The sequence below is a fragment of the Oculina patagonica genome, chromosome 7 (assembly GCF_052425735.1).
Source record: "Oculina patagonica isolate OP01 chromosome 7, crgOcupat, whole genome shotgun sequence".
Classification (NCBI taxonomy): Eukaryota; Metazoa; Cnidaria; class Anthozoa; order Scleractinia; family Oculinidae; genus Oculina; species Oculina patagonica.
Window position 1 is genome coordinate 5,745,623 of NC_135764.1, and position 109,076 is coordinate 5,854,698.

The following is a 109,076-nucleotide window of genomic DNA, read 5'->3' on the forward strand; positions in this document are numbered from 1 at the left end:
GCGTGTGGGTTGTCGCTGTTTAAACTCGAGTCTTATTCACGAGAAAAATATAAAGAGAAGTTAATTTCAATTTTCGTTTTGTCAATTACCGAAAACAATTCGAATTTAGACAGCTTTCTTGGTTGAATATACATTCGACAGACGTATCTTTTTGTTTTAGCTTTTGTTCATAATTGAGTTTGGTTAGTTTACGATTTCAAATAAGCCGACTCTATTCAATCTTGTTTTTAGTTTAAAATGCTTCTAATTAAATTTTATTTAGCTGTACTTTAGTCTACAAACTCGCCAGCTGAACTTATTCACTTTGCCTTTGTGTTGTAAGCTGTCTTTATTCAGCCTTCTTTCAATTGTACTTTGTATGATGCAATAAGGTTTAGCATTAGCATATATAGAACGCTGTTATCATTGTAAAGTCGATTTACATCTCGTGGAGTTTCAAAGAAGACAGATTTACGCCGAGACGAAGAATAAACCTGTGAAGTCCAAGTTCTTGTGTCCTGATTCCAGTGTAGCAGATCCCTCGGTACTTTGGAACCCGTGACAGGTTCCTCTCTCGCAGCAAGCGTGAGCTATCCCCAGTTCAGTCCGTTCAGTCCAATTAGCCGACAGTTTCAGCCGAAGAAAGGCCTCTCATCGCCCGTTCCCCGTTAAAGAGTTTTGAGCAACAAATCCCGTGTCACAGACGCAAAACCCGTTGTCACAATACACTATAATAGTGTCATTTTTTTTAACCAAAAGGGTTCAGTAATTCATCCATATACAAATGCTACCAACTACCTCTCCCTGGGTCAAAAAGTGTCTCCCTCTAGAAAAATGTCGAATGAGCCCTCAGCTGAAATCGATCAGCTTATCGAGTGCTATCACTGTGCGAAATCTGGTACTTCATACTAAAAGGATGCAGTAAATTTTGCCATAAAGCTCCAATGCTACCCCCACCCCCTGGGTCCAAAAGGTGCCCCCTCTCAGAATTCTGGATGGAACTATATCTGAAATAGATCAGCCTATCAAATTCTATCACTGTGCCAAATTTGGTGCTTTTTACTCAAAGGATGCAGTAAATTTGCCATAAAGCCCAAATGCTACCCCCCCCCACCCCCCTGGGTCCAAAAGGTACCCCCATGTCAGAATTCTGGATGGAACTATATCTGAAATAGATCGGCTTATCAAATTCTATCACTGTGCCAAATTTGGTGCTTCTTACTCAAAGGATGTAGTAAATTTGCCATAAAGCCCAAATGTTGCCCACCCCACCCCTGGGTCCAAAAGATGTCCCCCCTGACAGAATTGTGGATGGACTATATCTGAAATCGATCAGCTTATCAAATTCTATCACTGTGCCAAATTTGGTGCTTCTTACTCAAAGGATGCAGTAAATTTGCCATAAAGCCCAAATGCTACCCCCCACCCCCTGGGTCCAAAAGGTACCCCCTTGTCAGAATTCTGGATGGAACTATATCTGAAATAGATCAGCCTATCAAATTCTATCACTGTGCCAAATTTGGTGCTTTTTACTCAAAGGATGCAGTAAATTTGCCATAAAGCCCAAATGCTACCCCCCCACCCCCCTGGGTCCAAAAGGTACCCCCATGTCAGAATTCTGGATGGAACTATATCTGAAATAGATCAGCTTATCAAATTCTATCACTGTGCCAAATTTGGTGCTTCTTACTCAAAGGATGTAGTAAATTTGCCATAAAGCCCAAATGTTGCCCACCCCACCCCTGGGTCCAAAAGATGTCCCCCCTGACAGAATTGTGGATGGGCCTTTATCTGAAATTGATCAGCTCCTCAAATACTATCACTGTGCCAAATTTGGTGCTTCTTACCCAAAGGATACAGTACATTTTGCCATAAAGCTCAAATGCCACCCACCCCCCACCCCCTGGGCCCAAAAGATTTTCCCCCTGACAGAATTGCGGATGGGCCTATATCTGAAATTGATCAGCTCGTCGAATACTATCACTGTGCCAAATTTGGTGCTTTTTAAAACAAAAATCGCACAATCATTTCACCATATTGCCGGCTATTAGCCTGTGTTGCAGACGAACAAAACCACGGGGTTTTGTTCGTCTGCAACACAGGCTAATTTAAAGTGAGATTGTGGAACATCATTAACGCTTATTTGGAAAAAAATATATCAATGACCCATTCACGCAAGAAAACATTCAAAGACAAATTAAGTGAGATTGTCACATTACTGATAGCAGCTATGAACTAAATGTAGTTACGCTTAAATCATTATAAAAATTATTAAGTTCGCCATGTGTTGTGTTTTAGTTTTAAACACCACATCCACAGCACGTTTTTGTTTAATTTCGCGTCACGTCACCTCGTGACACGTCATCCGTTTTTCTTCTTTTTGATTCGAGGAGAAACACGAAGTGCTCGGGCGTATTTTTCTGTCAAAGTTTATCCGCTTCTCAAAAATAACGCTATCCGTGCTGAAAAGAAAAGAAAAGGAAACATTTTCACAAAACAACTTCACCAATTGTTTAAAAGTATCAAACGTAAATATTTTGGTAGTGAAAACTGAATAGCGCTAGGACGCCTGAGAGCACGAGCCAAAAATGCGAAGGTCGACACTTCATTCATCGAATTACCATGAAGTTACTCGAAGAACAATCGGAGAATCTTCGGAAATCTCCGTTCGAGAATTAAACTGCTCAGAAAACAAAAAGTTGCTGGAATGAAAAAAAAAAATGCTATGAAAACCTGCTGAGTGTTTCTGGGACAGTCTTAGTCCCGTTACGTTCCAAAACGCTCCGCCGCCTCTTCTCTTAACGGACACCTCTATACTGTCTATAAGACGGACACCTCCATAAGTTGGACACCTGGTAATGGTGCCTGCCGTTTTTCAGTCATTTTACTGTAACCAAACTCCCTATAAGACGGACACCTCTCTAAGACGGACAACGGACACTTTGAAATCATTATCGGACACTTGAGAAGTGCTTTTTATCATGTTTTAAAATATAAGTGAAAATACTTCCAAACTTCGTATTGACCTAAAGCAAAGTTAGTCAACGACCTAAGGATACATGTATACCAAGCTTACTAACCGAAAACATTACTTTTCTGCTTACGTGTATGGGCACTAAAGAGGTCGTTTTCTTTTCTACTTACAGTTTTACAGTTTGCGTAGAAGTTCTCAATTTTTGCTTTAACAAGCAAATACGGTCCTTATATTATTTTAGTCTTGTTGCAGTTAGCAAAGGTTTGTTGCATTGTGCAAAGGTTTAGCTTTATTATCTCAGAATTACCGGTATCGTGTTACTTCGACTCCCCGGGCTTCGACTCTCTACAGAGCGGACACCTCTCTAAGACGGACAGTTGCGACCGGTCCCGAAGGTGTCTGTCTTAGAGAGAGTTGACTGTATACTTATAGTCTTTTCGAAGAGATTGTTGTACACTTAAGAAGTTACTGAAGGGCCTTAGCTTTCGGGGAATAGAAGGCCCACAGGGAGCGATGGGAATGGGTAGAGGAAAGGCAGGAAAGATAAAGGGCCCTTTCCCAATGACCCCAATCTCCCCACGCATTATTAAAAGCGCGTAGAAGCCTATGCGAAGGCGAGAGCAGTTGTACTAGATGAGATATTTTCCTACCCTACCCATACCACATTTCAAACTTGACCCAATAACCTGACCCTACACAGGAACTGCTTGGGTTACAACTCTGGAAAAAAGGCTTTATTAAAGTTACCAATATAAAAAACCTTTTTGTTATATATGGACAGATGAATGATAACGATTAATAATTATTTTATTTATTTATTTATTTATTTGTTCATTCATTCATTCCTCCATTCATTTCATTCAGACCAAAATGGCTCAAACCCTATACCGCTTTGGCACCTATTCTTCATGTACTACTTAGTCATAAACAGACCCCAGAGGTGGGGGGTGTTCAAAAAACGTTTTGAGCAAAAAGGCCCCACCCGAGGTCTTACTCCTTACCCTTTGCCCCATTTTCACAGAAAAGGTACCCCCTTTCATTTTTATGTTACCGCAAGGTGCATTTCAAAATATTTTTAATAAAGGCACTTTAAATGACAGATTTCCCACCCTTCCATATACCTAAACTTGTCAAATCCCTGTCCTTTTATATACCATAAGCCTGAAAAACCCAACCCCTCTCCGGCAGAGCCTCCCTGTAGAACAACCTATTATAGGGAGTTCCCCCAGGTAACAAACAGCCACCATAAAATTAGAAATGCAAAGCCTCGAATGGAAAATGTCCAAATCTCCCAGGAATTCTAACCCACAGGCACTCACAGGGAACACACAGCCTCCGTTCAGAAATTGTGGACTATGATTTGAGATAGTCGTTTTGGTACAAAACTTTGGAAAAATACTAAAAATACAATTCAGACAGTTTTAGGTACAACTTGAACTTTATTTCCATTGGAATCAACAACAACACCAAAAAATAATTAACTTTATTTAAATCAATAATTTTTACAATGTTGTCCATCTTCTGCAAGTAGCGTAGCTATTCGAGGCGAGAGGTGAAATAGAGAATAAAAAAGTTTTACATAAATATAACATTAAATAAAGAAACGAAAAAATGACCTCTCCATGGAGGGTAGCAAAGGGTTTATGTGTGACAAATGAAAAGCGCAAAAACTAGACTGAGACACGTGAAAATAGGGCACAAATTTTACTCGGAGGTGAAAATAGTTAGAAAAGAAGACTGGTGACATGAGAATTTGGTTAACATTTGTGCGTAAAACAGGATAACAATGCCCCTTTGCTACCCTCTCCATGATATTTCATGTTATAATTTCTAAGTTTCCTGAATAAAGGATCCTATAATTTATTGGCTACGGAAATATCCCAGTAAAAATTTGATTTGTAAGTACCTCAATCAGGAATGACCATACTTACATTTAATTTCAACACACATTAACAAGAAATATGCAACTACAAAGCTAGTTTTGCCTGTGACCTCTTCAGTTGGTTGCCATGTAAGAGTTGAATCTGGGACGACTTCACGTAACCACATATGAAAAATGTACCTAGATATCAAGTTCCAAACTGTTTTATTTATTTTTTATTCTAATTTTATTTTGAAATTATTTTATAGTTAATTAAGTTATTATTTCTAACAACTAAAAGATTTTTAATAAATACAGTAAGAATAAGACGAGCAATTGTACTACATAAGGTTTTGATGAACAGTTAACCCTGTACATTTAAATTTGTAACATTTTCAAATGTAAATGTGCATGTATGGCTTGCTGTCATCGAAACGTTATGTAATTTTCTTGCTCGTCTTTCTCTTAAAGTATTTAGTTATCAATGTTTCTATTGGTTATTTTTTAACATAGTTGTGGTTGTTTGGAAGCTGGTAACAAGGCTTAGTTTTCATGCATGGTAATGTGAAGTCATCCCAGATTCAAATCTATTATGGCAACCAACTGAAGAGGTCATAGGCAAAACTGGTTTCATAGTCACACATATTATGTAAATGTGTATTGAAAGTAAATGCAATTTAGATCTTTCCAAATTGAGATGCTGCTTACTTTCTTTTTACATCAATTCTCCTTACTAATTCCTATATACTTCTATTAATGTTCGTTCTGAGAATTTGGTTGTTTATCAAGACAGTGTCCCCTAGCTGATGATTGTCTTTGTTCCCACCACTTGACTGATGGACAATGGATTAACAATGTGAGGAGAAACCAGTTGTTGGTCACTTGATCTTCTCAGTAGAAACAGGAATCTTGGCTGAACTGCAGACATAGCACATTCAACTGACTACATGCATGTTCTTTCAGTCATTTATCTTTACTGCTTTGTCTTCAATGTTTAACAGTTGGGTTGCTTAGACTGGGATTCTGTGAAATAGATCTTAAAGAGCCTGCAAAGGAAGATGCAAAGAATAACTAAGATTTGCAAGCAATTCAGATATTTGCTAGATGAACCTTCATTGTGTAAATGAACTGACTTACAGAGGAGTGCAACTTTTTGATAACTATTAACTCTGTCTTTGATTAAGTCTTGTCATTATTTACCTGAATCAGTCATCTGGTTTTTCTTGTGAGGAAACCTAAGTTTACAAGCCCGTGGTTTTTTATTAGGTTCCCTTGCCATTTTGTTTTCTATCTTTAATAATCTTATATTATATTGTAGTTTTGCATATTCATTATTATCTTGTGTATATTGATTTGTATTATATATTTTTTTCATAATTCTATTTTTTGTTTGTGTGGCAAAAATAAAAACAAATAAAAAATAAAAAAAATAAAACTAGGAAAACATTAATTGAGAACAAAAGCTGGCCACCTTTTCTGTTTATGAACCAGTATACAAACAATAGTTCTCCAAAAATTTTGATCCAGGCAAATTCCTTGGAATTTAAGCACGGTTCCCCCATTAGAAATGCTGTCATTTTTCGCTAGACTTATACTTTCAATCCAAACTTTTGGCTTATCAACAGTGTTGGTCTGGCCATCACAATATGAGCTTTCAAGCTGAATTATGATCATTTTCATTTTCTTCCAAGGATGGAAGTTTATATAGAGGACTCAATGGTAATTTAATTAATGCTCTTGCTTGTGTGAAGAAAGGGAGGCGCAGTGGCCTAATGGTTAGCGTGCCAGACTCCGGAGCGAGCATTCCGGGTTCGAGGCCTGGCCCGGGTTACTGTGTTGTGTTCTTGGGCAAGACACTTAACTCTCACAGTGCCTCTCTCCACCCAGGTGTATAAATGGGTACTGGCAAAATAATGCTGGGGGGGGGGGTACCCTGCAATGGACTAGCATCCCATCCAGGGGGGAGTAGAAATACTCCTAGCTGCTTAATGCTAAAGAAATCTGGATAAGCTCCGGCAGTATGCGGCACTTTGGCTCGAAGCTGCCCTTCATTGTGCAAAGAAAGGTTCCTTACTTTAAGTTCTTATCTTCATATTTCACTCAATTTGCTGGCCATTTTATTGTATCTTAAAACTTGGCTAAAATCTGTGACCCATGCATTTCCTTTAACGAAATCATACAGATTGTAATACATACCATGTTTCTTAGGTCCTTCATCTTCACACCACAGAATCAACTCTGCTATTTAGCAAGAAACCCATTGACACAACAGCAAGTCATTTGATCCTTGTCTGTGTATACTGGAACCCAACTAAAAAAAAGGTTTTTTTAAATTAATAACCAGCAAAAATAAGGCATTAGTAAAAAAAAATGAAAACCCTGCCAATATAGCAAGCTCCGCTAAATTATCTCAACATATTCATACCACTTGTAATAAATTGCAAAGTCAAAAACATCCAAAGGTAATTACCAGTACTAACTTTACTATAATTTTATTTTCTTGACTCACCCAGAAGAACACTGCTGTTTCATTCCACAGCCATCTTTCATGGAATACTTCAGACCCATGTACGTCAACGTCCAGTATTCCAACCTGGAAGATCAAAGAAAACACAATGAAGACTGACTATTTAATATTAAATGGCTCCAGGGTTGTCAAAATGATTTGAAGTAGCAGGAGATATTTTGATAGTAGTCGACACCGGGGGAGGCCCCCCTTCATGCGGGAGGTCTGGGACCAGACAGGCCCCCAGCAAGGTGCAGGGACAGCGCCCCTGTTGGGGGTCCAGGATACAAAGCCCTCAGGAGCAAAATGAATTTGAGGTTTTTACACTAGTTACATGTAGGTGAAATTGCCTCTCCTCAAAGCAATTCTATTAATTTTAAGTCCCACTTTCTCCAATATCATACTCAGAACTGACCTACTAGCATTCGGAGTAGCCGGCGCGGTATTCAGAATAGCCGGTGAAATGCGCCGGTTGCCGGTTTATTTTGACAACCCTGTGGATCCACATTGTTTTGCTGTAACATTGGGTAGATTAACCATTTATGGATGCTCCACTGTGTTGTTTTACTGTAATGCTCAGCGCATTCTTGAAGATACAATTTTGTGCAGGGTATATGTGCAGAAAAATGTTCTTTGGGTAGATTAACCATTTATGGATGCTCCACTGTGTTGTTTTACTGTAATGCTCAGCGCATTCTTGAACATACAATTTTGTGCAGGGTATATGTGCAGAAAAATGTTCTTTGGCTTTTTAACATAATACAGTCATGTACTTTATAACAAGCACTTAGGAGGGGCAGGTAGCAGGCGATAGACTCCCTAGATCATCACAGGACCAGATCTTCAGAAAGGAAACAGGCCCGTAGGGTTGGGGGGGGGGGGGGGTTCGAACAAGCCCACTAAAATTTTTGAAGTCGGCATTTTTGGGGGTTAAAAAGATAAAAAAATTTACACAAAACAATCAAAAGACTGTGACCGGTCGATTACACGGACGACTACCTTCCTTGCCAGGATTAACAGAGGAAGCCACAACATTTACATTTTGGCACTATAATGAGAAGTTCTAATCTTTTGGATTGTTTAATTGATGTTCGTCTAGCTTTTCATCCTTGTAGTGGTGCCCACGGCAATCAGAACTAGCGTTAGTTGGCTGGGTAAGCAAGCATGCGCATTTGTTGTTTTGTGGATTTCTGGACAAAGTTCTTAGTCTAAGACAATGTGTAAGCATTGCAAAGTAATTCTAACCAAAATTTCTGAAAGTTATAGAATCACCCCCAGGAACAAACAGATATTCTGTACTTGCTAAGACATAGAACATGTCCAGTAGTTGTTTCTTAAATACATAATTGTATAACATGTCAGATAATTCATCATTCTTTAAATTTCTTGTCCACTCATCCACCCTGCATGTAATTTTAATATTTGATTTGAAAGCTGTCAAAATGTACACACTCATATTTTCTAAACATTTCGAAATTTTTTAGAATGAAAATTACTTTCTGAAGAGCTAATATTGAAGGAAAATACATGCCACCTCAGAATTGATGTCAAAATGCAGGAAATGGCAGCTTGAGAGAACCTAAATTTGGAAATTTCCTTTTTTGGGCACGCCCCCAGGCCCCCCTAGAGGCTTGCGCCTTCGCCACTCGTCTTAGCGCCTCCGGCACTAAAAAAATATCTCCCAAAAAATAAAAGAACCCCCCCTCAACAGAATCCACCCTGTGGGCCTGGGAAACCCTCGGATGTGACCAGCTACTCCAATGCTGTAAAAAAATTCTGCTAACAAGCTCCCAGGTTCTTCTCCTTGAAAACAAGTCCCATGGATTTAAAAAAGTAACACAGATGTGAATTAATACCATTTTTCTTAGGTCATCTATCTTCACACCACAGCATCATCTCAGCTATTTAGCAAGGAAGCATTGACACGACAGCAAGTCATTTGATGCTTGTATGTGCAGACTGGAACCCAACTGAGGAAAAAAAAGTAAAATGATTCTAATTGACTTTCTTGACTATCGTGGATATCGGATCAAACATACTAAAATTCTCAAATGCCAACAAGAATGTTTCCTGCCTATATTGTTGCTCTGGCAGCAACTATAATTTTATTTTGTTATGACTCACCCAGAAAAGTACTGCTGTAATACGTCTTTTCCCTCCACATTCATCATTCTTGAAATACTTGGCCCACCTAAGTCAACATCTAGTATCCCAACCTGGAATATCACAGAAAACATAAAGCATATCCAAGTTGTTTTGCTGCTGACATGTTCTTGAAGACACTGCCTCAATTTTACAACTTTTACTTAAAGCAAGTAGCCCTATTTTCACGTTGCTTTAAAGACAAAAAAAGAAGTTGGGGAAGAGCAGACACAATGCAAGACTTCCCTTGATCCCTTGATCCAACATGAGTCCAAAGACTATGTCATGCAACTTCGTACAAAATAACACAGGCCTTTAGCCTTCAGGCAAAGAGCCAGAACACAAGTACTGCATGCCTTCAAAGCCCAAATTGCTGGGTACGTTTTACCAACCGGATTTGAGATTTTCCCGAAGAGAAAACTTAGATTGTGTTAAAAAAAATCACACGAAAGGATGACTAATTTAACATGGGGTAATTTTCAAGTAAAGCGGGCTCAAAGGTTAACAAACTGTTCAAGTAAATGTTCAAAAAGCATGAACACACCATCCGCCGATCCGCCATCTTGAATATGGAAGTAAAACTGCTGGTCATCTACCATTTGTACTGTCGTCTCAAGAGACTACTCCGGCCCCAGGCCTTTCTCTTCTTTTGAGGTTGCAAACTGTGAACGCAGACAAAATCACACATTTACTGACTTTACTTGGCATTCATTATCCACCGAAGCCCTTTGTAGCCATATAATAATAATAACAATGATCTTTCAACAGGAGGCTCCACTCACTAGTGTGGTTTTCGGGGAGGTCCTGGGATAAAAAATAATGGCATAAAAAAATGAATTAAAAATCGAAATTATTACAAAGTTAATAATAAAGCATACCTTGCACAAATATATCCAGAAATAGCGCTACAGCTGGATATTGAAAGTCATCCAAGTGATCCATTCAAAAACCTGAAAAAAATAAAAAGAACAAAAATGCAAACTGATCCGCACAGCAAGGAGAAGAGATCGATCAGGACAGATTTTTAAGATCATTTTGTCTTAATCTCTTCACCTTATACTGTGCAGTGATCAACAGCTTTCAACAACAAAGTAAGGATAAGGTTGGGATGATAAATTGTAATTTTCAATATTTTCAGGCTAGGCCTGACTTCTTCAGGGATGAACTGTTCTTCTTCAGGGATGAACTGTTTAGTTCATTCCCTGAAGAAGTCACAGCACAGCCTGAAAATAGCTGTGCACAGCCGCCCCTTTCTCTTAAAAAAAAAAAATCCGCCATTTTTTGCTAAATAATTCTTTCTTATCGGAGGGGCGAATAGATTCGCGGTTCGACAGATTGCAAATTTTTTTGCGATACATTGAGCGGATTCGTAGTCTCCTTTGCATCGGTTATTTGCGATGTCAACCCAAATAACGAAGGAAGCTAGCGGATTCGCGGATAGCTGAGAATTTTGGACTGGATTCCGGACTCTCTATGCCAAGCTCTATGGAAGCTCTGATTTAAATAGTAAACAAAGTTCGGATCACCTTGGTCGGTCTTCGCCGGTATCCCGCGTCGGTATGTTGGCGAAATAGTCGCAAAAAATAACATAAACTATACCACACAAAGTTTTCAAGTAATGCGAATTTGAATTTGAACGAAAATAGTGGCGGATTTACGGATTTGGCTAAAAATAGCACGGATCAGCGAGTTTGTGTACGCCTCAGCGAGTTTGTGTTCGCCTGCCTTGGAGGCAGCGTGGCCGAGTGGTTGGAGCGCCGGACTTGAAATCTGGAGGTCCCGGGTTCAAGTCCCGTTCTGACCACTATCTGGATTTGTTCTCGGTCGTCCCGAGTTCAAATCCTCGGTCATGCTTGTTAATAGCCAACTGGTCTGCCTCCTGCCAGTTGGGATTTTTAACCATGTTATGTTTATTTAATATATTATATTTGTTCAGTATTTGTTTCATATACACGTCCCCACAAGCTTCTAGCTTTAAACACAAACCGTGTATAAATAAAGTTGTTTTACCTTTACCTTTTACCTTTACACCCACCTCCTGAACTGATACAGGACTGCAAAAAATTCAACACTCCTTATTGGTGTGTACTGTGGTTTTTGCCTAAAACAATAGGTCCGCAGTGAAAACAGCTAGGTGTGCGCTTATATAAGTACATTTAAGCCCACAATAGTCGGACTTGCGAAAATTGTGGAAAATGTCCGAAGCTTCAAGAAGTTGTAATGACGATTTCTGAAAGTTGTCGAAGCAAAACAGGAATATATCTTGAGTCATGAGTTTGTAGCCGCGTTGCAGACGAAAAAAACCTAGGGTTTAGTTCGTCTGCAACGCAGGCTATGAGTTCGTGGCGTGGTGCGCAATCGGCTATACTGCCAACTCTTTAATTTTTGAGAACAAATGAGTGAGATTTTTGAGTACGGAATTCCAAAGATGTTTCTGTCGGTAAGCGATGTGGAGATGATGACGAAGATGTCCAAAGCTTTCCGAATTCAGAGTACCCGAAATGCCGAAGATGTTTTCGAAGTTTTTCGAATACAGCTCGTAGCTCAGTTGGTTAGAGCGCCCACCGGTTTTGGAGGCGGTGGCGGGGTTTTTTCCCCCCGGAAAAAAAATTCTGGGACGTTTGGTATACGATGTACGGACGCTGCCGATGATGTTCGAAGCTTTTCGAATTCAGAGTATCGGAAATGCCGAAGATGTTTCCGAAGTTTTTCGAATATATTCTGAGACGTTCGGTATATGTACGAGCGCTGCCGAAGATGTCGGAAGTTTTTCGAATTCGGATTACTGGAAATTCCGAAGATGTTTCCGAAATTTTTCGAATATATTCTGAGACGTTCAGTATACGATGTACAGACGCTGCCGAAGATGTGCGAAGTTTTTCGAATTCAGATTACTGGGAATTCCGAAGATGTTTTCGAGTTTTTCGAATATATCCTGAGACGTTCGGTATACGATGTACGAGCGCTGCCGAATATGTCCGAAGCTTTCCGAAGATTGCTTTGGCAACGATGAGTAAAACAAAAGCGGATAAATGTGTGGCCATTCCCAAAATGCGTCTGGACTCGGTTTGGATCGAGGATTCGATCATTTATAAATTTTTTTCTCGTTATTAAATCGAATAAACAAACATGCTGCTCGGAGCTAATGGTTCGGATTTGTGAAATAAGCATTGGAAGTTGGCTTGTGCAAGTGTGATAGACGTTTTTAATCAGCAAATGTGAGACTATGTGAACGATTTCTTCAGAAAAGTAAGATTTATATTTATCATAGCAAGTGAGCTAAGCCGAAATGGACCGTATCCTTGAAAGTAAAAATCCTATTTATCTACCTAAATAAATGTATTATTTGTACACCATGAATTTCTTCCTTTTCAACGTCATGGTGGTTTATTTAGTTATTACAGTTCATGGCAAACAGCAACAACAACAGCGGCTGCAAACTATATAATGAATAACAATACAACTATAAAACTGAAAAAACGAAAATATAAAATAAAGGATACCAGCTTCCTGAACCATGTCTGAAAAAAGAAAAACAAGAAAAGAAACAAAGAAGAAAACAAAAAGAAAGAAGAAAGCAAAAGCAACAACAACAGCGGCAGCAAACTCTATAATAAATAACAATACAACAATAAAACTATAAAAACGAAATTATGAAATAAAGGATACCAACTTCCTGAACCAGATCTGAAAAAAGAAAAACAAGAAAAGAAACAAAGAAGAAAACAAAAGCATGTTCGAGCACGCAGTTTTAATACCGATTTGACACACTAAGTTGGAAGGCGAGAATCGTAACCACTATACCACATAGACCTACATTATCATACATAGTGATACATGTCCTTTCAGAGTGTTACATGAGCATTATTAATACGCTAGTTACATAGCCATACATTGTGATAAATAGCCCTACATAACGTTACAGAGTGATACATGACCATACATAGACCTAAAGAATGATACATGACCTTACAAAGTCTTACGTGAACATTATTAATACGCTAGTTACATAGCCATACATTGTAATAAATAGCCCTACATAACCTTACAGAGTAATACATGACCATACATAGACCTACAGAGTGATACATGACCTTACAGAGTCTTACATGAGCATTATTAATACCCTAGTTACATAGCCATACATTGTTATAAATAGCCCTACATACCGTAATGATTCGATTTAGCGCCCTCCTTTCAATAAGCGCCCCCTTCCGAATAAACGCCCTCTTCGAATGTGTTTTTGTAAATAAGCGCCCCTATTCCAATAAGCGCCCCCATTCTAATTAGCGCCCCCGTTCTTATAAGCACCCCTATTCTAAAAAGTGCCCCATGTGATAACTGCCCATACTGAATCATTGACGTCAACTAAATGAACTCCTGGCCGTTCGCCTTACAGTTCAGTATATATTTACTGCTAAAATGAACAATTATTTTAAAAGTAACTGAACTTTAAACAATTTCTAACTGTTACAGTTTCTTTTAGATCATTTGTTGTTTCCAAGAAATTAAATAAGCGCCCTGTCCCGAATAAGCGCCCTGTCTCGAATAAGCGCCCTCCCTCGAGGTGTCAAAAGTAAATAAGCGCCCCGGGCGCTAAATCGAATCATTACGGTAACCTTACAGAGTAATACATGAACATTATTAATTAATACGCTAGTTACATAGCCATACATTGTCATAAATACCTTATATAAACCTTATTGATACATGACCATTATTTAGATACAGTTCTAGATTTTTATTTAACCCTCATACTTTACCATAAATAACACTCTGGCGGGCAGCCACGGTCTTCCTTTTGTCTAATGTGATTTAAAGCTAACAAGTTAGTAGACTTAACAATTATTCCACAAGCGCACATATTGGATATGAGATGGCCGGCTATGATCATCTCGTATCCAACAAGTGTGATTGGAATAATTGTTTTATTAAACCGTAGATACTAATTAATATGAATAAAGCAATCAAATCCATTGTGGCTTTTTATCTCATATGGTAGAGCAGTGGGTTAGAATCCCACATCAGCCACAATTTTTTTTCAGTGGTCAGGATCTACATTGTAATTTAGTTTAGAATGATCTTCAGGCACATCAATGAGTGAATCAACTGGGAATCACTCACTCGCTGTTCCCATCATGGCTCTGTAGCTCAGATGGTAGAGCAGTGAACATGTAACCCGATAGTTGTGGGTTTGAATCCCAACCTTGCTCTCGCACACTAGAAAGACAACCCGTTCTCGAAAGAACAAATTGTAAACAAATTGATCAGCTCTCTGCATCTACATATGTTATTCAGTCATCTCTAGTATTTTATATTCTAATGTTGATACTTCAGGCAAACTGACATAAATGACAGTTCATTCTCTGACCAAATGGACACAGGCACACGCTCAGGTTCTTGCACTTGCACTGGCATGGAAGCATCACACAATGGCAGTCATTCTGGCACCGGCTCTGTGCCATGGGGTCAGACGGAAGAAACAAAATGCCGCAATTTCTTTTTGGAGAGGAAGCCACATCAGCCGTAGCTGGTTTTCATGCGGGTCCTCTGTCCAGATCGAATTGAAATTTGAAAATGTTGTCTTTTTATCTGCAGAGACGAAAAACGGGATGTAACTGAAAAACCCTCGGAGCAAGGCGAGAGCCAATAGCAAACTCAGCCACATTTCTTAGCCATTTATATTCATACTTTACCTGATATGGGGGCAGCCACAGTCTTTTTCCTGTCTAAAGTGATTCATAACTAACAAGTTAGTAGACTTAACAATTATTCCACAAACGCGCAAACTGTTGAATATGAGATGACCGGCTATGGTCGTTTCATAGCCAACAAATTACAACAAGCGTGAGTGGAATAATTGTTTTATTTATTATAAACAATTATTTTATAGCTATGCAATTCCTCTTTTTCGTATTGTATTGTTGAGTTTAGAATTCATCCACAGGCCTATTAATGAGTAAAACAACTTGGAATCACTCACGCGCTGTTCCCATCATGGCTTCGAAGCTCAGATGGTAGAGCAGTAGACCTGAGCCCCTATTTTGTTATAGTGCTTTGGATTTACAGTGTATTTTAGTTAGAATAATCGATAATCCTCAGGCACATAAATGAGTAAATCAACTAGGATTCACTCACGCGCTGTTCCCATCATGGCTCTGTAGCTCAGATGATAGAGAAGTGAACCTGTAACCCGAATGATGTGGTTTTAAATCCCACCTAAGCCCCTGTTTTGTTTTATTTGGAAGAATTTCTATTGTATCTTAGTTAAGAATAATCCTCAGGCACATAAATGAATGAATCAACTGAGATTCACTCATGCGCTGTTCCCATCATAGCTCGGTGGCTCAGATGGTAGAGCAGTGGACCTGTAACAAGGAGGTTATGAGTTTGAATCCCACTGAAGCCCCTGTTTTGTTTTAGTGGTCAGAATTTTTAGTGTATCAATAGTTCAGAATAGTCCTTAGGCACATAACTGAGTGGATCAACTGGGAACCACTCACGCGCTGTTCCCATCATGGCTCAGAAGCTCAGATGGTAGAGCAGTGGACCTGTAACCCGAAGGTTGTGGGTTTGAATCCCACCCGTTCCTTAACACTAGGAAATACAACCCGCTCTCGTAAACCCTAGATCATTTTTTTTAACATTTTGTTGCAGAAGATGTAATCCCCGCTTGAATACAGGCAGTCCTCTGGGGGTTAGAGCCGGTCGAATCCTGCGGGAAGTACTACCTGCTGGTAGGAGACCCACCCTACTCAACATTCAGAACTCATGGGCAGTCCTGATTTGACTCGTATGGTACTCGTGATACCTACGAGCAATATATGAAAAATAGGTTAACCAATGGGTACCAGACAGATACATAATACCGAGTCCGTGCCGACTGTACCGTTCCTCGGGAGCGTGCAAGTAGACAAGCACCAAGTGGAACGCGCGAAACCCTCCACCCAGCTTGGGATCACGTAAATTTCGGGAATGATCTAGGAGTTTACGGGAAACGAGTTGTTACCTGAGTAACAGAAAATACATCCAGTATCCCGACCTGGAAGAACAAAGAAAACACAATTAGCATTGAAGAGAGCGGCTCGCTATCAGATTTTAAGACTTGTATAAAGACATACCTTTTTAACAAATTTTATAATTAGACTTTTGGTTAGTCAGTTAGTAAATTATATAGTTTAGCTATCTCCGATAGTTAGTGACTTAGTTAAATAGTTAAGTTAATCAGTTAATGAGTTAGTTTTCGTTTAAAGGTTTTAATGATTCTTAGTTTTATTTTCATCTTTACAGCTTAGCTATTTTATTTGTTAGTAATTTTTTATCACTGATCGATGTTAATTGTTTATGTAAATTTTATTTTTTAATAACATTCTACTGTAAAGCGCCATGAGCCATGGATATGGCGCTATATAAATCCATTATTATTATTATTATTATTATTATTATTATTATTATTATTATTATTATTATTATTATTATTATTATTATTATTATTATTATTACGTACTATTATTATTATTATTATTATTATTATTTATCAATGGATCCAATTTGTTTTGATGTAATAACATATTTTTAAGGACATTTAACGTCAATTTACAACTTTTACTGAAAGCAAATCCATGGCTTTTTGGTGATTATATGAAAGAAGAGTTCTAAATCATTAATTTACCTCCAATAGGGCGGGCATTTTGCAGTGATTTCCTTTCCTGTCTTATCCGTGACCACGCTTGAACTTGGTGACTGTATCCAAAGACCTTCTGAAAAAAAAAAATGTCTACTGTCCACCAAAAATTGCTGGCTACCAATAGAGTGGTAAAGTGCTGACGTCACGGTTCCATGGTAACCAATTTCTTGGTTCTAAACAAACCTTCCTCGGTTCGATTACAGTGTAAGATGGCGTTACTTTCGATAGCTTCCCTTGTTTCTTTTTTCGCGGGAGAGCAGAAATCTATAGATAGAGGTGAAAACCATTGCAGATCCAGTCATGTAGAGAGCTTTGCGTAACTTCCTGGTGTTTTGAAAGGAGAAGTTCATGCAAGCATGAAGAAAACAATCTACAAGGTCACGGTATGTCAAGCCGAACTACGACGCCATATTTTTATAAGTTTGAGTTGACCATATTCTTTGCATTTGTTCGTTCAAGTATCTTAATGATGCAGTTTTCTGATCACGTTGATACTAAATTCCCATGCAACACAGTCATTGCAATCCTTACGTTCTTTTAGGTATTTTTAGACGAAGAATTGAAGATCCGCTCGACCGAGTGCGAATGCCCTCGGGGCGAATACAAGTGCAGTCACGCAGCAGCGTTGTTTATCTACGGAATACACAATCCTAGTCGAACAGACGTCTAGTGTAGCTGGAGGAAAAGAAAAACTGTACAGAGGACCGAGGCTGTAAACGAAATGTTTCCTCCTCCGAAGAAATACGCTGCCTTATCACGAAATCCAATTGCGGAAGATCGAGCTTCTTTATACAAAGAGCTTTGTGACTATGGGAAGTTTACCGGATTGTGTTGGTTAATGAGTCCGGAGAAACCTCCTGTTACCTTACCAGTAAGAACAGTAGAAGACATAATTTTATCTGAACAATTTGTTTTACAACTTGGTGACGATCAGCTAACTTATTTTATGAACAAATTTCTACCTAAAGAAAGATAAAGATGGAAATATTGTCCTCAAAAAAGACCATGCCTACTGGCATCAAGCACAGGGAGAGATGTATTTCTCTAAGAGAGATCTGTGTTACTTTGTAGTATGGACCACTAAAGATACTGTAGTAATTAAGATTACTAAAGACAATTCATGGGGAGAGAATCTAAACATTTTAAAACGATTTTTTTTTTGCTCATATTTTTCCCAAGATAATTGAGGGTGAGCTGTAATGATTTTAATTTGTCTGGATAAGATCATCAAAATTATCCGGTGGATCTTAAATTATTAGAAGTTTGATTGAATTACCTGTTCAAGTTTTCTCCGTATGTTCCATTTCAATTTGTAAAATAAAAAATATTTTCTACAATAATTTATTTATTTTAATGTCTTAGTTATAGATATTCTTCATAGCTTATATGTTCAAAATTTCTAAAGAACGACAGAGATACAAGTAATGGCATAATAAGTAAATAATCTGTAAGAGTTAAAGACTGAGGCTTTTGCTCTGAGGTTTAAAATGACATTTATTATTCTCCATATACAACTTAAAATCAAAGTTTTCATACATGCTAAAATAATATCAAAGGCCTTAAGGAAGAGATACTCCCACACTAGAAAAATGAGGTAAGACTCCCTGGAAACAAAAAAAGAACAAAACAAATCTTTCCTTACTTGTTAGTAAACATGCACATATGTGGCAGTTTTAATTGTATCTCCACTGAGAGAGAAAAGTTGTATAAATATTTATGTGACACTAAATTCCCAGATAATTTTTTTCAACAAATAGTAAATCACTCATTTCATTCAATGAAACCATGGCAATTCCCCCCACAACTTAATAAAATTTAAACAGGCCCCATACACTGACAGGTAGATATCTATTCGAATTCTGTACCCTCACAACCCTCTTTTATTAGTGGAAATTGTAAGTTCACCAATGAAGTAATAACCTGAAACAGTTTGTCTGCATGACTCCTTAGCCAGGATGGAATAAAAGTAAGAATTTTAAAGTCTTTGATCCTGGCATTTGCTCTTTCTACATGGATTCTGCATTTGGCAATAGACTTGGTAGCTTTTACTTCACTTGAGGTAAATTTCCCATTATTCAGGAATGGTGGAATGTTCACTGCTACACCATCTGGTACAATATCTTGAATAAGAAAACCCTTGTCTGCTATAACTAAATCCCCAGTTACAAACTGCTTTAAAATTCCAGAATGTTCTACAATGAATTTGTCTGACACTGACCCTGGGAACAATTTACTTACATAAGTAATCACTCCATTAGGAGCTACACCCACTATGGCCTTAAAAGAATTCATGCCCCTGTATGTGGAATAGGTGGCATTCTGAAGGCTCATGAACCCTGGTGTGGCAATTTCAACATCTGTGCAATCAATGATAACCCTACAGTTACCAAATAAAGAAAATGAAGACGGAGCACAAGACTTATTCTTGTCCCTGGAAGGCATACTGCTCATTAAATCCTCAAAAAACAAACTGTGCAAAACATGAACAAAAGTCAAAACAATGTTTGTTACAGTTGTAACACAACAGCCAAATAATTGTGCCAAGTGAAGGTTGGTATAGTTTTGTCTTAATTTCATAAGTGTGATAAATACCTGATCTTCCAACTTTATAGAATCGACTCTCCACCCATAATAATAGTTAATATTGTCTTTAAATTTAGAAATGTAATTGACAACAATTTGGAAGACGTCCTTAGTTGGGAGTCCAGTTTCCATTCTTAAGACTTCACAATCCATGGCGGCAACAGAATATCTTGTTCTTTGGTAGACTTGTTGCTCCTTAAGTTCTCTTAGTTCCTTCTTTAAACAGTCTAATTCGGCTTCTAGAATTGTCTGGCTGGCAGAAGCAACTTTTTCTTCGTCAGTTCTCGAGTCCGTTGACTCTTCAAGTTGGAGTTCTGATTCTGTGTTACTAGTACTCGTCACTGTGCGCTTTCTTTTCTTTCTTGGAGAAGTCGGTGTAAATATTTTGTTTACGTTCCAGGCAAACAATTCTGGTCCACGATTTTTGTCTCCATCACGGAAATGACAGCTACATACTCTTGAGTAGGAATTGGGATCGCGATCACCTCTCCTGAAAGGCAAGTTCGGTGATTAATGGAATGCTATTCGGTAACAATCACACGCGTAATTCCTGTTGATGCATCTAATTTAAACAAAATCGCCTACAAGATGCCGTGTTAAACGTACCTGATGCGGTCCTTCCAGCGTTTATATTGTTTCTCATCCTTGGGAAAACGAAAAAACTGACAGGTATGGCTTTCCGACTGATGATTGCAGTCGGGGACAAAACACTGCACCATAGTTGATGATGTCGGGCGACGAACGTCACCGAAAAACAACGTTTAAATACAATCCAGTTCTTCGTCAAGTTGTCAAATCAAAGAAGTTAACGTTTTCAAATTATAGACGAATGTTTTGAGCTAAATAGTAGCACTGAGCGCGACTAAGACCACAGCAAATGTGCTTCGATGCGGTTCGAGCTCTCTTTGTTATGGTTCGTTCTTACATTGTTTAGAACCACAGAATTTGTTACCATGGAACCGTGACGTCACACTTTACCACTCTATAAGGAATGGTGTATGAAAGACTCGATTTTTTGAAAATGCCACGCCACATGCAGCCTTTAAAGTTCTGAAGTAAAGACAATTGGCATTTAAATTAGTGAATCGCAAATGAAAACGATCTTAAAGGGACTATGTCACGGGGATTTCGCAAATTTTTGGTCTAAACTGTTCTGAAATTAGTGGTAGCAACTTAACCCTAAATAAACTTTTTCTTCTTTGAACATCTAAAGGAATATATAACCTTAATTTGTGGATAGAAATCAAGCTGCAGCTACAAATATCGATATTTCGAAGACACACGTGTTCCCAATTAGAAGTGGGGCCATGGGTGTTTCCCCTCGGCTCTTTTTAATAGACACGTTAATAAATTTTTGATTGATTGATTGATTGATTGTTTGATTGATTGATTGATTGATTGATTGGTTGATTGATTGATTGATTGATTGATTGATTGATTGATTGATTGATTGATTGATATAGGCCTTCATGCCGTCACTTGTCACAATTATTCTTTCATAATAAGTAGAATACTAAATATTAATACAAGGCAAAGTGCGCGACTAACCCATCTATGTACCAGGATACGCAAAGTATGTAGTCTTCCATCAAAATAAAGTGTTTTTTTTTTCAAATACCAATTACATTATTGCCGTTTGAGTATTGATCTCTGACTTAAAAAAGATTGGTTTTTGGTACCCCTTTGTATTACTGAGTGAATTAGTTAGCTAAATTTTTACTTTTTCCACTTTTTAGAATTTCTTAGTTTGTATTTAATTCGACGACTCCACCAGCCATGCTATGCTGCAAACTGTTATCGTGGTTAAATAAAGGTATTCATTCATTACTGTAGAGTTTTTTTTTAGCACTACCGAGTTATAGTTTATACGTAAAAATGTTTAGAAATAGCTCTGTTCTAAAGTTTCAAAATAAAATTTAATCTATTTGGTGATTATATGAGAGAAGAGTTCTAAGTCATTGATTTACCTCCATATAAAGGTAGGCATTTCCCATTCATTTCCTTTCCTGTCTTGTCTGTGGCCACACTTGAACTTGGTGACTGTATCCAAAGACCTTCTGTAAAAAAAATAAGAAAAATGTCTATTGTCCACCAAAAATTGTCGGCTACCAATAAGGAATGGTGCAGTTCAGTAGCTGAAATGCTGACGACTCTTCGAACCACACGAGTAAATGACGCCCTAAAAGTAGAAAGAGCGGGTTTTTGTATGCGCTTAGAATTCTACAAAGAGAACATTTTGAAATACAATTGACTATAAAAATGAGCGAAATACTAGAATGATAACGGTTGCAGTTTCGAGTTTAAATACAAAGGAACTAGGTGACAGTAATTCGCGGTCATTCTGAGCGTTCAAAGTGTCAGAAAAAATCCTATTTTGAAGTCTCAAACAAAATATAATCTATCTTGTGAATATATAAGACAAGACTTAAATTCAGCTCTTAAGTTACCTCTATGAGGCGGGCATTCAATTTTTCATTGCCTTTCCTGTCTTGTCTGTGGCCACACACTTGAACTTGGTGATTGTATCCAAAGATCTTCTGAAGAAATAACATAAATGTATTATATATTGTTCTTTGAATTTTGTCGGCTTCCACTTAGGAATAATGCAGTTCAGTAGCCGAAATGCTGACGATTCTGAAAACTACACGAGTAAATGACGCCCTGGGCTAAAAGGATAGAAAGATCGCCGGGTTTTTGCTGGCGCTTTGAATTACTTGTAGAGCCCTAGTTACCATTCTTAGATTAGTTTTACCGAGTTTTTGTTTAGACACGTAAAAATTTTCAGAAGTAGCTATATAGTCTTGTTCTATAGCCTCAAATAAGATTTAAGTTACCTCTTTAAGGCGGGCATTCAGTTTTTCATTGCCTTTCTTGTCTTGTCTGTAGCCACTGACCTACTTGAACTCGGTGGCTTTATCCAAAGAGTCCCCAAAAGATCTTCTAAGAAAAAAAGAAAAATGTATATTATACACCAGAGTTTGACGGCCACCACTTAGGGATGCTGCCGTCCAGTAGCTAAAATGCTGACGATTCTGAGAACCACACGAGTAAATGTCGCCCTAACGGGTAGAAAGATCGGGTTTTTGCTTGGCAATAGAATTAAAATAGGATAATATTTTGAAATGCAATTGACTATGAAAATAGACAAAATCAGCGAAATCAAACTACGACGTTTATATGCCATTTTGATCCATTTTTCTATAGCCTCAAATAAGATTTAAGTTACCTCTGTTAGGCGTGACTTCAGTTTTTCATTGCGCCCGGCTTTCTTGTCTTGCTGCATACTTGAACTTGGTGAGAATTCAAAGAGTCCCTAAAAGATCTTCTAAAAATAATAAAAGAAGCTTAAGAAATGTATATTATCCACCGAAGTTTAACGACTACCACTTAGGTATGGCGCATTTGATCAGTAGCTAAAAAGCTGAGAATTCTGAAACCCACATGCATAAACTATGCCCTAAAGGGTGGAATTTCAAAAGATAGGGTATTTGCTTATGCTTAGCCGGAGAACATTTTAAAATATAATAGACTATGAAAATGTGCGAAATAAAACTACAACGTTTCGAAGTCATCTAGCTTCATCCTGAATCAATACAAATCACGAAGAAAGATAACGGTTGCAGTTTCGAGTTTAAATACAAAGGAACTAGGTGACAGTAATTCGCGGTCATTAGCGTTCAAAGTGTCAGTAAAAATCCTATTTTGAAGTCTCAAATAAAATAATCTATCTGTTGATTCTATAAGAGAAGACAGTTCTAAATTCAGTTCTTAATCTACCTCTATAAGGCGGGCATTCAGTTTTTCATCGCCTTTCCTGTCTTGTCTGTGGCCACATACTTGGTCTACTTGAACTTGGTGACTGTTTCCAAAGATCTTCTGAAAAAAATAAAAGAAATCTATGTTGTCCTTCGAAGTTTTACGGCTACCAGTTAGGAATATATAGTGCAGTTCAGTAGCTAAAATGCTGACGGTTTTGAGAACCACATGTGCAGATTACGCCGTTAAAGGAACGTTCTCTCACCTGCCAAGCAAAGTTTCAGTTTCATGCCAAAGTGGACAACTTTTGCTAAATGTCAGCAAAACTCGCTGTATCCCTTAAAAGCGGATTTGTTTACCTGAGGTTGGCGGAAGATCGGTACTGAATGTAACGCGAAGTAGATCTAACTTCTTCCACAAGTTTCAGTTGGAGCAAACTAAAAGTCGGTTGCGAAATTTGAAATCGCAAGTGTGCTAAGGTGCGCATGGATAAATAATAATTACAATCCTGAACGTGCAAATTTCTCACGTGCAGCAAGACGTTACTGCAAAATGCGCGCATTGGCGCATGATTCGACGTAACAAGTAAAGTGTTATTTCAGGTACACTTCACGGAGTAAATATTTTCATTTCCCGGGCATGTACTCGTAAAGGCGTAGCCATGTTTCATCTCTCTATTGTCTTGAATTGTCTCTCACTGCAATAAGAATGCAGAGGCATGCCGGCCTAAATGAAGCTAGTTTCGCTATTTTTTTTTTCATCTGAGGGTGTAAACTTTTGGGGAATAAAGTCTTTTTTATAAAATCCAAAGACTAATCTTTTTTTTTTTAAAAAAACTTAATTTTGAAAAACTTAGGCTGTAAAAAGGGAAGGAAAATAGATTATAGAATAAGACCCCCGAAAAAATTATATTCCTGTGGGTATCTTTCTCATAAAGAAATGTTTTTTAAAACTAACAAATTAAGTATAAAAAATAAATGGACTTAGCGGTTAACAGTATGAGCCAAATCTTTCCAATATCAGCAGTACGTATAAAAATGTTCTGCGCGCGCGATAACTCATGTTCGCCTCCATGGTAGGAAAGATCGGCAATAGGAAATTTCTTACACGGTTTCTGTTAGGGAACGTCGGGCCAAGTTTCGTGGGAAACCGTCAAAATACGCTTCTTAGGTTCCGCAAAGCTTACTGGCCATTACCAAGTCTACGAAGCCGATAGAAATAGAGATGACTCCTGCTGGGTCCGCTCGCCCTCTCTGGGCCGGAAAACATTTCGCGAGAACTCGTCGCGCGCGAGATGGCAAAAAAAGTCTCCCATGCAGATAAAAACAGAGCCATCAAGAAGAAGCAAAAGTGGGAACAGAGCTCTCCGAAAACACGTTTCTCGGGCAGGTTATTTAAGGAACCTTGTAACCCTAAGGAAAAAGTTAGGAACGGAAGGAAAATTGCTGAAGGACCTAATTAGTGAGATTAGATAGACCATTGGACAGATTATACTTAAACTGAACAGACTTCAGTTTTCCCTTTTTGATTGCTTTTTTACGGGGTAATCCTCGATAAGACACGCGGAACTTCGTTTAGCCAAGTTATTAGCCGGTATGGAATTTTCTAGGGTCAGAAATCTCTCTCACAACGGGGGATCTTAATTAAGACCGCGCAAGGTGAAACGCTCTCGTATTTTCTCACGCTACTTTCCCTGATGACCAGAAGTAAAGAGCCTAGGTAAATGATCCTATTAATTAAACAATTTTTGCTTTAATTTGCTCATTTCTAAACACAGACGTTATTATGTTTGCTCTGTCAGTCAAGTCATCCTGGTTTCTAGTTTCCCACGTACTTTCCTTTGCGCGCCCAGTTTCTTTTTTCTTCTCATTCCTTTCCCTTGCTCTAAAGTTACACTTTACTTTTGTTTGAGCTGTTTATGAAATTAAAAGCACTATTTTTTCTTTGTCCCACGCTCGTGTCATGCTGAACATTTCATCTTCATTATTTATCACCAAGCTTAAAATTTTACCATCTTTATTCTTTACTACACAGACACCTAATGATTTCGACATTGCTGATCACCACGAGTCTTTCGCAACTCATTTGGTTTAGAGCGCCCAACCGGTATCTGGGAAGCCAGGCATGGGTTCGATTCCCATCGGGGACTAAGAATTTTTCTTTGTCCAACGTTCGTGTCATGTTAAGACCATCTTCATTATTTACTGCACACTTAATGATTTCGAAATTTCTGATCCCAGCAGTATGCAAGACGGGTGTCACATATCAACCTAGTAAATGCTCCAGCTCACCATGAGTCTCTCGTGGCTCAGTTGGTTAGAGCGCCCAACCGGTATCTGGGAAGCCATGGGTTCGATTCCCGTCGAGCACCCAGAATTTTTCTTTGTCATGCTCGCGTCATGTCAGGACGATCTTTATTATTTACTAGACACTTGTTGATTTCGAAATTGCTGATCTCAGCAGTATGCAGGACGCGTGTCTCATATCAAGCTAGTAAATGGCCCAGTTCACCACGAGTATCTCGTAGCTCAGTTAGTTAGAGCGCCCAACCGGTATTTGGGAGGCCATGGGTTCACTCGTGTCATGTTGAACACCATGATTGTGAACACTTCATCTTCATAACACTTTATCACTGAGCTTAAAATTTACCATCTTTATTTTTTACTTACCTGCATACTGCTAGGATCAGCAATGGCATCGCTGATCCTAGCAGTATGCAGGACGCGTGTCACATATCAACCTGTAAATGGCCCAGCTCACCACGAGTCTCTCATAGCTCAGTTGGTTAGAGCGCCCAACCGGTTACTGGGAGGACGGGGACTCAGATATTTTCTTTGTCCCACGCTCGTCTCATGTCAGGAACATCTTTATTATTTACTGCACACTTGATTATTTCGTCATTCAGTGATCCCAGCAGTATGCAGGACGCATGTCAGATATCAACCAGGAGCCCATTATGTATCAACGTTGTAAACGGCCCAGCTCACCACGAGTCTCTCGTAGCTCAGCTGGTTTATAGCCCCCAACCGGTATCTGAGAGGCCATGGACTCGATTCCCGTCGGGGACTCAGATTTTTTCTTTGTCCCATGCTCGTGTCCTGACAGGACACTCTTTATTATTTACAACACACTTGATGATTTCGACATTGCTGATCCCAGCACTATGCAGGACAGGACGCGTGTCACATATCAACCTAGTAAATGACCCAACACACCACGAGTCCCGCGTAGCTCAGTTGGTTAGAGCGCCCTACTGAGGTCCCTACTGGTATCTGGGAGGTCATGGGTTCGATTCCCGTTGGGGACTCAGAATTCTTCTTTGTCCCACGCTCTTGTCATGTTGAACACTTCATCTTCATTATTTATTTCCGAACTTAAAATTTACCATCTTTATAGTTTACAACACACTTGATGATTTCGACATTGCTGATCCCAGCAGTATCTCAGCAGTATGCAGGACGATGTCACATATCAACCTAGTAAATGGCCCAGCTCACCACGAGTCTCTCGTAGCTCAGTTGGTTAGAGCGCCCAACCTGTATCTGGGAGGCAATGGGTTCGATTCCCGTCGAGGACTCAGATTTTTTCTCTTTGTCCCAAGCTCGTGTCATGTCAGGAACATCTTTCTTATTTACTACACACTTGATTATTTCGACATTGCTGATCCAAACAGTATGCAGGACGCGTGTCACATATCAACCTAGTAAATGGCCCAGCTCACCACGAGTCTCTCGTAGCTCAGTTGGTTAGAACCCCCAACCGGTATTTGGGAGGCCATGGGTTCGATTCCCGTCGGGGACTCAGATGTTTTCTTTGTCCTACGCTCTTGTCATGTTGAACACTTCATCTTCATAACACTTTATCACTGAGCTTAAAATTAACCATCTTTATTTTTTACTTACACAATTGATGATTTCGACATTGCTGATACTAGCAGTATGCAGGACGCGTGCGGGGGGTGGGGGGGGGGGGGGGTTACTCCCATAAATTTCGGATAGGGGTGTGCCGCCAAGGTTCTTAAACCCTGACCCTATTTAAGGATAAAGAAAGCGAAAATTGATACCCTTTTTACCGAATGGTAATGAGGTGTAGTGATCATTCTCGAAGTGATCGGTGACGTGTTTCCGTCATTCGTTCACTCCATTCTGATATTAAACCGCAATTTAACGGTGAACGTGCTGACACAAAGGTTCTTTAAAATGCCATTCAGCACATGTCAATTAAAAACAAATTATCCTGCAACCTCGTTTCCAGGGTCTCTCTCTTTCAGGGAACAAGGTTGAATTTTCACAAAACAAATCGAAAGAAGATTAATTACACTTATCCTATGGTGATAAAAGAGAATAGAATTCGCTCTACGAAGCCGTAGAGCATACGCTATCAATGACCCATTCTCGTAAGAAAACATTCAAACGCAAATGAAGTGAGATTGTGACATTACTGATAGCAGCTGTAAGCTACATGCAGTTACCCTTACCATGTGACGCGTTTAAGTAAACACAACATTCATGCTGCACGATTTTGTTTCACGTCACATTATCTTCGTGTCACGTCACCCGTTTTTCATCTTTTTGAGTCGTGCAGAAATGCGCATCTCTCTCAAGTTTTATTCGCTGCTCAAAATAACGCTATACGTACTGACAGAAAAGTAAACATATTCACAAAACAAATTTACCTAATGCTAAAAAGGATCAAAGGTTACCCTTAAATATTTTTGTGATGAAATAAAATTCGCCTTACGAAGCCTTAGAGCACGATCCATCAATGACACAATTCCCATGGAAAAATAAAACATTCAAAGGCACATTATTGAACGCTTATTTGAAGAAAAAAACCTATCAATGACCCATTCACGCAAGAAAACATTGAAAGGCAAATAAAGTGAAATTGTGACATTACTGATAGCAGCTATTAGTTACATGTAGTTACGGTTAAAAAATTATTACGCTCGCCATGTGACGTGTTTTAGTTAACACCACATCCACAGAACGTTTTTGTTTCGCGTCACGTCACCTCGTGTCACGTCGTCTGTTTTTCATCTTTTTGAGTCGAGCAGAAACACGAAGTGCTCGGGCGTATCTTTCTCTAAAATTTTATCCGCTGCTCAAAAATAACGCTATACGTGCTGACAGAAAAGTGAAGATATTCACAAAACAAATTTACTTTATAATGCTAAAAAAGATCAAAGGTAATACACTAACCGGTAAATATTTTTGTGGTGAAAACTGAATAGCAGGGTCGTAACCAGGTATATTTTTTCATCGCTGATCCCAAATTTTAGCTCTAAATTGTGATTCCTGATCCCCAAAATGTGGCAACATTTGATCCCTGATTCCATTCTGATCCCATCTGATTGGCCGATCCGGATCCCATGACTTTTGACCCGGGATTCCGGGTCTATGATCCCGATCCCGAGGCTGTGATCCTGATCCCAAGGCTGTGATCCCTGATCCCATATACCTGGTTTCGACCCTGGAATAGCGCTACGACACCTGAGAGCACGAACCATCAATGACGCAACTCATGATGCGAAGGTCGGCACTTCATCGAATTACCAAATTACCATGAGGTTGCTCGAAGAGCCTTTGATTATTGACATGTGCTGAATGGCGTTTTGAAGAACCTTTCTGCCTGCACGTTCACCGTTAAATGCATGAATTAATTGCGGTTTAATATCAGAGTCGACTGTTCGAGTGAGTGAGTGAGGGAAACACGTGACTTCGCGATTGATCCCTACAACCTCATTTAATACCATGACCGGGTAATCAAAAGCCCTCTGGGCTTAGTGTCTCGTGTCACTTTTCAGAGTTTATTTATAAAAGAGATCGCTTTTCATGTATATTTATTGCTTGCAAAGATATCGAAAATTGAAAAGCGTGTATCTAACATAAAAAATAAAATTCAAAGTACACTTCAGCATCTGGCCGTTCAACGGCGTTGAACAGTTCACTAAGCATTCATACTACTGTATACTTATACTATGACTTCCATGTGCTTTCTTCACGCTATATCAAGTATTGCTTAGGGTGTTTATTCGTGACCGCTTAGCCTGTTGTGTGATAATGACTTGCGAGTGGTGATGGTATTGTTAATTCTTATAACCTCTTCTCCTGATTTAGTATTGATATTGTGAGGAGAAATTTGATTTTGGTCACTCTTGAGCCGGTCTCAATGTTTTTGTAACGCCAAAGCTACAATGCAGTGGCTGAAGAACGTGTAAATTACAGTCATTTCCTTCGCTATTTTCGGCCGGCCCGCGCTTAGTCTCTGGCCTTCTGCTTTTCAGATCTAAAAGAACTCATCAATATAATTTCTCTCTTTCGGTTAGTACATTGTATTATGCGTTTCTAATAACCTGGTGTATTTCATTCTTCTTCTACGCGTTTTCTGCTTGAGTTACAATTAATTTTCGTTGATTTTCAGTACAATCTTGTCGCAAAGGTTAGAATGTTATTTTAAGAACGTAAAACTTATCTGTATTTTTCTTGATAACTGCTGGCTGCAGCTAAAATATATCCAAAATTGAAAAGCGTGCAGCTATTTAAAGAAAAAAATGCGTCACATGTACGCGTATTCCTCTTTAGAGCTTCTGATTCATCCACTGAAAAGGCTGTTGTTGTCGTCTGTAAAGTTGTGTTATATTGTAGCGTGGAATTCACAGCACTGATATATGAAGCTACATGTAGACTAGTGCCTATTGACTCAGGTCAATCTTCGGGTCAAAAAAATACAAAACAATGTATGTTTTGCGCTTTAGATTGACATTTCTGCTCTTCAATCCTAAGAAAACTCATCAAATATCATTTCCCTCTCGACTCCAGACTGGCAGAGTTCTTTTATTGAAATGTGGGAAAAAGTATGGAACAGCACAACGCAAGATTTGAACGATCGGCTGAAATGTTCCGTGACGCCAGAGCAGGCAAATGGAACAAACAAACGCCACAGTTGACATTTTTAAAGATTTGGCATCAAAATAATTGTCTTTATTTAATCGTTTATCTTCTGTTATTAAATCGTTGTTATTCGTGCCACAAAGGTCACCCCTTTAAATACAAATGTTGTGCAAAACTCACGTAGCAATCATAGTCTTTTTTAGGATGTTCGTTTTTTGTTCAACCTTTTTCAACGCAATTTTCCAACGAACTTTCAACGTGCCAAATGCTCGTTCCACTACAGATCGTAGCGCACCGAACTTTAGGTTGTAAACTTTCTCTCCTCCTGAGTTAGCCTGCGAGCAGGCTCCCGATGATGTTTTCGGCGAGCGGAGCGAGCCGAGTTATGTGTCGGGTCGGGACTCAAAATCGGGGGAGCCTGCGGACAAAGCTTTTTTTCCGCCGTTCCGTGCACGAGATTCTAGTGCAACATCTGATTGGTCGAATCACTGACTGTTGACAGGTCTTATCAACATATCTCAATTTGCCGACACCGTAAATATATACGGACGCGATGGAATGCGGCTTATTATGAAGTGAAAACATGGCGTCTTTGCGAATTACGAACGATCTCTTTGAACGTGCGTTGGACGATTCTTTAAAAGATTTCGTCCACATACGACAGATTAAAGAGGAACAGAAACGTTGCTTACGATCACTGGCCGAGAAAAAAGATGTCTTTGGAATCCTTCCCACTGGATTTGGGAAAAGTTTGATTTTTCAAATTCTTCCACGTGTACTAAAAGTGTTGTGGAGTTTAGATAAAACGTCAGTTTTGGTCGTAACGCCTTTAGTTTCTATCATGAAAGATCAGGTCGAAGAAATGAGGCGACTTGGATTAAAGGCATTCGCCATTGGTTTATGCGATGAAGAAATGGAACGAGAATTGCGAGCTACCGCAGACGTCGATATTATTTATGGAAGCCCAGAGAGTTTGTGTTCTCCAGTTTGGGCGAAAGAGCTGAAAGATGGCCAATGGTAAATAAAGGTGACGGGCCTACACGACTCCTACGTTCGTGACATTTGTAAACTTTGCCGTTTTATGTTGAGTTCGGTCTTTCGACCTTGTTTGCTTCTGACTTCTTTCTGAGGGTACTGTTATTATTTGGAGGCTTTATGTATTGAATAGAGCCGTAAGATTGTGGCCATTTAAGTGTCTAGAGGTCATTAGTCCGCGCGCATTAGTCCGCATTTCAGATCTTGTCCTTCCAGGGCGAACATTTTGAGAGCCTAAAGCATATCTTGCAAATATTATTGAGCCAAAACAAACTGAACTAGCACAACATGTGGCACAGATTTAGAGGTGTCATTCAACTTTACAAACGGAAACCACGCAGCGCGGACTAATGACCTCTAGACACTTAAATGGCCACAATCTTACGGCTCTATTCAATACATAAAGCCTCCAAATAATAACAGTACCCTCAGAAATAAGTCAGAAGCAAACAAGGTCGAAAGACCGAACTCAACATAAAACGGCAAAGTTTACAAATGTCACGAACGTAGGAGTCGTGTAGGCCCGTCACCTTTATTTACCATAGTCCGTAAAAGCTAGTGTCCTGCGCGAAGTTTTAATAGCGGAAACACTATCTCTATTTCGCTTTGCCGAAGGTGTAACACCGGCCGGCGAACGAAACTCCACCGATCGTTTTGTACTCGTTGTATTTCTTTCGGGAGATCCGCTAGCGATTGATGAGTCAGGCGAAGGGTCTTTCACACTTAAAGACGGTTCACTGCATCGGCTTGTGAAGACGGAAACTGAATGAGAGAGGCGAACAGCTTGTCGAGCACACGGCATGCAACAAAGAACTGAAAACCCCTCTTTCTTTTCTACTTGTAATCCAAGGATTTCCAAGGCCTCTGCCACGACGACGCTATCGTGTCCGGGGACAACAAGAAGAATATTTTTAGAAACATCGAAAACCGGCACAGAATTTACCCTTTTTGAACTGCTCAAAGACTTTTTACAAAAGCGGCAATGAGGATCGCTCCGATCCATATTGGAGAAAAGCGCGGTTTTTTCCCGCGAGCTGTCATTTTCAAGTACGCTCTAATTACATTCCAATGCATCTAGGCGGAGAAGGTGGAGTTGATGACACGTTGTCGACAGATTAGTGACAGATGATGACAGGTTTATAAAAAGGGGCGGAATGGCCGCCTCCATGCTTTGTCAACAGGCTCTCTCTCCCAGCCCCCCCTCCGCTCTTCCTTTTTTCTTTTTTTCGCCCCCTCCCCGACCGGAGAGCCTGTTCACAGGCTACTCCTGAGTCAGGCGTCCTCTGTCCGGGTAGGGTTTCACTAGCCAGTTTGTTAGCGGAGCGGCACTGTTGTCAGCTAAAAAGGGCCTTATTTCTGTTCCATTTATATTGCCTGTTGGACCACTAAGAATTTGTATAAAGAAACATTATCTGTTCTTTGATATGAAATTCCGGCGGCCTCAGATCAGAAAGCAAATGTTGACATGGCGGGAAAATTTCGCGGCCTCACAAAGCAAATGTTGACATGGCGGGAAAAATGTTGACATGGCGGGAAAATTCGGCGGCCTCAGAAAGCAAACACGCATGGAATACACCATTTCCCCTTGTAGAATTATCTCGTGTCGTCATGACAACGTCATGATGACACGAGACAAAAAGGACCCACCCTCACCTTGAGTCCCCCTTTTAAGACCCTATTTGTGTTGTTATCTGCGGTTAAATTAACATTGCAAATCCAAAGCTGAAATCCTGCACGTTCGTACGGGTCCTGGAAAACCTGGATAGTCCTGGAATTTTATTGTGGCATTTCCAGGACTGGAGAGTCCTGGAAAAAGACAACTGGTCCTGGAAAGCTCTGGAAATCTGTTAATCTCAAGTAACAACTGAATTCTCAGAACTAACATTACTATACAAGAAAGTTACAGATGGTAAGTAGAAAAAATATGGGATCTTGGGAGTGAAAGGGTAAATGACAATTTTGTGAAAAATCAAAATGAGTCCTTGAAAAGTCCTGGAAAATTGTTTATGAAAAAGGGTACAGACCCTGTTCCTGGGTCAGGTCAGAAAATTGCATATTTTGGTTAGAAATTATGTAAGGGTTTCAAGAAGTGTGCGGCACACCCCCGCCCAACTTTTCAGAGAGTACCCCCTGCAAAAAACAAGCATCCCATCCAGGAGGAGTAGAAATACTACTTGTTGCTTCATGCTACAGAAACAGAGAAAGCTCACAACTGATAAGGTAGCAGGCATGCAACATGGAGATACACAGAGCTTGTCAACCGCCACCAGAGGAGGTGGATGGGTCACAAAAGGTACCGGTACTCAATAACTGTCATTTGTGGAGAACAGGATGATCGATTACAAGGAAATGCGAAGAAATATCATTTTCCACAATTATGCAAATAAGTAAATGGTTTGAACTAAAAAAAAAAAGAAATGAAAATGAAATGCCTCTTCCTTTTTATCAGCCCTTCTGAAAAGAGTTTCTTCTGACAGTATAATTTTGAACTCTTCTGGGCACGAAATAAAAGATTGCTGTTGTTGTTGAATTATCATCTACAGTGAAATAAAAACCACTCAACTAGTCAATCAAAAGTAGCATATTCTTTACTCGCTGTAATCATAATAATTGTAACAGAAAAAATTTCCATTTTTACTTGCCAAGGATATCATGTCCTCCTAGGTAACAATAAATCTTTTAAGGATCAACATGTAATCCAACCTCTACCACTACTGAACAATAATTATTTTTACATTGATTTTATACTGTCTCTTGTTAATGACACAGTTTTCTTAATGTTTATAAAATAGATAATTATCTGCAAGATTCTTAGGACTAAACTACGTGATTTTTTTATGATATTCTGGCTATATCTTCACAAATAAAACAACAGCAACAATCCATGATAAACCCTTCTGTTGCAAAAAACAAACAAACGATCAAGAAGCGAGGGCACTTTAAACTACTGGCCATTTTTTGCTTGCCAAAGTAGTAAGACTTTTTGAAAAAATTCTATCATAGTGTTTGGAGATTTCAAACACAACCACCTTTCAACAACCCAGCAAGCAGAGTCCTGTTTGATCTCCTTAGCAAAATCTCTGCAAAGATCAAGCAAGACTCTACACACAAGTACTCAAAGGGTATCCTCCATAGACAACATGCAAAGTCTAAATTAATGTGAAGAAACCAGCTCACTGAATTACAATTAATGGACACCCACGAGGCAGAGCCGAGTACCCATTTTATGGCAGTGGCTGTATTATATAAACTATTTAAGGTAGGGATCTCTTTCCCCAGCAGAGGCTGCCGTTACTGTCGCATCCTAAATCTATTGAGTCACTCGCGCCCTTGCATTCTATGATTGCCTCAGGAACGTCCACGGAGAGAGGAGGAGAGAGGGTATAGATTAAACAAATTCTGGCTACTCTACGACCAAGTGAACTTTCCATATTATAGAAGTGTTGTTTCACTGTACAGCCTGAAACTGTGGGTAGCTACATGGGTGATGTTTACATACGGTACTAGTACTAGTGGGGCATATTTTCAAGAAGATAAGTCACTCGTCTCCACGCAGCATGCTCGCAGGAATGTCACTTAGATTTGAAACTAGAAATTTCTTTGCTATGCTAGTATAGGCGGGTACTAGTGAAGAGAAAGGGCTTCCAAACCTACCAATTTCCCATTCACCAGCCTTCATAGGTGGTGAAATTCATGCAACAAACGGGTATTTTACCCAGCTCACCAAATCACTTACCAGTAGTACACTGTAATCTACATCCCGAGTACCACATACAATAATAACACATGGCCTAAATTCACACTATGATTTCATACATTTTCCCAGCATTAACTTAAGTCACTTAATAGTCGGTTCGTTAAAAGTTATTTGTATCATTATCTCTCCTAGAGCGATCTTGTGCAGTAAACACAAGAGACTCGAAAACTCTTGAATCCATACAATGTAAAAATGTCCTCCTTCTCTGTCCCTCTACAACTCTTCTGCCATAGGAGGAGAAAAGGTCTTATGTGAATGCACGGTCGAGTTATTCCTTTAGTTGTTGACGTCCAAACATGTCTGAACATCACTTTCGTTTTCCAAATTCACCAAAAACGATTCGTGTTTGGGTAGCCATACTCTTTGCCATATGCTGAAGCAAACAAATTTCTTGTCTCCTTTCGTCAGTGGCGAGCGGTCAGCTTCTGGAATACAGTCAAAATCAATCGGTCTGCTAGGGGCGCTATCCTCAGGTACGATTTCCATCGCAACACGGTACAAAGCACCCTGTACAGGTTGTGACGAAGCCTGTACACAGATCGGCTTGTACAAAACATGGGAAGAATCTTGTTTTTGTAGTCTCTCCAAAACAATTCCTATTCCCTTCTTGATAACCTCCATATTCTCCTTGTCTTTCTTCAAATCCAGGCGCGATATTCCTCCAGTCAGCATCGCAATGCATTGCGTGAAAAACAACATGGAAAGAACCGTCGAAAGGACCACAACAACCTTCGCCATTTTTGTTCGTTGCGTTTCTGCGCGCGAAAGGACGTCTGGGTAAAACGTGACGTTTCAAGGGCAGCGGAAACAAGAGATAATTTAGTGTCACTTACATGAGTCAGGTTATCAAAGCTACAATCAAAGTGCCGTTTGAGCTATCTCGCGTAAGGCGGGGGTAGGGATAGTTCAGTGTCGGCCAGGGGGGTACGTGGTATACCAGTATATCTGAAAAGCATGTACCCACTATACCCAAAATTTCCCCTCAAAATTATGCAAAATACCAAAATTTGGAAAAACACAGTATACCTTTTGCCCACAAAAGGCCTGGTTTTAGGTCAAAAATACAGCATACCAATTTTAGGTTAAAATACAGTATACCCAGTTTAAAATGCCCCTGTATACCGTATACCTAAAAACCCTGACCGATCCTGATAGTTCAGGGACTGACTGGGCAACATGTCAACCGTGTTAGCCTGCAATGCAAGGGTATTTTGGAGCGAGCGAGCGAGCACAATATGATTGGGCGAGGGCCATCTTGGATTCGAACGGTTTATGTGATTTTAATTCCAAAATCATCGCAACAGCATCGTTAAAGCTCTCCGCTGGGATGTCACAAATATCATTCATATATAAAGAACTCTCACTAGTATCATCTAAATAACTAGCATTGTTACTATCATTTAAATAACTTTTGTGCACAACCAAAAGTTAATCATGTGTTGTACGAGTTTACCGCTTCTGTTTTATGAGATTAAAAGTAGGCACCACGCGTTTTCTCGAGCTTTTGGGGTCGGTTACATTTTTTGCCATCTCCTCCAAAGAAAGTTAAATACTTGCGTCTTGCTGTATCAGGTCTTGAGTGCTTTAATTTGTTTTCGTAAGGAGTAAAATGTAGTTTGGCAAACTTAAGTTTTTCGTTTCATTTTCTCCTCTCTATTTTTTCGTCTTCTTGTTTCCGACTCTAGCTTTACATAAACAATGTAAAATGATGTGTATTTACAATGTATTGACTATTCCGCGAGTGAAGGGCGGGAAGGAGGGTAAATTCTTGCTTCACAAGTCTTGCCCACGGGAATTGTCACGTATCGCAGTAGTGCTTTATAGCGGCAGTCGCAAAGAAGTTTAGGTGGCGATATTCCTTTAGAACTCATTCAACTATCTGGAAAAACAACCGAGGAAGGGTAGCCTTACAAGTACACAAGTTACTAGCGTTTGTTATAAGCCAATAAAACCTAAAACAAAACCAAGAACATGCTGTACAGCCCTCGAAGTAATATATCAAACACGAGAGGCAGTGTTTTATCGGGATATCCAAACACCGAGAAGAGAGTTGAAAATACGACGCGCAGCGGAGTATTTTTGACGAAATTCGAGGTGTTTGGATAGCCGATGAAACACTGTCTCCAGTGTTTGATATATCTTCTCAATCGAAACAAAAACTACGGAGTAAACGAAGAAATAAAATCGTAAAAATCTATGCTAATTAAGATCGGGTTTCCAAACCACCGTTACGGTTATAATTTTCTTTGTTTTAACTTGATGAATTATTAATGAGTTTGAGAAATGATTTTCTCAGACCTCGGCAAACTTTCTCTAAAAGACCATGCATCAGGGTATTTTATATCAGATCAAAAAGCCACACAGAGTGTCAAGAACGCAAGAAGAAATTGGGAATCACACACCAAAGGCGAAGATACAGGGAAAACATTTCTTGTACTAAACTTGGTCTCTATTGGCACTTTCCTGAAATAACGCCTAAATTAGCACAGTTTAGGTACTCCCTTTATTGTTGTTTTCAGCCTTATACGTATATTTTGATAGAAATCCACTTGTCACATTTCATATTATATTATTATTTTTAAGACACCAAAATATCATGTATACCCATGTGACAACAATGAACAAAGATGATCTGTGACCTCATCCTAATCAAAGCTAAACGTTCATATACATTTAGCTATATCACGTTAAAGTATTGTACAAAAAGCATTCCTGTCTTGCAAAATTTTTATGACTGATTTTCAGTGACAGAGGTCTACAGGCACAGTGAACAACCACGTGAGCACAGGCAAATTGAACAAACTTATTGATCTTTTTTTACCTTTGAAGGCCTGCAGATTATTGTCATTAGTCTGCAAGTTCTTTTTTCTTGAAGACACACCGTGATGTTCTTCTAGCTATTTCTTATTCTCAAGTTTTAAATATTAAAAGCTCTTATGACTTTAGCAGAGCAATATTAACTAACATTGTTAACAATATTAAGTATACTTTTAACATCTGTCAGTAAGTTCTTTTTTCTTGAATACATACTTACAGTACATGTACTTCTAACTTTTTTAAAAACTTTTTTTGTATTATTATATTAAAAATGTTTCATATACATCTCTTGATTCTAAACATTGTAATCTGGGGGCTTTTCTTGTAGTTGCCTCTTTGAAGTTTGATACAACACAAAAATGATAACCGTGAGATGAAAGAGGATCTGCCAGATGTTCCGAAGGTTTTGCAGCAAATAAATTAAAAGTAGAAGCATGGCAAATAATGATCTTGCAAGCGGCATCCTCCATCTCATGGAAAATAGAAGAAGGTAGAGCTGTGGAAAACATAAAAAATAAAGTCAAAACATGGCTAAAATTGTACAGTGCTGACAAAACCTAATAAATATTATTTTAAAATTATATAAAAAGGCTAACTAGCCACAAATATATAGAAAGAGGAGGAAGTTTACTGTTATCAAGGAATTAATTTTGTCCAGAGACTGGTGTACATGTGCCCTATGGCAACGGTTTGTCCCTTTCTGCCTTTCCCAAGCCGCTAATAAGCCCCTTGTAGTCATTCAAGAGCAAGGACTAACTAACAGTTAAAAATCAAATAAAACAAAAACAAACTACAAACCTGGCAACAATTCATAACACCAGCAAGAAAAAACCCAACAGCTGAGAACCAAGTGTCATCAGCCTATACAAATGAAATAACAACAAGACAAACATATATTAAATGTCCACAGTGTACATGTACAGTGTAGACATTTATTAAAATTTATAAGTACCCCTAGACCCTTACCCATGTTCTGTTGGAAATCTGTGATTCTGATGGGTTCTACCATTGTTTTGTATTTCTAATAGAACATGATTTCATGCAAGTTGCTCTTTAAAAGGACACAAAAATTAATAAAAATTGTAGCTTAATGTGACTGTAATACTTCAGAATGTTGACTATTTAAAACAATAATCATTAGACTACTGGCTGTCATTTTCAATGGGCGATAGTCAATTTGGCTCAAAAAGAAATGAAGCACTTCATGCTATCCAGTCAGTAGCTCTATTTGTTGATCTAACCTCACAGAAACCAAAAGGAGGAACCATGGCAGCCAGTTTCGATCCCACTTCTCAACAGCCCTTTTCAACCTCAAAGAAGCTGGTGTGGACTGGGAAGATATTTGGCTTTTTTTCTTTTTGTTACTGATTACTGTTCTTACACATAAGTCATGGATTGCAGAAAGAGCTCATTATAGATCAGATACATGCATTACAGTAAGTTACAACTCACTCACCTCCTCATCAATAACAATAACATTTAAAAACGGGAAACATCTAAGGAAGTTTAGAAGCCCACAAAGGCCTGCTAAAACACAGACTGTGATGCTCTGCCATGTCATGGGTTCAAGCCGTCTTGTTGGACCTGAAAGATTGAGATTTCTGTTTGTGAGCAGTGAATACTGTTACTATGCACATGGTCTGAACATGCATGTAGGTCACCAGTCTAGTGTTTCACTAACAGTACCATTCAAAAGAAAGTTGACAGTCCCTAACATCTTAATCCTCAAGACTAGAAACTTGAAATTCAATTCTCAAAAATTTTCAAAATTGAGTCCTGAGTCTCAAGCCAAGAATTTTGAGTTTCTGGTTTCAAGCATAAAAATAGGGCCCCAATGGGTCCATGTGTTTTGCTGCTAGAGCAAAGTCTTAGGGAAATGTTGATGAAAGACAAGTGAGTGAGATTGAAATCCAACGTCTTTTATTTCTGTCACTTTGTCAGGTTAATAATTGCACTATATTGTAGTCACTTTGTTTAATTCAATCTGATAATTTTACTGATCAATTTATTTAAATCAAAGACAGCAAACATAATTTAATTACTAGTAAGTTAACGTAATTCTGACATGATTTCTCTTTGATAAAAAACAGTAACTCTTAACATTATAAAAAAATCCAATGAACTCAATGTATTCTTTTAGTGGCGTTACTCACTGGTTACCGTTATTTTTTGAATCATTTCACAATGGTAGCTTTTAACAAAAGAAAAAGAAATTATGACCTTATAAGAACAATATATATAAGTGAAAGAAGTTTCTTTAACCACTTCACCAAATTAACACTGGAACAACTAACTCTTAAGGTCGCGCGGACCCCATAATAAATAAGCCAAATTTTGAACCACTTTAAACTACATTTTGACATCGATTCCTCTAAAATTAACAAGGTAGATGTACTATGATTCATTGGAGATGACGTTTCTGATTTACAAACTCTTAAAATATCAGATAATCGATTTTTGTCAAGTTTTCAGCTAGTCAGGGCACCATAAAGCCTAGCGATAAATCATAACGCCTTGTCTAAGAATCGTTCAAAACTCTACAATTATGGCTTTTAAGAGAGCAAAAATTGAAATCTAAACTTTGAAACGTGCTATCTACATTTTGAGAAGGAAATTTAAAAATTCGCTCTAGTCATAGCACAATAGAGTCATCAAGTTTACGTTCCTCGCGAATCAACTTTTGAAATTCTATATCGGCGGAGAAAACTTGACACAAAATTGCATTTGAGGCTTCCGAAGACCTTCCGAATCAATGTTTACAACAACGTTGATATATTCAAAGCTGTGAATCTAATTATGATAATTCCCTATGTTCCAGCGCACGTGGCACAAAACGGAGAACAATTCTAGTAATTACTGTACAAAAGAGTTAAAAAACAAACATTCTCATGATATTCTTTTTTCGGCTTCAGTCGTCCGGCAGTTCGTGCATACTCTTTAAATAAATACATACTAATGATTCAAGGGTCCTGCGCGACCTTAACAAACTTGTTGTGTCACCCTGAGTTAAATATGCAAAATTCAGAAATTATAAATAATCGCACGCGCACCGGCGTACAACAACAGAAAGACGGCGTTGAACGTAACGCAAAGTTCATTTTGAAAGCGAAAGTTTACAAATAATTATTATCATTCGTCAGTCATCCCTTCACGCATGAACACTCGTCGAATTTCAGTGTCTTCACAACAAGATCGGAAGATCGATAAGGACCAATTGATCTGCGAAAGTTCTTTTCTTAAAGTTTTAGAAATTTGTGAAGTTGGAGGATTCACTGAGGACTGCGTAGCCGAAGATCAGTGGCCGCTGACATCAAATTCTATTTTTCACGGCGTTTAATTAATCTTCACAAAATAAACATGTGGCGCCAGCGCGTCTGGCAGTCAAAAATTCATTTTTCAAAAAACTTTCCCTTTCCAGCTATTTTAGCGGGGCTTATACTATAGTACCTACCTGTCAGTCGTAGAAAAGCTGAAATTTAAGGATGAACTGTTTATTAAATGAAGACCGTATTATTTTTTAATAACTAGTAAACAAACTGGTCGCCACGCATTTAAACACGAACTGACGAATGTTGCATCTGATGCAGTGAATCTGGTGAATGAGAACTTCCTTTAATATTTCTTTGTTTTCGACGGTGTGCACCACTGAATAAGTTTCTTTCCCATTGTGATGTTACTAGTATTAATTCGTTTCTAGCTGTCTTTTATATAGCTCGAATACAGCTACAATTAGCGGTGCAGCCTACCAGCATGGTATATTCCTTTCCAGCTGTCTTTGCGTGACAAGTTACACGTTCATACATTTTATTTTAAAATATGAAGTTCAGAGTTAATACAGTACTAGTATGCTGTAGACAGTGTAGACAAGGTGAGGGTAAGTTTATTTTCAAAGCGAAAGTTTACAAACTGTGCACTAACCGGTCCTTTGGAGAAAATATTTATGACCTTCGGCGAGGTTCCAAGTCTTCGCTCTTTTCGTAAATGATGAAAACTGCAGAATAATTTTCTCATAAAACTGGAGTGGTCGCGCCACAGTTTGTTTTCTTTCCCAATGCGATATACTTTTAAATCGGTTTTCTGTTTTCCAACGTGTCCAACGTGGTTTGCGTTCGAATACTTTGGCCCGTAACTTCGAATGCGATCAGCGCTACGGTTCATTGGTTTCGATTTTGTTTGTTCATGGATTTGATTGACATCGGTAGTTCAGATTTCTCCTCTGTTACGGCACTTACACCTTACACCTTACGGTCCTTACGGCACAAACTTCAGCTCTCAATGTGTTTTGCTTGCAGCCCTTGCGGCTGCAGCAAAACACAAAAACTAATGAGCTTGTTGCTTAACTTTAAAGCCTATTGCTTATCTCTCGAGAAAAAAAATGGAGAAACGGACTGAATGATGTTATTGTACAGCAACCTTCAACTTAAGCAATTGTCTGACTCACAATTGCAAATAATCGTAAATGAAAATGCGAGGTTTGCTTGTGCTAATTATGAAAGTTTTTGGGTGAACTCTCTACATTGAGATTTTTTTCTTTGTAATCTTTTTATTTCGGCTATAGATGAGTAGTACACAACTGTGCTGTTGAGGACCCTCTGAAAATAGTGTTTGAATCCCAGACAACTGTGTCCGGAATTCAATTAAACACTTATCATCATGATGCGCTTACCATCTTGTAAAATTCAAGCTGAAAACAAATTTAAAGGCAAACATACAGTGTACAAGCATTCACCTCCTGTTTTATAAGTCTTGACATCAGCACTATTTTCTGGGCCAAGTTCTGTTTGTACAATCTGGAATGGAGGGTTGTTGTGTAAATCTTCACTCATCTCGCTTAAATTAAGCCGTGATGTCAAAGTTCTTGTGTTGTTGTATCGTTGCTTGGTTTTCTGAATAAAGGAATCTGGAAAATAATATTAACAAAAAATATCAATCCTAACGTATCAGTCAAATCGAAAGTTCAACATCCCCCCAGCAACCCCCCTGGCATTTGAATTTTTGGAAAATTTGCATTCAAATTTCCACCTCCCTGGGCCAAAAAGCTGTTCAAATGCCCCACTACAAGCATATTGTTAGTGATCAAATGTCCCCACCCCCAGAAAAAATTAATCATTTAACAGATAACTGTTTTATCTGACCGTGTAGCTTCCAATGCTCGTAAAATCCTGTCTGCATACCGGCTTTATAAATAGACCACACAGTTTTTTCTCTATTCTATAATTGAAGGCACGATGACAAGGGCAAGAGTAACACTTTGAATTTTGGCCAAATTGAACATTGTCACAAACAACTCCAAATTTCGCACGCAAGTTTGTTTACGTGTCTTAAACATTGTTTTGCATTTTATTTGGCTGGAATTTGCTTCGTTTTCGAAAAATTATGTATACAAAAAGGAAAGCGTTTTGTACTGAAAGCTTACGTTCTCCACAGTCAGCCAGCAGTATGAGTTTTTCGACATATCGCATGTAAATCTTTCCTTCTAGGGTTTACTTGGCATTCCTTAATCAAAATAGTGTTGCCCCAAACAACAAAAAACAGCTAATCGCAAGCAAACTGGAGTGAAAGCTTGCTGCAAGAAAAGCGCAATCTTAGGGTTAAGGCTGACTCGGATCTTAACCCTAACTTGAAACGCTAACCCCAATCCTAGGCCTTGGGGTTAGCTTTTACGTTAGGGCTAAGCCTGTAACCCTTACTTGAAATGCTAACTCTAGGGTTAAGGTTAGGGTTAGGGTTAAAATAATATCTGTAACCCTAAAACTTTAGCTGGTTTCATTGTTTTGAGGAACAAAAGGTTTCCTTTGTTTATCGTTTGTCAAAGAAAAGTCCTAAAGACCTCGCCAGCAAAAACCTTGTCTTTTTGCATGTGTTATTTTTCGAAATCGGCGGAAAGACCAGCGAAATGAAACACAGGACAGTGTTTAGCACACATAAACCAATTTGCATGTGAAATTCGGAGTTGTTTTTGACAGTGTTCAATTTAGCCAAAACTCGAAGTGTTATTCTTGCCCGTGTGCCTTCAATTAATACATAGAAGATGGCCAATAAATAGAAGATAGTCGTCTCCGCCATGATTATAAACCCATGTGCGTTTGATGAAACACGTATAACCAGAAATCAAGTCTGTGTTCAAACTGCGTTCGGACTGTAAGGTCAATTTTTCAGCCAGGACAAGTCATTATTTTATGATTTTGTTCAGCATCATGTGATTACCAAATCCTACACGTATTATGCAAATACATTGGGATTAATGCACGCTTACCAAACTCTATAAATGAGCAAGGTCTCTTTGCTCTTTGGACATCATGACTCTGAAATGTTATCATGAACTCACGCTGAAGCTCCTCAAGGAAACAGAATACTAAAACCGCAGGATATGTTCCTTCACAAACTGCCATGAAGCAGACTCCAACAGCCTTAACAAAACTGAATGGAAGAAAAATAATAAAATAAAGTAAAATAAAATATATTGGTACTACATGTATTCATGAACACCACAGCTGACTGTTGTTGGACTGTCTGCCATCTATCAGCTAATTGTTGGCTGATTGTTAGGCAATATTTATTTTGTTTGCTGGGAGACAACAACAAAAAATCCTTTTCTGGGACCGGGGCTAAGGGGAATCCTTTTTCGACCATTTTTGGGAAAACTGGAGAATACCCTGCAAAGGAGATTAACGAGTCAGAATTTTTTTTAAGAAAAGGTATGAAACAGTAGGAACTATTGCTATTCGAATCAATAAGATGCAAATAAGTTGTGGGCTGTTCTGCAGTTTAGCCCCACTTACAGGGAAATTCCATTTTATATCCACATCCCCCTATTGATGAGATAAGTCAAAATTTCTCTCCTACGAAAAAAAGATCAACTTGCCAGCATGATGACCTCTCCCCCTCCTCAGAAGTAACCTTATTTCACAAAACCCCTTCAGAAAAAAGCCAACTTTTCCCTAACCCCTTCAGAAATGATTCAGAAGATCGAAGAATGCCGCAGGTACGGTGACCCACATCTGCCACGGCAAAACTTAATTTTCCACGGCAAAACTTACTTTTCCACGGCAAAACTTACTTTTCCACGGCAAAACTTACTTTTCCACGGCAAAACTTACTTTTCCACGGCAAAACTTACTTTCTCACGGCAAAACTTACTTTTCCACGGCAAAACTTACTTTTCCATGGCAAAACTTACTTTTGGATGTCCAGTTTCTGTCTGTCAACAATTTCCCGCCATTCCGGGAGCTTGTTATCAACATTGTGATCCAAGATGGCGGAAGAGGAAGAGTTCATGTAGGTATGACATTCGTTTTTAAACGTACAGCTTAATTCCTAATAATTTGAAGTCTTCGCATCACGACACAGATATAAAATTAAGCACAGGAAAGCCAGGCGAATGGCAAAATCAAATGGCTAAAAATTGTAGTTGCCGTGGAAAAGTGAGTTTTGCCGTGGAAAAGTAAGTTTTGCCGTGGAAAAGTGAGTTTTGCCGTGGAAAAGTAAGTTTTGCCGTGGCAGATGTGGGCCACCGTAGACAGGGCTACCCCTCAGAAATGACTTTCAAAAATTTCATCTATGGGGGGGGGGGGGGGGTAGAAAAAATGGAATGGCCTTGACAATTTATTACAAAATGTATTTAAAAAATTTCAATTTAAGAGTGTTGATGTTGGATTTTCAGATTAGTTTGATTTGAATTAATGTTAATAAACTTGAGTTTCAGCCAAAGGCAAAGACATAAATCACTGTTGTAGCGCCATGCCAAAGAACAGAGTCAGCAACAATCTTTTTCAGACCTGCTCCTTGCATTTTTTTTTTTTTTTTTTTTTTGCGTTAACTTATATTCTCGATTCTTAGAAGCTATACCAGTTACTCACTAGACTGTGTGATTTCCACATTGCATGGTGCATCTGGTGGGATACTGATTAGCTTTTCGCGCCAAAGTTTTGGCAAATCTCTTGCTTTCCTTCAGTTCAAAATGCATCTCCAAATCCGTTGAGGCTGACAACGGCATTCCATCGGAAATCCGTGTAATCATCGCGAACAGAACCATTTTGGAGCACAACCTGAATTTTAAAACCAGAAGCTACATAAAAGAACGCAATTCATTGGTCTTTACGCCGTTATCGAACGAAAAATCATAGTTTTCCAACGTAGCCGAAAGTCTTTGTTGTGCAGCCATATTGGATTTCAACTTGAGCCCGAGATGTACTCAGTGGTTTTGTAGTTTAGTACATGCGCATTCTCGCAAAAGACAAGATGGCGACCAATATGGCGACCAATATGGCGGGTGTTATGAATGTCTCCGCTGCCGAAAATACAGTTCCTACAGAAGATCCTAACCTAGTAACAGAGGCTCAAGTTGTAAACGAGGAGCAAATAAACCAAGAACAACTGTACATCGACTTTGCAAGCGACACCCCGCCTGTAACCAGTCAGACAGGGGTTCCAGCTGGTGGCGATCAAAGTTCCTCCAATCTTGCAAAGAGAATTGATCCACGGCAAGAATGGATTAATACTGACAAGACAAAACCTTATTTTTGTAAACTATGCGACTACAATATGGACTGTATGGAGGTTGGTGCATTTTTCAACTCAAAATGGAAATGGTTATGTGGCAAACTTTATTAAAGTTATTGCATTTATTTTATTCCAATACACATTTACATAAGCTTAAATTATTATGAAACACATATATTTGACCTGCGGGTGAGAATTTATACATGAAAGATCATTGCACTTATGTGTGCAACTTACACAGTTACAATATGGTCTTTTCATGAATTAAATATCAGTTGCAGTTCAAACACACTTTTACCTAAATTATCACAGTGAACATAATTATGAAATGCAAATATTTGAACTGTGGGAGAGAGTTAATTACATATGCGTGAAAGATAATTGCACTTATGTATCCACCGTACACAGTTACAAAGTGGTCTTTCATGAAAAACAAATCAAATGAGGTCAAAGAAAAATTTACATGAGAAAATAACATGAACTTGAAAAGTGTATGTGTAATGCTTGTATAAACACATGCTTTTGGTTTGGTTAATTTTTCATGATACATCTAATTTTATTTGTATAGCATTTTCAGCATCACTGCATGTGTGCAAGACACATCAAACGAGCCATTGAAGAGTTTAATATCAAGCTTCCAAAGAGACTGGAAGAGAAAGAGGAAAAGAAGCCTCTTCCCCAGTATAACTGTCAGGTAAATAATGTACTGTAAAGACTCGTGTATAAGCCACACTCGTAGATAAACTGCACCCCCAACTTTGAAGCTTGATTTTAAGAAAAAAATAAAAACTTAAAATCTTGAAATCCCAATACCTTTTAAAAAGGATGCTCTTTTGACGATATATTGTCTTTATTGCTAAAGTTCAATGTGGAAAACGATGAAATTTGACTGGAAATGACAAGCACAGCAGGAATAGAGAACGATACAAAACGTTTGTTTAGTAACCACACAAAGAGAGAAGTCTGGGGTCGAGCACGTTCGTCACGTTCGATCGGTAATCTGTCCTGTAAACAACATGAAAAAGTAAGTTCGATTTCTAACCATTTCAGCTGTGTGTTGATAAAAATTTGTTGCTCAATGCGAGTTTAGCAAATAGGCAGCTTTGTGGAGAAATGGAGATCCACGTCAGCTCAAGTTTTACTGCTCAAAAGAGGTGCAAATAAATCCTGACGAACAATTCGTGACTGAGGAATTAACGGCTGCTTAAGGGGCCAGACTTTTTTACCAAAAGCAATGATCGACAACAGCAGGTTTCAATATGTTATATATTATTTAGTCAATGTTTTAACTACTTTTTCTGCCCCCAGCTTAGGCAATTTACACCCCTAAAAAGCAATTGTCTCGTAGATAAGCCGCACCCATGATTTTGAGCCCAAAATTTCAGCAAAAAAGTGCGGCTTATACACGAGTTTTTACGGTACTTGTCTAAATGTCATTTTTGTTACATGTAGGTAACAGGCAAGGCTGTGCTCTAAGGAAATTTTCTGGGAGCCCTTCGGGCTCCCAACCCTGCCAGGTAGGGTGCCCAGCCCTTCAGGTTGGTCGCCCAAACTAATTAATTATTCAATTTATTAATTATTCAATTAATTAATTTATTAATATTATCATGGTTTAATAAGTTAATAACTAATTAACCAATGAATTTAAATCATAAAACCAATTAAGATTTCTTGTTGATTACCTGGATATTTAACAGCACACACTATTAAATATATATTTGTTGCTTCTTGTCAATGAATTCAACTTTGACTTTGTCAGTAACACAACATTACATCAATGTTAATACAGAGAATTTGTAAGAGAAGGTTGTTTTAAAGCCACTATAAGTTTTATTTCCAACGATCACATTATGGTATAAGTAATAACCCTAAACAAGTGACAGGTTAATGCATTACTGCCCTCTTATCTTGCTTAGTCTCTCTTGCAAAAAATAAACACAACATTTCGGATTCATAGAATAATTATTCCACTCAGCAAATATAGCGGCTTTGTGAGTCGAAAAAGTGCGAATTCCTGTATGCTGTCATACGGAAACCCATTGAAAATTTTCGCGCCAAAATGGGAAAATTTCGTCCTTTTCGCAAAAATTCCTTACTTTATCTATTTTCATAAAAAGACGCCAGAGAAGTTAAGGCTTAAACAATTAATTGCAAGCTTTTCTTGTTTCAGCGGTTAATTTGTCGAGAGTTCAAAAAAAATTAAGAACGTCACAAGAATTTAAGAAAGAACATTTAATTAGGTTGAGTTTCTATTCTTTCGACGGTCAGGCTGAGAGAACCACCGTTTGAATGATAATCTATACTAATCCATTCGATTTGATTAAGAAATGGATTGATTTAAACTTGCAGAAATTCATGAAACTGCAAACAATCTTATATTTATTCATTTTTTGCAATTCACCAAAGGTAATAATTTCACACACGGCGGAGTTGTTTGTTACTATTTTTAGCGGCCACTGCATTTTGACAAACTTGTGATACATCCGACGAAAACGTCGTTAAGAATTTTCGTTTGAGATTACCACAACGAGTCTAAAAACAAATAAATTCGATTTAAGCTAAATGATAATTACATTTTTAATATCAAGATTTAGAGTGCAACAAGTTGTCGCTATTCCTATGTATGTAAACATCTGCAGACGAAGCCGAAGAGGCAGAAATTTGCATATACGAAGAATTTCATTTTATGTTAACACCAACGCACTGTACTAACGAAAACTATTAATATACCAAAATAAATAAAAACTAAATCATCTCAAGGAAAAAACTCAAGATTTCAACACATATTTTTTTAATGTTCGTGCATTTTGTCACGTGCAAAGTCAAGCTTGTGTTAAATCATGTGGAACGAACTTGACAGCGCTGGCAAGCGTAAACATTTGACTTTGTAATGTGCGGAAGCCTATTTTCCCACAATTAACATTATCAATCAGCCAAAAACATAATTTTACAATCAATCTCCTGCTATACTACAGTGTGGAACGGCGAACAAGAGGGCCGGGTGCCCGGCCGGGCGAGCAGTTTTATTTTTCGGTCGCCCGAGACCAAATGTTAGTCGCCTGAGGCGACCGGGCACCGCTAGAGCACAGCCTTGCAGGGCTCGCAATTGGGACTCGCCAGTTGCCAATGCGACCAAAATTTCATCCTTGGCGACTTAAAATTTTGGTTCAGTTGCCAATGTGGCCACAACATTTCTCTGTTGTTAAGATGAATTACGCCGATTAAGAAAATAAGTCATAATATTGCTCCAATCCATCCTTTTGCTTTGCCCTAAAAAATTCTCTCCCATTGGAAAGCTTGCATGTTTTGAATTACATGTATTACATAATGCATTACAAACCCTTGAGGATGTAATGTATGCAGGCCTATGGATTGAGTTTCATACTGTATATGAAAAGGGGGATTTACAATGTACCTAATGATGGGGAAAGGCTTCTTAATATGCATGTATCCCTTTAATTTTATTATTATTATTAAACCCTCACTGTGTCAGATCCAGAGTTACTCTAATTAAAGGACGTGCTTGGGGAAGCTCAATTTGGAGGCCTGCATACTCTCCCCTCCCCCTTCTAGATACACAGCTACCTTGATGCTTGTTTATTAATTATTAAACAATCCTTCCACTATTTTAACAGGTGTGCCTAGTAACATGTAACAGTGACACTGCTTGGAATTCGCATCTTATTGGTCAAAAACATAGAAAGGTAAATACTGGTTGACAATTTTTACTCAGAGTTCACTTTCTGAGCAGGTACTAAATAAAATGATTTACAGCATTGTTAAGTGACTCTGAGAGGTACATGTACATAAAACTTGCAGAGCGCTTGCATTACATCTGTTTGCTGTAAACTGTTATTACACAATAGTACTATATTGTGTATGTTGCAGTTTAAAAAAAAAATCTGGTTTGAAATTTTTCAAACCAGTTTGATTTTTATCTTTCATTGTCTATAAATAATTACCAGACTGTATCATAATCTGAAACAAAGGGAATATAAAAATCAAACTGTTTTGAAACATTTAAAACCAAAGGTAAATTTAAATTACAACATACCGTAAAAACCCGCAGATAAGCCGCACCTTTTTTCCAAAAATTTTCGCTCGAGATCGGGGGTGCGGCTTATCTGCGGGAACATTCGGAAAAGGTGCCATAAATTTTCGTGAACTGACACTAATGTATGGAAAATTATGTAAATTAATATAACATAAAATTACAAGACAGTACCGGTCATTGCTTTATTTGCAAGTTTGTGTCGACAATGGCCTATAACTTAAACAGTAATATTGATACTTTACGAGCGAGAAAATACCACGAGTATTCACGAGTAAGATGGCCTATTGTTTCTTTCTCATTTTGCACTTTGATAGAAAATTTGTCGAACTGATTACAAAACTCTCTTCATGCAACGAGTTTATCTCCAATAGATGGCTCCCAAATCTCTTTATTTTGTCGATATGATAGCCACGAAACCCGAACGCCTCCATCGCCATCTTGTTTTGCTTGTTCGTTCTCGCCCTAGTCCCATATTTTGCGTCCGATCAAATACCTGGTTACTAAGCTACGAACGTTCGGCAAACGCAAGTTCTTGTTGTTGTCACACAAAAATCTATGGACAAACTGCGTTGAATGAAGAAATACCTCTCAAAAATGCCAGAAAAAGGTCACCCATAATATGTCAAAGTTAGTTTTCATTATATTAAAGAGCTCAAATTGTGGGTAAGACTGAAGTATTTTCTGTTTCAATGTTCATTTAGTTTACGTTTGACGAAGAAGACTTCCTAAAGACTCAACTTTGGATTTTTGATTCGACTTTGGATTTTCTTTGATTTACTTTCAAAAAACTTTTTTCCAACATTTGAGTTGTTAAACTCAGGGTGCGGCTTATCTGCGGGTGCAGCTTATCCGCGGGTGTTTACGGTAAACAAGTTGTACACAGGGTTTTCAACAGAATTTGAAGGAGGCTGCTGGCTTGAGTACATGTACATGTAGAGTAAATGACTGTTTGAAAGAAACTTTCAGTAAAAAAATAGCTGACTTCTCTTAATGAGGTCAGTACTTATTTAAAGCAGTGTGTACATGTGACTTAGATCACAGTCACAAGAACAGTCATATTTTCAAAAATGGCCTCCCCAGCCAGGTTCACTTTCATGTTGACTAGGTTTAAGTAACTTCTTGCTTTACAAGATAGGGGTGCGCAGAGCATTTTACAGGTTGAAAATGTACATTATCAACAGTAGTCATCCTTGGTGTTTACAGTGAAAACATTTTTATTTTATTTTGGTGATTTATAGGCTCTTGAAAAACAAGGAGCTGAGATAGCGCAACAAAAAGCGCAAAAAAACATGGTTAACTCCACGAGCACTGGATTTGGCAGAGGGGGAAGAGGGGCAGGTGGTCGAGGCGGAGGAGGTGTTGGTCCTATGCGAGGAGGAGGTGGGGGTCCTATGCGAGGAGGAGGTGGGGGTCCTATGCGAGGAGGAGGGTATGGTCCAGGTCACTCGCGCAAGCCTTATGATAAGCCAGTGCATGCTGTACAGCAGCCCAGCCCAAGTGGTCCGATAGGAGCTAAGGACTTTGCTACGTACCCTGAGCCACTCATTGGTAAGTGATAGACAATGTTCATCATTCATTTTGGAGTGCAGGCTTATTTTCCCAAATTACGGCTCGCGATACAACCTATAGTTCAAAGTACAGTGAAACCATGATATAGTGAGTGTTTGTTATAACAGGGTTCTCTTTCCTTTACCATATTTTCCCGTTGTTAACTTACATGTAAGCCAGGGTGGAGAAGATTATTCATTATACCAGGAAGTTTCATTGTAAAGGGGTTCATTATTCGTGTTCCACAGAATACCATCCTGAAGGTATTCTGTAGGAACACTGTGCTGCTATTCATGTTTAAGCTAACCATGTACAACTATCCATCATTTAAAAAAAGAAAGAAAAAACACATTTTCCTGGAAACACTACTGACAGTAAGAAACATGTACAGTAGTCAATAGTCAATTGACAACATGAAAGTCATCGAGATCAAATTACAGGCATGGGTGACATTTAGCCCTTCATCAAGGCCCGTTTACACTGGCGATTTTTGTTGCGCAACTCATTGCAATTTTTGGCGCGCCGAAGTTGCATCAAGTTTCGAAAAGGTTCGAAACTCCTGCGACTCGCGGCAATTTTATTGCCACTAGTTTTCAAGCGTGCAAACTCGCGGCGATTTCATGGCGATTTTATTGCCACAATATCGTGCCGAAGTTGCATGAAGTCGCCGCGATATCACGGCGACGTGATGCAACTTCAGCGCGACAAAAATTGCTTTGAGTTGCGCGACAAAAATCGCCTGTGTAAATGGGCCTTCAGAACAATTTACATTTACTTTATCATTGAAAGGTTAACTCTCAAAACATTTGGCCTGCTTGTTCAAAGAATGGAAAACACTGGATAGAACTCTATCCACTGGATAGTAAATTTCATTTTTGTTAACACTTATCAACTGGAAAGTGGCCGGTTTGTCCCGTGGATAGCAGCCAGATGTTAAGTGCTTCATAACAAAAGTTTGCTTTGTCAGTCATGTTTATTATATTATTATGTGTGGTTCAAGTTGTGCCAGTAACCTCAATTTTTTTAAAATTGGGCCTTTTGGAGTCAAGTACATGCACCATGCAAACCTGTTTATGTTTGCCTAAAACACATGAACATTTAAGGCACTGTTTTATGTGAAGAAAGCAATGCTTAAAGTATGAAACAGCATGGTTCTGTTAAACAAATTGAACAACTACATGGACTAAGACAGCTAAAAGAGCCAATAAGACTGCCTTTAGCCAATCAGAATGTTTAATTTATACCAGTCCAGTGTTTTCAAAGTGTTGGACTGGGTTAAGTTTCTCGTGTAATAAATATTTTTTAAACCAAGCTTGCTTGAGACGTTACTGGTTGTTAGCCGTGGGTCTTTTCTGTATGGAACTTGCTGCTCGAGATCCATACTGTCAAGACCTGCATCAGTACAGCCAATCTTCTGCCAGCAAGGCCCTTGTGTTTGGTCATTAAGATGTGAAATAATATTATATTCAGGCATCTTATTAGCCAACTGGGAGAGTATCAGCCAAATGTCTTGACAGTACGGACTGAGCATAGCGAGGTCTGTACTGTACTGTAAGACAGATGGTCGATAAATATTATCCCAGTACAGTCCAGAGCAAGCTCGTAATTTTATTACAAGGCTGAAAAATAGTGAAGAAATTATTCTACATGACACAAGCGTGGGACAAAGAAAAAAATCTGAGTCCCCGACGGGAATCGAACCCATGGCCTCCCAGAATACCGGTTGGGCGCTCTAACCAACTGAGCTACGTGAGACTCGCTGTGAGCTAGGCCATTTACTAGGTTGATATGTGACGCGTGTCCTGCATACTGCTAGGATGAGCAATGTCGAAATCATCAAATTTGTAGTAAATAATAAAGATGGTAGATTTTAAGCTCGGTGATAAATAGTGAAGAAATTATTCTACATGACACGAGCGTGGGACCAAGAAAAAAATCTGAGTCCCCGACGGGAATCAAACCCATGGCCTCCCAGAATACCGGTTGGGCGCTCTAACCAACTGAGCTACGCGAGACTCGCTGTGAGCTAGGCCATTTACTAGGTTGATATGTGACACGTGTCCTGCATACTGCTAGGATCAGCAATGTCGAAATCATCAAATTTGTAGTAAATAATAAAGATGGTAGATTTTAAGCTCGGTGATAAATAGTGAAGAAATTATTCTACATGACACGAGCGTGGGACAAAGAAAAAAATCTGAGTCCCCGACGGGAATCGAACCCATGGCCTCCCAGAATACCGGTTGGGCGCTCTAACCAACTGAGCTACGTGAGACTCGCTGTGAGCTAGGCCATTTACTAGGTTGATATGTGACACGTGTCCTGCATACTGCTAGGATCAGCAATGTCGAAATCATCAAATTTGTAGTAAATAAATGGCCTAGCTCACAGTATCACGTAGCTCACAGTATCACGTAGCTCAGTTGGTTAGAGCGCCCAACCGGTATTCTGGGAGGCCATGGGTTCGATTCCCGTCGGGGACTCAGATTTTTTTCTTTGTCCCACGCTCATGTCATGTAGAATAATTTCTTCACTATTTATCACCGAGCTTAAAATCTACCATCTTTATTATTTACTACAAATTTGATGATTTCGACATTGCTGATCCTAGCAGTATGCAGGACACGTGTCACATATCAACCTAGTAAATGGCCTAGCTCACAGCGAGTCTCACGTAGCTCAGTTGGTTAGAGCGCCCAACCGGTATTCTGGGAGGCCATGGGTTCGATTCCCGTCGGGGACTCAGATTTTTTTCTTTGTCCCACGCTCGTGTCATGTAGAATAATTTCTTCACTATTTATTACCGAGCTTAAAATCTACCATCTTTATTATTTACTAAGGCTGAAAAAGTTTTTATAGATGTAAGCAGAAAGTGAATAGGATAAAAAGAGCGAGAGTGACCCAGAACCCCCAGGTTTTTTGGTTGAAAAAGAATTTCATGGTGTTAGTTTTAATTACAAACCAATAAAACTAGGTGGTTTTGTTTTTGTTTTTACTTTTGGAACCCATTACAATGTGAGGGATCATTTGGCACAATGCCCAGTCCAATGTTTAGAAAAGATGGGACCAGCAATGGAGCAATCTGATTGGTTTATTTTAATTATTGGCCCTCTGACTAACTTACATGTAGTCGTGTAATAAATGTAATTATTACATATGGCTACAATGGTATGCATGCTCTGATTGGCTGCTGAGTGGGCATTATTTTCCTGTTATGACTGGGCATTATGAAAATTTTTCTTGTCTTGACTTCTTTTTTGAGTTTAAGTAAAAGCTATTACTAATAGTGTGAGAGCGAAAACAACAAAATAATATATTATACCTGGTATCTTTTCAATAACTGAAAGAAAAATATTAGCCTACCGATACTTCTTCAGTATGAGGCAATGAAGAGGGCTACAGAAACAAGGACGAGTTTTACCTCCTGTGTTTTTCCCTTGATTATAGTATTTTTTGGAATAGGTTTTAAGGCCATATTATAAATAACTTATTAACCTTGTCCATTGGGCCATTACAGGGCAAACTCAGACCTCGACCTTGATGTATTTACCTCGCTATCGCTCAGTCAACACATCAATGCCTCGGTCTGAGATACATGTACTCCTGTAATGACCTCAATCTCGGTTAATAAGTAGTATTTATTGACATAAAAACAAATGGAGTGGATACTCTGGATGTCATTTTCAAGTGTGATGTACATCACTAGCTCAGTGCATGGCACTGTACGTCATGTGTCAAATTATAACTGGGTGAAAATATGCAACATTTGTGTGGTCCATTTTCACCTTTTCACAATCTGGCATGTTATGCCGCTTGTTCTGTTACTGTAGGCCTGGAGTATGTCACAGAAATCCAGGTTATAGGACAGAGTCCAAGATACCACTGCGAGCTATGTGACTCCAAATTTGATCACAACTTGAAGTTCCCGCATCTTGTTGGAAGCAAACATCGATTTAATGTCTTGGTGAGTAATGTTCACCTCTGAAATTCAAAATGAAATTCCTTTAGCCCCAATGTATCGATCAACATGAAAGCTCTTCTAAGATGGCGTTTAGTGGTGATGAATAGTGAAGTTCTCCTTACAAAATCATTACACTGTCGAGCAGTCAGGTGATGAGAAAATGTGAGGAAATCATAAACAAGGAGACTTACGCCTTGATATATTTTTAAATTTTCACAACCCACTTTCAACTAAATGTATGACAACCAATCTGGAGAATCACTAAGGGTTATATCTTCATCCATCCTCGGAGACCTAGGGGCAGTTACTGGGAGCAGGGAAAAGTCTCTACGGGCAAGAAAAAAAATCGGCGAAGAAAAGTCAGGAACGAAAATATTATTTTCATTCTTGACTTTTCTTCGCTGATTTTTTTTTTTCTCACCCGTATATACTTTTTCCCGCCCCACTAACTGCCCCTGGGTCTCCAAGGGTGATCTTCATCAAGTTTGGTGTGTCATATTGATAACTTATAGTAGCTCTTTAAACAAAGGCCTACTTAAAGAAATTCATGTTGCATTGGGTGTTGGGGCTAATGGTTTTCTTTGGATCTCAGAGGTATAAAGAATTCTGTCATGGAAATCTGTCATTCAAATTTCAGGGCAGTGATGCGAATGCTATTATTACAAGCATTTTGAGGAGGCTGGCAAATATTAATTTTGATAATTTTTATTAAAGTTGAACAAAGGAAAGAACATTCAATTAACGCAGTGTTCTTTTATATCATGCAAAAAGTCATTTGCAATCATCCTTTAAAAAGATCAAAAGCAACATTGATTTGCTCTTTCTCTTAATAGCTTGTTATTCAGCTGTCTCAATATGCCTTGACCAGTTCCAGAGCTTGGGTTAGGGTACATTAATAAGACAGCTTATGTTTTAGGCTATTGAATTAAACATGAGCTTCAGCTGACTGTTGATAAAACATCTACGTTCCTGTAGATGTTGTTATTCCTTGTGCTTGTCCAGCCTCCTTAAATTGCTAAAAATATGTTGTGTATGAAAAACATGTTCCATGTTTGTCTTGTCACCAAGAGAGAATTTATGTGTACCTTTCTTGGAAAGCTTTTGTTCACCTGTGTCCTGGGTGACGACGTATGTCAGCACCCTTAATGTTAGGCATGCGCAGGTACACTTGATCAAAAGGTTTTCATGTAAGTTATCTCTAGGTGGTGCAACTGTAAGTACTTAACCCAATCATTGTATGAATGATTGTGGACCAGCTTGTATTTAAATGTCAAACTGGATATTTGGTCTTCATCTACATTATATTAACTTTGATAGTCACTGATGGTAAAATGAGAGTAAACCAAACACATTTTAAACCAAACTGATTTTCTGGTGTGGTGCAAGCAGAGATGCGAGCATAAGCAAAGAACCTGTAATTCTATGTACAAGCTAAATGATAAAAGGAATTGCAAGCAGTAGGGATAAAACAAATATTTTTATCCTCTTGTCTACATTAATTTTACATTTCTAAGAGCTTTTATAGACTGGAATTACCATTATGGTAATGTTGTGTTTGTGCTTGCACAATTCAACAAAACCAGGCTCTTAGCATTGTAGGGGAAGGAATAGGAAACAAATTAAAGCTACTAAGTAACAATGTATCTTTTTTCTACCAATCCCTGCCTTGCCTGTGTTTTTTGGCACACTCTCATCCACACCTTGTAGTGACTAACCGGCTATAATACGTGATGATTTGCTGTTTGCTGTGCAATGAGCAAGATGCTTGCAGACTACTTCAATGGACACAATATAGTGTGTTATGTGATACTTCACATTCAGAGCACTGGATTAAAGGCTTGGAGGTCTTGAGTGCAAGTGAATGTGAAGAATCCATATGCACCAAAAATGAGAAATGACATCCCCATGTCATCATTTCTTAAAGAACTGTTGTCAGAAAAAAGAATTGTGTACCTAAGGAGTGTTTATAGGATGACTCTCATGCCATATGAGTTCATCCCAGTTCCCTCTTGTGGATCTGTATTCATTTACATGCATCAAACATCATACCAGAATATGGACCTCGTCATGATTTTCATTCTCATATGAAAACTAACACCAGTGTTACATGAGGAGCCTGAAGGGGTAAAATGGGAAATGGAATTTAGGCACATTTGCACTGGAAAAATGGGATTTGGGTCACTGGGACTGGGAATCACAAACAAATAAACAACAGAACTGGAACTAGGATTTGAAAAATTAGAAAAACATTAGGCTTGAAAATGGGATTTGGGCAAAATTTGGGCAGTGAAATGGGATTCTATACCCCCTTTCAGGACCCCCTTTTATAAATGGTAAACTTACACACGGTGTTCAACAGGTGCCGGTCACCTAGTTTCTTTAGCATTTCACATAATTTAGAACTAGTCAAGTGACAATTTAACTGCTACAGCCTATTTAAATTTTTTTTCCCATTTACTGTACTCTAAACATAACGGAAGCCCCGATTATATATAATTGTGATTGATACAATAAGTATTTTACTCACTTCCTACTACTTGTAGGAGTGGTGATTATCTTTCCAATAACAATAAAACAAATCTGTTATCTCACTAACAGAAAGAAAAGGTCCCAGAAGTTGCTCAGGGTATCCGTGGCGATGTCAAAAAGAGGTCAGAATTGTCAAGCAAGCTGCTTGACGAGGCACGTAAACTTGAAATGATGGTCGGTCGACAGCAGGTGAAGACAAGAATGGAAAAGAGCCCATTCAACCTCATTAACAATCAAGCTGCTGGCCAAGCAATGAAGCCACAAACAGCTAGAGGAGGTCAGTAAAGTATAAAAACACTTCTTTGAGAAAGTGAATCAAACTTGGAAATGAAAAATTGAAACACCCCTTCATTTTTTGTGTGGAGGTGGGTTACCTTAATCTTTTTACACATACTTTTTTGCCTCTTAGCGAAACTACATGTATTACTAGTAGTTTCCAAAGAAACTGTTGTGTTGTGTTCACAGGGAAGTGAAACACTTATCTACATGTGCATTATTATCGACCTGTAGTTAATAATGGTAAAGTGTTGTTTTCCCCTTGCTGTTAGAAAGTACATCAAAGATGCTGAACTCTAAAAGTCCCAAGAGAGTTCAGCAGTATATTGTCAAGCAGGCAAATGAATCATGAGAAAATGTACAAAAATTACCAGTATCTTAACAACTTGGAGGATAATACATGTAGTTATTGTCTTCATGTACCACGTCCACCAATTCTCTGTACTTTCTAAACAGTTTTGTAAGTTATAAAATAGATGCTAATCTAACCATCAACTTGAAGTCAATCAAGGTCGAAACAAATTTTGAAAATATTGCCATCTTCTTACACACCACTGGATGCAATGCCAAGCCGAACCATGTGACCTAGACCCGCCCACACTAGCACCCAGACTCCCAGACGTGTGTGAAAAAAATGTTTTCTGCTTAATTCGTTCCTCAGCAAGGGGGTTAACAACACTTTACCATTATTAACTACAGGTTGATAATAATGCACACACAGTGTTTCACTTCCCTGCGAACACAACACAACAGTTTCTTTGGAAACTACTAGTAATACATGTAGTTTCACTAAGAGGCAAAAAAGTATGTTTAAAAAGATTAAAAAACTTATATCTGTTGTACAAACGTTTTACAATATTAAAGGAGGGCAGCAGTGGCAAAGTCAAAGAGGCAGAGGACAGGGGGGTGCACGTGGTGGACGAGGAGGCTCATACGGTGGGGCCACACAGGGATCAACATATGGTGCAGGTGCTCGGGGAGGCACGTACAACGCTGGAGCACAGGGAGGCACACGTGGCAGAGGAAGACAGCAAACAACCCCTTTCAATCACCAGCAACAGTCAGGGTCCAACCGTGGTGGAAGAGGCAGAGGCAGAGGAAGAGGAGCTGCAGGCAACAGTCAGAATCAATCCTGGGGTCAGAACTACTCTTCTTACAACAGTGCTCAGAACCAGACTTTCTCTGCTGGTTCTTACAGTGGTGGTGATGACAACTCACAATGGCACAGTGGAAGTCAAGGGCAACAGTAAGAAGATTTGTTGGTTTTTGCTTATATATCAAAATTCCATTGAAATAAGCAATGCATCGCATATTTGACCGTCTAATGACATCATAAACCTGTACCTTTGTACATAAAAAATGGCCCCTTGAATTTCTGGCTAAATCGAACATTGTCAAAATAGCTCCAAATTTCGCATGCAGGTTTGTTTTAGCCAGAAATTCAAGAGGCTGTTTTTATGTACGCGCCTTGAATTGTTTTTTAAAAAACACCCAAAGAATTGCAATATTTGAACGCCCCAGCTGTTCTCGCTGACCTGTAAAGCCTACATGTAAAGCCCATGATATAATTATGAGCTCATATACAATGGCCACTAAACCAGTCAAAACTTAGGAGTTGCAATATACATGTACCATGGTTTTTAACTGATAAGATATAGATACCAATATACTTGTACCTTCATAGTATTATTTGTCATCACAGGGATCGTATGCTACCTACAGAGGCATTCAAGCCCAGATCTCCTCCCAGGCAATCACAGTACAGCAATTATCAAGATAACTATTATGACGATTACTATGGTGGCAACCAGCAAACTGCTGGTGATTATAGTGGCTCGAGTTATGAGGTGAATATCATTTTCAGGGTTTTCAAAACAAGCTGGCACCCGCCAGAGTTCCACCGGCTACTTGATTTTATGTCGCCAGTTACTTTGGCCATAGCAATCAGCTTGTGATAAACAAGCTTGGCTTGTCGCAGCTGCCTACTCTTCCAGTTGCTGATGCCTACTTCAAAACATTTTGTTATCCGTGCATTTTAGATATCAGTAGAAAATCAAGGCTTCAATAGTAAATTATAGTACAAGAATAAGTGTTTATGATCGCCAATGTGATGTCATCATCATCAGCCAAAACACTCTGCTTTAACGCTAAGTTTGTTATGCACCATGTGTGACCTGAATCACAGAAAGGCTACAATGTTCCAATATCTGCCAACATGTGAAAAAAGTAAGAACACAACTCTGAAAAACATTTGCTGTCAATCACTTACTGGTTTGAGAAAGGCTTTGAATTTTAACTGAAGTATCTCTAATTGAAGAGATTTGTTTATTTTTGTTGAAAAATGGAGCTGTGTTCCTACCCTAATGTTCCCTTAAAATAACCTTTTTTAATACAGACAGACAGACAGACAGACAGACAGACAGACAGACAGACAGACGTAACAATGTCACTAACCATCCACTGACAGTAGAAGCAAAATGGTTGCTTCACTTTTAAACAATATATTATACAAAAGCCTTTGATTAGACTTTTTTTAATAGTTTGATAATTTTAGTGAAGACTGTTCATGGTTGAAGCCTGCAGGTGCCACTACGAGAGGGTGGTGACTGGACATCTATCTAGCAGTAATGAGCATTTTTCTTTTTTGCTAGTATAACAACCCATATTCCAGTCAAAACACGAATGAACAAAGGTTTCACCCAAATGATCAAATTCCAAGTGCTAGTGGTGGAGGGATGAGTTTTGATAGTGACAGCATGAGCACTGGTGCCAGTAGTGTCGGAGGCGGTGGAGGTGGCGCTGCTGGTGCCGGTGGCAGTGGCGGTGCCGTTAGAGGTGGTGCTGGCGCTGGAGGATCAAGTGTGAGTCTTCTTCAAGGAGCAATTGCAGATTTGGTAAGCAGACTTCATTATGGAAATGAACTTCCTAACTTGCTATATACAGTGTATTGTTATTTAATACCACAAGTGTTTGTCGTCCAATTGTGTAGGATATGCAACTGATGTTTATGGCAAATTTGGACCCCCCTCCCCTGGGATTGTGAAAGTTACCCATTTGGACTTAGCCTCCTATGCAGAAGTCCTTTGCGTGTCGAGCTCAAAGTATACGTACGTCTGCATTGCATGCTAATCTGGTTAATGTTTTTTTTTTTGTAATTTGTTTTTGGCATTCGCCTTTCTTCCTTTTTAATTAAGATTTTTCGTTTATTTGTCCGTATTCCGTCCGTCCCTCCTCCCTCGTTCGTTCGTTCGTTCGTTCGTTCGTTCGTTCATTAGTTCGGTCGATCGGGTGGTTGGTCGTTTGTTCGTTGGATTGTCCGTCGGTCCGTCCGCTCGTTCGTTCATTTCCCTTATTTGTGTAATTTATTGATTGATTGCTGTTTCTTTGTATTGTCTTTTTTAGGGAAAACTTGTGAGTAGTGAAGAGGATGCTTCAATGGCGTTACAAGTGTCTAACGCCTTAACACAGGCTTTACTTCAGTTCCGTATGAACAACTTACCACAAGAGGTGAGAGAACCAGTCAACAAAGGTTGTGTTTTTCTTCCGCTTTTCGTGACTCCTCTGAACATCTAACCACGTTCTTTTTTGTGGAGCATATCACATCATTGGACGTAATTTTAATAAAACTTTTAATTTGTGGGAAAAAAAATACTTGTTAAGGTATACAATAATGAAAACAAAAGAAAAATATACCACAAAGGAACACAGATGGCAAGGTAACAGTATGGTTTAAATTTAATTGTTTAACTACCATGACTGCCAAAAATCACATTTTTAACAAAAATCTTAATTTCCTTTTGCAAAAAGTTGGAAAAACAAACAAAAGAACAAGAAAAGTACTGCTCAGTGTCTTTCATTTAATTAGTCACACTCTAAGATTTCCTTGGGTTGAAGTGCTGTAAATAAATACTATTACAGAACCTTGGATCCGTTGGATTATGGTAAGTGGCGTTTGACCAATCAAGGCTAACCAATGAATGTATGAAGGAATAGCTTTTTTACAAATGTTAATTGAGTTTTTTAATTTTTGAATGAAGAGTCTTGGTGATAACAGTGCAGCAGCCGGTAGTGCTACGTCCATGAAATCTCAAACCTGAATCCACAACCCCTCATGGTAAGTAAAACGTCCCGAGGGTTTACCGACCAAGATAGATTGCTCTATGACCATTTGTTCTAAGTTCATGTGTGGCACGCGTCCTGCATACTGCTAGGATTGGCAAAGTCGAAAGGGTACAGAATAAAGTTTGAAAATTATCAAGTTTGAATGCCTTTACTGAGCTCAGAAACTGCTTGAAAACACGTGTTATAACCGACCTGTGCAAAAAAGTATCTTAACTCTATAGTCTGTTTACTGCTCAAAATGTCAAAACTGGAACTGTTGAGATTGTTAATTTTTTACTTTATTTTATTATTTTTTTTATTTATATTGTGACAAAATCTGCTATTTATCGCGCCTTATTTTTCTTTATTCCTACAGATAAAGAAACAACAAAAAGCTATTAATCCCAGTGGACTACTCAAGATTCGTTTGGGACTATTTTTTACTTTAATGTAAAGAAAGCTTTTAGTTATTGTGAAGACTGTTATTTAAAACTTTTAGATGAAGGAAAATAACGTGTATAGTTTAAGTTTTAAGACCGTTTTCAGCTTCTAGAAGCTACACCAACGGGTGGTTACCTCTTAAAAATAAGACTAATGCTTTATACCTTTCGTTTGTAATTATTACCAGTTAAATGATTATGGAGGAGATAGAGTGCAAGTTCTACCCCTTGTGCGTTCTTCCTGTTTGAATCTGCGCGCTGCAGACCGTTGTCTGCGCCAAAGACTGTTCGAATTTGTGAAAACGTAACGGTTTATGATGCTGTGTCAACTATTCATAGTCTTTTAGCATTATATGAAATAAAATATTGTTGATGGATTTATGGAAACACGAGACTGTGCTGCTACGACGGAAATCTGGTTAAACAAAGTTCCGATACAAATCCTTTTCAGGCAATGACGTCAGTCAATCGTCTAAAGTCAGCATGCGACGGACAGGATAACGTAAAATCTCGGTTATAAGCCCTGGGCTTATGCAAGTTCGTAAAAGGTCTCGTAACGAGCCACGGCAATGTTAATCGAAACGCTTTTAAAAGTCGTAATCCAACAGAGATAGGGGGAAGCTTATAAACGATATGTAGTAGTAGAAACAAAAACACAGCAAGTACACACGAGAAAACGTAGCCATGTTGCAGCGACACGCTGGACAGCGATCCTATCAAGAAAACAAATTTGTGAACTAGTTTGATATTCTAGCAAGGTATCCACGAACTATAAATGTTCGTTCGGTGACCGAAAGCTGTGAAAAAAGCGAAACGCGAAAATGACTTTTGTCGGCGCATTTCCATGGGCAGTGCCGGATTCTATAGTCTTTATACTCCCTATGTTTCCCTTGTGTGCCGTAATGATTCGATTTAGCCCACTCCTTCCAATAAGCGCCCCTATTTCAATAAGCGCCGCCATTCTAATAAGCACCCCCATTCTTATAAGCGCCCCTATCCTAAAAAGCGCCCCTATTGTGAACTGTCCCTACTGAAGTCATTGACGTCAAATAGATAGACTTAGGAACATTAATCGTATTGTACATGTATATATTTACTGCTAAAATGAACAATTCTTTTAAAAGTAATTGAACTTTCAACAATTTGTTACTGTTACAGTTTCTGTCATTGTCAGTTATTTTAATATTTATTCAAGTTTTGTTTTGAACAACTGGTTGTTTCTCAAAAAAAATAAATAAGCGTCCTGTCCCGTATAAGCGCCCTGTCTCAAATAAGCGCCCTCCCTTGAGGTGCCAAAAGTAAATAAGCGCCCTCCCTTAAGGTGCCAAAAGTAAATTAGCACCCCGGGCGCTAAATCGAATCATTACGGTAACTTATATTATTATACATTGGTGTCACCAGCTTGATTTTGATTGGCTATAAGCACGCAGCTAATTCTTGCTTGGTGTTTCTCTTACGTCATACCTACAGACATTAGATTTTACATTTGTAGAAGTGACGTCATACCTACAGACAATAGTTTGTGCGCGCTCTTGTCTTTTTGTGCGTCTTCTCTTTTTGTGGGCGCTCTTGTCTTTACAAGTGCATAATAAAACAATTATTGGATTCGGTTTTCGCATGATAAAAGTCAATGAACGGGCATTACGTTATGTTTTTAAAGATAAGATATCGTCATACGAACAACTGTTGAAACGAATGAGTTCCCAGACACTGCAAAATAGACGAATTCAAGACATGTTGTGTACTATAAATAACTGCCTCAGTAACAAAGCCCCACCTAGCATTAAGAACCTAGTTTCATTAAGAAGTTGTAGTTACAATCTTAGGGGTGAAAATATGTTGGCCTTGCCAAAAGTAAATACCACCAAGTACGGACTAAAGTCATGGCGCTACTTTGCCACAAAAATATGGAACGAGCTACCAAATGAAATCAGGGCCATTGTTGGTAAAAATGAATTTGTCCGAAGGATACGCACTGTAAACTTTTAAACTTTTTAGCCGAGTAGATGTAAATTGTTTTTTATATATAGCATTTTTAACATAGTAGACACAATAATATTTTTAGGTAGTGCATTTAAACATTTTAGATTTTAGATTATATATTTTTACATTCTTATAGATTCTATTTTAGTTTTCTTTTATCTGTTATTTTAGTGGAACATCTGTAAACAAGCTATTCTAAGCTAAGCATGTTTCCCACTTTAAATAAAGTATTGTATTGTATGATAGCGATAATTATCAAGGCCTCAGTTTCTGTTATCTGCCGAAGCCGAACTTTGGCCTTGATAATTATCGCTATCATGTTCAACCTCATCCAATAATTGTTAAATACATGCAAGTTATAACATTGTCAAACATTTTGACAATTTTATGACGAAATTTATCATCAATAAGAAGATAGACGCATAAAAAACTGACATCAATTTGTTTTTACAATAACAAAAAGCCAAAACTGATTTTCAAACGAAGGAAAGAAATGCAAAATTCAGTGGACGATACGATTGCCGCAGAATCTGAATTTCATCGCTATAGTTAATTCGGGGAATCACTATTAGAAGAATAGGCCAGAAATACAAGGGAAATTTGAACTGCTCATCTTTTGTCTGTTCACAAAATAATCCGCTCTGAGTTTTCCTAATTTCATCGACAGCACAAATTCCCGCTCACCGCTCTAAACAATCAATAAACATCCTCGTCTTTTCGCTCTAAGGTTGCAATGGTTTGTTCAGTTTTAACCCATAAATTTTAGATGATTTCCTCACTGTTTTGTGGTACAATTCTTGCCTCATCAAGAATGCAGCGTTGAAAAGTTTAACAACCTTTTGCTTATTGCGTCAGCTTTACGTGTTTCATCCGTCTGTACTCTTATTGACAATAAAATTAACCAATCAGCGCGCGAAGATTCGCTCAGTTAATTTTATTGTTGGGTGAGTTAAGTGGGAATGTCCTTAAAAGCGGAACACCGCATTTCGGGTGGGAAAAAAAAATTTCCTCCAAGCTTTGCCCAGTGAACTATCTTGGTTCATAAGTAAATGCAACGGCTTTAGTTTTTTGAAAAAGGTTAACATATATATTTTTAGAGCCTATAACAGCCAAGGCCACTAAAAGGCTAATTTTACACAAAAAGTTACAAAAGTTACACAAGTTGGCGAGCTCGGCACACAAAAACCGCCAACCGAGACAGAAAATTATTATAATCCTATGAAAGGTGGTCCTTGAAAGGTTGTAAACACATGTTTGTTTTAATATATTTTTTTATTTTCAGGTTCGGAAAAAATTATATCTCAACAACCGTCATATCGCTTTTTACAAACATGTTAATCTACCCTGACTTTGCTGGCCGTTATTAGTCCAGACCAGACCATTCTAAATACCAGCTGAATTCTACTAAATAGATGCCAGAGAGCACAGAAATCTAAAAATACCTTGCACTTCTTACCTTCTTTTGTCACAGCGACTTCCAACTTTTCGTGTTTCAAGCGAATCTTTCACACTCATTATGCAAATGAGGTTGTAAAACGAACAACGGTTGTTTTCAACAAAAACGGTTAAATTGTAAAATTTTGGCATTGGAAGTGAAAAATGCTGGGAGTATAATAGAAAGAAAACTTGCAAATGATATAAGTGGTTAAACTTGACGAATTTTCGGCTATTCGGTCTCGAACTTTGCATGCTTTCAGGACCAAATGTAACAATTAATTTGCAAAATGTGTTGTCTGCTGAACTTTGACCGATTTTTGTTTAAACAAACCGTTCTAGTTTTTTTGAAACTCGCTGTTTTTTGTTTTCGAGAAGTTGCCTTTTAACTTCTGTTAACAGTTAAGGAAATAAATTAACCGTTAGCCGTAAATAAGCCAAAATTTTAACCGTTAACTGTGGAAGCCACCACCACAGGGGGGGCGGGGGGAAGCAACTATGTCTGGGACCGAATAGCGATGCTCTCACAACTTGCAACGCGATCAATTCACGAACTAGTCAGCGGTTTTTGGACGATGACGCAGCAGGCCATCCTTTCCCGCGAAATGGAATCATGACTATCATGACTACGATGCTGTGGATTCAGTGATTGCGAAGAGATCACAACTATATTTACTAAAAATCTAAATCCACTTTTTTATCAGAAAATTTTGGCATCTTCATGTAGTTATAAAAACGCACAATTTTGTGCTGTCGTGCTTCTTTTTAGCGATGAGATGCAAATGATTGTACCACGATTTTCAACCCACGTGGGGATTGCCAATGCGGTTAAAACAATTAAGGAACGACCAAGTCAACAATCAACCTCAACAATAGAAATAAAACAATAGCTACGACCAGCACGGGAAAAATTACCATTTCAGTAATAGTTTTCTAGTCTTATTTTTCCGGAAACATTTTCGCTGAGTTAAAGATACAACTAAGAAAAAAAATTAGAAAAAAAATTACCGAGCTCTCCCACTGGCCCCATGTTGTTGTTATTGCTTTGGAAAGTTTAGAATGAGAGGAGATGCTCATGCGTCTCAGAGGCATCCGCTGAATTCCGCCCCGCTGATTGCTTTGCAAGTTGTGAGAGCATCGCTCAGATTTCGTATAAGAGAATGTATGGGAAGTTGCTAAGTTGTATTTTTTCAATTTTAATTTACAAACTCACTTTTGCCAGACTGAGAGACGCTATCACTGTTTTCCCTTTCCCTTTATATTTTTAGCATAGTTAATTCAGGAACTTGAAATGGTTATGAAGCCCGCCAAACCTCAAAAAAGCAAACGTCTTGTTTAGATGCAAAGATTCATGTTGGAATGTCTACAACTGTGGACAATCTTTTGTTTTGCGCTTAAACACTATGTATGAATCAAGTAACAGAAACTTTTCTATTCGTTAGTTGCTCAGACAAAAAGCAACTATTGTGTTTTGTGCACGGTCAAGACCAAAAAAAGGGAACTAAGCAAAGAAGTCTGTAGAGCTAGTTTATGCCAAGTGACTGTGGGGATTTTGGTATGTGTTCCTCGCTGCAATTTTCTTGCCGGACAGGCTAACTGAATGAAAACTTTATTTAAATAAGATTAAAGTATCAGTACAGATTTCTAGAGCCGCGTGGAAGTCCAATGCAGAAAATCAAAACGAACGTTCTCGTCAAGTTTATGGAGAATTCAGCTAAAACGTAACTGCAGCTAGAACACCCTTGGAGACCCAGGGGTAGTTTATGGGGCGACCTGCAGCTTATCAGGACGACGGGATTTTAAAGATCCCGTCGTCCCGATAAGCTGTCCGTCACCCCCCACTAACTACCCCTGGGTCTACGAGGATGGAGGATGGAGCTAGAAAAGTTCATATACACTTAGTCGACAATCTGTTTAGGACTATATTGTTAAAGTGCATAGTGCATTTGATTTACAATAGAATCCTAAACTCTCAAAAACTGAAAAAAATCAAACTCCAAATAAAAAGGAAACGTTATACTTGCTTCGAGAAATCGGCAGGCTCGACAAATCAGGGGTAAAATTACAAAAAAGTACTATCCAAGGAAACAAAAACTGGTTCGAGAAACCTTGGGCTCGTCGTCGAGAAATCAGGATTCTACTGTATTTAGGGAAGCTTTTATTACCGCGAAAATTTATATTCAAATGCCATATACGACATAAGACCTACGACATAAGAAAAATATGCATGGCTACTCAGTCAAACACTTCTGTTCGTACGTGTCTCCCATTATTTTTTTTAGGTGATACAGTCAACTTTCGTTTTAGCGGACACGCTCGGGGCGTCGTTTTGTGTCCGTTATAGCGAAAGTCTGTAATAGCGGGAGTCATTTCCAGTCAAACCTGTTTCGCCGTGGATCTGGATTTTGTCCGTAATATCGAGTGTCCGCAATAGCGGGGTGTCCACAAGGCGAGAGCTGACTGTAGATAGATTTCAAGTTATTGTGCTTTCTGCTTTCTAATTTCCTTCACTGAGCGTTTTTATCAATATAGCAAAGATTACTATAATTATAATACTTAGAAGGATTCTACTTTTTAACTATATTAAAATTATATATATTATTAGCCATTAGTGTTAAGTGATGAGTACGCGCGAACTCAGAATGTGGGTAAATATAGAAACCATTTTTTTTTGTTTAAACAAAAACAATGGTTTGAGAATTCTATGCGGCTTCTTCAACTATCACCTCACAGAAATTTCGAGCTTGTTATCAAATTACCGTAATGATTCGATTTAGCGCCCGAGCGCTTATTTACTTTTGACACTTCAAGGGAGGGCGCTTATTAAAGACAGGGCGCTTATTCGGGAGGGCGCTTATTTAATTTTTTGAGAAACAACCAAATGTTCAAAACAAAATTTTAATAAATATTAAAATAGCTAACAATAACAGAAATAGCGAGAGTAACAAATTGTTGAAAGTTCAGTTAATTTTAAAATAATTGTTAATTTTAGCAGTAAATGTATGCATGTACGGTGTGGTGAATGTTCATGAGTTTACGTATTCGATGTCGATGACTTCAGTAGGGGCAATTATCCACAACAGGGGCGCTTTTAAGAATGGGGGCGCTTATAAGAATAAGGCCGCTTATTAGAATGGCGGCGCTTATTGGAATAGGGGCGCTTATTGACAAAAACACATTCGAAGGGGGGCGCTTATTCGGAGGGGGGCGCTTATTGGAAGGAGGGCGCTAAATCGAATCATTACGGTATTTTAGTATATAAAATCTTAATCTAATTGTTTTAGTCTTAGCATTATGTCAGTCAGTCAGTCAGTCGGCATTCAGTCAGTGGGTCTGTCTGTCTGTCTGTCAGTCCGTCCGTCAGGTAGTTCGTTGGTGGTTGTAAATTTACAGTGGACATGAGCAAGCAAAAGATGGCGCAGTGGACGGAGGTGAAAATGAACCCTCACTATATGGAGGAGGACTACGTGACGCGTTACCACAACGTGGGCAGACAGCTCCATTTTGATTTGTAGCGCCTTCCGCCGGACGAACAATAATAACAGTAGGTTCGCGTCTTGTATCAGGCACGACCCTTGTTTCATGTGTAGCGCCTTCCGCCTGACTAACAAGAATAACAGCAGGTTCGTGCCTTGTATCAGTTGTATCAGGCACGACGACCGGCCTTGGTTCAGGCTTCAGCATCCTGTATAGGAAATAGATCACCAGACAGATCACAGCCATTCCTCCGCACGATCCGCCGATAAGAGCTCCGCCTGAATTTGTCATAACACTCAAGAATTCATCCGGCTGTTCATCTTCATAACTCCAACCTGTGGACAGAATAGTAGAAAATGATAGTGGTCAATTCGCTAAAAAAAATCACCAGAATCTTCTTCAATGTGTTTTGGAGTAGAATTTTGTTTGACCACTGTGTAAACACATGTCTGGTTTGTCTGGTTTCTGTATAGATTAATGTTACTATTGTTTGCGGCTACTAATTTTAGCGATGTTAGCGAGTTGGGCGAAAATTGCTGAATTAAGTAGTCGCTAAAATTTGTCTCGGTAACATTTAATACGCGTTAAGTTAAGTACCCCCGCCCCCCAAAAAACTGAATTAAATATAGTCGCCCTGTACAACCATATAACAACGTCAGAAGGATGGACCAAGCAACAATTAAGAAGGGTTGGGAGAGAGCTTGATTCGTCGCCATCGTGGAGGGCAAGACTGTTTTCTTGACAAGAACCAATTTTCTGATATTTTCAATTAACTTACTCTTTTTGACAATAATGATAATGGTCGTTCAATTTAAAGGGACTTTGTTTTTTTACTTAACATTTATTTTCATTTTGGCCGATGTCCATTATAAACTAGTTTCCACGATATCGCTTATTTTTTTCAATTTTCGGAAAATCGCTAAATTAAATAGTCGCTAAATCTTGCTCAGGAAAGTCGCTAAAATTAGTAGTCGCTAACAATAGTAACCTTAAGGAAATTGTCGCAACCGTCTTGATCGCACAGTGCATAATGTTTTACAATGTGCAATGTTACACGATGATATTTGTGAGGGATTTTAAAAATGAAGCATTTAATTTGGGGGTGAAGTTAAAGTCTTGCTGCTGGCTTAATTCTAATTTAATGTTTACAAAAGTCGTTTTGATAAATCAAAACGGTCTTGACATTGGTCACTATACAACCGTTCGCTCAGATGAACCAAAAATCCTTAAAAATACGAAACATTAAAAGATCCGACAAAGCGAATTGAAATTTTATCATAAGTAAATGATAATCTTGCAAGACACACGAAATGAGAGAAATTTATTTTCAAGCCAGATCGACCAGAACGCGTTTAATACAATAGTTCTCATAGTAAGTAGTGCGTTTTCCACAAAATAACAACTGCACGTAAATGAATTCAGACTACATAGATTTTTTAGTTTTTATAGATTATCGCGGCTATGGTGAGAGGTTGTACCCGTATCACAAGGGAAACGTCCCCGTTTTCGAGTTTTCTGGATTCGCCCTTGACATTATACGCAATATTTTGGCCATTCAATTTTAGACATACAAATAAGTCTGGTTGAATTTGGTTTCGTACTTAGTTTGTCAAAAAGAGTAGTAAGACTAATTAACAAGAATTTAAGAATTTAAAGTTTCAAGAAGGCGCATATTTTACATCAAACAGAAACCAGTTTATTCAAGTGCACTTTTATGTTCACTTGGTCCCTCCAAGGCAGATGTCCTCTTTTATTTCCTGTTTAAGGACAGTTAATCAAGAACAAACCTCCGCACCCCTTTCCTTCACCTAATTCGATTGCACCCTATTATCTTTAAACCTATCGAAAACGGGGTTTATTGTTCAACTTCATTGTATACCGGCTTATTACAGTTCAAGGCCTTTAACACAAACCAATGTTTTAAAACCTCGAAATTCTGCTGGTTTTTGTTCGTCTGGCGATGAAGCGCGCTTTCAATTCTCTTTTCATTCATGTTAAACAGGATCCAGTCAACAGTGTAAAAATATGCATACAATTTTGTTTAGTAAGTCATTTCTTAGAAACTTTTACTTCCTAAATTGTCGCGGTCTTATACAAGACGAAATTATAATCCATTTGCCTTCCTCCTTCTCCCGGGCCCTTGCTCAAAGGGACTGTGTCACGGCTAAATTAAGTTTATTTTATTATACGTCTTGCCAAATACTCGCTTTGAAACTTAATGTTTGCAAAAAAATATCTATATATTTCTATGGATCTAAAAATGACTAAACTATAGCTTCACTGTTTTAAGAGGTTATTTTTATATTTCAATGAATTTAATGGTTATTTACCATGTCTAAATTTAGCCAAAATCTGCGACACAGTCCCTTTGATTATAGAAATATCTATTTCTATAAAGCCAACAGATAGCTAAAACCAGACATGTGAGACACAATCAGTGACAAGTAGTTACTCATTTGGCCCTGAAGAACAACATAATTGTGTAAACGTGAGACTAGTAAACGATAGTAAACGCGTAAATTCTTGCATAATTTTGTCATGTGTTTACACAAAGTTTGCACTTCTTTTCAAACACAATTAGGCCCAAAAGATGAAAGCTCTTATTCTTGCTTCTTTATTTTGAGTAAAATGATAGTGGATAGGCAAGTCAGATAAATTTTAACTGAAACTACACCTACCGGTAGTTTCAATTAATTGCTTTTACCTTTGCTTCTTTTATTAGTTATGTACAAAATAAAAAAGGGGTTTCTATTGCATCATGGTGTATATTTTTTTGCTGCAATAGGCTACAATAAACACATGTAAATCTTTAAGTGACTCATTTCTGAGAAATGTTCACTTAAAAGTAATTATATGACGTTTTTGTTGGTCGCGGTCTGTTGATGGGTTTCTTGGAATCGGTCGAGGAAGTTGTTTAACCTTTTGGCGTGACCTCATTTCAGCGTTGAATATCAAACAACCGCCGGGAGCTTATTAGAAGTTTATCTTGTCAAAATGATTTTCACAAGAAATCAATGTCAAAGATGCTTAGTAATTAGACCTGAACTTGAAAAATAAATTCGAAGGTTAGCTTCAAGGACTGTGAACAGTAGCTAACAGTTACGTAAAACTTAGAAGTACCAGTTATTTTATGTTATTAAAAACTCCATTTTAGGGAATCAACGGAGCTCGATTGAAATACAAACACATGTTCCGTCTACTGTGAAACCGAAATCATATACATAGTTTCAGTTGCATAACACTCAAAGCGTATATTTTTCACCTTTCCTTTTATCGTTCGTAATGTTAAGGGACGGACCATTAGAAATAACCGGAGGGGGGGGGGGGGGGGGGGTAAAAAAAATTTCGGTGCAGGAATTTTTTTTGAAGGCCTACTTGTCTGTAGGAATTTTTTTCTGGGGCACAAGCTTGGCACGATTTTTTTTTCGCCCAAAGATACAGGTCTTTTTTTGTAACGCATCTATGATTTGCGCAATAATTATCATTATTAAATAGCATTATTGTTTCATTTTTCAGATTCGTTCTCTGAATTAAGCGACATTTAGGGACCGTTCATTTTTTATGGGGTAGGGGGGCTGAAGGGATTTGATAGATAGTGCCTGTTAAATATAATCCCCCCCCCCCATCCTTATTAGAAATGTTTTACCCTGGTCCCTCAACAAAAAAAGATGACAGCTAAAACTTATCAAGCTAAACTTTAGAATATCAGACAAAATTGCAGTTTAAAGTAATAATAATAATAGTACTATTTGTGATTTTGATTAACTGTTTACTGATGGGGCGCGATTGTTAGGGTGGGTCAGGTGTGTTTGCAACCAAATAGTTTATAGGATTGAGCTGATGCTGTTCTCTCGGTACGTGACAAATTAGAGGGGTCCGGGGGCATGCTCCCCCGGGAAAATTTTAATTTTCAGAACCTCAGAAACGCTATTTTAGCCATTGTGATGGACGTTTATAGATTCCATCATACAACACTTACAGGTAATTTCGTTGCACGAATTTTTTTTCAGGCACAACTGCTTGCAGGATTTTTTTTTCGACAAGTTTTGGTAAAAGTCACCCTCCCCCCCCCCCCCCCTCCGGTTATTTCTAATGGTCCGTCCCTAAGAAGGTTTCAGACGCCTCACAAAAGTCTGAAAAGTGTTCTCTAAGACACACCCACAATTCAAGAATGAATGTTATATTTGGCTTACCTTCTCTCGTCGCAGTTTGAAAACAACCAAGACAAAAGGCTTTGCTGTGTTCCAAGGAAACATCTACGCTTCTCTCTAGACTGGGTCTGCTTCCGTTTAAGATTTGCACTACACTGCATCGATTCTTTTCCCATTGCCGGGTAAGCAGAGAGAACGTTACTTGATTTAAAACCGCACTGTTGCTTGAAGTCCATTAGGCATGAACATTACCCGGGGTCTCGAAAACATTACCCGGGGTCTCGAAAAGGCCAACAACTACTAAATAAATGGAAAAGAGAAGGATTGAATATGTCATTGAGCTCACAGATGCAGAAACTGTGCTAGCTTGCATGTTTACATATACTAGTCACCACTGCCCCAGTAACCGAAACTGTTTTTTTGTATTTGTCTTCTTGCCTTACTCTGTTTCTTATTTCTAATAATAATGTCAGCCTTATCTAATTAAATTGATCAAAGAGAGCCAATCAACTTCATAGAATCACGAATGCCATCAAAATTATTGGCATTGCCGCCAACAAAATTAAACATTCGGCCGAAAATTCGCATAAAATCAATTACATAAAGGATATGCAAATGTGATACCAAGCAATTTACTTCCGCGTTAAATAGTTGCGTTGCCGAGGTTTATATATGGTTTCCAAGTCTTTCGGAAAAATGCTTTCGGCTAAAATAACAATTCCCATGTTAGTGGCTTCACTCGTCATTGTTCACCCCAGTGATGCTTGGTTGAGCCGAAGACGTCGCCGTCGCAGTTGTTCACCGCGAGACTGTCAAGTCAGTCCTTGGTCCTACTGGAGTTCATGCAGCGCATTCCAGTGCACACAGCACGGAACACAGAGCAGATCAAGATGGGAAGAATCATCTGCGTCTTGTGGAGGAGCGGCATGCACTGACTTGTATGAAACACGACAGTGTTATGGGACTATGTCACGGAGAATTTCCCGTAATTAAATCATTTCTATGTTAAACCGTATTTGGCATGTTATATCATTTAAGAAACACTTAAAAAGCCAACAGCAGCTTATTAGCTGAAAACAATAAGTTTACTTTTAAGTAAACTTATTGTTAAACAGTACTTAAAAGTACTGTTTATCCGCTATTACAAAGACGCGTGCTGGAAATAATGGAAGGTTCCTTTTTAGTTCGTGAGCTTTTGTATTCGTAATCTATTAATTTGCTTGGTAAAAGTAATTAGCTTTCAGAATGTTTACCTGGCTTAATAAGTTACTTGCCGACCTCACGTTCTCCGTTCAGTTCAATAGGAATCTTATATTTGCTGAATCATCGCGTTTTACTACACTCAAGTTAATTCAATAGGGTTAATTACAAGCTGTTAGGTTGTTAATCCATGGGTTTTACTAAAAGCAGGCCCGCGGCCCGGCGGCCCGCGGCCCACGGTCCACTTCACGGCCCGCGGCCTGGCGGCCCGCGGCCTGGCGGCCCGCGGCCCACCTCTCGGCCCGCGGCCCGCGGCCCACCTCTCCGGCGGGAGGGGGGATCTGAACGTAAAAATTCTTCCTCGGGGGTCACTTTTAACTTTAACTCGATCGATATGTTTTACCACTTAAAAAGAAGAAGTTTGCATCGGGAAATCTTGTAGTCTTCCAGTTTATGGTGTTCTTACCTTATAAGCTTCAAGTTTACCTTCATAGGTCCTTTTATTTATGAAGAAACAGCGTGATAAATGGATAACAACAACTTTACGATCGAAAAAAAACATTGTCGACGGAGCATGCAACGCCTGGAACATTTTTACGGTACCCAGGCTACCCGCGCCCGTGCTTTGCAACATCCTCAAAAAATGCGAAGTAAAGACGATCGGTCCGGCTGCGGGATGAATTTTACTTTTCTGTTTATTTTAGCGAACCCGAGAACTCCTTTTGCTGGCTAACATGTGTATACACAATTTGTGTATTATTTGGCTAATTCCAAGTTGAAGTTGAAGTTGAAGTTGAATTAATCCATGTCTTACGATCGATATGTTAACAAGTTTATGAAAGCCAGAACGTCGACATTTATAGCATGAAAACTTAAATTCTTGAAAAAAAGACAAGAGCTCCAGTTGACTTACAGACCCATATAAGGAACAAAATTTAAAATTATTGTAGTTCAAAAGGCTTTATTGCTAAGCTCAAGTAAATGTCACACTAACAGTCCTAACAGCGAGAACTCGATCCTGCAAACACGCGCCTCGTTACTGACAACTGAAATTATAGTTTTTCTTTATTTATAGCGCATTAGCAAAAATCTGTGGGCCGCGGGCCGCGGGCCGAGAGGTGGGCCGCGGGCCGCCAGGCCGCGGGCCGTGAAGTGGACCGTGGGCCGCCGGGCCGCGGGCCTGCTTTTAGTAAAACCCGTTAATCCATCGCATTTCGCCGAACTCAAGTTCGCCGCTAAGTTCAATAGGTTTGCTGACTCAACGCGTTTATAGTTTGAATACTTAACTAACTTAATTTGTTGTACGTGCTTTCTAGTCCTTTTCTAGCGGCATAAACCGCTCGTAAGCATTTTAGGAATTTCGAAGTTATTCTCTAGTTATATTGTTTTGGTAGTTTTCAATTTAGAGCAATTTAAGAAGTTGTTTTCGCCGCCAGAAGTACGTGCTCTCGTAACAATAAGTTGCTGAGTCAAGTTGTAATTTTTATTCTGGTTTCGCTGTCTTCAAAGCATTTTTACTCTACGGTAATCAGTGTTATTTCGTGTCTTTAGGTTAGCGCTCTTATTGTTCTATTATCATTAGACGCACGTAGCAAATCGTATATAAGCAACCACACTTGTAAAGTTTTTCGATTACATCTACGATTACATCCACGATTACGAAGTTAATTAGTAAGAATAAACTGCTGTTGGAACCAAGCTGAGTTGTTGCTGTGCTGTCAGTCCAGTTCGTGGTTAGATCCCGGTACCGAAGAGTGTAACGGCTCTTCCTTGCAAGCGAGTGCCCAATTTGAGTCTAATTTCCCCCGCAAGTTTCGTCGCAGTCGTCTCGTTTTCACAAGTTCAGAGTTCGCTCGTTTCCCCGTACGCACACAAGGAAAACCCTACCGTTACAACTACACCGGTTCACTGCAGATTGAGTTCCTGGTCGGAGTGGAGCGCTTGCAGCACTCCGTGTGGCATCTCAGGAACACAGAGCAGCTCTCGTCACAGAAATACAACAGAGCAATGTGGCGGAACATGCACTTCTACGTTCCGTAAAACACGAGCGTGCCCAGACCTCAGCTGTTTGAACGGAGGAAGTTTAAAGGATGGCACATGTTTTTGTAAGGAAGGATATTCAGGGGCCTGCTGTCAAAAAGGTAAAACTGAAATAAGAGAATAAACCCAAGTGAACCTATTGCATTGGCTGGTATAAAAGTTTAAATAAAGTATCCTTGCTTAAGAGTTCTGTAATTTAGTGCAAAAGCCAGCGTTGAAGCAGATAAACAAATACTATGCCTAAAATATGGTTAGAGAAACTTATAGCCGTGTTGCTACAACGAAACTAACTTACCAACTTATGCCGTGTTTACACAACTGAGAGGTTTTCTGCGGTTATTGATCGTTACTATTGACCGTGGTTTGTTATTGGAAGTTGTTAGAGAAGCAGTTTTTACATAGCTTAATAACTGAAGTAGGTAGGACACAACTGATGGACGTGGTAGGTTGAGCTTTTCTCGGCAACTACAGTGTGCTTTCCCGAGAAATTTGCTTGGAGTGTAACGTTTTTTGGTTGGCAAATAAAAGTAAGAAGATAATAAGTGTGTCGCTGCGAACTTGAAAGTTTAGGAATTTAGGCCACTATTTATCATATATATATCCTTGCTTCGCTAACGCGTACGATTACCGTAAATTTCAATGGTCGTTCCTCCTAAATAACTGAGCTAACCACGCCTGATTAAGCGTTCAACTGTCAAACCTTGGTTGCGTTTCTTTTGATTTTGATTTTTGAACTTTTCACTTCAGTTATGTTTAAACAAAACCTAAGTAATTCAGCTCTCGTGAAAACACGGAGTAACTAAGCCAACTAACTAAAGCTAACTAACTTAAGCTAACTAACTAACTAACTAACTAACTAACTAACTAACTAACTAACTAACTAACTAACTAACTAACTAACTAACTAACTAACTAAACTAACTAACTAACTAGCTAATAAATAAATAAATTAATTAAATAGCTAACACTAACAAACTAACTAGTAATACCGTATTACATCATCGTGACAGTTTTTGCTTTTTCCTTTTATTTCGGTCCCTTTGAAATTTTCTTATACATTTATAGTCGCACATAATTTTTCTTTTCATTTTTGACTTGATAATGACTTTTAGCGAACGTCGAAACGTCGTGGCCTATTTAAAACTTTTTTAAAACTTTTTAAACCAAGACAGTTTTAAAATTTCCTAGTAATTCATCGCAATGTTTTATGGTTAAGTCAGTTCTTGAGATTGCCATAATATAAGAAGTGCAACACCAGTTTCTTTAGTTAACTTTAATACAAACCGTACAATTTTTTCTTCAACAGAAGCTGAAAAACATTTGCTTGCGAAGATTATAGTGCCTTGTGTGGTAGTGCCTGGTGTTGTTGGTATAATATATGGCGGATACAGGTGTTACTTGTATTATAGAGACAGGGTTAGAAAATTTTAATGGTCAATGACGACCATCCTCCATATCTCTATGACCTATGGAACTATTCTCGACCCTAACGTGATAGGCATGGTGACCATAAATAGTACAAATCAAAATAGCACTGATTATTACCTAAAACTTAGTACCAGTCATAAACTAAATGCAAGTATAAAGCTAGTATACGTAGGGTGGAGAATTTTGAAAGGACGTAAGTCGCCGTCAAGCTGTAGACTCTAGCTGTTTTGTCGTTTAACAATGACACATTTTATTTGCTGAATACGCGTGGATAAGCAAAGATTTAACTTTAAACTAGCCATATAAGTAGGAATGATATTGTTAGTGGTTTGCTGAATTATATTAATTTAAAATGACTCAGTCTAGAAATGATTATTGATAGAAAATCATTACTGATGAAAAAACTTAGCTTTCCGCTTTCAATTAGGTCATCTTTGCAGAAACGTTGTTGATTCTGTACTTTAGGGTTCAATATTGACTAGTTAAACAACTTACAACTAGTTACGCAATTGGCTCTATCAACAAGAATGAGTGATGATGAATGAGTTTTGATGAAACTACACATATTAATTTGCCACTGCCTGTTTTTGCGACTTGGAAGCATCTCTGTCAATTATATACACGTTTGCTTCTTTCAGTTATATACAACTGAATAAAGATTGATTTCTTCTGTAGTATCATGGTCATATTCTTGCTGCATTTAATGACGTATTCGTGCCGTTGTGCGTGGTCCGTTGAAGTTCTTCTAAGTATGGTATAATCCGACAGGGGCACCCAACGAGAATATAGTTCAAAACCACTTAAAGATAGCACCGTTGAACGTATTTTAGTATTTAAATGGTAGATATAGGCATATTTTTATCCCCTAAAATTTTTTTATCTGTTCGGATTTCCTAGCTGAAAGTCTCGTGATCCGAAAGTTATAGGGATCAAACTTACCTTTTTAAAAAAATTCCTGCCAGAGAAGGGCTCCCGAAAATTCTAGGTGACCTTTTTAGAGTAAAAATCCGTTAAAAATGAAAAATTATACCATTTTTTAGATATTCGAAAATCCTAGGAAAGGCAGGCAAGCAAAAAAATTTACAATGAATGTTCCGAAAATTCTGTGACAAGCCGAGACCTTGACTCCCTTGTTTGAAACTCCGAGCCCAAGACTTTGGGCAGACCAGTAACGAGGCGTTGTTTTTTTTATGATTAGGATGATGGTGGTGATAATGATAATGATAATAATAATAGTAATAATTTGGGAAATTTACAGTGGCATCATCCACATAGTGGCTCTTCCAATCCCTCTAATTCCAGATCGAATTGATGTGAATCACGACGTGAGTCGACCTTATCGCCTGATGAAGACTAGCAGTGTGCAGTCGAAACTTTGCGATTCACATCACAAGTGACTTCCAACATCGTGACACAAACGGAAATGCTCTATGACTGTTGCTTCCTTTATTTTTAAACACGTGATGCTTGGCCGATTACCTAAGTAGTAATCAAGAAGGCCTTCTGTGTTTTATATGAAGATGAAGCTAAATGGCAAGCTGCTCGAGATGGGTGCAGACTCGTCGTTTCCAGTCCTTCAGCCAAATCCAGTCCCACCTGGTAATCAGCTTATCCTTCCACCTCTGACGTTTGCATTCTATGTTGTTCTTGAAGCTCATGCAATAGCGTGTTTGGAGTCGTAAAAAGATTTTTTTGGGATGAGTCACCTTTTAGCATTCCATATTGATTGTTATCTGGATGAATATTCATTTGTTTTCCAGGTGTTTTATTAATATTGGTGAACTGTAATAACTTGATCTCTTAATTTTTTTTGTTAGCGACATAAAGCTCCTGTTATGAACTTATAGCAAAACATATACTTAATATGTCATTTTGAACACGTAGCTTTGGAGATGTTGGTCCAAAAGCATTAAAAAATGGCGGTTTTTTCTTTACGGCTGGACCTCGCCAGAGAGGTTAATCGTCATTTTCACGAAAACGAGTATGGCGACCTATCATTTTTTTCTGTTGTTTTGAATTGAGTAGTACCTTTCTTTCTGTAGAATAAATATGGACCAATTCTCTGTGTAGAATAAGAAATAATCGTCGGAAACGTGAATTTAGCAAGCAATCGTGACTATAATCATAGTGAGTTAATAAGGATTTATTGAGTATAAACAAGTTACTGTTGCTCCTAAACGAACATTGGCACCCCCATTTTTATTTCAAAAGGCTCATTTAACGAGGGTAACATAGTTTCACTGGTGGCCCAATAGTTTGCAATATGGCCCTCTATACTTAACTACATATTACATAAACCTAACTACATATTATATACTTAAGTGAAAAAAGCAAAACTTTAAAGCAAAAATTTAAAATGCAGTTTTTTCTTAAACTTTAACTGCACATTTTTCTTTTAATAAAGACTTAACGACGACCAACGCCGAGCCAAAAATATGTATACGTAAGAGGTGCCTAGCTACTTTAACCCTTTCACCCCTAAACGCGCATTTTAGGCACTATTTGGAGGTGCATTCATTGAACCACTTGTGACGTCATCAATTAGCACGTCAGTGGAATTTCGTGATAAGAATCTGATAGAGCTTGGATCGACCTTTCTACAGGATTGTTCATTTTGAATATCAGTTGCATTCTCACAGAGCTAATCAGAGAAAAACACGATCCGTTTTTAGTGCAAAATTGTTGCTTTTTAAAAAAAGCCAGTACACCTGTAATTGGTCAAGGGCCCCTTTTCAGGGTTTTCCAATGATAACGTCAAAACGTTTTTGGCCAGAAGAAAGGATATAAACAGTAGAAAGTAATGAGAATAGAATAAGAAAGCCGAAAAAAAACGGAAGCAACGTTGAGGTAAATTCAAGATCATAGCACCAAAAATTCAGTTTAGCGGTTAAAAAAACGCGTTTTGGGTGGAAAATTCGGAAGTGAAAGGGTTAAGATATTTTTGCATCCTCTCTTTGGTGCTCTATAACCAATACAATAAAAATCAAGCAATAGTATTCAAAAAAGAATGAAAGTGGCATGCTTATTTCTTTAAAAAAAAAACGATTTGTAGATGCGCCAATGTCAGATTTTCCACTTAAAGCTATAGTAAAGGTGGATTTCCACTGACGCGTAAATATTTACGTACGTAAAACGTGCGTAAAAAAAGATACGTAGGCAAATTTCCACTGTCGCGTAAAAAGTAATAAAAAGCGTTTCCTTTTTACGCGCGTTGAACGTGCGCTCAAGTAGATTAAGGCCTGGTTCTCGTCATATTTGAGAGGGAGTGGTCTATACTAAAAGCAATAAGAGCTATCTGTAAAATTGAAATTTAAAGTTAATCACGACCAAAAACGATCCAATTTTTTTATGTAATGCATAGCATATTTCAATCACGTGACTAACTACGCATGATTGCGTGACAATTTCACAACAAGAAATTCCCACTATTTAGAGATTAAAGGAAGAGCCAACGCTATATCAGAGTAATGGCTACTAGTACTTACTTTCAAACGCCGGTCGGAATGAGAGAAAATTGTTTAATGTCTTGTTAGTAGATTTATTAAATATTTGAGAGGGACTGGCACTAGTCAAAGATAGGAAATAACTTTTGTCCAGTTAAATGTTTTGTTTCATTCCGAGCAGATTCCCTAAACCCTTCTTAGGGTAATTGTTTTCATGCAATAAAACTTTATCTTTTAGTGCGACAAGTAGTGGGAATCGTTAACAATGGTTTTCTCGAACTGTAGGGCGTGGTCACTCACGTGACCAAAATCTTTTACTAAAAATATCCTTGTTTGATTATCTTTAATCATTTGAGCATTTTTTATTTACATTACCGCGCACCGAAATGTGATTTCTAAAAGTTGTCAGAAAATATGAAAAAGGTCTGAGAACCACGCCTTAATGTACTTGAGCGTAAATGCCCGCCATACTGAATTATCAAATTGGTGAATAGAGTGCGTGATTGTCGGCCATATTGAAGAAGTGAAACAATAAGTTGTTTTTCCTTTGGGAAAAAATCATTAACATTTTTATGCAAATATCTTGTTGTTTGACTCTTCCAACATGGCTGCCATGAAAACACTTTGTACCAAACGCTAGAAAAAGAAATGCGTGAATATGACCAAGAGGCATTTTATAAATACTTCCGAAAGACACCATCAAGTAAAATAGGATTTGAGGCGACCTTTCCGGATTCCCGGTTCAAAGTCTACGTGACCTGACGCCAGGCGTTTTCGTTCACTAGTGCGTTCGTGTAATTTGGTTCTGTAGCCAGTTATATGGATTATTTCTTAAAATGTTAAGTCTTTCTCGATGAGAAGTGTTTTTACATCTGAATGTTTTCCCAAGTAAATCGATGGGCGATTTAAAACAAAATGGTTTTCCACATGGTAAGTGGTGTCATGTGACGAAATACAAAAGTATGATTGGGTAAATCGTTGCGTAACCGCAGACAGCCGCGAAAAAAGTTGAACTCGGTTCAACTTTTTTCAAAACCCCCAAAATCGCTACGTGCGTAAACGTGCGCGTCACGTGCGTAAATACCTGAAGAAAACGTGGCATTGGAAATTGGACAACGTAAATTCGACGCACATAATCGCGCGCGTAAAATTTCATTTTACGTACGTTTATAATTTTTACGCGCGTTAACGTGCGTAAACAAAAACGCGACAGTGGAAATCCACCTTAAGAGTAATAAATTTAGTAAATTAATGATAGGTGCCTACCCCAAGAGTAGACAGATCTTACACAATAAAGTGTTCAGAGAATTGTTAGGCACAAATGACATTTCATCTTTCGATGGCGGTTATTGACGTTGATTGAATCATTTCACGAATCGTTTCACTTTAACATTGTTTTATAGCACACCACAGTTATTGTACCTTTTCTACTTTGAATGGCTAGTTCAAAATTAAACTTATGCCTATATCTACACGTATTCAGTAAGCGAAAATGAGTAATTATTAGACAGCTTCACCGCGTCAGTGTGTCTTTTTTTAAACGGACGTTGTTCTGTCTGATATTAGAGAGATTAAGCATGACGTTTTAGGGCAAACGGCAAACGCGAGCTTACCTATTATTTTGTTACTTGTTCATCAAATTCTAAAATCAATCACTTTATAAAAATAGGAAAACTTCCACATTCATGGCAAACACGAAACTACTCATTTTCGCGTACGAACGCCAAACGGTAAACGGCAGAAGTTGAAATTTTGCCGTTCGCGGGGAAAATAAACGTCATGCTTAATCTCTCTATTGTTTTTTTATACGTACGGCAGGGAGCTGGCCATGAACTTGCTTTATTGTCTTGAAATTGGAAGACAAAAGCATCAAAATTGGTGAAGGCAAAAAAATATCAACTAAACAGAAAAATATATGGCAAAAGATTTAAAATTTCTCCAGAATGGAACTTTTGACTTCTTGACATCCTGCCACAAAAACAAATTTGATGGACTGTATCCCACTTTCATCATTGTAATCCTGTACTTCTTACACAAAATCCCATTTTCCTCTGTATAATCTTTTTATCCTATTTATTTGCATATTTGGTGTTATTATAAACTAGCAATGGTATATTGCAATTCCTGAGTTTTAATTGATTAACAGGCAATGGTATATGACCTCATATACCATTCACCACAAGTATGGTAGCCGATACGCGTCAAAGAAAACAGCTGGGGAGATCAAATATTGCAATTCTTTGAGCGTTTGTTGGATATGGGATTGTTATAGCCAACTCGGCGCTACCGTTATCAACCATCTCATATCCAACGCGCGCTCCTGGAATAATTGTTAAGTATTTGGCAATATGTTACACAGCCCAAGTGCTATGTAGTGATTCAAAGTCAAATTTAACGTCAAAAACTCAGAACTTTTAATACATGATACGATCCAGGTTTCAAGATTACACTCTAACAATCCAGGTTCAGTTCAGGCATACCAACTATAGTTCAGGTTTTCTACAAATACAAATATGAACTAGTAAACATAGGAAACGAATCGAAGTACATGTAGGTACATTTTGCAAATAATATGACTCTTACCGACTGTTTCGTTAGGTCCAAAATGTTCAACAAGGTAAAGAAATAAAAACAACATGGCGAATCCAAGCGAGAACAACGCACATGGTTGGTCACGTGATGCAAATTCGTGACGTAATATAGGTCCGCACAACGTGCACGCAATGATAGCTACACAATACGATTTGGAAGTTGGAAAGAGAATTGTCAATACTCTGTCACGACACTGTCCGTTTAAGTACTCCACACTATTGGCATACATTTTAATTATTATAGGTACTGAGCTTCAGTGATAATAACCAAAATGTATGCAATGTATATTCCCCGCCTTTATTAAACGTGGTCATGCCGACATAAAAACAAGAATCACTGGAGCCAGCGTCTGCACTTGTGATATAGGACTACCGCACCAACTACTGCAATTACGCCAAGAGCAATGAAAACACCTTCCAAAAAGTTAATCGACTTCTGCTTTTGAGCGGCTGTGGAAGAAAAAGTGTACTGTGAGTATTAACTAAATGAATAAATATGTAAATAAACAAGCCAACAAAGAGCTAAAAATACTCGAATGAATGAATTACAGTGGAACCTCGATAGGGCCAAGGGACTGGCAAAATATGTTCGCTGAATGAATGAATGAAATACTTTATTAAAGTGTCTGAAGTATTTAGCTTAAAAAAACTAATTGTGGACACTATTTACATTATTACATATCTAAGCTATTTAAAGTTAAAATATTTACACTTAAAGGAGAAGTTCACTCCAGAATGGCCAGTAATTTTTTTTACGCCAATAAAAAGTTTATGCAAAGATATGTTATTCACCAAAATTTCAGCTTCTAACGAGCGCTTAAACCCTACGAAATCCTTTTCTGAAGTAGCCCAAAACTCGACAACTGAACGCCGCCATCTTGAAGCTGTTAATGTATGCGTGACGTCAAAGAGCTCAGCCTGAAGTTGAGCGGGAAAATTTTAATTACTTCTTGAGCGGGAAAATTTTAATTACTTCAAACTCCTTGTTTCTTTGTAGTGGCTTTTGTTTGTCAAAATGCCTGTTTGTGCAGCTCCATTTTGCTTAAACAGAGCTCCAAGAAATACAAAAAGAGGTATTTCCGTTTTCACCGTCTTTCAATATTTAAAGAACAATCGGACACAAATATTTGTGTGTTCCGGCGTTAAATCGGGGTCCGATCGAGTTCATTATTGAAGTGCAATTTTCTGCAACTTTTTCAGGTTGATCTATTATTACCTATCCTTCGAGACCCTCGATTTTTCTCGTCGTCCCGCTCGACAATCTGTCTCTGGGTCTCCGAGGATGATCATGTTACCAATGTTGCAGTATTGCATACGGTACGTGCATGTTGCAATCAAGATTTGTGACAAACAGAACATAAACAACCAATAAGTCCATAAACGGCAATGTCGCCAATGTCCTTCGCGGTAATAAACGTCCTCCTCCACTGTTCGCGTCAGTCATGACGACATGAACGCGAACATTGCTGTTTCGTTTTGTTTACAGCATCCATCCTAGTTATTTTACGCCGGACGTTTCCTTGAACATTATAAAAAATTGCCAAAGTAGCAGACCGTACCAGTTTGTCGTAGCAGTGCTACTGAAAAGAATATATTTACTTGTTTGCTTGACCGCAAATAATCGCCGGGACCTCGATCAAACGCCCCCAGGGTTTATTTAAAAGTTAGCAGTTTTGACCCGGCGTTTATACGAAGCCGGCGTTTAATCGGGGACCCGCGTTTAATCGAGAAAATACGACGAAGTCAACAACAACAACAACAGAGAGTTTCTCTGGTTGATTAAAAATTCTCCCTGAAATAAAGTAAAAAAGTGAAATAGCATAATCGTAACATTGGTTGGTATTGCGTCTGCCTTTTTCTTTTTTTGTGGATATTTTCACTCAGGAGACTGTATCTGTGATCTTCTTCGAAGCAGTCTTCCGTATCGTTTTCGGAACACACAAATGTTTATGTCCGCTTTGCCAGGAATTTTTCGTTTCTGCCCATTCTAATAATCCATTCGTGAGCATTTTTTCTTTTAGATATTGAAAGACGGTGAAAGGTTTTTTGTATCTCTTGGAGCTCTGTTTGAGAAACATGGAGCTGCAAAAACAGGCATTTTGACAAACAAAACAAAACAAGGAGTTTTGAGTATTCAAACTTCAGGCTGAGCTCTTTGACGTCACGCATACATTAACAGCTCCAAGATGGCGGCGTTCAGTTGTCGAATTTTGGGCTACTTTAGAGAAAGATTTCGTAGGGTCTTAGCGCTCGTTGAAAGCTGAAATTTTGGTGAATAACATATTTTTGTATAAACTTTTTATTGGCGTAAAGAAAATAAACGGCCATTCTGGAGTGAACTTCTCCTTTAAATTCTGAGAATAAATAAATAAATGAATAAATAAATAAATTACAATAGAATATAAAATTTTATTATAAAAGTAGGTGAAAGATAAAAATAGCAGTTAAGAGGACATATGCACAAATTTCAAACAAAAATGAAAATTCTTGGCAAGAGCCCTGTAATGGATTTCGCTCATTCTCTTACCATGGGTAGGCCTTAATATAAAATAAATCACAGTATACTTTGTTTGGCTAAATATCGATTTGTTTTCGAGAAAATCGATAATTCTAAAATCCAGCAAAATTGACGCTTTCGGAGCTCAAAATTTATGCCGAGTTTGTTAGCTTCGCGTCGAAAAATAAAGCACTCTGGAAGAAAAATACCTATTTAATATCGAAGAATAACATCAAATTAGTACGTCGAAAGCAATTTCTGCTCTTAAAGTCCTTTTATTTACAAAATATAATTAAGTTTATTCGACACACTTTTGATTTAATTCAAAATAGGTCAAACTTATCGCTTTATTTAAGTATGAGCGAAGCGAAATAAATGGCCGAAAATTTGGTATTAGACAGATAAATGATTGTTCTTTTCGATACTAAAAGGATTTCCTAGGGAAATGATTTAGTGCGATGCTTTCAGATCTCAAAGTTGCTTAAAATTCGTTAATTTAACCGACCGTGTTGATCTTATCAACATTATGTAAACATTCCACGCAAAGGTTAATTTTCCCCATGTGAACTTCAACTGAGTAAAATAAAAACATAGACTTGCTTACCGTGGTGTTCGCTGATACATTGTAAATCCTGTTTTCCTCATTTACGACAAAACCTAAGCCCTCGGCGAAGCTGTTATCCAATTTTCTTGACGCGCCATTTGTAACTGATTTCCACGTCTTGAAGTGACAGTTCTTTTCCATGCATTCTTGAAAACAGTCCTGAGTCTTAACTGATCAGTGTAAACAGGAATACGAAGTACTTTGCTTTAAATCAACTTAAAGCTTAGCAGCAGTGGTAGATAAATCGATACGGCCGGCGAATCTTCGTTTCGAAAACCGCCATTTGAGATTTGTCGGCCCTTTGTCCTGCGGTATGCAGATAATTAATTCACACTTGAGTAACTTCCGGCACATGAAATCGACAACCACCGTGACCAGAAAGCACCCTGCTTTTTGGTGATTGGTTGAGGCACTATTTTTATCATTTTAACATAAGCTCTCAATGAAAAACTTTTGGGCTGAACTTGTAATTAAGTTTCACTTCAGTAAGCCACCGTTCGAGAGAGTTGTTAAATGGTTGCATGAAAGCGCTTTTAACTTCCGGGTCGAAAGTTCTTCTGTTGCGTTGCTTCGCTTTGCTGCATATTTTTTATCCAGTTCTTACCCTTGTTCAAATTCTTGATTAGGCTAAGGCAAAACAGTTGTAGAGTCAACTCTCCCTTATTGAAGATCTCTATAAGACGGACACCTGGTGTTAGTCCTGTCCTTGCCGTTTTTTTAGTCATTTTTATACTCTAACCAGCTAGGCTACGTTTACACGGGACCGGACCGGAGCCGTTCCGAACTGGACCGGACCGGATCGGCCTCTGTTTACACGGAAGCGTTTGGCACCGATCCATGTGTTTACACAGGACGGTTCTGGAACCGGTCCGGAACGGTTCCATAACTTGACCTGCAAAATAGCAGGTCCAGTTTTGGTTCCGTCCCGCACCGGTTCCTGTACGCCCCCCACTCACTGAGAACGGCCCCGTGTAAACAGAAGGCCTATCCTATCCGTGTAATAAGAAGGCATATCCTATCCGAAAATCGGACCGAAACGTTCCGGACAGTAGCAGTGGTTGATAAATCGATTCGGCCGGCAAATCTTCTTTTCGAAAACTGAGATTTGTCGGTCCTTTGTCATGCGGTGTGCAGATAATGTATTTCACACTTGCGTAACTTCCGGCACATGAAATCGACAACCGCCATGTTATTGCTATATTAATATAAGCTCTAAATAAAAAACTTTTGGGCTGAACATGTAATTAAGTTTCACTTCAGGTAGCTACCGTTTGTGAAAGTTGCTAAATGGTTGCATGACAGCGCTTTTAACTCCCGGGTCTAAGGTTCTTCTGTTGCGTTGCTTCACTTTATAGTTTTTTTTTGTTCTTACCTTTGTCCAAGTTCTTGATTAGGTCAAGGCAAAACAGGTGAAAGCAAAATCTAAGATGTTATCGTTGGATCCGTCTTCCGTGAATGTTAAAAAATATGACCATGTATATATTCTGTTGGGGTCCGGCGTAAACAAGGGAAGGTGCCCCCCGCCAGAGCTTGCGGGGAGGGACAAGCGCTTCGCCGTCAGGGAACCCAAATGTATTAAAAATATCATAGTCATTATATAAATATTTTGTTTTTAAACCTGTTTTCCGGTGTGTTTTTGAGTTGATTTGGAAGCTATTAGGGGAAAACGGTTTAAGTTTCAAATATTATCCGCAGTCTATTCCTTCATAAATAAGACGGTTATAATTATAATACGACTCAAGTTTCCAAACAACAAGAGATATAAAGTAATAACTTTATAATCACCTTAATTCTCAATTCAATAGGCGAACTTTATTAGGAAGGAGTTGTCGAAGCTGGGGTATTCCCCAAAAACGGCTCTGTGCCGTCCAATGAGGTCGTGGTTTTGGGTTCCCGATCTAGAACGGGATTTTCAATATCAGACGATATCTAGAACGAGATATGGTATTTTGAACACACAAAAGTTCCAAAATATCAGCAGCCAAAACGGGGTGACTTGTTTCTAGAACGCGGTATCTTTTGAATGCAAGTTCTTTCTAACTGAATACCAGAGGCCCTTCCAATTACGCTGGTAAAAAGGGAATGTTATGCTTCTAACAATGCTTGTTTTTTGTCCGATATAATGCTCAACTGTAATTATGCTCATTTTTTTTTAATAATGCTACTTTGGTATAAATGCTTTGTTGTACTTTGCAGAAATAAATACAAAATATGGCATCACGTCAGAAGTCCATAACAAACTTCTGATTACGTGTACTTTTCTTCACCTAGCTTTAATCTAATGAAGTGAAAAGCACCCTTTCCTTAATTTTTACACCAATATACACCTTGGTGTAAACAGTCATAAATGTTCAGCGTTTTATTATAAATTGTTTACCGTGACTGGTATTACAACTGCATATACATGATATATGGTCCCTTTTTTCCCCACCCCTTCCCCACCTTTCCTTCCCACTTTTATTTCGCCCAATCCTCCACAGGAGAAAGAAGGAGAGCTTGTTTACAGGCTAGACTACACAGCGGAATATATATTTTTAACTGACATTCACGGGAGACGGATCCAACGACGCCATCTAAGGTTTTGTGTACAGCCAACTCTCTCTGAAACGGGTACCTTCGGGACCGGCTCCAACTCAGTTCGTCTAAAAGAGATCTCCGTCTTATAGGGATTTTAACGTCGTTTCAAATTTTCCACTGAAGAAGGGACAAGAATTTGAACAAGGGTAAGAACTGGATAGAAAATATGAAACAAAGCGAAGCAACGCAACAGAAGAACTTTCCACCCGGATTTCATGCAACCATTTAACAACTCTCTCGAACGGTGGCTAACTGAAGTGAAACTTTATTACAAGTTCAGCCCAAAAGTTTTTCATTGAGAGCTTATGTTAAAATGATAAAAATAGTGCCTCGACCAATATTTCGAAAAGGAGGGTGCTATCTGGTCACGGTGGTTGTCGATTTCATGTGCCGGAAGTTACTCAAGTGTGAATTAATTATCTGCATACCGCAGGACAAAGGGCCGACAAATCTCAAATGGCGGTTTTCGAAATGAAGATTCGCCGGCCGTATCGATTTATCTACCACTGCTGCTAAGCTTTAAGTTGATTTAAAGCAAAGTACTTCGTATTCCTGTTTACACTGATCAGTTAAGACTCAGGACTGTTTTCAAGAATGCATGGAAAAGAACTGTCACTTCAAGACGTGGAAATCAGTTACAAATGGCGCGTCAAGAAAATTGGATAACAGCTTCGCCGAGGGCTTAGGTTTTGTCGTAAATGAGGAAAACAGGATTTACAATGTATCAGCGAACACCACGGTAAGCAAGTCTATGTTTTTATTTTACTCAGTTGAAGTTCACATGGGGAAAATTAACCTTTGCGTGGAATGTTTACATAATGTTGATAAGATCAACACGGTCGGTTAAATTAACGAATTTTAAGCAACTTTGAGATCTGAAAGCATCGCACTAAATCATTTCCCTAGGAAATCCTTTTAGTATCGAAAAGAACAATCATTTATCTGTCTAATACCAAATTTTCGGCCATTTATTTCGCTTCGCTCATACTTAAATAAAGCGATAAGTTTGACCTATTTTGAATTAAATCAAAAGTGTGTCGAATAAACTTAATTATATTTTGTAAATAAAAGGACTTTAAGAGCAGAAATTGCTTTCGACGTACTAATTTGATGTTATTCTTCGATATTAAATAGGTACTTTTCTTCCAGAGTGCTTTATTTTTCGACGCGAAGCTAACAAACTCGGCATAAATTTTGAGCTCCGAAAGCGTCAATTTTGCTGGATTTTAGAATTATCGATTTTCTCGAAAACAAATCGATATTTAGCCAAACAAAGTATACTGTGATTTATTTCATATTGAGACCTACCCATGGTAAGAGTATGAGCGAAATCCATTTAAGGACTCTTACCGACATACCGTATTTATTCGATTAAGCGCCCTGGGCGCTTACTAAATTTAAATCACTAAACTAAAAAAAAACTCGGTCTTCGGAGTAGTCTCTTAGCAGTACTTAGTCAATTTCAATCTGAACTTTAACAAAATCAAAATTACTCTTGTTCCCTCTTTTCAGGGAAGTGGGGGTGGGCGCATATTCGAGGCTGGGCGCTTATTAACTTAACGTATCTACAGGGTGGGCGCTTATTCGAGGTTGGGCGGTTATTCGAATAAATACGGTATGTTTGACCGTAGGAAACCTGTGCTCTTAAGATTTAAAAATTAAAAATTTAAAAATGTATATCGGCTAGCTGCATATGTCACATTTACACTTAGTTTGTATAAGACGGGTGAGGTCTTTTCTCCCAATACTGTTTTCTCCCAATACTGAAACCTCGATATAACGAGGTTTCGTTATATCGAGGTTCTTTTCCATATATTTTACTATTACTGGGGCGAAGAATATCGTTCGTTATATCGAGGACTTCGCTATATAGATGTTCGTTAAATCGAGGTTCCACTGTATATTAAAAAAGGCAGAAAATTCACTGATTAAGAAAGGCTTAGCGGCCACATTTTAATATATCTAATAATAAAGAACTAAAAAATATCGGACAAGGTTCAAATTAGTGGGACAGCAATAGCCAATTTTTGCTGTTAAACGCAGTGACTAAGTGGTCTCTTCAACCATTTTTGTTTTGTCAGTGCTTTCCGTTTCTGTACAATTTCGGCCACAGGTTTTCATGTATAAAGAAAAATCTCTGGCACTAAATCACAGAATTCGTTTCCCAGAATAGCCAGCAACTCCGTCTAACATTCTCGTGTGCTCTGGCAATCTTTAATTTGATTGTTTCTTATATTGTTTGTTCTCTTTATTTACCTATCTGACAGCAACTTCCAGAATAATCCTCCGCACACGAACATGTCTCATGTTGCAAAGTTCCTCCGTTCAAACATGAGGTGAGCTCTGGGCATGCGCGTGTCCTTCGAAAATTGGACGTGCATGTTCCACCATACTGCTCCATAATTATCCTGTGACGAGAGCTGCTCTGTGTTCCTGAAACGCCACACGGAGTGCTGCATGGACCCCACTCCGACCAGATGCTTAATTGGCAGTTCATTTTCTCTGGTGAAGTAAAATAACAAATGAGCGTTTATTTATTTCTCTGTGAAAGCCAGGACTTTCTGTTTGTTAGGCCTGAGTTACTTGCCGTTTAAATAAAACCTATTGATGCAAATTAGGCAATACTTGGAAAACATCTCATCAACGATGTGTCTTTAGTATTCATTTTATTGTTAGCCAGCTAGGTCTTGTTTGTATCTTTATTTCAAGGTTTCTGTTACTCTCTCTCTCTCTGCTCAAAACGTGGGTTTGAACTAAGGTACAGAACCTATTGAGCACAAAAACAGGCAAGGATATCGTATAATTCACCTAAATTACCAAGGATTGAGCTCAAGATTTCAGGGAATAATGACACGAACGCCAGAATATTCTGGTTGTTTACGCCTGAGTTCCTTGCCGCTTAAATAAAACCTATTGATGCAAATTAGGCAATACTTGGAAAACAACTATTCAATGATGTTTCCCTGGTTTTCATTTTGTTATTAGCCTAGCTAGGTTTTGTTTTCTATCCTAACTTCAAGGTTTCTATTACTCTCTGTCTCTCTGCTCAAAAAGTGGATTTGAACTAAGGTACAGAAGCTATAGAGCACAAGAGCAGGCAAGGATATCGTATAATTCACCTTACTAAGTTACCAAGAATTGAGCTCAAGATTTCAGGGAATAATGATACGAACGTATTCATTTGTACAAGCTGGTCTATTTACTTTTATTATATTTACCTCTGTCACAGCAAACTCCAGAATAACCTTCCAAACAAGAACATCTGCCATCTTTTAGTAAGCTTCCTCCATTCATACAACTGAGCTGTAGGCACGCTCGTGTCTTTTGGAATGTGGAAGTGCATGTTCCGCCATACTCCTCTAGAACTTCTCTGTCACGAGAGCTGCTCTGTGTTCCTAATACGCCGCACGGAGTGCTGCAAGCACTCCACTCCGACCAGGGGCTCAACTGGCAGTTAATTTTATCTGGTGTAGATAAAAGGAACAACTGACAAGTTATTTATTTCTTTGTGGTATTTGAAATTTCCTGTTTATTACGCCTGATTTCGTTTCCGTTCAAATAAACACTTCTGGTGCAATTGAGACAACAAGGGTAAGAGCTTTCCATATTCTTATTTCCACGGTTTTCTTTTTTCTTTTTCAAAGTGTTTACATATTTCAATTTAAAGGTTCTTTTTCTATCTCTACTTGAAAATTTGGTTGGCCCTTAGTCGTGTAACTCATTTAGTTTGAGAACAGGTGATAAATACACCCTACAATTCATCTTTACTTTCCAAGAAATGACTTACATATTTCTGCAAATAAAAGTGAGTTTGTGTGTTTATAAATTATGAGCTGTTTAATTAGTTTACTTTTATGATATTTACCTTCTCTACCTCCACCTATCTCACAGCATTCTCCAGAAAAACCCTCCTTACAGAAACAGATGCTACGTCTTAAACTTCCTCCGTTCAAGCAGCTGAGATATGGGCACCTTCGTGTCTTATGGAACGTAGAGGTGCATGTTCCGCCGCATTGCTCCGTTGTTATCCTATGACGAGAGCTGCTCTGTGTTCCTGAGATACCACACGGAGTGGTGCAAGCGCTCCACTTCGACCACGAGCTTAATTGGCAGTTTACTGATCTAGTTCCATAGCACTGACGTGTTTCTCTCAAGTCAGGGCATGGCGCTCCTCCACAACCTGATGATGTTCTTACCGTTCTTGATCTGCTTTGTGAACCTTGCTGTCCGCACTGGGATGTACTACACGAACTCCAGTAAGACCAAGACCTGACTTGGCAATCTTGCGGTGCAGTTCCATAACAATACCGTGTTTCTTTCAAGTTAGGGCATGCCGCTCCTCCGCAAGCTGAAGTTGTTGTTACCGTTCTTGATCTGCTTTGTGAACCGTATTGTCCGCACTGAGATGCACTGCACGAACTCCACGAAGACCAAGAACTGACTTGGCAATTTCTTGGTGAACATCTGCGACGGCGACGCCTTCGCCAAGCCTCACTGTGATCAACAAAGACGATTAAAGCCACTAACACAACCAGAATTGCAATCTTAGCTGAAAGCATTTTTGCTCGAGACTTGGGAAACGTCAATAGCTCTGAACATAAAACGTTAACGCGGCTTGCGCTAAATAATCCGCGTTATACATCACGTAAAACGAAACTTCGAGAAAAGGTCGAAAGTTTTAAACTGAGTTATAAGTAATTGCGCAGATAGTTTTGATTGAAATGTAATTCTTGGCATGCCTAAATTTGGTGGATTAGTGAAAGCGAGGCTAGTACCATGAAACTGATTGGATGCTTCTTTTTCCGTTTAAGGAAGTGTTGTTATTTTCGAGATCTCGGGCGGCAGTGCAGTTTTTAATTGAATCAAGTATTTTCCGCTCTTATGGCAATTATGGGAAAAACCACGATTGGATAAGGTAAACCCAGTTTTGAAACATTCATTCATGAATTTTTTATTTGTTTTAGAGAGTGCTAACTTCCTTAGTAACTGTTTCCACGAAGGACATCAACAAACCACGGTTCATGCGTTTGAAACAATAACAACGTTTCTCAGAAATTGTTATGGGCGCCAGCAGCAAAATATATGCAGCTTGGCACTATAGTAAAAAGACATTTGTTATTATTATTATTATTATTTAGAACTGCCAGACCTAAACGTGTTTATGAGTAACATCGACATTCAAATACTGCTTAGGCTTAACAAACTTAACACTTGCGAGCAGAGTTCCTCTCAACACATTTATCGGGACTGCCGAAATTAATTTAAAAGTGTTTAGTTTTGTGACTGATTTTAATGCTCTAAGTAGATACTACATCTGTGCTTTATTTATTACTTCGGTTGCTTTTCTTGAATGTCTACTGTGTGAATTTAATATAATTAACCTTTCCGTAAGTGCGGTACATTTCAGCAAAGCCATTTTTTCGGAATTATATAGCAAACAAAATTCTTCACTCTTGCTAACCCCTTGATCGACTCAATATTGAAATGGAATGTGCGCGCATGCAAACAAAGATTTTGCGAGACAATCTTTCTGGGTTTCTTAACCAAACAAATAAAAGTAGAAAAAAATAACAACGTTTTTTGCTGGACTAGGTCGGTGGGTATAGGGAAAAACTGTACCCTTGATCTTGGGAACGGACCTCGTATCGTATCGTATCGTTATGTCTTGCATATTGTTTTCTAGATTCACTACATAATAATCTAACTGCATACAAAATATGAAGGGGGGTCAAATATTTTCATTTCCCACTTTGCTTCATTCTAACACAGACTTGCTCTTAATAATTATTTTTTGATACAGATTTAAATTTCAAAAACTCTGCCACGATTTCAACATTGTAATAATAACTGAATTCTTCTAATAATAATAATAATAATAATAATGATGATGATGATGATGATGATGATGATGATGATGATGATGATGGTGATGATGATGATGATGATGATGATAATAATAATAATAATAAGCGTTTAAGATTGCAATGAGCGATTTCAAATGCAAAGGTAATAATATATTAAATAATTTATATAGCGCCAAATCCACTTATTGCTCATGGCGCTTTACAATGAAAATATTAAAAAGATGAAGGGAAAATAGTTACAACTCTAAAAATTAAAACAAAATTAAAAAGCCTGTTTAAAAAGGCACGTTTTTAAATGTCCTTAAAAAATTTAAATGGAAACACTTGATCGTAGTTCGAATGGAATCGTCTTCCATAGTCTCGGGGCCGCCACAGCAAACGCTCTTTCTCCACATAAGGGTCACCAGAAGGTGCTGTGAAGAGGATTTTAATGTTCATTGAGAGGTGTGATAATTAAGTAGGTCTTTGAAGTAGAAATTATAATTATAAATTATTAAATTATATATTATAATATATAATTATTGAATTAAGTATTATAATAAATTAAACGGTAGCGGTGGGCGAACAACTTAAAGTTTTCTACCCCTACCCCACAAGGAGGACAAATGTTCGTCATTTTTTATTTTATTTATGGATAAAAACGGTTACGCTTGAGCGTTCCCTTAATGTGAGTCTGGATCACGCAATTTTATAACTACAAACATTTGACAGTTAATAAATGGTCCAGTGATTTGAAATTGCAAGACTTGAAGCAAACCCAGAATTTGGTACCTTGAAACTACAACATTCTATTTGCGTGTTTCCGAACAGTGTACAGCTTTATAAGTGTTGTCATACATCGCAATCCTTCAAAGGAACCAGTCGATCGAGAAAGACGAATCGCCCTAGGAGTTCTTCAGTCCAGTGGTCAAACCAATAGAAAGCCTAACTGGGTACTTTAAGTTTGATGTCAGTCTCCAACGGATAGTCAAAGCAATTTTAATTGCCAAATATTTTCAATTGTTTTCCCGCAGGGTAAGAGGTTTGCCTGTTTTTCGAAAGAAGGGAATATATATTTTGAACTTGCTGTCGTATGTGACGCTGATACGAGTAGCTATTTGAAGTGTCCCAGTTTTCATTTATAATTGATACGTTCGCCTAATGAATAACAATTTTTCATTTGGAAAATTTTCATTTATGTTCCGTCAGTCATCTTGGCCTCGGAATAATGGGCACACAATGGTGGTATCAAAGGCGCGGCAGACTAGCTATTAATTAAATTGTTTCAGACATTTCATTGTTAACAAGTTATGAAACGTGGGCTTAATGTCCCTGACCGGGGGCGAGTCACGCAACTCAGTTGAAGTCTCTAGAAAGCGCATATTTGATAGCTAGTAGCCGTGATTCATTAATTCTAATTTGAAATTGCAAAATCACTTACCCCGTGAAACTAACCCAAAATTTGGTACAGCTTTCTGTTGTCATCTTTCTCACTGGGTAGTATAAATTTTGACGCACGTATTTAAATGTTGGTAAAACGTGCAGGAATTGTTCGGGCTGGTAGAGTACATATCATAATAAGAGAGCAAGTTTGTGATGTAATTTGATATTCCAGGTAGCTATCCACGAACGAAAACTGTTCTTTCAAAGCCAGGGAGCGCTGGCGAAAACGTATCAGGGTACGCCAGGGGGGTAAGTAGTGTACCAATATACCTGCGAAACATGCACCCAGTATACCCAAAATTTCCCCTCAAAATCATACAAAAAGCCAAAACACAGTATACTTTACACCGATAATTTTAGCTTTAAATACTTGATACCCTATTTAAAATCCCCCTGTATACCATATACCTAAAAACCCTCGCCGACCCTGACGTATGGAGGCAGAGTGGAGGTTATTTTTTTGTCGGCGAAATCCCAGCGGCATTGCCGGATTATTCTGTCATGAAGTCATGCCTCGTGCATATTAAGGTCGCGGGGGACACCTTAGGCTCATCATTATGCATTTATTTAAAGCGTATGCACGAAGTACAACGACTGACATCGACGACTTTACGAGATATTTATGACTGGACCGAAATATGGGCGCTTGCGTGTGATTTGTAAAAAATCCCTGTTTCTTTGATATTTTAACCAAATTAAAACAACACTTAGCGATATACGTTCATATAGATTGTAGGAAGTCTTTGAGCTTATTTTCATTTAAATTTGAATATTTCTGCAACTCAGATTAATCACAAAATATTTGGCATAAACAATCGTGCCCTTTTTAAAAACGCATTGTTCTCGCCATAAAAGCGTGGAATATAATTACCATAATTACATCTCTCCTTGGAAAAATGATCGTATTTAGGTCGGGACACCTTCGGAAATCTCAAAGTTTGGACTTTTCCGACAATTTTGTGGCAGAGAATACAGCGCGGATACAGAACTTCATTACTTGCCACTGCAGATAGGTAAACTATGAATACTGTAGTGTGTCATAACAGAAGCGGAATTTTAAAAGAGCGCTTTTAGAAAGAGGTAGAAGACATTAAATTCAAATTTGCGCACTTAAACCGCCATAACTTGCTGGCAAACTTTAAATTAAAAAATCCGCTTCTGTTATGACACTCTTGAGGTATTGACTGATTAGCTTTTGACAAGATCACAGTGTGCTGTCTCCTACTCGTTCCGCAAACTCTGCCACAAAATCATGTTTTTCCCAATTTGGCACTAACGAGGCTATAACATCGCCGTTAAATGCAATCTACCAAATAAAAGATGACATTCACAATCTTGCGTCATTTCTTTATGTCTCTGTAAAATTTGAGTTTAATCGCACCCATAACAGCTGAGAAATAAGCGTTTTAAAAGATGCAGGTCAAGCAAAATTTCTCTTCATGAATTTATTCATGCAGTTGGTATCCCCCGCGACCTTAATACATGCACGTTTCGGCATTGGTTTTGTTATAAATCAGGTGCCTGTCTTTGATTTTCAAACAATAGACTCAGGGTCTCGGATAGTCTCGGAATTTACGATTCCAAGAAGAGCATCAACAGACCACGACCAACGAATACATCATATAATCTTTAACAAATTAAGGAAGTGAACGTTTCTCAGAAATAAGTGATTTAATATGCGCTTTTTTGTGGCCTTTTGCAGCAAAAATATCAGACCATGATACTACAGTAGAAACCAATCTTTGTTCAGTTGTATATAACTAAAAGATGCAAACGTGTATATAAGTGACAGAGATGTTTACAAGCCGCAAAAACAGGCAGTGGCAAATTATGTGTAGTCAAGTTTCATCATTGGTGTAAACTGGCGTCCACTCATTCTTGTTGATAGAGCCAAATGCGTAACTAGTTGATTAGTTGCTTTATTAGTCTATATTAAACCCTTAGGGTTCAGTATGAACGATGTTTCTACAAAGATAACCTAACTGAAAGACGAAAGCTAAGTTTTTTTCACCAGTAATGATTTTCTAGCAATAATCATTTCTAGACTGAGTCACTTTAACATAATTCAGCAAACTACCAACTAATAACATTCCTACTCTATGCTTATCCACACGTATTCAGCAAATAAAATGTGTCATTTTAAAATGACAAAACAGCTAGAGACTACAGCTTGATGGCGTCCTTATGTCCTTTCAAAATTTTCAACCCTACATATACTTTCATGCATTTTAGATTATGACTGGTACTAAGTGTTTGGTGATACATAGAGGATATTACATGGTTGCGCGGAGATATGAAATTTATCTTCGAGTGTTCAAATCGATATCTCACGAGTGAGCGCAGCGAACGAGTGGGATATCGATTTGAACACGAGAAGATAAATTTCATATCTCCAAGCAACCATGTAATATTCTGTTTATTATATAAACCTACTAATTACGATGTTTTTGACGATTTTCCGAAGATTGCCGACCATTTTCCGAAGATTTCCGAAGATTTGCAAAATGTTGTCCGAAGGTCGTACGAATGTTTACGGACATTTTCCGAACTTTTCCGAAAATTTCTGAAGATATCCGAAGATTGCCGAAGATTGCCGAGAAAGATCCGAAGATGTTTCGACTTGATATTGATTTACTTTGGCTCATTCAGCATTGAAACAGGGCAAACTTGTCAGAAAATGTTTCGAAATCGATATCTTCACATGTGAAAATAACATGTTATTTTCACGTGTGAAAATATGATTTTTTCGCGCGAAAGATTTCCTGGTATTTCACTGATGTTTATATAATAAATCAATATACAATTTTCCTCGGTGCTATTTTTCTGGTCACCATGCCTACTGTAGGGTCGAGAATGAAGACAGCGTGGCCGAGTGGTTTAGGGCGCTGGTGTTGTAATCCGGAGGTCCAGGGTTCAAAACCTCCACCCTGCCACTAGCTGGATTTGTTTTCGGTCGTCCCGAGTTCAAATCCTCGGTCACGCTTTGTATATAGCCAACTGGTCTGCCTCCTGCCATTTGGGATTTTTAATCATGTTATGTTCATTTAGAATATTTGTTTCATCTGTTTCAGTGGCATGCCTGCAAACAAGCTATTTGGAAGCTAAGTGCATGACCACTATTAACAACATTTACATTCACATATACATTTACCATTAAATGGTCTAACCCTGTCTTTATAATACCACCTGTATACGCCATATATTATACCAGCAACGCAACACGGCACTACCAGAGTGAGACAAGGCGTTAAAATCATCGCAAGCAAATGTTTATTAGCCTCTGTTGAAGAAAAAATGCACGGTTAGTATTCAGCTAAAGAAATTGGTGTTGCACTTCTTATATAATATTATGGCAATGCCAAGAACAACAAGTATGACAAGTACACCGATCACAATTACAAGTAAGTGTGATTGAATAAGCAAATTAGCTTGTTAGTCAGTCAGTCAGTCAGTCAGTCAGTCAGTCAGTCAGTCAGTCAGTCAGTCAGTCAGTCAGTCAGTCAGTCAGTCAGTCAGTCAGTCAGTCAGTCAGTCAGTCAGTCAGTCAGTCAGTTAGTTAGTTAGTTAGTTAGTTAGTTAGTTGTCTTAGTTACCCCGTTAACCTTGGTTTTGTTTTAACGTAACTGAAATAAGAAGTTCAATCGTGTAAATGCCTTATTTAATCTCGGTAAATGACGGCAAGATCAATAGAAAGCCAACGGTGCGAAGGACGCCGAGTAGTTTAGGAGGAACGACCATTAAACTCTACCGTTAACGTTGGCAAAGCAAGGATAATTGATAAATTGTGGCCAAAATTCTTTAAATATTTTAGTTCGGAACAACACACACTGTAGTTTCCGAGAAAAGCTCAACCTACCACGTTCATCAGTTGTCTCCTACCTACTTCAGTTGAGTATTTAACTCTGTGAAAACAGCTTCTCTAATAACTGCACTTAAGTAAACAAACCGCGGTCAACAGTAACGATCAGTAACCGAAGTAAACCTCTCTCGTGAAAACACGACATTAGTTGGTTAGTTAGTTTCGTTGGCGAAACAAGGCTAAAAGATTCTCTAACCATATTTTCAGTCATAGTGTTTTTTTATCTGCTTCAACGCTGGCTTTTGCACTAAATAACAGAACTCTTGAGCAAGGACACCTTATGTAGAAATGTAATAATTTCACTTCCGTTTATTCGCTTATTTCAGTTTTACCTTTCTGACAGTAACAGTAACAGTAACGATCAGTAACCGAAGTAAACCTCTCTCGTGAAAACACGACATTAGTTGGTTAGTTAGTTTCGTTGGCGAAACAAGGCTAAAAGATTCTCTAACCATATTTTCAGTCATAGTGTTTTTTTATCTGCTTCAACGCTGGCTTTTGCACTAAATAACAGAACTCTTGAGCAAGGACACCTTATGTAGAAATGTAATAATTTCACTTCCGTTTATTCGCTTATTTCAGTTTTACCTTTCTGACAGCATTCCCCTGAATATCCTTCCTTACAGAAACATGTGCCATCCTGTAAACTTCCTCCGTTCAAACAACTGAGGTCTGGGCACGTTCGTGTTTTACGGAACGTAGAAGTGCATGTTCCGCCATACTGCTCCAGAGCTATCCTGTGACGAGAGCTGCTCTGTGTTCCTGAGACGCCACATAGAGTGGTACAAGCGCTCCACTCCGACCAGGAACTTAATTGGCAGTCAACTTGATCTGGTTTAGAAAAAAGAAAATAAACTAGGGGTAACCACGGGTAAGGAAGTGCGGGCCTTGATAGACTGAAGAGTTTTCTTGTAAGGGTTCATGGAAGGAGAGGAGGTACTCGAGCCAGTTTGCACGCTTTTGAGATTGGACCAGAAACAGGATCCAAGCTTGCGTTTTTAAAGCAAACACTTAATTGGCGATATCTAAAAAAGGCGGAGTTACAAATAGCTGAAATTTTCAAGAACATTCCCAGGTGAATAAGGGTCATTTACAGCGGATTGTTTCTGAAGTATCAGAAGTATCAAAAGACATGCAATTTTTATATATGTTCAACCAATATGTTCAATATAGGTATAAACGCGTAACAAAAATACATCGCGCGTTCCAAACTTTTTTTATAAGTATTTCACTGTAGCCTGCTGTAGGCAGCGTTTAATATTGCCAAACGTAGTTGTCCAGACAATAAAATGTATAAGCGCAGTTTAGTTTTACAGTTACAAACAGTCACTCATTAATGGTCATTATACACAGTTAACACACTCAGCACACATAGTTTACGTGCAAGTTTTTCAACTCGATAGCTTTGGCAGCTCCAGAGATAGCGCGAGAACATATTTTTTTACATACACTTCTTTCCCAAACATGAACAAATTTCTTATTCAGTCCCCCTGTTCAGTTGATTTCATTCTCTCCTAGACTTGCTTACAAGTCGAGCTCACTAATTCTCTCCGAGAATTAACGAAGCGAAAAGTTCTCCAGACGTGAAACTGTGCACGCAAAATCCTTCAAGTGCGGCATTACAGTCTGTAACAATGATTTCTTTGCCTAGTGCAGACAATATTTTAATTGTGTTCGAACCCCGAACACTAGCGAGTGATCCTCCATTGTGTTACATAAACAGAACATTAAGTTACTGACGATCGTTCTTCATAGCTCAATTTTAAAGCTTATGCTTCTCGCTCTACTTAAATAGTGGTTTGGCACTTAGTCACAGAATTCAGATCTAGTTGAAAACGGATGGTAAAGACATCCTACAGTTCATCATAGCTTTCCAAGCAATAAGTTAAAGAGTTAGCAGATAATAGTTTGTGTGTGATAAATAAATATGGTAAATTTGAAGCTAGGTAAATAAGTGATATTAAAGATGAAATGTTTCCCTTAGCCATGGGTTCGATTCCCGTCGGGGACTCAGATTTTTCATTCTCCCGCGCCCGTGAAACATTTCATCTTTATCCCTTATTTACCGAACTTCAAATTTTTATCCATCTTTATTTATTACACATCTTTGATTTTGACATTGCTGAGCTTGCAGTTGCAAGACGCGTCTCAAGTATGAAACCAGTTAACCAGTTAATGGCTTCGCTCACAAAGAGTCTCTCATAGCTCAACCGGTATCTGGGAGGCCATGGGTTCGATTCCCGTCGGGGACTCAGATTTTTTTTTTGTCCCACGCTGGTGAAACATTTCATCTTTATCAATAGTGTGTTTATATGAGCTGGCTAGATTACTATTCAAATATTTACCTTTTCCACTCCCTGCAGCTTTCTCACAGCATTCCCCTGAATAGCCTTCCTTGCAGAAACAGATGCTACCTTTTAAACTTCCTCCGTTCAAACAACTGAGTTCTGGGCACGCTCGTGTTATACGGATCGTAGAAGTGCATATTCCGCCACATTGCTCTGCTGTTATCCTGTGACGAGAACTGCTCTGTGTTCCTAAAATGCCACATGGAGTAGTGCAAGCGCTCCACTCCGACCAGGGACTCAATTGGCAGTTAACCGGTGTAGTTCCATAACACTGCTGTGTTTCGTATAAGTCAGGGCATGGCGCTCCTCCACAAGACGCAGATGATACTTCTGTTCTTGATCTGCTCTGTGTTCCGTGTTGTTTGCAAGCGAATGCGCTGCACGAACTCCAATAAGACCAAGAACTGACTTGGCAATCTCGCAGCGGACAACTGCGACGGCGACGTCTCCGCCAAGCATCACTGTGATCAACAAAGATGAGTAAAGTCACGAACACGAGAATCGTTATTTTAAGCGAAAGCATTTTTGCGACTGTCTTGAAATTTAATCAACCGACAAGAAAAAAAGTCAACGCGGCTAACCCGGAAGTAAGTTGCAACAAGAACATTGAGTGAAACTTGCGCAGCCCGTTTGTAATTAATATAATGAGAAATTAGCATTGGCAGTTATGCAGTTATTCTGATTGAAGTATAGTAGGTGACATTTCTAACCGCCATGAATTTTATTGGTTGCTTTTGATCTCTTCAATTAGGAAGAAGACAAATGCATCAAGTTCACTGAAGTGAAAATGAGGTAATTAACAACAGCATCAATGAAGCAAAGCACACAATTATACGACTAATCTATGCAAAACATAAAAAGCGAGCACAGTTTCTAAATCAGTAAGCTTAATGATTTATTCCATGCATCTCTTGTCCATGTATGCGGTAATTGTTGGCTTTTTCGAGGCCCCGGGTGCACTCCAAGCACATGCCACGCCACAGATGTGGACTCCAAGCAATTCTGCGGTTATAAATCGAGTCACGTTCTCTCCGCTTTTCTAACAATGGCCGGGAAAAGAATCCATGTAGTGTTATTCCAATCTTAAACGGAAGCAGCCCCAGTCCAACGAGCAGCGTCGATGTTTCCTTGGAATAAAGCAAAGGCTTTTGTCTTGGTTCTTTTCAAACTGCGACGAGAGTAGGTAAGCCAAATGAAACACTGATTATTGAATTTGTTTCTTTTTCAGACTTTGTTGAGGCGTCTGGTATTATTTTCAAAAGCCGAAACGTTCTTAACATTGCAAATGATAAAAGGAGAGGTGAAAAATATACACTCTGAGTGTTAGCAGCTGAAACTCTGTATATCATTTCTGTTTCAAAATAGACGGAACATTTTTAACTACAAACATCATTCTTTTTTGTATCGCGACTTGACTTGAAGGCGCTTTTACATATTGCGCAAAGCCACAATTTAACCCCCCTGGCCTATTTTCCTTCGATTTTTATAAGGATCAGAGCTCGTAAAAGTGAATTAATTTGAATGTTTTTGGAACACGTTGATATTAACAGTACATTAGCATTTACATAGGCATGAATAACATTTTGGAAGTGTTTGACTTGCAATCGAGCAATTTTTTTTAAAAGGGTCTTTAAAGTTTCTTTTAACATTGGAGGTAAGTTGCCTTTATTTAAACACGATAAAGTTAAAAGCTTACAAGCTTGTGGGTCGTGTAAATTAATATAAAAGTTAAAACTTTTCGTGCAAATTGCGTAAAAGCTTTATTTAATCGACCACCTCCACCCTGGCCTATTTCACTCCGTGTCCTTAAGGATCTGAATTGTGAATAGTGTATATGTATTGAAATTTACACAAGTACGCAAATAACAGTATGGAAGTGTTTGTATTGCAATCGAGCTCCGTTTATTCGCTAAAATGGTCTTAAGAATATTTATTATAATATAGATAGGAGTCTACGCGCGCTCTGATTGGCTAAAAACCTATGTTTTATCAGAGTATAAAACATTGAAAAATCATGTTTTATTGTTTTTCGTCACCTTTCCTCGGGTGCTTCGCGCGTCGTTGACTGTTCGTTGGCTATAACCACTCGTATCCAACAAGGTAGAATGGAATAATTGTTTTATCGAATTCCTTTTTAAGTATAAATCCACTGGACATTTCATTTTGATGTAAACGAAGTGAAATTATGAGGCGGGAAAATTTGTGCCGCGGTGTTCACTTCTTGAGTTGAATGAAACTCGCAAGGAAAGCGAGCGAGAGAGTTTTCTTTCGAAGATTTGCTTCGACAATCTCTACTTAAATCGTCTATTCATGCTGGAACTTGATTGTGACAACAATTATGGTTTACGGGAAGATCCGAAGCAATAGCTCTTTTGGAAATTATACGGCTTGTTCAAGCCGAACGAAGCAAGGGACGGCTGCCATCGAGACTATTATATTATGCTGAGACGAAATTGCATTCAGAGTCGGTGAAGTTTATTGAAGTTCATAAAGACAAGACCAAGATTGAAAGGTAAACAAATTTACCTGAAATGTTTAGCCTTATTTTATGTCGAACACTGAATGAAATTGTGTCAGTTTTCTGGTCTTCCCGTAAACTATTTTCTGCTTTTCATCTTTGTTTACTCGCTCTTGTTGTGCATATTTTTAATTAAACGTTTTACTCGCGGTGTCTAAAATCTATATCATAAAGCAAATAAAGAAGCCTAAGCCATGTTTTATTAAAGAAATAAAAAACGCGCCCGAGTGCATTATTGAGTTATATAAGCACGCGGGAATTTTTAAGAACACGAGAGAAGTGCATAGAGAAGCACGAAGCGCAGCCGAGTGCTTCTCGCACTTCTCGAGTGTTCTTAAAAATTCCCAAGTGCTTATATAACTCAATAATGCACGAGGAGAAAGTTTTTTATTTCTTTTATGAAATGTTAAAGAAATTGCGCGAGCTTAAACTCGTGACGTAAGCAGCGTGCATTATAACTCAATAAAGCACGCGCGTGACGTATACAGCGTGCTTTATGGGATTTTAATATACAATCTTCGTTCACTGTCCAAAATCCACGCGCGCAATTGGTTAAAATAGATCACGTGATTTTGCTTTACCTGTCGTCAGCAAACTCAGACAGTGCAGTATTGACAATAATGCACGAAAATCGTGCATTATTGAAGGTGTCTTCAGCTTCAAAGCTTGAAGAAGTGGAAGAAAAGTATATTCCTCAAATTATCAACGATCCAATACCAAACAAAATCGAAGAGGATAACAACTTGAAGCGCTTTCATGTTCAAAGGTAAACTGCAGCTCAATAAATACATTTTTGTGTGCGATTGACTTGCTTGTAGTTGCTTGATTGTGAAAGCCATCGACTTGCATTGAACAAGCTTCTCGCTGACTGTATTTATGAACGACCACAGCTGATGAACGATTTTATGAACCATTTTAAGTTTTATTTCTGTACGGCTAATTTGTGATTTTTATATTATTGATGTAATCCCGTGTAATTATGTACTACTACACTTCTTATTTTTAAACATTAAGTTTGTTGTTTGAAGTTCGTTAAGTCGATGATCGCTTGCAGTTCGATGCAGTGTACTCAGATTGTATATTAAAAGGGTTAGAGTCTGTTCGTTCGTGTTTTGTTGACAAATACACGCACTTGCTGGCCTCACAATGAACTCAAAATTTTCAATACTGCACTCGGCTACGCCTCGTGCAGTATTGAAAATGTCTCGTTCATTGTGCGGCCAGCGCGTGCGTGTATTTGTCAACAAAACACTCACAACAGTCTCTAACCCATAAATAATGAATTCGAATTGACCAATCACAGCGCGCGCAATTCCTCGACCATTTTATAATCTGTCATAAAACACTCCGGGCATTTGAGAACACTCGAGAAATGTAGAAAACATTCGCCTGCGGCTCATGTTTTCTACATTTCCCTCGTGTTCTCAAATGCCCGTTGTGTTTTATGACAGTATAAAACATGGTTAGGCTTCTTTATTTGTTAAATAACATAAAATAACTGGTACTTCTATTTTACGTAACTAATAGCTACTGTTCACAGTCCTTGAAGTTAAACTTTGAATTTATTTTTCCAGTGAAGGTCTAATTACTATTCTTCTTTAACTGATCCGTCTCTTGTGAAATCAGTCATTTTGACAATAAATAAACTTCTAATAAGCTCCGGTTGATTAATATTCAACGCCGAGATAAGGTCACGCCAAAAGGTTCAACAACTTCCTCGACCGATTCCAAGAAACTCATCAACAGACCACGACGAACAAAAACGTCATATAATAACTTTACAAATTAAGGAAGTGAGTGCCGTTTCTCAGAAATGAGTCACTTAAAGATTTACATGTGTTTATTGAAGCCTTTTGTAGCAAAAAAAATACACCATAATGCAATAAACACCCCGTGTTTGTGCATAACTTTTTAAATAACAAATAAAAGAAGCAATAGTATACTGGTCAGAGATGTATTCAGCCGTAAAAGCATGCAGTGCCAATGAAATTAATTGAAACTACCGGTCTGTGTACGTTCAGTTAAAGTGTATCTGACGTGCCTTCCCACTATATTTTTACTCAAAATAAACAAGCTTAAAGACGAGCTTTCATCTTTTGGGCCTAGTTGTGTTAAAAAAGAATGCAAAATAAACACATGACAAAATTTTGCAAAAATTAACGCGTTTACTATCGTTTATGGGCCAAATGATTAACTATTTGTCACTGATTGTGTTTCACATGTCTGGCCTTGGCTATCT

The 109,076-nt window shown here is 38.4% G+C and overlaps 8 protein-coding genes, 1 long non-coding RNA gene, 1 other non-coding gene and 1 pseudogene across 12 annotated transcripts; 5 read left to right on the forward strand and 6 right to left on the reverse strand.

Moving 5' to 3' along the window:
* Nucleotides 1–4,695: 4,695 nt before the first annotated feature.
* LOC144659462 (cytosolic Fe-S cluster assembly factor NUBP2 homolog) lies at nucleotides 4,696–10,559 on the reverse strand. Of its 3 annotated transcripts, XR_013571903.1 has the most exons (7): nucleotides 10,341–10,553; nucleotides 10,007–10,124; nucleotides 9,445–9,536; nucleotides 9,177–9,290; nucleotides 7,324–7,407; nucleotides 7,011–7,125; nucleotides 4,696–5,860 (listed from the first exon to the last, which is right to left on the reverse strand). XR_013571903.1 is itself a non-coding variant. In XM_078519907.1 (5 exons), the coding sequence occupies exons 2-4, from the start codon at nucleotides 10,052–10,054 to the stop codon at nucleotides 9,218–9,220; spliced, it is 213 nt and encodes a 70-aa protein (XP_078376033.1). In that variant the 5' UTR covers nucleotides 10,055–10,124; nucleotides 10,341–10,559; the 3' UTR covers nucleotides 4,696–5,860; nucleotides 9,177–9,217. The 3 variants fall into 3 exon arrangements, 1 of the variants encoding a protein (XP_078376033.1); XR_013571905.1 differs by lacking the exons at nucleotides 10,007–10,124; nucleotides 10,341–10,553 and adding an exon at nucleotides 9,855–9,968; XM_078519907.1 differs by lacking the exons at nucleotides 7,011–7,125; nucleotides 7,324–7,407 and having other exon boundaries at nucleotides 10,341–10,559.
* A 6,713-nt stretch (nucleotides 10,560–17,272) lies between these two features.
* On the forward strand, nucleotides 17,273–18,292 carry LOC144659456 (uncharacterized; annotated as a pseudogene).
* A 299-nt stretch (nucleotides 18,293–18,591) lies between these two features.
* On the reverse strand, nucleotides 18,592–20,465 carry LOC144659452 (uncharacterized). The gene is made up of 2 exons (XM_078519898.1): nucleotides 20,339–20,465; nucleotides 18,592–20,222 (listed from the first exon to the last, which is right to left on the reverse strand). Exons 1-2 carry the CDS (start codon nucleotides 20,449–20,451, stop codon nucleotides 18,998–19,000), a joined length of 1,338 nt encoding a protein of 445 aa, XP_078376024.1. The 5' UTR covers nucleotides 20,452–20,465; the 3' UTR covers nucleotides 18,592–18,997.
* A 6,243-nt stretch (nucleotides 20,466–26,708) lies between these two features.
* Nucleotides 26,709–26,795, forward strand: Trnal-gag (transfer RNA leucine (anticodon GAG)). Its single transcript is given in 2 exon segments — nucleotides 26,709–26,747; nucleotides 26,761–26,795. It is a non-coding gene; the product is annotated as a tRNA-Leu (tRNA).
* A 4,139-nt stretch (nucleotides 26,796–30,934) lies between these two features.
* On the forward strand, nucleotides 30,935–31,450 carry LOC144661595 (putative ATP-dependent DNA helicase RecS). The gene has a single exon (XM_078522400.1). The coding sequence runs from the start codon at nucleotides 30,965–30,967 to the stop codon at nucleotides 31,400–31,402; it is 438 nt and encodes a 145-aa protein (XP_078378526.1). The 5' UTR covers nucleotides 30,935–30,964; the 3' UTR covers nucleotides 31,403–31,450.
* A 6,207-nt stretch (nucleotides 31,451–37,657) lies between these two features.
* LOC144659443 (vesicle-trafficking protein SEC22a-like) lies at nucleotides 37,658–46,188 on the reverse strand. The gene is made up of 6 exons (XM_078519888.1): nucleotides 45,850–46,188; nucleotides 44,247–44,410; nucleotides 42,720–42,890; nucleotides 39,447–39,574; nucleotides 38,789–38,851; nucleotides 37,658–38,486 (listed from the first exon to the last, which is right to left on the reverse strand). The coding sequence occupies exons 1-6, from the start codon at nucleotides 46,023–46,025 to the stop codon at nucleotides 38,286–38,288; spliced, it is 903 nt and encodes a 300-aa protein (XP_078376014.1). The 5' UTR covers nucleotides 46,026–46,188; the 3' UTR covers nucleotides 37,658–38,285.
* Nucleotides 46,189–46,226: 38 nt separating this feature from the next.
* Nucleotides 46,227–63,788, forward strand: LOC144659427 (uncharacterized). Its single transcript, XM_078519859.1, has 12 exons — nucleotides 46,227–46,549; nucleotides 47,061–47,186; nucleotides 50,128–50,196; nucleotides 51,785–52,094; nucleotides 55,925–56,058; nucleotides 58,654–58,861; nucleotides 59,725–60,106; nucleotides 60,563–60,707; nucleotides 61,512–61,754; nucleotides 62,263–62,367; nucleotides 62,898–62,974; nucleotides 63,338–63,788. Exons 1-11 carry the CDS (start codon nucleotides 46,232–46,234, stop codon nucleotides 62,955–62,957), a joined length of 2,100 nt encoding a protein of 699 aa, XP_078375985.1. The 5' UTR covers nucleotides 46,227–46,231; the 3' UTR covers nucleotides 62,958–62,974; nucleotides 63,338–63,788.
* Nucleotides 63,789–67,959: 4,171 nt separating this feature from the next.
* On the reverse strand, nucleotides 67,960–74,707 carry LOC144659463 (uncharacterized). The gene is made up of 2 exons (XR_013571906.1): nucleotides 74,489–74,707; nucleotides 67,960–70,630 (listed from the first exon to the last, which is right to left on the reverse strand). It is a non-coding gene; the product is annotated as an uncharacterized LOC144659463 (long non-coding RNA).
* Nucleotides 74,708–74,718: 11 nt separating this feature from the next.
* On the forward strand, nucleotides 74,719–79,600 carry LOC144660867 (thrombospondin type-1 domain-containing protein 7A-like). Its single transcript, XM_078521596.1, has 3 exons — nucleotides 74,719–75,431; nucleotides 77,470–77,787; nucleotides 78,993–79,600. Exons 1-3 carry the CDS (start codon nucleotides 75,119–75,121, stop codon nucleotides 79,115–79,117), a joined length of 756 nt encoding a protein of 251 aa, XP_078377722.1. The 5' UTR covers nucleotides 74,719–75,118; the 3' UTR covers nucleotides 79,118–79,600.
* A 5,697-nt stretch (nucleotides 79,601–85,297) lies between these two features.
* LOC144659431 (spondin-1-like) lies at nucleotides 85,298–96,678 on the reverse strand. The gene is made up of 4 exons (XM_078519866.1): nucleotides 94,692–96,678; nucleotides 94,045–94,290; nucleotides 93,083–93,328; nucleotides 85,298–85,598 (listed from the first exon to the last, which is right to left on the reverse strand). The coding sequence occupies exons 1-4, from the start codon at nucleotides 95,383–95,385 to the stop codon at nucleotides 85,483–85,485; spliced, it is 1,302 nt and encodes a 433-aa protein (XP_078375992.1). The 5' UTR covers nucleotides 95,386–96,678; the 3' UTR covers nucleotides 85,298–85,482.
* Nucleotides 96,679–96,783: 105 nt separating this feature from the next.
* On the reverse strand, nucleotides 96,784–105,047 carry LOC144659441 (spondin-1-like). Its single transcript, XM_078519887.1, has 3 exons — nucleotides 104,317–105,047; nucleotides 102,560–102,802; nucleotides 96,784–101,392 (listed from the first exon to the last, which is right to left on the reverse strand). The coding sequence occupies exons 1-3, from the start codon at nucleotides 104,840–104,842 to the stop codon at nucleotides 101,232–101,234; spliced, it is 930 nt and encodes a 309-aa protein (XP_078376013.1). The 5' UTR covers nucleotides 104,843–105,047; the 3' UTR covers nucleotides 96,784–101,231.
* Nucleotides 105,048–109,076: the final 4,029 nt, after the last annotated feature.

Coding starts and splice junctions, on each gene's coding strand:
- LOC144659431 (XM_078519866.1), bottom strand. CDS start 95,385: ATGCTTTCAGCTAAGATTGCAATTCTGGTTGTGTTAGTGGCTTTAATC. Junction 94,291..94,691: donor GATAGGTGGAGGTAGAGAAG/GTAAATATCATA, acceptor TATCTACACCAG/ATAAAATTAACTGCCAGTTG. Junction 93,329..94,044: donor TGGAGTTTGCTGTGACAGAG/GTAAATATAATA, acceptor TTACTTCACCAG/AGAAAATGAACTGCCAATTA.
- LOC144661595 (XM_078522400.1), top strand. CDS start 30,965: ATGGCGTCTTTGCGAATTACGAACGATCTCTTTGAACGTGCGTTGGAC.
- LOC144659427 (XM_078519859.1), top strand. CDS start 46,232: ATGGCGACCAATATGGCGACCAATATGGCGGGTGTTATGAATGTCTCC. Junction 52,095..55,924: donor GTACCCTGAGCCACTCATTG/GTAAGTGATAGA, acceptor CTGTTACTGTAG/GCCTGGAGTATGTCACAGAA. Junction 60,107..60,562: donor AGTGGAAGTCAAGGGCAACA/GTAAGAAGATTT, acceptor TTGTCATCACAG/GGATCGTATGCTACCTACAG.
- LOC144660867 (XM_078521596.1), top strand. CDS start 75,119: ATGGTTTCCAAGTCTTTCGGAAAAATGCTTTCGGCTAAAATAACAATT. Junction 75,432..77,469: donor TATGTCACGGAGAATTTCCC/GTAATTAAATCA, acceptor GTTTCGTCGCAG/TCGTCTCGTTTTCACAAGTT. Junction 77,788..78,992: donor AGGGGCCTGCTGTCAAAAAG/GTAAAACTGAAA, acceptor TTTCTTCAACAG/AAGCTGAAAAACATTTGCTT.
- LOC144659462 (XM_078519907.1), bottom strand. CDS start 10,054: ATGACCAGCAGTTTTACTTCCATATTCAAGATGGCGGATCGGCGGATG. Junction 9,537..10,006: donor AGATGGCGGATCGGCGGATG/GTGTGTTCATGC, acceptor GTGATATTCCAG/GTTGGGATACTAGATGTTGA. Junction 9,291..9,444: donor TTACAGCAGTACTTTTCTGG/GTGAGTCATAAC, acceptor TTTTTTCCTCAG/TTGGGTTCCAGTCTGCACAT.
- LOC144659443 (XM_078519888.1), bottom strand. CDS start 46,025: ATGGTTCTGTTCGCGATGATTACACGGATTTCCGATGGAATGCCGTTG. Junction 38,852..39,446: donor TTATTGTTATTGATGAGGAG/GTGAGTGAGTTG, acceptor TCATTTGTATAG/GCTGATGACACTTGGTTCTC. Junction 38,487..38,788: donor GTGTTATGAATTGTTGCCAG/GTTTGTAGTTTG, acceptor TGTTTTCCACAG/CTCTACCTTCTTCTATTTTC.
- LOC144659452 (XM_078519898.1), bottom strand. CDS start 20,451: ATGGTGCAGTGTTTTGTCCCCGACTGCAATCATCAGTCGGAAAGCCAT. Junction 20,223..20,338: donor CGCTGGAAGGACCGCATCAG/GTACGTTTAACA, acceptor CTTGCCTTTCAG/GAGAGGTGATCGCGATCCCA.
- LOC144659441 (XM_078519887.1), bottom strand. CDS start 104,842: ATGCTTTCGCTTAAAATAACGATTCTCGTGTTCGTGACTTTACTCATC. Junction 102,803..104,316: donor AGCTGCAGGGAGTGGAAAAG/GTAAATATTTGA, acceptor TTTCTAAACCAG/ATCAAGTTGACTGCCAATTA. Junction 101,393..102,559: donor AGGGGAATGCTGTCAGAAAG/GTAAAACTGAAA, acceptor TTTCTTCAACAG/AGGCTAATAAACATTTGCTT.